We start from the raw sequence: 144179 nt of genomic DNA, 5'->3' as shown, positions 1-144179 counted from the left end.
GTTGAACTCTGCAGGACCTTTACCTCTCTGGCCAATTCTGTCCTTTGACCACTGTGATGTACCTATGAAGAGGTCAAAGGTTATATAAAGGTAAGACAACAATACATTTTGAAATAATTAGAATAGAGAAATAATGTCAAACATGGAATATCATGCATCACCATGGAAACTTAAATATATGTTGTTAGCTTTACATTTCCACAGTTTACCATCAAAATAACTTGTTACTATGGCAACCATTTAATATCATAATCCTGATATTGCTATCATAGCCTGTGTACATACCTCTATTCACTTTCTGGGATTAACTAAAAACATGATTTGATATTTTTATGACAATATTTAAATTACGTGGTATACACAATCATGAAATAGTTGCCATGGAAACATATTTGCCAAGAATGGTTCAGAAATTAGTTTTTCACTTTTGTGCATGGTAGATATTTGAAAAATAATTTTTTTTTTCAAAAATATTAAAATGAGTGAGTTGTTCACACTTTATGAAAGTTGGTGTAGAATTTTTACTGTATATTTACTGTTTCCATGGCAACATAAAATGTGTATTTTGTTTTTATTTATTAAAGCAAGAATTAACATAAGGTTAACACTTGGTTTATTATTATAAACATTTGTATTGTATTATTTCTGTGATTTGTGAGGAAGAAATGTGAATGTTAATTCCTGTGTTACCATAGCAACCATAAATGTTATTTTGGTTGCTATGAACAGAAAAACTATACCGAAAATTTCCAATCTTGTTTTTGAAGTAAGTTGCAATTAACATTATTTCATGTACCAGCACAAACTACAATATTTCATATGTATATAATTTGTAACCATGGTAATATATATATCAAGAATTGGTCAAAAATAATCTTTGATGGTGTCACATTCATAGGAAATATTTGGAGCTTACAATTTATACACAATTTCAAAAATGGAATTTCATCACCCTGGAAAGTTTTGTATAATAAGTCTATATGTATAAAATGTACATTCTTTGCGATCAAAAGTATCTGTTGCTATGGCAACTATTGAATGTCAAATCCCAGATAGTACTATTATGGTTTGTATTTATCCTATATTGTCCTTTCTGTGGTCATATTAATATGATTTGATATCTTTATGACCTTGGCTAATTATGAATTGTGTGTCATTGAAGGTCTAGGAATTGTTGCTATGGAAACACATTCTTTGGAAATGGTTCAGAAATAAGTTTTTCTGTGTTTTGTGTAACCAGTTTCTGTTATATCATTTATTTTCTCCCAAAACAACAAATGAATTCAAGTTTTTTGTCACACTCTATGAACATGAATTGTTTATGTAAATTTATGGTTTCCATGCCAACTTCAACATTTCTAATTCTGATATGCTCCTTCATTTTATCAAAACAAAGACAGTATGCAAAAATAACAATGGTCACGATAGTATATAGCAATGATCCAAGTTTCTCTTTCAAATTTTTAATAATCAGAAAACCATTTTGCAGTCAGATTTGTTACCAAGGCAACCAATTTTGTGAGCTAGTGATGGGTTTGAATTGTGTTTGGTGCAATATTTATAAAAACATTATAATCTGGAAGTGTTACCATAGCAACACATTTTGATTTACATTAGATGATTCAATATATTTTTGATGGTATTATCATATGTACCAGGGTTGTTTTGTTGTAATTTTCTCAGACATAATTAGTGATTATAATGAAAAGTAGATTTCCATGGCTACAGAAAAATAACAAATCATTTCTCTTTGAACAAATTTTGATCATATGAAATTTTCTATGATACTTCAATTTAATTTTTGCGTTATTTTGTTCCATTCATCCTTAGTTACCAACCAGCAACTATTGATTTAGTTGTCACTAGTCATTAAGTCTTCTTGTGAAATACTTCAGAATTCTAACATTAATTTGATTCTAGCATTGACTATAATTTCATTCATCCATGGTAACTGATCCATGGTTAGTAAGTCATCTTATAAAATTGTACAGTAACCTCAGAATTCTAGCTTTGATTCTAACATTGACTAATTTACTAAATTCTATTCATCCTTGGTAACTGACCAGCAACTACAGAAGTTAAGTTTTCACTGGTCAATAAAGTCCTCTTATAAAATTGTAACCACATAATACTAACTTTGATTCTAGCATTAACTAACTTACTAATTTACTAAATTCTATTCATCCTTGGTAACTGACCAGTAACTACAGACGTTATCACTGCTCAATACATCCTCTCATAAAATTGTAGGGTAACCTTAGAATACTAACTAGGACTTAAATAAAATGTTCAAATCATTAAATTAATTTTTTATAGCAATTTGTTTGGATGATGGTAACAATCAATGCCAACAAGTCCTCTTTGGACAAAATGTACCATTTCTTTGACATTACATGATGTAATTTTTGAAGGAAGGTGTAGATGGATCAAATCTGTCTAGGAATAGTTATAATGTTAGTTTGTACTTGAACTAAGAAGTCTGATGGGAATATACTATTTTTGTGCCACTTTTATTACCAAATATCAAGTAACATCTTCAATAATATTTTTATTTTTATATTTCAGGAACTGAGACAACTTGATGGACAATATTTCTCTCATTAATCTCACCAAAGCAAGGACTAATATGTCAGTGTGTACTTCACCAATATTACATTAAGAAATACCGGGATTGGAAATATTTACTAGAAACCTGTACATGATGTAAGGAATGTAGTGTTCTGTGTGTCCATACTTCGAGAATTACCAACCCAGAAAAGATGACATGATGTCAATATCCAATCTCAGCTTGTGTAATTACACAAGTCTGAACAGTGCCATAGGGTACACAAACCAAACGGCCCTTTTCAGGGCCACCACATCCTCCAAAAAGAGATACCGTAACCAGAATTTGATAATATTTCTTATAAATTTAGTATAACTATCCAATATAGACATTTAGTGATGATCACATGATCCTATTGTGTGGGGATTTTACCCTCACTTTTCCTCTACTACACCTTGCATTTTGCTGTTACATGTATAACAGTTATATATTCAAACCAGCAATTAGATTACAACATCCCACAGTGACACTGAATATATATTCACACTTACAATTAGATTACAATATCCCACAGTGACACTGAATATATATTCAAAACTACAATAAGATTACAATATCCCTCAGTGACACTAAATATATATTCACACCTATAATTAGATTACAATATCCCACAGTGACACTAAATATATATTCAAACCTACAATTAGATTACAATATCCCACAGTGACACTGAATATATTCACACCTACAATTAGATTACAATATCCCACAGTGACACTGAATATATATTCAAACCTACAATTAGATTACAATATCCCACAGTGACACTGAATATATATTCAAACCTACAATTAGATTACAATATCCCACAGTGACACTGAATATATATTCAAACCTACAATTAGATTACAATATCCCACAGTGACACTGAATATATATTCAAACCTACAATTAGATTACAATATCCCACAGTGACACTGAATATATATTCAAACCTACAATTAGATTACAATATCCCACAGTGACACTGAATATATATTCACACCTACAATTAGATTACAATATCCCACAGTGACACTGAATATATATTCAAACCTGCAATTAGATTACAATATCCCACAGTGACACTGAATATATGTTCAAACCTACAATTAGATTACAATATCCCACAGTGACACTGAATATATATTCAAACCTACAATTAGATTACAATATCCCACAGTGACACTGAATATATATTCACACCTACAATTAGATTACAATATCCCAGTGACACTGAATATATATTCAAACCTACAATTAGATTACAATATCCCACAGTGACACTGAATATATATTCAAACCTACAATTAGATTACAATATCCCACAGTGACACTGAATATATATTCACACCTACAATTAGATTACAATATCCCACAGTGACACTGAATATATATTCAAACCTACAATTAGATTACAATATCCCACAGTGACACTGAATATATATTCAAACTTACAATTAGATTAAAATATCCCACAGTGACACTGAATATATATTCAAACCTACAATTAGATTACAATATCCCACAGTGACACTGAATATATATCCAAACCTACAATTAGATTACAATATCCCACAGTGACACTGAATATATATTCAAACCTACAATTAGATTACAATATCCCACATTGACACTGACTATATATTCACACCTACAATTAGATTATAATATCCCACAGTGACACTGAATATAAATTCAAACCTACAATTAGATTACAATATCCCACATTGACACTGACTATATATTCACACCTACAATTAGATTATAATATCCCACAGTGACACTGAATATATATTCACACCTACAATTAGATTACAATATCCCACAGTGACACTGAATATATATTCACACCTACAATTAGATTACAATATCCCACAGTGACACTGAATATATATTCAAACTTACAATTAGATTAAAATATCCCACAGTGACACTGAATATATATTCAAACCTACAATTAGATTACAATATCCCACAGTGACACTGAATATATATCCAAACCTACAATTAGATTACAATATCCCACAGTGACACTGAATATATATTCAAACCTACAATTAGATTACAATATCCCACATTGACACTGACTATATATTCACACCTACAATTAGATTATAATATCCCACAGTGACACTGAATATAAATTCAAACCTACAATTAGATTACAATATCCCACAGTGACACTGAATATATATTCACACCGACAATTAGATTATAATATCCCACAGTGACACTGAATATATATTCAAACCTACAATTAGATTAAAATATCCCACAGTGACACTAAATATATATTCAAACCTACAATTAGATTACAATATCCCACAGTGACACTGAATATATATTCACACCTACAATTAGATTACAATATCCCACAGTGACACTGAATATATATTCACACCTACAATTAGATTACAATATCCCACAGTGACACTGAATATATATTCACACCTACAATTAGATTACAATATCCCACAGTGACACTGAATATATCTTCAAACCTACAATTAGATTACAATATCTCACAGTGACACTGAATATATATTCAAACCTACAATTAGATTACAATATCCCACAGTGACACTGAATATATCTTCAAACCTACAATTAGATTACAATATCTCACAGTGACACTGAATATATATTCAAACCTACAATTAGATTACAATATCCCACAGTGACACTGAATATATATTCAAACCTACAATTAGATTATAATATCCCACAGTGACACTGAATATATATTCACACCTACAATTAGATTACAATATCCCACAGTGACACTGAATATATATTCACACCTACAATTAGATTACAATATCCCACAGTGACAGTGAATATATCTTCAAACCTACAATTAGATTACAATATCTCACAGTGACACTGAATATATATTCACACCTACAATTAGATTACAATATCCCACAGTGACACTGAATATATATTCAAACCTACAATTAGATTATAATATCCCACAGTGACACTGAATATATATTCACACCTACAATTAGATTATAATATCCCAGAGTGACATTGAATATATATTCACACCTACAATTAGATTACAATATCCCACAGTGACACTGAATATATATTCAAACCTACAATTAGATTATAATATCCCACACTGACACTGAATATATATTCACACCTACAATTAGATTACAATATCCCACAGTGACACTGAATATATCTTCAAACCTACAATTAGATTACAATATCTCACAGTGACACTGAATATATATTCACACCTACAATTAGATTACAATATCCCACAGTGACACTGAATATATATTCAAACCTACAATTAGATTACAATATCCCACAGTGACACTGAATATATCTTCAAACCTACAATTAGATTACAATATCCCACAGTGAGACTGAATATATCTTCAAACCTACAATTAGATTACAATATCCCACAGTGACACTGAATATATATTCAAACCTACAATTAGATTACAATATCCTACAGTGACACTGAATATATATTCAAACCTACAATTAGATTACAATATCCCACAGTGACACTGAATATATATTCACACCTACAATTAGATTACAATATCCCACAGTGACACTGAATATATATTCAAACCTACAATTAGATTACAATATCCTACAGTGACACTGAATATATATTCAAACCTACAATTAGATTACAATATCCTACAGTGACACTGAATATATATTCAAACCTACAATTAGATTACAATATCCCACAGTGACAGTGAATATATATTCACACCTACAATTAGATTATAATATCCCACAGTGACACTGAATATATATTCACACCTACAATTAGATTATAATATCCCACAGTGACACTGAATATATATTCACACCTACAATTAGATTACAATATCCCACAGTGACACTGAATATATATTCACACCTACAATTAGATTACAATATCCCACTGTGACACTGAATATATATTCACACCTACAATTAGATTACAATATCCCACAGTGACACTGAATATATATTCACACCTACAATTAGATTATAATATCCCACAGTGACACTGAATATATATTCACACCTACAATTAGATTACAATATCCCACAGTGACACTGAATATATATTCACACCTACAATTAGATTATAATATCCCACAGTGACACTGAATATATATTCACACCTACAATTAGATTACAATATCCCACAGTGACACTGAATATATATTCACACCTACAATTAGATTACAATATCCCACTGTGACACTGAATATATATTCACACCTACAATTAGATTACAATATCCCACAGTGACACTGAATATATATTCACACCTACAATTAGATTATAATATCCCACAGTGACACTGAATATATATTCACACCTACAATTAGATTATAATATCCCACAGTGACACTGAATATATATTCACACCTACAATTAGATTATAATATCCCACAGTGACACTGAATAAATATTCACACCTACAATTAGATTACAATATCCCACAGTGACACTGAATATATATTCACACCTACAATTAGATTATAATATCCCACAGTGACACTGAATATATATTCACACCTACAATTAGATTACAATATCCCACAGTGACACTGAATATATATTCAAACCTACAATTAGATTACAATATCCTACAGTGACACTGAATATATATTCAAACCTACAATTAGATTACAATATCCCACAGTGACACTGAATATATATTCACACCTACAATTAGATTACAATATCCCACAGTGACACTGAATATATATTCAAACCTACAATTAGATTACAATATCCTACAGTGACACTGAATATATATTCAAACCTACAATTAGATTACAATATCCCACAGTGACACTGAATATATCTTCAAACCTACAATTAGATTACAATATCCCACAGTGACACTGAATATATATTCAAACCTACAATTAGATTACAATATCTCACAGTGACACTGAATATATATTCACACCTACAATTAGATTACAATATCCCACAGTGACACTGAATATATATTCAAACCTACAATTAGATTACAATATCCCACAGTGACACTGAATATATATTCAAACCTACAATTAGATTACAATATCCCACAGTGACATTGAATATATATTCAAACCTACAATTAGATTACAATATCCCACAGTGACACTGAATATATATTCACACCTACAATTAGATTACAATATCCCACAGTGACACTGAATATATATTGAAACCTACAATTAGATTACAATATCCCACAGTGACACTGAATATATCTTCAAACCTACAATTAGATTACAATATCCCACAGTGACACTGAATATATATTCACACCTACAATTAGATTATAATATCCCACAGTGACACTGAATATATCTTCAAACCTACAATTAGATTACAATATCTCACAGTGACACTGAATATATATTCACACCTACAATTAGGTAACAATATCCCACAGTGACACTGAATATCACACCTACAATTAGATTACAATATCCCAGTGACACTGAATATATATTCAAACCTACAATTAGATTACAATATCCCACAGTGACACTGAATATATATTCACACCAACAATTAGATTACAATATCCCACAGTGACACTGAATATATATTCAAACCTACAATTAGATTACAATATCCCACAGTGACATTGAATATATATTCAAACCAACAATTAAATTACAATATCCCACAGTGACACTGAATATATATTCAAACCTACAATTAGATTACAATATCCCACAGTGACACTGAATATATATTCACACCTACAATTAGATTATAATATCCCACAGTGACACTGAATATATATTCAAACCTACAATTAGATTACAATATCCCACAGTGACACTGAATATATATTCACACCTACAATTAGATTATAATATCCCACAGTGACACTGAATATATATTCAAACCTACAATTAGATTACAATATCCCACAGTGACACTGAATATATATTCAAACCTACAATTAGATTACAATATCCAACAGTGAAACTGAATATATATTCACACCTACAATTAGATTACAATATCCCACAGTGACACTGAATATATATTCAAACCTACAATTAGATTACAATATCCAACAGTGAAACTGAATATATATTCAAACCTACAATTACATTACAATATCCCACAGTAACACTGAATATATATTCATACCTACAATTAGATTACAATATCCCACAGTGACACTGAATATATATTCATACCTACAATTAGATTACAATATCCCACAGTGACACTGAATATATATTCATACCTACAATTAGATTACAATATCCCACAGTGACACTGAATATATATTCAAACCTACAATTAGATTACAATATCCCACAGTGACACTGAATATATATATATTCAAACCTACAATTAGATTACAATATCCCACAGTAATACTGAATATATATTCATACCTACAATTAGATTACAATATCCCACAGTGACACTGAATATATATTCAAACCTACAATTAGATTACAATATCCCACAGTGACACTGAATATATATATATTCAAACCTACAATTAGATTACAATATCCCACAGTGACACTGAATATATATATATATTCAAACCTACAATTAGATTACAATATCCCACAGTGATACTGAATATATATTCATACCTACAATTAGATTACAATATCCCACAGTGACATTGAATATGTATTCACACCTACAATTAGATTACAATATCCCACAGTGACACTGAATATATATTCATACCTACAATTAGATTACAATATCCCACAGTGACACTGAATATATATTCAAACCTACAATTAGATTACAATATCCCAAAGTGACACTGAATATATATTCAAACCTACAATTAGATTACAATATTCCACAGTGACACTGAATATATATTCATACCTACAATTAGATTACAATATCCCATAGTGACACTGAATATATATTCACACCTACAATTAGATTACAATATCCCACAGTAACACTGAATATATATTCACACCTACAATTAGATTACAATATCCCACAGTGACACTGAATATATATTCAAACCTACAATTAGATTACAATATTCCACAGTGACACTGAATATATATTTAAACCTACAATTAGATTACAATATCCCACAGTGACACTGAATATATATTCAAACCTACAATTATATTACAATATCCCACAGTGATACTGAATATATATTCAAACCTACAATTAGATTACAATATCCCATAGTGACACTGAATATATATTCAAACCTACAATTAGATTACAATATCCCACAGTGACACTGAATATATATTCAAACCTACAATTATATTACAATATCCCACAGTGATACTGAATATATATTCACACCTACAATATAATTAGATTACAATATCCCACAGTGACACTGAATATATATTCAAACCTACAATTAGATTACAATATCCCACAGTGACACTGAATATGTTAATCATGTTTACATTGTACAGCTCAACCTGCCGACTTGGTTCTAACTCACACCACCAAACAGGTCTGAGGTTCTAATCACATGGTTACTCTGTCAACATCATTTCACAGCGAGAAGAATAAAAAACTAATCAGGATTTGTGTCTATTTTCAGGCCATACTTTTATTAATACATTGTATAGGTCAATAGCAAATTGCCTGAGGTGTGGTAGTACTGCATGGGGAAAAGCAAGAGAAAAATCACCACATATAAATAACAGGATTTCAGGCTACAAACTAACTCTCTTCTAAAGTTCAATACTACCCAACAGCCAATAATTGTTTTGGATCAACTTAATCATACAATCACCATAGGCTTCACTATGGATTCTTCTATTATTATAGGTGTTGGGTTGACATGTTATGTAAGGTGCTAAAAGATACATATTTGTGACAGCTGGACTGCTTCAACCCAAATGCAATGGTTGTGCAATAATTTGGTTAGATGATCTATGACAGCATAGTTTTTCCAAAAGGGTTAGGTTTAGCTACCTATGTATTAAAAACACAACAAGCAAATTGAGTGGAACCATAGACAGTGGAGAAGGTGGTGTCTATGGTAGCACGCAGTGAGTGGTACTGTAGACAGTGGAGAAGGTGGTGTCTATGGTGGCAAGTAAAGTGAGTGGCACCATAGAGGGTGGTAAAGGTGGTGTCTATGGTGGTAAGCAGAGTCAGTGGCACATACCATAGGCAGTGGAGAAGGTGGTGTCATGGGGCCACTCACTTTGCATGCCAACATAGACACCACCTTCTCCACTGTCTTTGGTGACACTCACTTTGCTTGTCACCATAGACAACACCTTCTCCACTGTCTATGGTGTCACTCACTTTGCATGCCACCATAGACACCACCTTCTCCACTGTCTATTGTTATTGTACCACTCACTTTGCTTGCCACCATAGACACCACCTTCTCCACTGTCTATGGTGTCACTCACTTTGCGTGCCACCATAGACACCACCTTCTCCACTGTCTATGGTGTCACTCACTTTGCGTGCCACCATAGACACCACCTTCTCCACTGTCTATGGTGTCACTCACTTTGCGTGCCACCATAGACACCACCTTCTCCACTGTCTATTGTTATTGTACCACTCACTTTGCTTGCCACCATAGACACCACCTTCTCCACTGTCTATGGTGCCACTCACTTTGCTTGCCACCATAGACACCACCTTCTCCACTGTCTTTGGTGCTACTCACTTTGCTTGCCACCTTAGACACCACCTTCTCCACTGTCTACAGTGGCAAGCAAAGTTAGTAGCACCATAGACAGTGGAGAAGGTGGTGTCTATGGTAGCAAGCAAAGTGAGTAGCACATATAGACAGTGGAGAAGGTGGTATCTATGGTGGCAAGCAAAGTGAGTGGAACCATAGACAGTGGAGAAGGTGGTGTCTATGGTAGCACGCAGTGAGTGGTACTGTAGACAGTGGAGAAGGTGGTGTCTATGGTGGCAAGTAAAGTGAGTGGCACCATAGAGGGTGGTAAAGGTGGTGTCTATGGTGGTAAGCAGAGTCAGTGGCACATACCATAGGCAGTGGAGAAGGTGGTGTCATGGGGCCACTCACTTTGCATGCCAACATAGACACCACCTTCTCCACTGTCTTTGGTGACACTCACTTTGCTTGTCACCATAGACAACACCTTCTCCACTGTCTATGGTGTCACTCACTTTGCATGCCACCATAGACACCACCTTCTCCACTGTCTATTGTTATTGTACCACTCACTTTGCTTGCCACCATAGACACCACCTTCTCCACTGTCTATGGTGTCACTCACTTTGCGTGCCACCATAGACACCACCTTCTCCACTGTCTATGGTGTCACTCACTTTGCGTGCCACCATAGACACCACCTTCTCCACTGTCTATGGTGTCACTCACTTTGCGTGCCACCATAGACACCACCTTCTCCACTGTCTATTGTTATTGTACCACTCACTTTGCTTGCCACCATAGACACCACCTTCTCCACTGTCTATGGTGCCACTCACTTTGCTTGCCACCATAGACACCACCTTCTCCACTGTCTTTGGTGCTACTCACTTTGCTTGCCACCTTAGACACCACCTTCTCCACTGTCTACAGTGGCAAGCAAAGTTAGTAGCACCATAGACAGTGGAGAAGGTGGTGTCTATGGTAGCAAGCAAAGTGAGTAGCACATATAGACAGTGGAGAAGGTGGTATCTATGGTGGCAAGCAAAGTGAGTGGCACCATAGGCAGTGGAGAAGGTGGTGTCTATGGTGGCAAGCAAAGTGAGTGGCACCATAGACAGTGGAGAAGGTGGTGTCTATGGTGACAAGCAAAGTGAGTGGCACCATAGACAGTGGAGATCGAAGGTGGTGTCTATGGTGGCAAGCAAAGTGAGTGGCACCATAGGCAGTGGAGAAGGTGCCCATGGTGTCTATGGTGGCAAGCAAAGTGAGTGGCACCATGGACAGTGGGGAAAGTGGTGTCTATGGTGACAAGCAAAGTGAGTGGTACTATAGACAGTGGAGAAGGTGGTGTCTATGGTGGCAAGCAAAGTGAGTGGCACCATAGACAGTGGAGAAGGTGGTGTCTATGGTGACAAGCAAAGTGAGTGGCACCATAGACAGTGGAGATCGAAGGTGGTGTCTATGGTGGCAAGCAAAGTGAGTGGCACCATAGGCAGTGGAGAAGGTGCCCATGGTGTCTATGGTGGCAAGCAAAGTGAGTGGCACCATGGACAGTGGAGAAAGTGGTGTCTATGGTGACAAGCAAAGTGAGTGGCACCATAGGCAGTGGAGAAGGTGGTGTCTATGGTGGCAAGCAAAGTGAGTGGCACCATAGACAGTGGAGAAGGTGGTGTCTATGGTGGCAAGCAAAGTGAGTGGTACTATAGACAGTGGAGAAGGTGGTGTCTATGGTGGCAAACAAAGTGAATGGTACCATAGGCAGTGGAGAAGGTGGTGTCTATGGTGACAAGCAAAGTGAGTGGTACTATAGACAGTGGAGAAGGTGGTGTCTATGGTGGCAAGCAAAGTGAGTGGCACCATAGACAGTGGAGAAGGTGGTGTCTATGGTGACAAGCAAAGTGAGTGGCACCATAGACAGTGGAGATCGAAGGTGGTGTCTATGGTGGCAAGCAAAGTGAGTGGCACCATAGGCAGTGGAGAAGGTGCCCATGGTGTCTATGGTGGCAAGCAAAGTGAGTGGCACCATGGACAGTGGAGAAAGTGGTGTCTATGGTGACAAGCAAAGTGAGTGGCACCATAGGCAGTGGAGAAGGTGGTGTCTATGGTGGCAAGCAAAGTGAGTGGCACCATAGACAGTGGAGAAGGTGGTGTCTATGGTGGCAAGCAAAGTGAGTGGTACTATAGACAGTGGAGAAGGTGGTGTCTATGGTGGCAAACAAAGTGAATGGTACCATAGGCAGTGGAGAAGGTGGTGTCTATGGTGACACAAAATGAAACTTACTGTGACAGTTAGGGTTAGAGCTAGATATAAGTTAACATTAGAAATTGTGCCCATGTTTTTGGGCTAGATTAGTTTCATGATCTTGCCAGCATTAGCATTCCATTATACTGTTATCAATATTCAAAGCACAAGATACAATGGGTCAGCCCTACCCTAACAAAAATAGAAGAATCCTTGGAGTCCCTAATAAACCTACTGTACTGAGAAGTGAGATGGAAATATGGATAGAATGTATTTCAGTACAACCTCCTAGTTATGGCAAAGTGAGATTTAGAACCATAGCACTTAATAATGAAAACATTAACTTACGATCTTCATAAAAATGTGAAGGAACATCTTCATCAGAATCATCTGTTTCAGAAAACTCTTCATGCTCTGAATCTCCCATTTCTTCAGTTTCTAAACAAAGATTTAAACAAAAGAATAACTGCTCTGACCATCAAACATGGTAGAATAACCACCATAATGTGTACCATGTATAACAACTTATGTTCATGAAATTGGGATATCATACTTAAATATGGCAATGTTCCATCAATAATCTCCTGTCTTGATTACAATTCAATGTTTGGTTTTTAAACTTGAAATAAACACAAAAATGAATAGCTTCACTAGCTTGGAAAGTATACACAGATGATGGTAATGGGTACATGATAATGGGATTGCATTGTTTGCACATGCAGAGGTGACATTCTCTTTGATGTTTGCCGCATAGACTCATCCTTTCGTTTAGGGTATATGGTATAATCATAGACAGTGGAGAAGAAATACAAAGTAGATGAAACAATTTCATATATTCATTAAACTGAATGGTATAATAATGGTATAATAATATTAAAATGGTATTAGTCTTTAAATAAGGAGAATTGTCACTACCTACTCAAACTTATATTCATGAAAAATTGTAGAAAAGATAGACTTGTGATTTGAATTGTTTGGATTCATATTTTGAACACTGTACAACCAAAGATAGTATAAAAAGTATGTCAACTGAATTGATATGATGTTGGATAGGCAGAATATACCATATTTTTTGTTCATTTATGTTTAATAGTCAGTGAGTTGGCACACCTAGACCAAGGAGAACAGGTATGAAGGAGAGGTTCACCTTCATGCTCATTCTAAGACTTATTATCAAAATATGGCAATGTAGTGATGGATGGGGTACTCAAATTCACCCATGTATAATCTAAAATCAGACGAGGACATTCCTTTATTCTGATGCTGTGTAATTTAAGTATGAAGACTTTTCCAATATGTTATCACCCAATTATTAAGGATTTTTCAGATGGAATGTTTATTCGTGATTTTGTCATGAAAAAATGACCCATTTGGGTGTACATGACATACATGCATACCTTTCTATGGGAATACCCCCCCCCCCCCCCCCCCCCATGTATTCCACTTTTAAGAAACACTCTCAATGATGTAATGTAAGAACATGCATTAGCCAACTGTGACAGCGCCCTCACAAGACGCTAAGTCACAGTGACCATTTAGATTACATCTTAAAAGTGATTTACAGTGAGAGACACTTTCTGAATGCAAAGCTATACAGTTAACAGGTCCAAGGTCATGGAAAAGAACAATTCAGTGAAACATTCACCTTGTAATCCAAGTGACATCTGCATTGCATAATTTAACTGTTCTTCCTCACTTAATGTAGAGATATCTGGAACCACTGGTCTTCTCCTTCTCCTTAGTGTAGATGAATGCTCCAAAGGTGTGGGTAGACGATAGCTAGCAGAAGGCTCCGTAGATGGAAGCTCTATCTCAGATGCTAGTAGTTTTAACATTGCCATGGCATTATCACTAGCTAGTATTGATAGGAATAAAGTAAAGGTTAAATTACAACATGTATAAGACCTGTGTGAGGTGATCAAGGTGTACAATACCCTTATGAAAATTGTCAACCTTTCTACCAAGCTGTGCTGCAAAAAAGATGAAAGCTATATCTGTGATGCTAGTTGTTTTAGTATTGCCATGCAATTGATAAGGAGAAAGTAATGTATAAATTGGGAAACCTGTGAGGTGATTTAGCTGTAAATATGCATATTTCATATCAAATTGTTAGTAGCTAGACATAGTTTTGCATGGTTACTAGAGCATGAAAACCATAGAATACACAACTAGAAATCTATTGGTAGATAACAACTTGAACTTATTGGTTGGCAGCCTGCTGTGCAGATTCTGTAATAATGTATGTGAAACAATTAAATGGTAAATGCCACTCCAGGAAATAGAGACATTTTCATAAAATATGGGTTCTGGAGAGACATCTCATGACTTTACATCACCTTTAAGTACTTGTGATTTCAGAGAAACATCAAGTTGATCTTGTGCATTTATAGGGTATCTTTGCATGGCTATTACATCATGGGAGTTGGCATACATTATGTATTCAACGGTTGATCACTGAATATTCATGAGTACAAAACTGCTATACACTTCAATGCAAAACAGCTCAGTGTTCAACCACTGAATACAATATTTCTGCTGACTCCCATGATGCAATGTCATTACCAAACCTACTTTATAAAGGCACATGCTTAATGTTTCTCTGAAATCACACGTAATTGTAGGTGATGTAAAAACATGCAATGACTCTTCATAACCCATAGTTTATGAAAATGTCTATATTTCCTGGAGTTGTGTAACCCGCTCTGTTACAGGCTCTATAAATTTGATAAGATTTGAGAGGTTTATTCAAAGACAAGTCAGTGGTCATATTTCAGTGGAATATTGGATGCTAGAGGTTGTCATATTTCAGTGGAATATTGGATGCTAGAGGTGGTCATATTTCAGTGGAATATTGGATGCTAGAGGTGGTCATATTTCAGTGGAATATTGGGTGCTAGAGGTGGTCATATTTCAGTGGAATATTGGATGTTAGAGGTGGTCATACTCAAGTAGAATACTGGGTGCTAAAGGTGGTCATATTTCAGTGGAATATTGGGTGCTAGAGGTGGTCATATTTCAGTGGAATATTGGATGCTAGAGGTGGTCATATTTCAGTGGAATATTGGATGTTAGAGGTGGTCATACTCAAGTGGAATACTGGGTGCTAAAGGTGGTCATATTTCAGTGGAATATTGGGTGCTAGAGGTGGTCATATTTCAGTGGAATATTGGGTGCTAGAGGTTGTCATACTCTAGTGGAATATTGGGTGCTAGAGGTGGTCATATTTCAGTGGAATATTGGATACTAGAGGTTGTCATACTCTAGTGAAATATTGGGTGCTAGAGGTGGTCATATTTCAGTGGAATATTGGGTGCTAGAGGTTGTCATACTCTAGTGGAATATTGGGTGCTAGAGGTGGTCATATTTCAGTGGAATATTGGATACTAGAGGTTGTCATACTCTAGTGAAATATTGGATACTAGAGGTGGTCATATTTCAGTGGAATATTGGGTGCTAGAGGTTGTCATACTCTAGTGGAATATTGGGTGCTAGAGGTGGTCATATTCCAGTGGAATATTGGATACTAGAGGTGGTCACACTTCAGTGGAATACTGGATACTAGAGGTTGTCATATTTCAGTGGAATACTGGATACTAGAGGTTGTCATATTTCAGTGGAATATTGGATACTAGAGGTGGTCATACTTCAGTGGAATATTGGGTGCTAGAGGTGATCATACTTCAGTGGAATACTGGATACTAGAGGTTGTCATATTTCAGTGGAATATTGGATACTAGAGGTTGTCATATTTCAGTGGAATATTGGATACTAGAGGTTGTCATACTCAAGTGGAATATTGGGTGCTAGAGGTGGTCATACTTCAGTGGAATATTGGATACTAGAGGTTGTCATACTTCAGTGGAATATTGGGTGCTAGAGGTTGTCATACTCAAGTGGAATATTGGATACTAGAGGTTGTCATACTCAAGTGGAATATTGGGTGCTAGAGGTGGTCATACTTCAGTGGAATATTGGATACTAGAGGTTGTCATACTCAAGTGAAATATTGGGTGCTAGAGGTGGTCATATTTCAGTGGAATATTGGGTGCTAGAGGTTGTCATACTCTAGTGGAATATTGGGTGCTAGAGGTGGTCATATTTCAGTGGAATATTGGATACTAGAGGTTGTCATACTCTAGTGAAATATTGGGTGCTAGAGGTGGTCATATTTCAGTGGAATATTGGATACTAGAGGTTGTCATACTCTAGTGAAATATTGGATACTAGAGGTGGTCATATTTCAGTGGAATATTGGGTGCTAGAGGTTGTCATACTCTAGTGGAATATTGGGTGCTAGAGGTGGTCATATTTCAGTGGAATATTGGATACTAGAGGTTGTCATACTCTAGTGAAATATTGGATACTAGAGGTGGTCATATTTCAGTGGAATATTGGGTGCTAGAGGTTGTCATACTCTAGTGGAATATTGGGTGCTAGAGGTGGTCATATTCCAGTGGAATATTGGATACTAGAGGTGGTCACACTTCAGTGGAATACTGGATACTAGAGGTTGTCATATTTCAGTGGAATACTGGATACTAGAGGTTGTCATATTTCAGTGGAATATTGGATACTAGAGGTGGTCATACTTCAGTGGAATATTGGGTGCTAGAGGTGATCATACTTCAGTGGAATACTGGATACTAGAGGTTGTCATATTTCAGTGGAATATTGGATACTAGAGGTTGTCATATTTCAGTGGAATATTGGATACTAGAGGTTGTCATACTCAAGTGGAATATTGGGTGCTAGAGGTGGTCATACTTCAGTGGAATATTGGATACTAGAGGTTGTCATACTTCAGTGGAATATTGGGTGCTAGAGGTTGTCATACTCAAGTGGAATATTGGATACTAGAGGTTGTCATACTCAAGTGGAATATTGGGTGCTAGAGGTGGTCATACTTCAGTGGAATATTGGATACTAGAGGTTGTCATACTCAAGTGGAATATTGGGTGCTAGAGGTGGTCATACTTCAGTGGAATATTGGATGCTAAAGGTGGTCATACTTCAGTGGAATATTGGGTGCTAGAGGTGGTCATACTCAAGTGGAATATTGGATGTTAGAGGTGGTCATACTCAAGTGGAATATTGGATGTTAGAGGTGGTCATACTCAAGTGGAATATTGGATGCTAGAGGTGGTCATACTTCAGTGGAATATTGGATGCTAGAGGTGGTCATATTTCAGTGGAATATTGGATGCTAGAGGTGGTCATATTTCAGTGGAATATTGGGTGCTAAAGGTGGTCATACTTCAGTGGAATATTGGGTGCTAGAGGTTGTCATATTTCAGTGGAATATTGGGTGCTAGAGGTGGTCATACTCCAGTGGAATATTGGATGCTAGAGGTGGTCATATTTCAGTGGAATATTGGATGCTAAAGGTGGTCATACTTCAGTGGAATATTGGATGCTAGAGGTGGTCATATTTCAGTGGAATATTGGGTGCTAGAGGTGGTCATACTCCAGTGGAATATTGGATGCTAGAGGTGGTCATACTTCAGTGGAATATTGGATGCTAGAGGTGGTCATATTTCAGTGGAATATTGGATACTAGAGGTGGTCATACTCCAGTGGAATATTGGATGCTAGAGGTGGTCATATTTCAGTGGAATATTGGATGCTAGAGGTGGTCATATTTCAGTGGAATATTGGGTGCTAGAGGTGGTCATATTTCAGTGGAATATTGGGTGCTAGAGGTGGTCATACTCCATGGAATATTGGGTGCTAGAGGTGGTCATACTCCAGTGGAATATTGGGTGCTAGAGGTGGTCATACTCCATGGAATATTGGGTGCTAGAGGTGGTCATACTCCATGGAATATTGGGTGCTAGAGGTGGTCATACTCCATGGAATATTGGGTGCTAGAGGTGGTCATACTCCAGTGGAATATTGGATACTAGAGGTGGTCATACTTCAGTGGAATATTGGGTGCTAGAGGTTGTCATACTCTAGTGAAATATTGGGTGCTAGAGGTGGTCATATGTTAGTGAAAATTGGGTGCTAGAGGTGGTCATATTTCAGTGGAATACTGGCTGCTATGTGTACATGCATGGTCATACATAACATGGTTCTGATCATTAAACTAACGTTTGAAGTAACTTTCACCATGATTATATTGTACATAATTTTTTACATACCTGCCGCTTCATCTGATCCTGTAGTACTTATTTCATCAATTCCTTTTTGTTCCTCGCTTGGTTCCTCTGTTTGTTTGTTGTCCTTATCTTCAGATTCACCTAAATATGTAACATATGGACAAAAAAAGGAGTTTTTAAGATTTACAAATTGGGACAATAAAGTTACAATTTGTCTTCTTTGCCCATGTGCATTAAATCTGATATAGACACCCATGATAAAACAAAAATTGTCTTAGTGCTTTTCATTCATGGTGAAAATTGTCTTGCAGCATCTTGACAGTTTTTGAGAATAGAAGGCAGCAATTAGATTTAGACATCACAGTTACTTTTTCATATTTGTATAAATCAGAGAAATATATCTAATCTTCAAACCTGTCTGTTTGTCTGATTCCATCATACTTGGACCTTCAGTGATATCTTCTTTTTCCTCCATAACTTCATCTGTTGGTTTGCTGTCCTTCACTCTAATATCTTTACAATAAACAGAAAAACTTACAATGAATAAAAGAATATATAAATATATCAAGTTACATCGAGTGTGGTTTGCTAGAAGATAAAATTGATATAAAATTCCACCATAGCAGGTTCCCCCAGAATATAACCAATCTGTTGATTACAAGACACTTTCCAGTTCAAATAATAAACAAAATAAAAGTAGTCTTCAAACCTGTCTGTTTGTCTGATTCTGATGTACTGGGTTCTTCAGTTGGCCCTCTTACTGTTCTTTCCTCTCCAGATTCATCTGTTTGTTTGTTGTCATTACCTCCAGTATCCCCAAATTCTCCTGATGTGATAAAGACCAGTGTGAGTTCACATATTACATATTAGAATGATTTTGATATGTTTTATCAAGCTGTTCAATCTTGCAATGCCATTGAAATACTATGACAGAATCCCATTCTGTGCGAGTTCCAGTGTGACATACTAGGGGTACTTGCAGTGTTCTCTGTGGCCATACTTTAATGACTGTAGCGGTGAAAGTCCAGCAGAAACCACTGCAAGCACATTTTTAGTGCAAATACCCCAGAGTACCCACACTGGAATGCACAATGAATGGGGTTATGTTATTATTACATAATATGTTTTTCCGAAACAGCAAATTTCTGTAACAATTTTACTTCGTGATCGCACACTTTCCTGTACAACCAACGATCATGTCCTTATTTGCCTATCGTTTGCATGCAGGTATGTAATAATGTTTTTGGTATTGTACTGCAGTGACAATTACCACTACTACACTAGTATGCACGCACAACAGTGCAAATAATCACTGGTACATGTATTTTCTTCAGTTTGCTGAAATTGAGAAATAAAAGTGATCTACTGACCTGTCTGTTTGTCCAATTCTGAGGTCGTTCGTCCTTCAGAAATGTCAGCATCTTTGTCATCCTTGATAGTTTCCATGGTTTCCTCGCTGTCATCAACTCCAGTATCTTCATGTTGTCCTGGCAACACAAAGAAAAGATACTAAAATCCTTCTAATACATTGAATGTATAGGTTATGAGTGGTCATTGTAAAAATAGTTATGCTATATATTTCAATATATGATATTTTAAGAACAGAATATAATAAATGTAATCATAGATCACATTTGTAATTTAATGACATCCCTCAATCTTTGCTCAAATTGAGAACTTGTACTACTTTACTGACCTGTCGGTTTCTCGGAATCTGAGGTGTTTGGTTCTGTAGAAATGTCATCCTTGATAGATTCCTCAGTGTCTTTGCCGTCCCTAACTACACTATCTTCACGTTGTCCTAGCAACACAGGTAAACATACAATTATAATAAGACTGTCTAATATATACTAGTATAGACTAAATCCAAAGAATAAGGATGTTATAACTTATAAGTCGTTACTCAAGAGTTTCACGCTTCCTCAGCGTTTATCAGTCACCTGATGATCACGGAGGAATTAGTGAGAAACTCTGAGTAACAACTTATTACATCTTTATTCTTTGGATTTAAGTCTATAATGCTCTGCTAATAACATTGCATCGAGCACTGTTTTCTCCAGTGAGACACTTATATGAATATATACTAGTATATGTATACATTAGAGTGACTATAGAGTGATACACTATACATACAGTTTGAACGATTTAGTTGATATACGTTGTGATGTATGACTGAAAGGACTAAGTAGTGTGTAGATTTGTAATAATCATAAATGTAATCATCGGTTATACAGTTTTAATTGTTAGTACTTTGTTTTAGAGGGGAGGGTTACAACACTTCCTGGTTAAAAATAGAATTTGAAATAAAACTTATCTACTAACCACTTTGTTTCTCTGATTCTGTGGTACTCGGTTCTTCTGGGATATCTTCTTTGTCATCCTTCAGAGATTCTTCAGTTTCTGTACTGTCCTTTACTTCAGTATCACCATATTCTCCTGGTAAAAAAATAAATATAGGGTACATACAGAATTATATGAGTCTTTCTAATATAGATATATCAACTAAATGCAAAGAATAAGGATGATATGTCTCATTACTCAGAGTTTCATGCTTGTTAGTGATCATCAGGCGACTGATAAAATTGATATTAAAGTCTATATATAGACATATATATAGACATGTATAGACATATATATAGACATGTATATATATATATATATATATATATATATATATATATATATATATATATATATATATATATATATATATATATATATATATATATATATATATAGTTTTGGTAGTACTGGAACTCTTTCTTGGGTGTAACTCGGAGTTTCACGCATATTGCGATCATCAGACACTCCTTTTTTACCCATGGTTTCGTTTTAGCAAATAATCGCAATATGCGTGAAACTCCGAGTTACACCCAAGAAAGAGTTCCAGTACTACCAAAACTATTACGCTCTGCCACTGCGGTATAGAGCACTGTCTTATAGCAGATTGATACTCACCGAGTTATATATATATATATATATATATATATATATATATATATATATATATATATATATATATATATATATATATATATATATATATATATATATATATATATATATATATATATATATATATATATATATCAGATGATATGCCGGAAATTCTACGGCCGATGGCTGACGATATATTCTTGGTGATGCTGGGTGGCTGCTTGTGTATGTACATGGGGTTGTCGTTGGGTTTTCTGTATGGGTAATATTTACCGTTGTTGAGGTTGAGCGTTATGTCTAGAAAGTTGACGGTTTTCAGATTGGTGAGTATGGTTATTTTTAACCCCATGTCTTTTATGATACTTTCTGATTTACTTCCGGTGATGTTCTTGAAGGCGGCAAGTCCGTCGTCCCTATAAAGGCCTATGTTTTCTTTACCATATTTTTTGGCTAATTTGTGTAGCATGAAGATTCCGACCAGTTCGCATATTTCGGCCCGTCGTTGCTTCCCATTGTGACGTCAAATGACCCATTCCCATTCTTTTTTACCCATGGTTTCGTTTTAGCAAAGAAGAGAGATTTCCGCGCGTGCATGATAATTTGTTTGTCTTCATCTGACATGGTGGTGTATTGGCCGGCAAATTTGAGGGATTCTAATAACAAGTTTTCGCATATGTCGAAGCAGGCGAAAGTGTGTTTGTTTTTTTCCTCTAAGTTCTTGAACCATTCGATGACTGACATAGAATTTTTCCATTGGTTGACGGCGACTATTGGTCTTATGTTTTGGAGGATGGTGTCAAGTGAGAATTATATGATATAATAAGTACTTAAATAAGATTGTGACAAAGATATAAAACCGATCTACTAACCAGTTTGTTGCTGTGATTCTGTGGTACTTGGTTCTTCAGCAATATTATCTTCTTTGTCATCCTCCCCAGATTCCTCTGCTTCTTTGCTGTCCTTGACTTCAGTATCATCACATTCTCCTGGCAACAGAAGGAAAGGGTATAATAAGAATGAGTCTTTCTAAGGGATATATCAATTTTGAGTGAGTGAGTGAGTGAGTGAGTGAGTGAGTGAGTGAGTGAGTGGGCAATTGAGTGGGTGAGTGAATGAATAAATGAGTGCGTGAGTGAGTGAGTGAGTGAAGTGAGTGAGCAATTGAGTGAGTGAGTGAGTGAGTGAGTGAGTGAGTGAGTGAGCTGGTGAGTTAGTGGGTAGGTGGGCGAGGGAGTGAGTAAGTGATAAGTGAGTGAATGAGTGGGGGCGAGGGCATAAGTAACTGAGTGAGAATATGAGGATGAAATAGATTTTAGATTGTCATTCTCAAATTGATCATAGGTCCTCTGCAACAAGCTGATAAGTACATCTACTACACAAACCTGTTTGTTCATCAGACTCTGTTGTACTTTGTTTTTCAACTGTGTCTACTTTTACATCCTCATCAGCTTTGTCACTCTTTGTGTTCTCCTTATCATCAATATCTTCAGATTTCTCTTGTACTGCAAGAAATAGATGAAAGTTATGTACATGTAATTATTTGCCATAGTTTTGAATTATGATAATGATTGCTATTCTAACCAACTGATATTGTAAGGCCAGGCTCATATTTTTATATTGGGTTTGTTACTCGAATGAAATATAATACATGTCATAAATTTTGGTATTTACCTCTATCAGCTTCTTTAACCTCCTCAATATCCTCTTCTGTTTGTTCAATTTTCTTGTCTCCAGTGTCAGCAAATGCACCTGATTATAATACATTTAAATTATAAATATATATATATATATATGATAAAATCTCTCCAATATGTAAAGTTTTGTTCTGAATCATTGTTAATTAAATTAAAAAGTAGGGAAAACAAATGTCTAGAGTTTCTGTCATTACTTTTATGCATTATAAAATATAATGAACATGAACTTTGAACTTTAAAGTTGCATTTATTTGTTTTCTATTTCTCCTGTGGTATAGTTATCATCAGTGGTACAGTGAAGTTATTAATTCTAGTTTTCCTTGTTAGAAACTGATGGCAATTCACGTTTTCATTTTCAAATTTCATTAGAACCAAGTTAAACAGTAACATCGTGACCATTATCAACTATATTTTCATGACATGAATATAGGGTAGGTGATATATATATGGCCTAATTGAACTCACCTTCAGTTTTTTCTGTTTCCATGGCAGTATCCTCAATATGTTTGTGTGATAATCTTTCCTCCAGTTCCGTAACTTCTTCTTCAGATAAACCCTTACTATGCTCAGTAAAGATGAACTGTTCAACTACTGATAGTTTGGCCTGAAGGTCAGTAACTAACTGTTGTTTTTCTTTAAGTTGACTTTCTAATTCCTCTAACTTTGCTGTGGTGTTACTCTTTACTTTATCTTTCAAGGTATGAATCTCTACAAGCTGACTGACTACACGTTTTTCTGCGATATCTTTTCGTTTGATTAGCTCCCATCTCTGTTGTTTTAACTCAGTGTTTTCCTGTCTAGCTTCACCGAGTTGATTCTGTAGTATTTTGTGTTTCATAGAATCGCTGGACCCACTACTACGGGCTGGAGACTGACCAAGACTTCCCTGTAGCTCAGTGTACTTCTGGTAAACTGCATTCATTTCTTTTTCTGCTCTACTTAGTTGGTTTAGAAGCTCTCTCTTCTCTGCTTGTAAAGCCTGCATTCTATTCTGAGCCAAGTCAAGAAAAAACCTAGTGTGAACCTGTATACCAAGGGAGCCCTCTTGTGTGAGGCACTGAGATAGATAACTAAGGGTTCTATATGTCCTTGTAATAGGTAAAACATTGTTGGCTTGTTCATTGAGAAGCTCCTCTAAGTCTGAAAAAAAAGATAAATAGTAAGTTACATACTCAGCTCTTGCAATACCAGATACTGCAATCATATGATTAGTTGAGGAAATGAGTGACACACATACAAATGTGTATATTGATGTGTTAAGTCAATGCTTATCATTTATTTGTATCACTCAGTCATATGAATACAAATTTGAGGGGGCGACTGCCTGGAATAATGACTTGAACAATCAAGATAATCAGGGAGTCCTAAGTATTTTGTAATTGGCTCTTGGGGAGGGCCATAATTTAGAAAATAGGATTTGGGGAGGGTAACATTTTGCTTTGACTTATCATCCCATTGCTACCATTCGGATTAGGGTTAGGATTACTGTTAGGGTTAGGGTTCGATACCCATGATGTCAGCCTATATCAATGAAATGGGATTAAACCCTTACCAATCATTCTGAGACTCATGTCCTTTTACATTTCTGACAGCATTTAACCCACATATAAAACTATTTTAACAGGGGTAGGGTCAGGTTTTAGAGAATGAATGTTGAAGGGGGAGAGTCACTTTTTAGCACAACGGAACTGGAGTAGGGTCACATCTTTGGCAACAGCCAGAGCCTGATTTACCCCCTCCCCCACCCTCCATTGTAATTACTGATGACCCCTTACTCACACAGAGCCCATAGGTTACATGTCTGTTGGGCCAGAGTTGCCCTGGGATAGCATGTGGAATGACTGGGCAAGCTGTGACCTGGTCCACAGGGATTTGGTATGTATAGAGTGTAATATATAAGTCTTATAACCCTGTCATGTAGTCCGAAAACGTGAATGGAGTTCTGTAGTAATGTTATTTTGTTTATGTGTGTATATGTCTGCATAACAAGAAAATAGCTAGGGCGATTCAAAGAAAAGAAATTCGGAAAAGGCCATTTTTATCATCTACCTGTGACTGCCAAGATAAGAAGGATGTATTAATTATGTACCTATGAGTCAAGTCCATATATTTATTATAAACTTGTTACAGTCAAGTCAATATATTTGTTATCTAGCAGTGATAGTAAAGCCAATATTTCTGTTATCTAGCTATTACCATGATTACAGTCAAATTCATATAGCTATCATGTACTCGGGAATATCAAGTCATTATATCTATTATCATATACCTCAGCCCAGTCCAATCATTCTCGATGACGTTTACACAAAATATCACTTCTGATATTGTGTGTTAATGTCATGATATTCACGTTAAACGTCATCAGAAAACGGCTTTCTGATTGGACATCATTCCAAACATAAACAAATGTAGACAAAAAGAAATGGCGCCAAATCTCCTATGTTGATGTTGGGGAGCCTTCAGTAATTACGGGGGGGGGGAGGGTAAATCAGGCCCAGGCCATTACATAAAATGTTACCCTCGACCAATCCCGTCATGATAAAAAGTGGCCCTCTTTCAATTTCCTTTCTCTATTAATAATATTTCTGTTAAAATATTTCAAAAACACGATTTAAATGCTGTCGGACATGGAAAAGGACACTCGTCCCAGAATAAGTAATTTAAGGGAATTAATCCCACATATGCCACCATGTTGAAAGTGTTAAAAGGCATTGATTAGTTACTACCCAACCACTATGACCACCACAGTATATTTACATGAAGATACTGTTCACTATATGCCACATGGTTGTCAGGAGTGATTTAATGATATAGTCTGATTTTATGATACCTAATCCTAGCCATAAGCCATAATTCCATAATTTAAGGCAACATTGGGCTGTTCATTACCATGGTTACAAGGATGCTATAGAAAAGGTGAAACATGTTTTGAGAACTTCAAATACATAGCTAATAGAAATGCAAAGTGCAGTGTCAACATTCGAAATGATATTGATTATGGAGGAGTTACTAAGTGTTCACTTACCGGCTATATTGCATGGGGTTTTCATACAATTATGCAGAGATGCCAAAATCACAAAATAATACTAAGTTAGACAATATAGTCATATTAAAATGTTATCCTCCCCTAAGGCTGTTTTCTAAAATATGCTCTCCCCCACCCTTGTAATTAATGTAAGACTCCCTTATCACGTATGGCCATAAAGCAGACACAAACCCAAATGATAATATCAATGATCATAAATTAAATTAAATGAAAAATTCATAACAACACTGTACAGGCAATTGAGTGCATTTCAAAACAATACCGCAAGATTTTCTTAAACTTTTAGAGAACCGAGACAATAATTATGAAAGGTTACACCGAAATATGATGAAAATTGGTGACCATATAAATGTTTCATTGATCTACCTGTGACAGTCAAGGCCATCTTTTTACTATCAACTTGTGATAATAAATTCAATAAATTATATTATCTACCTGTGATAGTAAAGGCACTATTCGTTTTATTTACCTGTGACAGTCAAATCCTTTGTTGTCATCTCAGTCACCAGATATTTCTTAATTCCAAGTAATGCCAGCATTTCTTGTCTGGTGTCAAGGATATGTTGAATTCTCGCTGTCATCTGTACATCTACTTGTAAGATATTATAATGTTTTCCTTTCAGTTTTCTAAACTTCTTAGTTTTCAGTATCTGACACAAGTACTTCTTAGCAAAGTGGTGGCATTCCGATTTCTTATCCAACTTGAATGAAAGTACCTTCAATCTTGCTTGTGCTACAAACAAAATGATTTTGATTACCAAACTTTAACGTGGAGTTTTGTTGATTATGATATAGATTTTAGCTTCACTACTTAGCTACTGAATCGTATCAGTTGAGTTGTGCTAATAAAAAGGGCTAACGTCACATGGCAGGGCATAAAACGGTCAACAAAATATGGCTATTAATTGAAGTCTAATACATGATCACAAACAAAGTTAGCAGAGTTTGTTGACATGAAAAATCTTCAAACGGTCGTCATGAAACAATTGTAAATAATATCTCAAAGAAGGCATGGTAGTCAACTGATAGCTCTCACTTTAGGTCCAAAAGATGCTTACGATCAGCGCTCCTAGAGGTCAGACAATACCATCTCATGTAATGTTTGTGTGATAACTAAGATTGGTGTGTTGAGTTTTAGGGAAAGATTTATCGTTACAGTTTTATACAGCCTTCCCATTGAACAGGGTAGAATACATTAATCATAGAGCAACTATTGATCCACCAAGAAACATTTACAACTATATCCATACCTGATCTTCCTTTAAGTGGTGTTCCTTGAAGTACAAAAACAAAGATTGTAGCAACCAAGATGACACCCACTGCGTATATTTGCTCCATTTTCTTCGAACCGTCCTGTTCATCCATGTAATAACCTAATTGATAAACAGAATTATCATTTTGTTTACATACTGGAAATTGGATGTTTCTGGTGAAAATGACATACGCCAACCCATCGACCAAACTGAGTGACACAGATGTCATGGCAAGTGTTCACAGCTGTTTATTTGATATTTCTATTTAGAATGGGAAGTTGAAATTATTTCCATATCAATTATTGCCATTTTGTTTTAATTAAATTTCATACATTCAAGAAATCTTTTGAAAATTTGGCAGATGTTTTCACCAAATATTAGGCCCAATCCATTGCTTTTGTGCCAAATTATGTGACATAATGTTTATCACAAATGGTTACTATTGTTTAGAGGTGAATTCATTGCAATTAATTCTATTAAAGAGCCATTGCATGTGCATCTGCCATGTTGGCACAACAGTTGCAGTGTCTCAATTACAGGGTAACTGAATACCATTTAGAAAATATTTATCGACTTACCAAACCAATCCTACTGATATCTATATTATATACACAACCATTTGGCTGTTTCTGTGGGGCGTGGCCCTGTTGCTAGACAAATGTGACATAATGTTTATAAGTACCCCATGTCATATCCCCAAATGTTTCAAATACCCCCCCCCCTAAAATCGTCCACCAACTAACAAGATTTTTTTGTGTGTGAAAGTAGCCTTTGTAAAAGAGAACACGCAAATCATGATTCATCCAAACTATGATACAATGTGCATATCGAAGACTTTGATTCCGTTAACAAATAAATTGAATATTAATAACAGACAAATTAAAGTATACCAACACTTATATAAGGACATTTACGTACCATTCAGTTGTATTTCTTCCTGAATTACATCTTCGTCGTCAAAATTTTCATCCTCCTCATATGAGATCTCTAAGACTTCCCTGCTTCCACCATCTCCTGTAAAATAATTTATACATTATGTAGCGAAAAAATGCAGAATGTGTTTTATTGTTCATATGTATTGAATAAAGGTATCAATGATATGGATCATGGTAGTGTTACCATTGACATCGAACAAGCCCAGCAATAGGGTTACCTTTTAGAATTGTGCCTAATAAGTTATTGTTTAAAGACTACAGCATAATCCATGTTTTAACGGTCTGTGCATAACAAATTACAATATTTAAAAATATGATTCAGAGAAAAACATAAAAGTTCTAGGTATGTGTACGTTTGATTAAAACATGAACAATCATAAGCATAAGCCCTATTTGTGAGTAACTTTATGGTATATAATGTAACTTACATTAACCAGAATTAGATCCTTTTTAGCTTCGTTTTAGACCTTACATGTTTTTATATTAGTTTCCAAACTTGCTGCAAGTTATGAATTTACTTTCAAAAATGGCCACACACCAGTTTTCTCTTGAAATCGGAAATGGTCATGACTGACTGTCTAGTGAGCAAATAACGTTGAATGGCGGCCATGTTTATTTTAATGTTCTACAATTCTGGAAGTATAAGACATAGAAAGTACTCCATGCAAATGTCTGCACCTCTATAACATAAAAGGTGAGTTTTCTGTTGATATATGTACCTTTGACCTTGAACCTTATCTTTAGGGTCACGTGGTCCATACATACACTTCAGAGAACTCTATGAGTCCAATAAAAAAGGTTGAAAGTGCAAATTCTAAGCCATATATAAACACTTACTTTGTATAAAGTACTTCTCCATTTCTTCATAATCTTTCTGATCATAGAATGCTATCAATTGAACTGGTATATCCATCTTTGCAGCATGTTTTCTTATTTCACTGTTTATCAATATCTGTTCCAAAGCTGCAGCAAACATACCGGACAATAACTGCTGTCTGAATTTGTATAGGTTTAATAAACACGAAAATTGTAATCGCAACTGGATAGACCCGATTTGAAAATCTTTAACTGTCGTGAAATATTTTTGTATCACTTTAATCAATTGTTCATGCATGTGTTCACTATCCATAACAGACTGTACTATAGTTTCAAACATATTGTTACATTCAGTCCACGTCTTTTCAATCTGTGTAAGGTTATGGGATATTTTATCAAGTTGTTCATCAAGATGCTGTCGTCTTTCTTCGGATATTTCTCTTTCATATTCATCTCTCAGTATTTTTTCAACGAGGTGAGAGTCAGTCAAGCGTGCTAAATACTTAGTTTCATTCAATCCGACGATAACAATTAGATCTAAAAACAAAGACAGAAAGTCCAAGTTTTAATGTACGGCATTATTAGGCCCATCCTCCTATGGGAGTTGTCCCCTGAAGACGTTGTACATAATCATGGACATAGGTTTGTTAGTATGACAAGCAAACCTGACAGAAGATTACACACCTAGACGACTCTATGATACATATGCACGCCATGTGTTTTATGAGATTATCAAATCTGACCGATTGGTGACCACATTTGTAGTAGCTCATCGTTATTGGTTGCATTACTCAACAATTATAATACATATAGACTGCATTTAGGTGTCTCACCCAATGCTACAATGTTTTTACTAATTTTTAGCCCGACTTACATACCGACAAATCATATCTAGAATTTAATACTCATGTTTTTGTTGAAAGAATGATGACTAAACATGATGCCTAGATAAAGTGATATCATGATAAGTTTAATCCTGTACCACAAGAAACCATATATGGGTACCACGAAGAGTGTTTAGCAGTCAACAAAATGCCACATAATTACCACATACTTTGGGTATGGGTGTGGCGTCTTTATACGATTATAGTTTTGCATGAACTCTAGTAAGGTTGACATAAAACAAGCCATACTTGTTTATGGGTGGTAGCAAATAGCATCAACCTTAAATGAAATCCCCAAAATGGCTGACGGCGAGTGGAGATTCAAAGTTGAAAAAATTACTAAGGTGGTATTTTATCACCCAAAGTTACATTTAATTTATAAGCGGTAAATAAATACATGTGTATAAGGCAAAATGAATTATGACTGGATTTTCTATTTTATTTATGATAGCAAGGTTTTACATTAGTGAAAGTTTGTTTGGGCTATCACGGACAAGGAAATTACCATATACATACCATTGCAAGATATATTATCTTTGTCTTCATCGAAATCTCTTTCTGGTGAAAGAATAGCAGCAAAGACACTGTGAGAGTATGAAATATTCTCATTTTTCCAAAGTTCACTCTTTACGTCCTTTGCCTCATCGAAAGCTACATTATCTTCACGGAGAACCCTAGTGATAACTGTAGCCCAGTCGTCTCTTGCTATAAGGTTAAACGAATGTTTACCGAAATATTGGTGAATCAGTTCCGCTATATGTGATTCTTCTTCTGCAAGAAAAGGTAATCCTATCGCCATTGCTTCAAGTCCATCAAAGCTGTACTCCTTGAAACAAGTAGTAACCACACACAGATGAGACTGGAGAAGGTGTCTCCTCCGATCAGTGGATGGGTTGGTAGTATTAAATATTTTAAAATCCGGAGGACGAATTCTGACCTCACGCCAGTTTTTGATTATTTTCTCAGCAGCGTTTGAAAGTGGTTCAACATCCTCTACGATGGTGCGATCTCCTTCATTATTTATTTTACCGAATGATATTACTACATTTTTCAAGTTACTTTTTGATAGAGTGGCATTCCTTTCAAAAAAGTACCGTCCAGGTCGAGGTAAGTAAAGTATGTGTGGTTTGTGTTCCATCTCTGCTCGGTATTCATTTGCAAAGTGATCGAACATCAAGGGTCCAAGTGAAAATATGACATCTGCGTCCATGGCACGAGCGAACATTCTTTTGGACAGTTTAGCTTCATCATCAAATGACAAGAAACAGCCACTTTCTGGTACTATATGGTTTATGAGAATTAAATCTGCTGATGGAAAGAAATCTTCACGAATATCTCCAGCAGCTTCACCAGTTTTTGGGATATATCCAACCACACGTTTTATGTTCTTGAGATTTGACAAGTGTCTGAAGTATGTGAAATGATGATTCAACCACCTTTCATTGGGTGTATCATCAATATCCTCGTCAAGTCGGGATTTTCTTGTAGGTGAAATCAATGTCAGGCCATTTGTTTCTGCATTTTCTTTCTCATAATGATCACTTTGAATTGTGGTACAATATATATTTAACATACCTTTCCTTCTCCGTGCAATGTCCGAAACTAGATTTTGATGAAATCCAGCCAAGCCACCCTGTTTCATGTCCCAGGAATCAAACACAAATAATACGCCCGGTACATCATCTTTATCAGCGGAACTGATGAACAAAAGATTGAATGCAGTTGCAAGAATAACAAGTAAAGCCAACCGGATGTTCATTTTGTTCCAATAGTGTATACGTCCCAATGTGTACAGTGTTACCTTTAAAGCAAAGGGAAATGCAAGAGAACATTACAGTAATACGACTAATAGATTCATCCATTTGTCATGAATTTGTAATTACCGTGTTTTGGTTCTGACATAACGCTCTTTATATTATACATGTCGCCAAACACCAAGTTGGAGAGAATTGTATGAATAACTTGTTATTGCAATGGCTCACATGGGTGTCAAGACAGTAGGTACACTAATAACGTACATTACTGCCTAAAAGCACATTAGTGCCTAAAAGATTACAGAATACTCGTATAGTTAATACAAATCAACACGAAATATTTCATCACCAGATTTCATCATTATACTTCTCTGCAACAGTTCAGCTGATGAGCACATGAATTTTAACAAATTCTATCAATTCATATGCCTTTATTAAAGTAAATGGCGACAGCAGTATAGGGTTTGGGGTTTTGAGAACTTTTTTTGTATATAAACTTCTGTAGCCCCCCCCCCCTTCTACTTCTGAAGGAATCTTTCTAACATGTCTATAGAACCACTGTAAAACCGGTGGTGCCCTTATTCAGTACATGGCTACGCGTTGTTAGGATGTATTTTTTCAACATTTATTTCAGGTTTCCTTTAATATGAAGTTTGTTGTGTGGTTACGATGAGTATTACCGTTACTTTGCATTTTCGTAATTACTATTTTTTTAATACCGATGTTTCATCATTGTCATACTTTTGTAGTTCTGATGATTTATCAAACACACATCTGTGATAACAGCTGGCAAAAACTCGAGAAACTTTTAACATTGTTACGTCTAAAGTCTATTTTCTATGCTGAACTAATAATTAATCTCTTCTTCTTTTCGTTCAGGTTTATCTTTTCATTTACAACTGTTATCTTTATCTTTATCTTTAACCAGGCAGCCCCACTATACCAAAATGCACTAAAAACCAGCGGCTACAAAGAGAACATCACGTACACCAGCACCCCACCACAGAAAAACAAGAAAAACAGAAATAGAAACACCATCTGGTTTAACCCACCATACAGCAAAAACGTAGCCACCAATGTAGGCAAACGATTAGTCAACCTAATCGCAAAACATTTCCCAGTAGACTCTAAGTTACACAAAATATTCAACAGAAACAATGTCAAAGTCAGTTATAGCTGCATGCCAAACATGGCTACCATAATAAAAGTGCACAATGCCACCATCTCCAACAGCGAAACTAAACCCACTCGAAAACCATGTAATTGCAGACAGAAAGACACCTGCCCTTTGAACGGCGAATGCCAAACGGAAAACATCGTATACCAAGCCACCGTCCACGGAAAAAACAACAACAAATGTATGTATTGGTCTAACAGAGAACAACTTCAAATAGAGATACGCCAACCACAAATACTCATTCAAACATGAAAAATACGAAAACAGCACAGACCTATCAAAACACATTTGGAGACTGAAAAGAAACAACGAGCCTTTTTCTGTATCCTGGTCTATCAGCAAGACAGCCCAAGCATACACCAATAAAACAAAACGATGCAACCTGTGTTTAACCGAAAAACTAACCATTATTAAAGCAGACAAAAACTCCACACTAAACAAAAGAACTGAGTTGATATCCAAATGCCGACACGAGAATAAGTTTTATTTGTCCAACTTCAATAGAGCATCTATCACCTAAACTAAACCCGTTAACGAACGGAACATCAAAGGCCAACATGTAACAACCCGCCAACACCTACTTGTCCGCACCCAATAACTCACACAATAACAACCAACACCTCCACTCACACAACACCAACCCACCTACACAGACAATAGTGATGATATTTCTATTGTCTGCACTCTATATAAACAGCACACCCAGAGAGTAGAAAACAGTTGTCTGATGATCGCACAATGCGTGAAACTCCGAGTTACAACCGAGAAAGAGTTCCAGTACTACCAAAACTATTGCGCTCTGCCACTGCGGTATAGAGCACTGTCTTAGTAGATTGATACTCACCGAGTTATATATATATATATATATATATATATATATATATATATATATATATATATATATATATATATATATATATATATATATATATATATATATATATATATATATATATATATCCCAAATTATTATTACATATGTAAAGGTTTATAAATTATTTTGTAATAAATGTAATATTTTGTAATAGGGGTTGGTAAGGTTTATGAATTAATTTGTAATGAATATAATATTTTGTAATAGGGGCTTGGCACTGTTTATGCTGTCATGAGTATAATATTTTAAAATAGAGGTTGTCAGTGACCAAGTGTTTTAACCACTACTGGTTTTTTTTTATTACGTTTATGATTGGGGTTATGCTATGGTATGGTATGGTACGGCCCCATGATTTGTTTTATTTTCTTTTTGCACGGAGTAGGAACAGTTTGCTTAGAAACGTTGTGCTTTCAGTGATTACAAATGTGGCCCTCCCCTGATTCTGTTATGCTGAAAAGTGACCCCCTCAATTTTTCTTGTTCTAAAATATGACCCTCCCTCTGTCAAAATATTTCAAAAACATGGTTTAAATGTTGTCAGACATGGACAAGGACACTAGTCCTAGAATCAATGGTTTAAAGGAATTAAACTCGCCGCTGCCACCATGTTGAAAGTGTTAAAGGCATTGATTATTTCCCCAAATACTACCACCACAGTATATTTATGTGACACTGTTCACTATATGCCACATGGTTGTCAGCACCGATTTGATGATATAGTCTGATATTATGATACGTACCTAAACCTAACCCTAACCCATTTACGGCAACATTAGGCTTTTCATTACAATGGTTACAAGGATGATGTAGCAAAAGTGAATCATGTTTTGAGCACCACCACATATCCATAGCTACTAATAATGCAAATACAGTGTCAACAATCAAAATCATATTAATTTTTGAGGGGTCACTAAGTGTGTACGTATCGGCTATATTGCATGGAGTTTGAATACAACTATGCATAGATGCCAAAATTACAAAATAATGCTAAGTTAGACAATACAGTTGGTCGAAGTACACCTCTCCTAATCCCATTTTTAGAATAATGCCATTTCCCGAGAACCAATTCGTAAAGTGTGACCCCCCCCCATTCCCCTGGCCCTCCTTTCTTGTCATTACTAAGGGTCCCTGATGTTAGACTAAGTCTAAATATACATACATGCCATAGTGTTAGGTGGATAATTCAGTTGTTCAGTTCGGCTGTTGTCTATTTCTTTATCATGCTTCGAAATTATCACGCGACAACTAAACGAGATAAGCTGAAATTACTTGGGCACCGTACTTTGTATTTTAAACGGTTAACGGCCAAAACTTCAACATCCAGTGTCAATATAGTCCGTACCAGGCGTCTGCTGAGTTGCCCACAACTCTAGTTATTATTATGTAGTTTTATAAGTTAACGACAATGTGTACGTGAGGGAATGGCAGTTATCTCTACTAGTGGTTTTCAATTTTGTATCCAGTCACTGTTATATTTTAGTTTTCAAGATGATATTTTGACTAGGCCAAACAAGATGTTTCGGATAGTCAGCCGACCCTAAACCTCTTTTGAACATTAACAAAGATGAGAATTTTTTGTTTTCCTGACCTTCATACGTCTTGCTTTTTTCCCTCCAGTGATGTCTATACATGGTTTATAAAACTATTACAAAAAGGATAACCTGACAATAGGGACTCGGGCTTATTTAGTTATGTTTAAGAAAACAAACAAACAACCAAACAAAACAAACAAACAGACAGACAGACAGACAGACAGACAGACAGACAGACAGACAAAAAATAACCAAACGAACAAACAACAAACAAGAATTAACAACAACATATAAATATTGACAAATAACAACATGGTAATTACAAATCAATATCAATAATGTTTCTATGCGACAAGAATTACAATATGTTTTCCTATATAAGAAATGGTCACAATTGTCATAACCCTAAAAGGAGGATTAGTTAGTTATGTTAATGGAAACAAACCAACCAACCAGCTAACAAACAAACAAACAAACAAACAAACAAACAAACAAACAAACAAACAAACAAACAAATCATTGGATCGAAAAAAAATATCTTTCAAAACAAAAACAATTCAAAATTATAATCATATCAAATCAAATCAGATCCCAACCTAATTTTAGAGAACATGTTATCGGAAACACCTAATTATTTCATGACTACCCTATTGATGTTTATATCATTCATATATTAACGAGTTCTACACTTGCTTATAACATTCATATCAAGTGTAAAAGTATACTCTTTCAATTGGTTTATTTACAAGCCTACCATATGGCCTTTCTAATGTGCTCAATTAGCAACGGAAACAGTTACTTTTACACTTGACATAGATGCAATAAATGGTTACATACAGAAAATGTTTTACTTTAGTGCTATGGGTTATACAAAATAATAAATTGAAAGTACAAACTATACTGAACATGGATCACTACTTGCACATTACATCACAGTTACTGTTACTGTCTATACCTTTACCTGTGCAGTTATTTATTATATTTTATATCCTTACTTTGCACACAATGTGATTTTACAGCTAAAATGACGTTTGTTTGGCGTTTGTGATACAAATAAAGTGATAGTTCAACTTTAGAATAACAATAACAAATACACAACACAAGACTGCAGGATGCTTTGACCGGCCAATCACGGAAACAAACAAACCATCCAACCAACAAACAATCAAACCAACAAACAAGCAAACAAACAAACAAACATTAAAAAAATCTGTGGATAGAAAAATTATTTTTCAAAACAAAAACAATTCAATATTAAAATCATATCAAATCAAATCAAATCAGATCTCAACCTATTTTCAGACGGTATGTTATCGGAAACACCTAATTATTTTATCACTTAGCTTACCCTATTAATTATAGCATTCATATAACAACGAGTGCTACACTTGTTTATAGCATTCATATCAAGTGTACAGGGCCGTAGCCTGACCAAATTGTCGGGGGGGGGGGGGGGGGGCAGAACGTTGTCTTGGTGTAATCATGCATTCAAAATTTAGAAAATTGGCCAATTTACATAAATTTGCATACAATTTATATAACACATATTTTAGCATACGCAATTAAATATCATATGTAAGGCCAGAATTCGAAAAAGTAAAAAAGCTGGTCAACGAGCAACCTAACCAATCACATTGGGTAGGTAGGTAGATTTCATTTTTTTTTAAATGCTTGACAAGAATAAAACAAACCATATGTACTGATACCAAAATATTTCAGGTCGAGTTTAGATAGAACTTATTCAGTCATCATGATACTATCTCTTGCAATTTGTCTGCATAGCTACAGTTAGGAGATGTACACAATTGACAGTTAAACAAATGCTGTAGCTCCTCTCACCCTCTCTTCTCAAAAAATGATAAGCCCCGTCAAATGAAACTCAAGCATTATTTTAGCCACCCCTTCTGTCACCTACACTACAGTAGATATATACAATTATATGGTACAATGATGCATTGCAGTGATAGCCAACTACAATAATACTCCGAACGAGATTACTTTCGACAGGATGTGGATTTCACATGCATAAGGAGATGTCTCTAATTAGCTCTAACCTATACATGGGGGGTACTTAGCCAGACACCATCTATCTTGTTTTGGGAGAAAGACAATTGTCACCTTGATTGCTACTGATTGGAAGAAGACAACTCCAAATGTGAAAAAAATGAAAATAAGACAGTATAGGAGGCCATTTAGAGACATAAAATATCAAACCATAGACATAATTTAAAGTCTTACAATGCTTGAATATGGTAATAAAATTCTACGTATTACATATTATCTGGAAGTGTAATTTGTTGTTGCAAAGCTGAAAGATATTTTGCGGATGTGCACTTGGTAAATGACTTCTCCTGAAGTTTCATGTGGTTCCAAACAAATCCCGAATAAAGAGAAAAACATTTCAAGACTTTCAGACTTTTGACAGTTCAGCCCACTCCCATGGTCGGAAACTTTTGCTCAATTCTTTGTAATGCACATTGGATATGCAACAGCTTAATTTAATGCCTGTATACATCATCAGAGCCATATAAACCCACTGCATAAGATATTATATAATTTGGAATAGACTCAGATGTATACTGTTACATGTACTATTCAGAAAATAAATATCCTTAATTTTGAAACATATGCGAAGCCCACGTGAGGATATATTGTTCATCACCAAAACAAATATATGGGTAGGTTGAACAGCTTGTAAAAAAAAATGTTTGAATAAAAAAATGGATGGTGCTTTCTCAAATAAGTATAGTAACACAACAAAATATTAATCATTTTCTTTACCCAACTCCCAACACTTTTATGACCCTCCTTTATGTCGGAACCTAAGGTGAACTCAGTGAATTCTCCTTGTCATTATCATTAAATGGTAATAATTGAAGTTTGGAATTTGATGTCGAATGTACAGCTCTGTTTACAATTTCAATGCCATTCTTTCCATAGCAAATTGTCACTTCAAAATGAATTGATAGTGTCAGTGCAATGAGATAATTATATCAAACAACATTTTAACCAAAGACAACGTCAAACACAATTATTGAAAGTGGATCTTCAAAGAGTGGATCTTAAACTGCGTACCTAGTCTAATAGTTTTTCATGGCCACAAAATATTCCAAAAAGAGATCTGCCGTTTTATCAGTTAGTGTTTTAATATAAGGAACAAGGTGTTAATGAGGTCGGTGCATCTTTGGAGTCACTGCATGCAGCAGGCGACCTCATTGGCTTATTGGCTTTTATGTATCATAGCTATACTGTGTACTAGTGTTGCAAATACAATTTGAAAAGGACAAACAGACATACCTCGATGTTTTCCGACTGTACGAGTGCTTGAGGACCTCCCTTTATCACCAGAGCCAGGTACAAATTGTGATACAGGTTGGGTTAAAATTGTAACACGCTGCTAATGGTGTTCAGCGCCTATTATCAAAGGGATGATGATAATTAATGTGGTGATAAGTTTAGACAGTTTTAGTATTGCCAGGTCAATTTGGTGTACTTATTGCCAAACAGGTCGAACAATTTATTAGATGTGATGACATTTGAATAATGTGAGGTCATATCAGGTCAACTTTATGATAGTGAAGGCTTAACAACAAGGTAAATATTAACCGCATAGCCGATCTGCTAAGTTTAGACAGTATTGGTCGGTGCATCGAAATTCAGATGTATATATTGTGAATCATGTCATCGAATGTACGATGAACCAAACACAGGCAAGTAATGAAACTTATTATGTTTGTTTTCTTCCCAAGTCATATCATCTATTAAATTTGAATATTAAGTTTGTAAAGCTTGTTATCTAATATCTTTTCAAAGTTCAAATTCAAATGTAAGCCTGGCGATAAAATTTTCCATTGGTGATGTTTTGATTGCATCGTTATATATTGCTCTAGATGTCAAAATGCTGTCAATAATTACAGGATCTTGACTGCATTAATATACAGACGATTTAGATTAACTTTAATGTTCTGTCAGTTTTCACTACTGGTCGTTCTTTGAAACCATAGAAACAACTGCTATGTGTTAGAAAAACATTGGTAGCTGAGTGTCTGCCCGTCGTGGCAGTATGTTTAAATGGTTACATCATTTATACAAAATGTTGCAAGAAATCACTTGCTAACTTAGAGAGTAGAATGTAGAATTTCTCATTGGTTCCTGATTGGTTGGATTAAACAGAGAGGTGAATAGTAACCTGTAACTCGTTGTACTAAACAGTGTCAAACGATACAGTAACCTGTAACTCGTTGTACTAAACAGTGTCAAACGATACAGTAACCTGTAACTCGTTGTACTAAACAGTGTCAAACAATACAGTTACCTGTAACTCGTTGTACTAAACAGTGTCAAACGATACAGTAACCTGTAACTCGTTGTACTAAACAGTGTCAAATGATACAGTAACCTGTAACTCACTGTACTAAACAGTGTCAAACGATACAGTAACCTGTAACTCACTGGACTAAACAGTGTCAAACGATACAGTAACCTGTAACTCACTGGACTAAACAGTGTCAAACGATACAGTAACCTGTAACTCACTGTACTAAACAGTGTCAAACGATACAGTAACCTGTAACTCACTGGACTAAACAGTGTCAAACGATACAGTAACCTGTAACTCACTGGACTAAACAGTGTGAAACGATACAGTAACCTGTAACTCACTGGACTAAACAGTGTCAAACGATACAGTAACCTGTAACTCACTGGACTAAACAGTGTCAAACGATACAGTAACCTGTAACTCACTGGACTAAACAGTGTCAAACGATACAGTAACCTGTAACTCACTGGACTAAACAGTGTCAAACGATACAGTAACCTGTAACTCACTGGACTAAACAGTGTCAAACGATACAGTAACCTGTAACTCACTGGACTAAACAGTGTCAAACGATACAGTAACCTGCAACTCACTGGACTAAACAGTGTCAAACGATACAGTAACCTGCAACTCACTGGACTAAACAGTGTCAAACGATACAGTAACCTGCAACTCACTGGACTAAACAGTGTCAAACGATACAGTAACCTGTAACTCACTGGACTAAACAGTGTCAAACGATACAGTAACCTGTAACTCACTGGACTAAACAGTGTCAAACGATACAGTAACCTGCAACTCACTGGACTAAACAGTGTCAAACGATACAGTAACCTGCAACTCACTGGACTAAACAGTGTCAAACGATACAGTAACCTGCAACTCACTGGACTAAACAGTGTCAAACGATACAGTAACCTGTAACTCACTGGACTAAACAGTGTCAAACGATACAGTAACCTGTAACTCACTGTACTAAACAGTGTCAAACGATACAGTAACCTGTAACTCGCTGTACTAAACAGTGTCAAACGATACAGTAACCTGTAACTCGCTGTACTAAACAGTGTCAAACGATACAGTAACCTGTAACTCGCTGTACTAAACAGTGTCAAACGATACAGTAACCTGTAACTCACTGGACTAAACAGTGTCAAACGATACAGTAACCTGTAACTCACTGGACTAAACAGTGTCAAACGATACAGTAACCTGTAACTCACTGGACTAAACAGTGTCAAACGATACAGTAACCTGTAACTCACTGGACTAAACAGTGTGAAACGATACAGTAACCTGTAACTCACTGTACTAAACAGTGTCAAACGATACAGTAACCTGTAACTCGCTGTACTAAACAGTGTCAAACGATACAGTAACCTGTAACTCGCTGTACTAAACAGTGTCAAACGATACAGTAACCTGTAACTCGCTGTACTAAACAGTGTCAAACGATACAGTAACCTGTAACTCACTGTACTAAACAGTGTCAAACGATACAGTAACCTGTAACTCGCTGTACTAAACAGTGTCAAACGATACAGTAACCTGTAACTCGCTGGACTAAACAGTGTCAAACGATACAGTAACCTGTAACTCACTGTACTAAACAGTGTCAAACGATACAGTAACCTGTAACTCACTGTACTAAACAGTGTCAAACGATAAAATTACATTCAGCTAGTATTATTCTGTACTGTCCTCTGAAATTTAATTCTTATCAGGTTCATTTACATTTTCATAGTCTTTAAGATTATAATGGTACATTGTGTGTATATAATATGTGTTAATCATATAAGGAGTTTCATGTAACTTACCTGCAGATAAGACGGGCTTCTTCTTTGTCAATCTCAGACGAATTTTTCAGATCCATGGGCGACGACTCCTCGCACTCTGGTACTGCACCTAGATGGTACGAGATATTTAATATAAGGTAGTATGGATTGGTTTGGCAGCGGTGTTATCAGGTCACACCAGGACAACTGGAGTCATGTGATTAAATATTAGTCTGTACACAGGTAATACCCCATTGTCGGAAATGTACTAGATACAATACTATACAATTGATGCAACCATTGATCTATCGTTATCTACATAGGAATCTGTGATGTGTCAGTATCGCACGTAAGAGTGTGTAAAGTCTGACTGGAGAGGCATTTGGTCAGTTGCCAAAAGAACCTATATACCGACCCCATTGTTCTATCTCAGGCTAGTGATAAACCTGCTTTATCAAATGACGAGCTCATCTGTGAATTCTTTTCTTGTTTTTTCGTCGCCTCATTTTGATATCGTTCCAAAGATGCACCTTTTTACAGACTGTATTTTCATGTAAGCTTCATGTAATGACAGCAATCAATGAGTTTCCATCAGATCACAAGACCAGGACGTAGTCTCACAGCTGTATCTCCTTAAAAACGAGTGAAATCTTGTTTACCTATCTTTTGTTCGTTTATTTCGTTTGTTTTCGATTTCGTTGTTCCGCCTTCTTTCCAGACTCACTGCAACTTTAGCTGACAAGCATCGATTAGGGTATCGATACCCCGAAACGTATACACACAGAGCTAACGGTAAACGCTGTCATTGGCTACAACAGTAACAAGATCGACATTCAAAAAAGTCATACGACATGATATACTGATATATATATATATATATATATATATATATATATATATATATATATATATATATATATATATATATATATATATATATATATATATATATAAATATATATATATATATATATATATATATATATATATATATATATATATATATATATATATATATATATATATATATATATATATCGCACGAAGTGTTGTTGTATGGAATGTTTTGAAATTACTCTGTGGCATGCTGTAATTTCACTATATGAAGTCAAATCAAATATGTTCTGCCAATAATAAGTGGTAGTTCACGAGTACAACATGTTTAGCTATGGCAAGGTTATTAAGTACACAGTGTGTAGATTTATTGCCGCAAATTTAGGTGGCCTGCTACTACACGAGAAAATTTAACTCACGAGATTGGTCACTAGCAGTGCTGTCAGCTTGTCCGTCTTTCCCAAACTTGGTTGCACCAGTCCTACATTTCAAATGAAATGGTGATATTTTCAGTGGCAACATTCGACTCAATGCTAGTACGGAGATCTGTGTTACGGCACGCTCAGACCACTATGAGATTTACGTCTATTTACTTTTCCATGTCATTTATTTTCTATATTTTTGTTCCAGAAGTGAGCGCCTTCTTCCTACATATACAATCTGAGTAAAATCTGATATAATACGATGCCATTCCTTTTTTCTTTCTTTTTTTACCACTAATCTATTTCCTTTGTACGCTGTCACTTATTTTAGGTTGTTTTCCAAGAGCGAGTGCCTTTTTCCGATGAAGAACTTGGATTTGGACTCGTGGCAGGGGGGGGGGGGGTGACAAGTGGTGATGAGAATATTATTGATGATACCGTCGCTTTCAGCTCAAACCGGCTCATATCACAATCACTTGGACAGGCAATAAATCGTGATATTACCCTTGCTATCATCAATAATATCGTAGGCAAATGGTCAAAGCTACAGTTATTTTCAAGTAATATCTCTGTGTGTGAGTTTATATCTATGTGTTTGTATGCATATATCTAGATTGTGAGTGGATCTTCAAATCTTGTGAGGACACCAATCACTAAGTTGAAACAAGAAAATACATTATACAATTATTTATTTGATATTTCATGGACTGTATCAGTGGAACCTAACCCTAATTTTTATTCTGATTATGTACAATAAAATTCATACTTAATTCTTACATAACATTAAATATTGTGGGAAAATATCACAGATACAGAAATTATTACTAAGTTATTCTTCAAAATTGGATTTGAGTTGGGACTGTGCTTAAAAGTACTAGTGTCAAATCATTTGTCTGTTGGTATTATTCACATGGTGACCTACGTATAGGAAAAGTCATGGCCAGATTAACTAAAAGATAATATTCTTTTAAAAAAATACTAGTATAGCGTGATTTATTGCAAGATCAAGTTACTTTTGAAGTATGACATGTACTGAATACCACCAGGCTCCAGCACGAGACTTAATTATTATATTTTCATTGTTCATATTGGTCTTCGTCGTGAGGGATACATACGTGGAAATAGACCGGTATACCGCCCTCTATAATTTTATGTTGATCATTGTACATTTTGCGATGGAATTACTCTTATTCACTATATGTTGGAATAATTTTACAGCTTCGTCGGTGATGGCGCTATTTTATGGTGACATCATTACGGAAATATGTTCGTTTGATGTCGTATTGGCAACCAGTCGTGAGGAAGACGTACGGCATTCTCAAACAATAACCTCGAGGAAAGTGAACTGTCCTAAGACAGGTAGGGTGCTGACATGCTCTAACATATATATACATAGCCTTATATTTGTTAATCATAGACATTTCCGTCAGATATCATTATACCTTATGTCCACGTATATACAGTGAGGGGTTGACCGATACACAATGTGAATTATTAACAACAGAGGCCTACTAGACAATAACTATACTCAGTGTGGTATGTATTATTCAACCGACCTCTGTCCCTCTATGAATACATGTACACATCAAGAGGGCATCAAAACGTCATGGTGCGAGCTAAAAGGTGAACGACTTTAACGGTCGTAAAATCCCGAGTAATTTGTCGAATCCTCCTGACATATTGGTTGGTACCCGTATAAACTGCTTAAAGTGCGTAGGCCTCAATGGAAACAAATGTCTGGGCTGGTGAAAAGAATTCGGAGGTATTACGTGTTCCCCTTACAAATCAGTGCTATTCTAATATAAAGGGTTTCTCATAATTCAAGACACACGTACATGTGTTACAAGAGGTCAACAAACTATTCTAATAGTATTCTAAACTGGTCACTATAGCAGACAAACAAGTTTCATTTTAGCCTCGATTTCGTTGACAGTGGTAATATATATCGTACATCATAGGCAGAACACACTAAAGGTTGAAACCTTGCCCGCAATAAAGGTCACGCTATGGGTTAGGCACGTGTCTGGGCAGTCTGAGAAGTGTTTAAAACGTGTTCCCAACCATCAACCCCCTCACCTGGCAGGAGGCAACTCCCCTACATGAATTTACGTATATGTGCAGCCCTTTGAGGTACTTTTTCTAGCCCCTTGGGTATAAAATGGCGGGTTTTTTCGAGCTGAAGAATTTCGTTTGCTTGATCCGTCATGAAATTCAATCATGTGAAATTACTATGTTGGGTTCAGACATGATTCTTGTCGTGCTTTCATTTCTTATATTATATACGATTGGTCTAAAATGTTGCCCATTGTGACAGTCCTTTACCAAATCATAACTGTGCCTTTAATTGTCCCCAAAATGTTGCCCCCCCCCCCCCCTCCTGAGGAAAAAAACCCCTTAGTATAGCATGAATATTATAATTTGCGATGTACCATTTCCTCTATAAGTAACTAATACAAATGTATTTTGGTCTAAGATTTGTAATGGTCTAAAACAAGGTATTGGTTTTCGTGTCGAAATGGGTCGAAGTCTAAAATGAGGTCTTGTTTGAGTTTGCAGTATTTGCCGCACACCCCTACTAGAGTTGTCCATTCGTACCGCCACGCCGGTGGCTTGCAATACAAGACATCCTAGGCTATGCACATCAGTTTGTGAAGTAACGGTGAAAACCTTGCCCTCAGTACAAGAGAGTGTCTGATACCATTTAAGTAGGTATTGTTGTGTTCTGCATGGATATGTGTTACATACAATCTAATAAACAGTTTCTGAAAATACTAGTATTATAAGTAATTAGGAACTTTCAACACCAATGGCATCGCATTAATATACTGCAGCAAGTGCATCAATGGTTTATTCAAATTAACTATCCAGATTGACGTTTGTATTTTTTCAGGTACAACATTGGCGTATATCTAATAGTGGTCCACAAATGGCTTCTGCAAATATTGGCAAAGAAATTGATGACCAGTTTCTACAATGTCCTATATGTATTGACCGCTTCTATCATCCTAAGACGCTCCCAAAGTGCGGACACACAGTCTGTGAAACATGTCTGGAAGGAATAGTTTCAAGAAATTATGGTAGACTGAAATGTCCGATCTGTAGAGTTGATAATTCGTCGTCCATTCGTGGAAACAGTGTAGCTACACTGCCTGATAGTTTTCTTCTCAACTCCCTAATCGAATATGTTGATCACAAAACAAAACAGGAAAATGAAGCCTACGGAGGTGACCCGTGTGGTATTTGTAGCAGATCGGCCACAGTTTACTGCACAATATGTGACCAACTCCAGTGTGATGACTGCAGAGAGAGGCACTTGAAGATTACGGTTACGAAGGACCATACTATCGTGTCTATTGAAGAGTATAATTCAACACCAGTGAAACTTCTGCGGCCAGCCAATTGCACAACGCACAATGGAAACCAAGTCCAGATGTTCTGTGAAACGTGTTCTGTTCCTGTATGCATCGAATGTATTATTACCAGTCATCAAGGTGACCATCACAAGCACATCACGCTGAAGACTGCAGCTGAAAAGAAGCGAGCCAAACTAGTTGCCCTAACTGAAAAAGTCAACGGAAAAATACCAGCGTTCAAAACAGCAAGGGACAAGTTGAGAAAAACTCTCGAAGAAAGAACAGCTGAAAGGACCAAACTCTACAAACAAGTAACAGCAAAAACATCATCTGTTATACAGGAAATGAGAAAAATCGAGCAGGCAAGGCTTCAACAAATCCAAGGTCACTATGCCCTTGAACTAGAGACCTTAGAAAGAAGTATCGACCACTTTGATGAACTAAGCGACAAGGCCGAGAAAATCACAAGGATGAGCAATGAAATGTTGTGGAGTAACATAGACGCCCTCGTCTTCTTTATGGAGAAGCAACATCTTTCCCAGCTTCAAGATATTTCATCTCAGACTACACATATTCCAATACAAAGTAGATCTAAATTAGAATTTCACGAAGGAAGTTTTAGCCTTAAGCCGTCAGATGTAATTGGAGAGCTGAGTATCGATGTTAAACAAGAAACTCCCATTTCTTCATCCTCCTTGTCAAATATTCAAATTAGCGAGACGCCAAGCCGATTTATTAGCGTTAACGTCATTAAAAAGTATGGTCGATTTCATGACAGCAAGCTGTTGAAAGAGCCAAGAGGTTTGTGTCTGCTCGATGACGAACAACACTTCTTGGTATCTGCCATGGGGAATAATGCTGTACTGAAATACTCAGTACGTGGACGATACAAATCTCTCGTTCATTTTGAGAAACCATTTGATGTAGCTGCCTTCAGGACACATTCATCAATTGAGGGTAACCTTCTCATCAGCAATGGCCAATTTCTTACAAGATGCAATGAAAATGGAGACACATACTTCTGTGAGGACCTTGAAGACACATCTCATCCTCTCGGCATAACTACAAGTGCAGATCAAACTAAAGTGTATTGCGTGGTTGCCAAATCATCTAACGAAGTGTCAGAAGATTCACCTCTACCACACGTGCAGGTGCCTTCCACAAGTTCTCCGGGAACCACACATCAGACATCAATAATGTTCTGGGATGTTAGCGCCATCAAGGAAAGGCAGCACCTTACTTTTGGGGGAGATTGCAGATTCGTTGCTGTTAATAGTCGAAATCAAATCATCACTACGGATAGCAGGAGTGGAACTGTAAAAGTGATCAGTAGCGAAACAAAACAGTGTCTCTTTTCATTTGGATCACAATGCAAAAATAGTGAGGGTAACCTTGTCTCTCCTCTTGGTGTGGCCACAGATCCCGGAGACAACATCTATGTATGTAGCAAAGGCAGAGTACTGATGTATTCTTCTAGAGGTAGTTTTCTCTGTCGCGTTGACAAAGACACTGATAAGCTTTATCATCCGTTTGCTATCTGTATTACCAAGAGACGACCTTGCACAATGATCGTTACCTCAGAAGATGAGGATGGAAACGGAAGAATTGTCATTTACAAAGAAATTTAATTTCAGTTGGTTGAGATGTTTGGATAATGACTGAAAATTTGAGGCGGGGTTAACAAGATAAAGACATACATTTAAATTCCAGTAATTCCTCAAATCTATATTAATTTGTAAACACGATTTGTAATATTATAAGATAATCATCATAACCTTTTCTCCTGTGAGCTCAAGGCGCTCACAATAGGGATCTTGCAAAACCTCCATGTTGAATGTTGCATCATGGAAAATGTCATAATAAATACTACTCAAATAGTATTGTGAACAATAATGTTACATTGTTTTTAACCTTAACTAATCAATTCATAGTCACCCTGACCATTATGGGGGTTTATTTTATTGGTAGCTCCAGATTAGATATTGCGATAACCACAGGTAAGCCCATAGTCCTTTGCGTCTGAGCATGCTCAGTCTGGATTGCAAGTTCCCTATTTGTACTTTAATATACAGTGAAACCAAATATATCTCTACTGTATGTATGAACCTAATATTATGCATTATTGTCAAGCACCGAGGACCTACTTCAGAAATAGGTCAACAACTGTACTTGTACCATAAAATAATCTTAACCAGTGATTGACAGGAGCTTAACTTTATCAGTAGCCAATAAGGAACTGGCCATATCTTTCGCCAACGAAGGATATGCCATTGAAGTTTGAGCAGGCCGTAACCTTTATTTACACCATTAGTATGTTATTCAACTTTGACCACAATTTACTGTAACAGTATGCAGTTCAGTGTATCAAGATATGTAAGATGGGAGTAGAATCTGGCCAGTTTTATATGATTGTAGATCGTCAACATGAACTGAACTTGTTGTTTTCACATGTGAAATATTCAATGATAGTTGCATAACATGAAAAATAAAACCCGTTGATGATATTATACAGGAACCCATTTGCGTATATGTTAGTTCATTGAACTTGACAATGTGTTGATTCGAACGAATTTGATAGCTTGTGATGTGCATCATGTGCTAACTAAGCGAAAACCATTGCTTTATTTCGTCTTCACGCGCGCGGGTGGAATTTCCCCGACATGAAACCATAATCTTTCTCATACTTGAACAGTACAAAACGTCATCGCTCTATTGCGAACTATCTTCACTGTATTGTCGAAAATGAAAATGAAAATACATAGACAACGACTACTTCTTGATACTTCTTCCTAACTTAATGTAATCTATATACTGTAAATACACTCAGTTCACAGTGGCGTATTTCAAATTGCAGAATATTGTATTTCTGATTGATCATACTGTTGTATTTTTACACTTTATTTCGGTAACCATGGAAATATTAATTAATGGTTGCTATGACATTTTACGTGGGTTCAAAATTAATGACGTATTTTTTATTGAAGTAATACTACTATAGTGTCTAAGATGTGACGTAATAATGTCAAAGACTAATGATTTGATGTAAAAGAGAGTAGTAAGATTTTACGATTTTTCAAAAGTGTGTCAACTTTACGGATAATAATAGAGAGTTTCGGCTACACGTTCAACGTGTACGCGCACGTGTGACGTAGGAAATTTTGTGCTACGCCGCAATTTTGACCTACTTCTCTGCGTACTGACAAGTTTCGCGGGCGTTTCGAACGTGGCGACAGCTGTTTACACGCAAGTAAACAACGTGAAATTTCTTTTAATTTTTTTTGTAAAATCATCACTAATATGATAAAAAAATTTGATGCTTTTAGTAAGGTTGACCCTTCACGACATAATACACCTCAGTAATTTTGTTTTCCTTGATAAAATATTTAAAATGCAGCCTTGAATCTGTGGCTGCCTTCACGTAACTGATTTTGCACAGAAATCATGATGTATGATGATTATGACTGTCGCTGCAATCGTCAAGATACTACAGGGTGATTTTATTGTGAACATACGAGATTATTCAAGTAAATATATCTGCTTAATTATTTATCTTGTCATAATGTCAAGCCATACGGTTATTGTCATTGCGCTATTTATGCCATATAACCAAAACATTAATGTACAACAGCGCATCCACGTAAACGGCTAACCGAAGTAAAGGTCACAGCTAGCTGGTACGCGAACGTGAACGTGAGTTCGCTTACACATTGAACGTGTAGCCGAAACTCTCTAAGATATGGTGAAATTGCGAACGATGTAGGTAAATGACCTTGCCCAATTTTGAGTAAAAAATACTCTCATTTCATCAACATTATGTTATAATTATAGGATGAAGCTGTAAAATATCGCGCGAATGTTCCGTCTTGTCAGTGATTTTCCCATAATACACACAGGAATATCGCACAGGAGAGAACAAGTAGCGATGCATGTGGTAGGTAACAGAAGCTGTAAATGCATGGCTGTCACTAACATGTTAACTTCTGAGTATTATTTATTTATTGCGAATTACTGCAACCGCATTTTCGCAAACCAGAGCTGTTATTTCTTCTGTGACACTGGGCGGTGCCGTAAAAGAGGGCGTGGTTCACGACGATGCTGCAGCCGTTGTGTGAAATCAGTATATATATGATATTGCTGACACGTGGTCTTCGAACAACCCATGGTTAGAAGTGAAAGTAGAATGTGTCTAATAATTGACGTGTATAACATTAGATTATACAGGCATTGTGACTACAATAATAACTTCATGACAAAGCTACAGTTTATTTAAATAACATTAATATTATGCAAATTTTCAGTCAATGTGTTTTCCGAGATTACCATATTTAATTTCGTGTTATAATGATGTCAGTACTCAACTGATAAACCAAGTCCGGGAATCACCTAGAAATTACGTTTATAGAAGTACGTCAACATACCCAGAAAAAACGCGTCATATTTATCTATAAATTCTGCTGTAGAGATGAGTCATTGCTAGATTTAAAGACACATAAGCTGTAACTGGATTATTCTATTTAAGATTCAGCAACCGACAATATATTCACTTAAAATTGTTTAAATATCAATAATTAGATAATTGTACATGCTAATTAGAGTTCAATTGTATCCATGAATTGTACATTAAGAGGTTGACATTGTAATCACACTGAGTTGCTGATTTTTGGGTGCGGACCCAACAATCTATCTCATTGGATTTATTTTACCATATTATGTGTACAGCTATATATATTTACGAATAGGTGAATTAAATTCAGTTCAGGGTGTACAGTATTATGAGTAAGTCTATCCAACAATAGAGTTTCAAAAATCGTTTCAGTTGCAGCAAGTGAAGCGTTAATGTGTGTGGTGTTTTGATAGCTTTAATGTGTGTGGTGTTTTAATGGCGAAACAGGATCATAATAAACTGAAACAACTAAAGTGGAGTGATAGGTCAGCTGGTATGACTACACACGGGGGTTCATTGCCTTGGCCTTACAAATTGGCATAGTTATCAACACTTCTGTAACAACGCGCTAGATGGTTTGAACTTTGGCATTACACGCAGTCATCGTGTTCTCTGTGGAATCTTGACTGCCTTTATAGTAGCAAGTTATGATAAATTACCAGTGCCATTTACGACTAACCCTGTGTGTGGACTACTAGATATGCATTTCCGCTTCATTACAATGTATTTCAATAAATTGAAAACAATGGCTTTTATTATCAACTGTGAACGGAGAATTTGCTATTGTTTTAATAGCACTGCAAGTTAACAAGGTTGAAAGTAAAAGCCATTGTAAACGGAAGTGCTATTGTTTTGTTAGGTTTAACACTGCAAAGCAACAAGACGAAGAAACAGTGGGTCTATTTTTAGAAAAATGTCAGTATGCAGATTGAGGTCACAGTGGTCTGAGATGCCATGCCAGGCATTACTGTGGTATAACATAACGATAACAACACAGAACAGCGCATGTGCAGTGAGATACGTGTGGAAACTGGGGTCGCAAACGTCATACATACACACTCCTGCGTTCGTTACACCAACATTCATGTTAAAACCCGGCGTATTTTTTACGTCCACAATAACAAATAACACAAATTAAGAATCGTCAATATTGCCAAGATTCGCTAAAATAACAAAGGGTGTCTGTAATTAAGAAATCTAAACGTAACAAGTTGAACCAATACATGAATCCAGAAAACAAGACAAGGTCCCTGTGAACTATTGCCTGTATGTTGGGTGACCGTAAGAGCTGGTATCGTGTGTCGTTATCCGTACAGTAGCTGTGCCTTGGAACAGTGCCAACGTCATCAGGTAGGTTTTATTTTTTTGTTTACATTTTCTTTTCTATCATTCCGAATCTTTCATAGGAGAATATTGAGCTATAGTGAAAGCATTGTATTTAGTTAGACTTCGCCAGGGTCCATACTCTGGAGCAATCGTTTTGTTGTTCTCTTTTGTATACTGGAGTAAAAAAACAAACAAACAAACAAACCGACCGACAAAGTGTAAGGAGTAAAGTACAAAAAGAATATGTCACTTTTTACGTTGAAATACTGTAAAATCTTGAAGGCGAACACTTATGACATGTTTGATTGCTAAGAGGCATTGAACGTTTATTTACTTTCATTTCATTTCATTCTGAAAACAGTGAAAATTCTTAGAATAGTTGCTTACCTTGCATCGTTTTCGTTTTTACTTTATGACTATACGAGAACGATTCTACGCACTGGCTTTATATGTTACGATTCTTTATATGATACGTGATATTAATATAAGAAATAATAATTAATTTCATTTGAAGGCCTTTATGAAATAAATTGCATTGCTATATTTCTAATTCTCCATTATCCAGATATATTATATAAGCGGAAATAATACCCGAGTTTTTAAATACAGACGAGACAAAGAGGGAACAGATTCAAGTCACATCACACCGTTAAAATTAACATGTATAATTGCCGCCAAAGTTTTCATTTTCTATTTGTGTGTCTTCACTCATTTCCGTTTTGGTGAGTTATTATCCTTTGTTATAACTAATTAAATATGCAAAAAATTGATTAGGTATCATATTATCTAGATTATTTATTTATGTATTTTTTTATTTTAGATCTTTTTAAAAACCAAATATGCAAACCAGTTTAGTCCAAGTACCATGAACGACTTTGAAGAACTCCATCCATTCGAAGATTTCAAATGTTCCATTTGTCTGGACGAGCTTCGACAACCGAAGACCTTACCGAAGTGCTTACACGAGTTCTGCAGAGAATGTTTGTCACAAGTCATCTTGTCTAATCGAGGTCAGTTAAAATGTCCACTGTGCAGAACGGACAACACGTCGTGTATCGGCGACCGAGGCATTGATGGACTACCCAATCGCAGTAGCTGGTCAAGTGATCCTACATGTTTAGACAATCTTCCAGGCTCTAGCGACATTGACTATTCTCGACAAACCAATTCACATGATGTGTTACCTTACCAAACCTTCATGGATGACTATGAACGTCAGGAGACAGCTCAAGATACAGATACAGATTCCAACAATCTGACTCAAGAGGGCGCAATCACATTGGCACATGATGTGAACGACAACGTAATTTACACATCGACATCACGAAGACAAAATCGTGGCCACGTTGGCTCTACAGAAATGGAATACACGTGCCCAAAATGTGAGCGTGCATTTAACGACGTTTCCAGACTTAATGAGCACGTTTTGTCATGTCGGGACTCGGTCGCAAACTTTTGTGCGGACGATATGCTGAAAGTAATATAGACAAGCCATGTATTGATTTGTTGATTAATTGACGATCCGTCCATGAATTAATATGCATATCTGTCAATTATGCAAATATATTATTGATCTTGCCAAAGACTTTTATATGTCATACCTGTTACTTTTAGTAAGGTACATATATTTTGAAATTTTTCATTTATTTATTTATTTATTTACTACGAAAATCATAAAGCCTGAAACAAAACGTCGCCTGGCTCGACAAAAATCTCACTAACATCCCTACAGTTTCTTGTCTGGCTAGGCAAATATGTCTTTGATGTAAATCTTCTCGTCTGACTTGACAAAAAGCTAATTAATATTTCCACATGTTATCGTCTGACACGACAAGAACTGAATTACAATTGTTACATTTTAGTCAATTGACTGTTTCAAACATATCAAGGAACAAGCCAACCTTAGGTTTACCACAGGTGTTTACATTTGGCGATGATCTCTTGAGATAATGGTAAAGAAAGTGTAACAATATTGGTAAAGATGTTTGTTAGGCCAGACGATTGACGAACCTCTGTTGGTAATTGTTTTGTCTAGCCAGACGATAAAATGTAGCAATGTTAGTGAGGTTTTTGTCAAGCCAGGCGGCGGTTTGTTTCAGGGTTTCTGATTTTCGTTGTATCATACCCAACCCGTATTTTTTGTGAAATTCGCTACTGTTGGTGGATCGTTTATGTTGTGGTAGTAGTGGTGGTAGTAGTAGTAATAGTAGTAGTAGTAGTAGTAGTAATAGTAGTAGTAAAAGTAGTAGTAGTTGTTGTTGTTGTTGTATTTTATTTATTAACGTGTCCTATGTGGACTTAAAGTATACATTTGTTTATATGATCTGATACAATTGTTATTAAAACTTGCCACATCCAGCCCCTTGGGCTTATAAGACACAAATCCAATTTGTTGCAAAATAAATGATGTAGTAGTAGTAGTAGTAGTAGTAGTAGTAGTAGTAGTAGTAGTAGTAGTAGTAGTAGTAGTAGTGGTGGTGGTGGTGGTAGTAGTAGTAGTAGTAGTTTATTTATTTATTTATTATTGTGGATTGCAACTCAAGGAGCTACCCAGCCCAATGAACTTATAAGTCACCAACAAATACACATTATAGTTACAGTAGGTTGAGAGCACAAAAAAATAAAAAACTACAGATATAAACTGGCAAAACAATCAATTTAAACATACAATAGCTCTTTTCGTTTACACAATGCCTTTCCTATGAATTTTGCGAGTGGTGTTACTGGTCCTGAGAAAAAGTAATTTAGTTTTTCTTCCTGTGTCATGGCCTACATATTATTAAGAATTGAGATGAGATATTAATATTGTTGTCAAGTATGGTATTGAACACGTACATTCAAGAAAAATGTAAAGTGGAAGTGATTGTCGCCTAGTAGCGACGTTAGGGGAAACGCCTTACGTTTCTCCATTTTTTGAATAAATTATATGTGCGAATAATGAATATCAAAATGAGCTTATGTAATCTATACATTGCATTTGGTAGTCAATATTGTCTGCATAGCAATGACTTGAGTAGATGTTGAATCACCAATACTACATACCAATACATGTAGCAACTCGAAAAATTCCTACACTTAGCTTTTATCAAAATCTCTTTAGTATGACTAGCTAGTCAACACTTTTGGCATGCCGATGTTTTATGTATATTGTGAATATTATTTAATGTACAGAGACGGCTTAGTTTGAAGTGATATGTGTATATAAGGTTGCAGCTAATTGTAACCTACGGAATGTTGAAATAAAACTTATTATTGAATGTCATTATTATTGTCTTATGTACGGTATATGTATGTATGTATGTATGTATGTATGTATGTATGTATGTATGTATGTATGTATGTATGTATGTATGTAAAAAATATATAATGCTGCTAGGACTGTAGTACAAAGAAATGCATAAGGAACTAATAAACCAGTCCGTATATATAGCTGTTAAATCCGACGTTTCGAATAAATATTCTTTTCCAAAGGACAAATTGGCGAGACACAGAAATGCAAGGTCAAAACCCGAACATTTCTAAATAACAAATTTTCTTATGTATGTATGTATGTATGTATGTATGTATGTATGTATGTATGTATGTATGTATGTATGTATGTGTGTATGTGTGTGTGTGTGTGCGCGCGTGCGTATGTATGTATGTATGTATATATGTGTGTGTGCATGTATGTATGTATGTATGTATGTATGTATGTGTGTGTGTGTGTGTGTATGTATGTATGTATGTATGTATGTATGTATGTATGTATGTATGTGGGTAGGTAGGTATGTATGTAGCTAAGTAAGTATGTATACAGGTAGGTATGTGAGCGCAAACTTTATATCAGCTCACAGCTACTCGATTAGAGCCGCTTTTATTCGCCATAATTCACTATCGACGAATCAAAACATTTGCATATCGATAAGTTTCAACAGTTGGTGTAAAGTCCGGATTCCAGTACGTGGTTTATGCTTAGCACAGGCCATCAGCATTTGGCGTCCGTAACAACCGTGTTTTATTTGTTGGTGTCGACGTTAACTTTACCTGTTAACTTCCTTATTTGGGCAAATTGTCATCAAATAACAGTTTCAGCATGGATAGACTTTCTGATTTTAATTCTGATCTCGGTGAAGAGGAGGGGAGTATCAACAACTTAGGGGTGAGTTGTTTTCAGAATGTCTAATCAGTCGCTCTATTTGTCAAAATCTCATCAATTCTATATTGTCTCCACTCATCCCACAGCATCATTTCGATATAAAGTTTGCTCTTCCACATTATTTGAGTCACAATCTTACATGCCTGTATATGTTACCAGTTTAGAACAATTTCATGTTTTGTACTTGTTGGCATTACACAAAGAATCAGCGTGTTGTATGTCGTTCGTTGCCATCGGTGTTACCTGGTGACCCAAACATTTGTAAACAAATGCAGTTCATTAAGTTTATATACCTGTGTGTAACGTAGGAATCTATAGTCAGTACATATATATGAACAAAGAGATTAGAAACACCATTTTCAACAACCAATTACACTAACATATCAGTAGTTGTATTTTCACTAACATCTTTTTGATTTTTTTTATCCAAATTATTATAGTTTATTCGATATTATTCAGAGGTGACAGCTATGTGCAGTTAGATTAACTTGTCAGAACAGGTTTCTACACAGGGTTGTTTTTGCGACAAGTGAACATTTAGCCCAGTCTGCAAAATCACATCGACTTGATAAGAAATGTAATATCGTTAAAATCACTTCATTGTGACATTACAAGACGGCAGGATCGTTATTACTAATCATTAACCAATGACACAATGGCGTGAATGGGTTCATAATTGCAATGTAACACCTCCCTGTTTGTGTTGTGTGCCAGGTAGTACATTTTACTGTGATGAACGACTTTGGTGACAGGCTAAACAGACTCCAGTCAAGTACCTTGACCCGCCTCCACTGATACCGAATGTACCACACTAGAAGAGAAGTTTTGAATGTGTGAAATATTGCCCAATGAACGCCCTAATGAGTCTTATTATAACTCGATATATTTTAATGACTTGATTATGATGTGAATCAATTTAGAAGCCCGAGAAAGACTTTTTTTTACGAATGACAATGCGTGGCGAAGGGAATAGACCTTTAGATAACTGCAGGAGGATGTGATACAAAATCGACTTGTGATAAAATGTGATAATGATATTCATTTTTCATCTGATGACGTCACAACATCACTTTTACTGAAGGCGCCATTTCGTTGTCTATGGCATTCACGTGACGAAGTAGATAACAAACTACGACCATAGCGGTCCCATACAACGCAAACATGCTAGGCACGGTCAAGTACAATTTCGCATTGTAAATCTGGGTTAAGAACCTCTTAGGGTGACAAATTAAAAACTTGTTGACTTTTTATCTAACCCAGAATTATGACATAGCTATGGCTATCAAATAACCTTGGCTATGAACACACAATATGGCAATGTTTGTACAATAACATGCTCGTCACTATGGTAACTATATATTGATTGCCTGCATACGCCTTTGTTTCTGGCAAAATAATAACTATTATGTACTGCTACCGTTGAGATCAAAACAATACAATTAATATTCTATATACTAAGATAGATAAAGCAATTAAACTTTGGACGAAATGTATTAATAACACAATTTTTATAACAACTGACAGTCTATAAATCAAACAAAGTGACATCAACAAATAAAACCTGCAAACAGAAAATGGAAAAATTAAAGTATTAATTTGTCCAATTCTTTATTTTTATTAAATCAAATCAAATTACATATTTATATGATTATATGACAATGTAAAAAAATAAACCTTTGGAACGTATGAGCAATAGGTTGGTCTGGCAAAGCATGTCTATCAATGTTTATGGTTGTCCTTGACACCGTGAAGTAGATTAACTCAAAAAGGATTATTTTCAATGGGTTACAGAAAAACTAAAGAGGCAAATCGTCTTATCGCTGTAGGCAGGCCAGAGCTTGGTGATATTATGTTTGTCAACGACTTTCAAACATGACAAGATATGTATTGCTGTAATATCATGTATGCAATTTCCTGTTTAGCATTCCCTTCACAATCGCTATCAAACTAAATCTTAAATGTAGTTGTTGTTGTGTTGTTGTTGTTTTTTTGGGGTTTTTTTTTTGTGTGTGTGTGTGTGTGTATGTATGTATGTATGTATGTATGTAACATGTATGTATGTATGTATGTATGTATGTATTATGTATGTGTGTGTTTGTTTGTTTGTTAGTTTGTTTGTGTGTGTGTTTTTCAGTCTATTTGTTTGTTTATTTGTTTGTCTCGACTCAGGTTTTCTAGACTATTTTCTAGCTTCTCTCACCTACTATTTCTTTGTGAAATGTACTTGTCCAGAGTAAATTGGACATGTGATTTACTGTTGTTATTTGTATGTAAAAATAAAGATTCATTCATCTTCCTTGTAACCCATAATATTTATATTTGTAATACAAATCGCAGGAATATGAAGGAGACAGGAATTCAAAAGAGGAACGGCATGGGAAAGGTAGAGCCACGTTTATGAACGGAGATTTGTATGAAGGTTTTTATGAACATGGAAAAAGACACGGAAAAGTAAGTACACGAAATATGTCTTAACCATTGACTTAGTACTCACATACAACATGGACGGTATCTGAGACTGTTTAATCCCTCTTACCTACGGAAATTCCTCCGTCGACTATACTAATGAATCATGTTTCACATTCGTCTTAAAATGAACATACGCCAAAGTAAGGCATTAAAGCACACAGAGATGACATATATATAAGCATGCCTGCGACAGACAGGCGGGCATACATGGACTGACGGGCAGACAGACAGACAGACAGACAGACAGACAGACAGACAGACAGACAGAACATGAAGCGAGGAAGCGTACAAATAAGGGATTTGGGGTTTAAAAACTGCATAAAGATCTCGAGATAGATGTAGAAGTGTACAAGGTCAAGGAGGAAGACAGGAGACACTTTTCTCATATTGAGATTGTTTTGTATTTTTGCAAAGGGTATGTATAGATTTCGAAATGCTGCCAGGTACGAAGGTGAATATAAAAACGGCAAGAAAGACGGACACGGGAAATTTATTTATCCGGATGGATCTGTGTATGAAGGTAAGACGTGGCAATTTGATACATCGATATTTAGAATCAACTAGTCGACTAGCATACTCCATAACAATGGGCAACCTTTCCATGATTCTTAGGGGAACAACATGTACATATTTACGGTGTTGCAGTTTGAAATCAAAGGAGTCACACCATATTCGACCCACCTCCTCATTTCGTTCAACCACGAAAATTAATTTTCATCATTCTCCATTTTCCTTCATAGCATTCAATAGTGTAACAATCACACAATCTACGACGACCTCCCATGTACTGATCGCCAGCCACAATTTACATTAGAGTTCGGAATACGCCAATGACGGAAACTTAAAAGACCTGCATTCGTTTATGCTCCTACTAGTACCTATATATTGTGCATTTGATGGAATTTGGTAAGAAATAACAAGTATATGTTATATTATATTTCCTCTGTATAATCAGGTAGCTGGGTAGAAAACCTACGGCATGGTTATGGTGTATATACATATATTAATGGAGACACATACGAGGGAGAATGGTTAGACCATAAAAAACACGGACAGGGCGTCTACACTTACAAACTAACTGGTACAAAATATGTCGGCACATATACCAACGATAAAAGAGAAGGTGCTGGAGATATAATTCATCTTAACCATAAATACCATGGCAATTTCAGAGCAGATAATGTAAGTGTTTTAATCTTGTTTTATTCAATCAACTTAATTTGTTGTGTACTAACAAATGACCTCAAGAGATAAGTGGGATTAATATCTAACTATGGTTAAAGTTTATCACTGCAATTTCTAAACAGATAATGTAAGTATTTGAACTTTTATCTATGTTATAAAACCAGCATAAATGTTGTCAGAATTGCAATAATTGTCTGCCATATGTAAAAACTGAGGTAATTGAATCTTTTGATGGTCTTTTGTGGTAATATTTCGAGATGAGGGGAAGATCATACTTTGTATATGTGCCATCGTGTATAATTATAATTACCTCGTGTATATATATTGTTTTTAGCCGGAGGGTCATGGGAAGTATATGTTTGAAGTTGGTTGTCAACAGCACGGGAAATACAATCTCGTTGAAAAGGTAAATATTGTCTTGTACAAGTCCTGTACAAAGTACTCCACTCCATATAGTCGATTACTATAATTACATCCATACGTCTTTGACTCTATACACTCATATATCAATCCTGCAGCGTACGTAACTTCTCATGCTGTGGAGTTACAACTATTACAGATTTGACAAGGAACTGATACTATGACTGAACAAGACAGTGTAGCGTACTCGGGTAACGAGTGATTGTGGCATTCTCTACGACAGTACCAGTATTTTCACAGCGCGCGTGCAGTGATTGAAAGTGTTGCAGAAAACACAGCAAGTATGGATGCAAATATCTCCAAGTACACACACTAGCAACCACGCAGCTGTGGGTTCTGTTATCACAACAAATGTTCATCTAAAACAGCAATTCCGTCAAAATCATACTGCGCAATCACGCCATGTCATGTACAGGGAATGGACACGCGCTCATTTGCATATTATTTACATAGATGTTCAATATGCAATACACAAGTAATGTAATAATACATGTATGTGTTCACTTCATCCAGAAACACCAAGTTGATAAACTACGACCATAATTGACTTGAAATAGGGGATTATAATTCAGAGATTACTTGACCCCTCTACTAATCCATAGGTGGATGAAAACGCCTTCATTATTTTCTGGAGACCAAATTGACTCAAACAAACTATATACTTTGTATTAAACAAAAAAATAAAAAAAAATATATGGTTCATTCAAATACAACCTGTAAAGGAAGTAAATATCAATTCGAAATGCAGATATGTAATATTTATCTATTATAATGCATACCACGTTATTGATCATACATATTGTGTTTCTATAGCAACAAGGTGGGGAAACTGAAGAAGAAGAGCCTGTGACAATAACGGTTCCAGTTTGGTCAACATCCAATAAACCAACAGAAGTAACAACTGAAAATTTCATCCATGAGGACGAAGACTTACAGGAAGAGGAAGGTAAAGATGAAGATGAGGCGAACTCGAAAATAGGTCAGTATGATGAACTTTCTATAGAAGTAGACAAAAAGTTTAATCAATTGATTGATTGATTGATTGATTGATTGATTGATTGATTGATTGATTGATTGATTGATTGATTGATTGATTGATTGATTGATTGATTGATTGATTGATTGATTGATTGATTAATTAAAATTTTAATTAAAAAATATTAATTCATTTATTTATCAATCAATCAATCTATTAATTTATTTATTAATTATTATATTAATTAATTAATCAATAAAGTAAATAATTAATTAATTATTTATTTATTTATTTATTTATTTATTTATTTATTCATTTATTTATTTATCAATCGATTAAATAATTAATTTATTAATTATAATATATAATTTATTTATTTATTTATCAATTAATTAAGGAGAGGTGTATTTGAGAACCATAGAATCAATGGAAATTACAAGATGGTATATTTTACTTAATTTCTTTATAAATTAAATCTGTGCCAAATATTTTCACATGATGATTCCACTTTGTTGATGATATTTGTGTAAAGCAACAATTTGTTCAACACGCGATAAGTTTTTAACTGAAAATGACCACCAATAAAAAGTCATTCTATAGGAGTTTACATTAAAGAATATTAGACGTCTTTTCTTGATTGTTTTTTGTAATTTTGAACAGAAGTTTTTATCCTAGTAAATATAAACTATATTCAATTTTCAACATTAAATTTGACATGTTACTACCAAGTTGTATTCAGTCAGATGTGACTACGACGACACCACCAATTTTTCTTTCAGACGGTGGACAACAGACGGAACCAGATCAAGATAATGTTGATGAAGACAGCAGTCCTGTAACCACGGTAATCGAAGAGAAAGAACCAGAGGTGAAAGAAGAAGAGGATCAACCATCAGAACAGAACAATGGTGGTACAATATTGACGATAGGAAATGAACATGTTGCGTACGATGAAGTCGATGGTGAAGGTGAAGGTGGGGGTGAGGGTGAAGGTGAAGTCGAAGGCGAGGCTGGGAATGCCGAAGAGGAACAAGATTGAAAAGTCGGTGATATCTAGAAGTTGTGAACGAGACTGTAAGGACCAGATTGCGATATGTGTTTAGTTTGATCCATCTAGATTGGGAAACATTGACACGGTTATATGCTGCATTCTTATTTGGCCCGAGTTCTTATAGTGTGAAATAAATTTGAATAAAAACCCAATCGACAGTTTGTAGTTGTTTTTATACATTAATTGCCATCGGATCACAAATTGCAGTCCTTGTTGATCTTTTAGAACTTGGAGAATTGTAATTTCTTTCCACTTTCAGAATGATGACGTGTGTCTGGTGTCTATTAACTTACCATTGCATCGCCACTTTACCTACACGCAACATGATGTGTGAAATTCTAAACGAATTCCTCTGAGAAATTTATAGAAGATACGAGAAATTGAGGTTGTACATCATTAACTTGGTTCGGCAATAGGGAAATACAAATTGATCAAATCAATCAATCAATCAATCAATCAATTAATCAATCAAGCAATCCAACAAGCAAGCAAGCAAGCAAGCAATCAATCATTAAAATGGATAAAAGATGAATAAATAAATAAAGCCAAATTTTAAATACCAAGTATATATACATTATATAACAGATAACAATATATATACGGTTTAAGTGAAAATAGAAACAACATCCAATAAATACATGGAATTCGTGTATTTACAGGCAATATTGTGATTACCAATCGGTTTGAAGGTAAACACTGTACAATTAGTGTATTTCTATCAAGAATAACCATAGGTGTACGTGTGAGAGTGTATATTATGTATTTGCCATGTTGTACATTTGATTATAACTTTATACATTTTTCAAACGGAAATAAATAATGTATTGTTACTACTTCATTACTTGTTTTAATACATTGGTATGTATTTAATGTGGCAATCCGGTTAGCCCCAAATCACGGGTGAGAATTGAGAGGTTTAATCATAGTAAGACAAACTATTGTGTACTCTATAAGAATTCTCTGCCATCTCATATCATGTCCCTTATGAAAGAGATAAATTTCGTTTTAGTGCATTTACAAAAACACAACCAGAGAAGCGAATAAAAAGACTACCATGAATCACACGGCCCAAACTGGAAACCCTCTTGAGTTAAAAGAATCGTTGCTTTTGTGTTTAATTTTTTAAGCTGACCATGGTTAACTCAATTTGGAGTTTAATAGCCTGCAGTGTTCATTGAAATCGTTAAAAGATTATCGTCAGTCTGTGATGAGTGATGTTTCAAATGATCAATGAAATATACGCCTTAATCTGAGGTCACAGTACTTGGTGGGAAATGTTGTCAGGAACTGAATGTACATCAGTAAAAGTGCTAACTGACCTTAGTGTGGAGTCCTGTAACTCATCCTCGTAACTTGGATTGTATTCATATTGGCATTTAATACACCCTGTGTTACTTTACAACCATCAACTTATGGGAGTATCTTTTTCAGCGGCATTTAATTGTAATAAGTAGATTGTCGATATAAGATGAACGCATGTTATCTCACCAGCCACTCTGAATCAAACGTTATCGTGTACAGAGAAGTAAGAAAGACTAAATGTAATTTAGTGTCATATAAAATCTTATTTTAACAAATGTTCAAGTACAGTTGTACATCTGCATTAATTCCTTTTTGAAAATTAAAATAACTCTTTCACTGTTTACAATATGGAAATCTTGCACAAAATATGATCTTTCCCTGATTCTAGTTTATAAGAAAAGTGACCCTCCGTCAATTGCCTTTCAAATAAAGTCAAAGTAAAATGCTACCCATCCCCATTTACTATTTTAAATATGGCCATCACCCGAGAACTTATTTGAAAAAATGTGACACCCCATTACCCTGTCCCTGCGGTTGTGTATTTATTGAAGACACCCTAAGCTTTAACCCAGCATCACTGCCCTGTGTATATTTATGCAAATATAGTTTACATTAGATTATAGAAACGTACAAGGAAAGCATCCGCTAAACTTGACGTCATCATTTTTTTTTGTTGCTGACTGTGATCTAACTGATGTCTCGACGTCAGAAACAGTTTCCACCTCTATCTCAACGTCTTCCATTCCCGGGGCGCAATCCACTGACCCGGATGGAGGAACAGTTTCATTTTCAATGCAACTTGCCATATGCGTTTGCAAGCTGTTTATGTCATCATAAATGCTCTCACAATTTGGACACAGGAAACAGTCTCCAGGTTGTTCACTTGTCGTGACGTGATCAACAGCGTTTACCACGTCACCCCCTGGTGTAATCGGCGTGTCAGGCGTACATATGTCCATATGAGAGAGCAGAGATTCTGCACTCTGGAAGTTAAACTCACATTTTGGACATGTATGTTGTTCAGGAGTTGAATGGACAGTGTTTTCTATTGTATTCACCATACTTTGCTGATTTGTAGTAGCACACCGATCAGATGATATTGATATAGGTACTGGTTCATTTGGAGTGTTAGCGAACTTCCTATTCTGAACTTCATTATTGTTCTCGGGGATTTGCTGTTGTAAATATGGAAGGCGGTCCTCTCCCCTTTCTGGATTATTATAGCGCCCTCTACTTTGAAAAGTCACACCGTCATATTTCCCTTGCCGACAAACTACCATATGTGCATGCAATAAGTCTTCACCAGGGAATTCTTCTTGGCATACTGGGCACTTGAAGTGATCAAGATGGCCAGAATGAACAAGATCAAGCGACGGAATTCCAGTCTCATAAGTCTGGGTTTGTCTTGGATTGTTCACCAATTCTTCATTCCTTGAAGCGTCTGCAATCTTAATGGATAACTTCATTTGGCGGCTGCCTTGACGACCGTCTAGATCACCCCTGGAGAGGCACTCTGTATTATCCGTTCTACAGACCGGACAATTCAACCTACCCCTTCCAGCAGCTATGATTCCAACAAAACATGGCTTGCACAATATATGACCACATTTTGGCAGCAATTTAGGTTCTGTAAATCGTCCCATACAAACAGAACAGTTCAAAAGTTCATCGTCCAATTGTTCGATGACAGCTGCCGCCATTTCATTTCTCAAACTGAAAATGTATTGTTTTTGTATGAACGTTTCCAAATCAGCATACAACACTGCAACAAACCAATGACAAATGTTTGTAACCCAATAATAATATATTGAATATTTATGCATTACTCATACGTTCCAAAACAGGTGTTTGTTTTCTTTGATGTTGAAACTCCTAACCCTACTCCATACACACCACAACAACACTACAATACATTATGCCACTGACATGAAGATTTCCCTTTGAATTTAAAAGAAGTAATGTCGAATAACACATAGGCGAATGACTCTGCCACTTCATGTACAATTTTAAAATATCTAGCAACTGAAATATGGAGCATTTAGAGAATATATAAACATCGTATCTTTTGTCTATGGGACAGAGTCCATACACATTCCGCTTTGTATCATTCATAGCTGTACGTACCTATCAGACGTCATGATATATGGCAAATAACAATGTTAGTTAACAATTTTCTCAAGTTTTCATGTATTCTAAAAGTATAATTTTCAATTATTGTAATCTCTCATATCAATAAAACTGATTTTAAGGGTGATTGTGAAAGAAAATGAAAACATAAATATACATATGGTGACACTGTGTATTGTATTTCGGACCCACTTCACTTAATATACACGTACACATTAAGTCCCAGACATAACGTGTATACTAATTACTATTCTACTCACACGACGTCGACGTTATTGTATATTGAAGAAAAAATCCTAACAACTGCAACTCGCAACTAATTACCAGACTCACCTACAAAATTTGACTTGGTTACAACTGCAGAATGAACAACAGTGCAAGATATGTATATGTATGTTATGGCACCGTCCGAAGTACATAGTTTACCGTGGAGTGTGTACGCCCCATTTATAAATAAGAATGCCTTTAAGTACTCGACTTCATACAGGTGACCTACAGACTTACAATAGAAAATACTCTGGGCAAAAACACTTCAAAATCTACGTCACAAATTGCTAGCTACTGGAATTGTTGTAATAAAACTCCGTAAAATACTTGCTATCCAGTTACTGTAACGGGAGACTGGTCAGTTTTGAGTTATAGATTCGTAACCTTGACATTTCGAAGATTTGGATACGCATTCTAATTTTGAATAGAAATATAAGCTTAAACCTAAACAAAGCGTATTTCGCCTTCAGAAGTTAGATTATTGTAAAGCCAGTGTCCTATCGCACCCCTTTCATCATAAAGGGACTGAGATTCAATATTGTTTTCACAGTTATGAGTACACTGTTATATAAGAACACAGTAGAATATGATCTTAGACATATAAGTTGAGGTTGAGCAACACAGGGTAAAGCTCTGGATGGCCAGATTTATGAAGTAACTATGAATTGGTGCCTATGTCTCTATAATGGGAGGATTCCGTTAGTATATACAACTTACATCTCTAACAAATTCATTACCTGTGATCTGAGAACTGAGAAAGCCAATTGTCACAGCTGACATCGGAATATTCAACAGCATTTACCAACCTTCTGCTGTGACCCTTACAATACATAATAGTGACAGCTATCTACAAATACGTTGATAGATTAAATATACTGGATTCAAAATGTCAAGAAGATAAGGCAAGAGATTAAGAAGATAAGATGAGAAACCTAGAACAGGAAATGTTACCTGGTTGTGAAAGCTTCAGATTAAAACTTGTGCAAAACACCCCCCCCCCCCCAAAAAAAAAAAGAAAAAAGAAAAAAAAAGAAAAAAACACAAACAAACAAACAAACAAACAAACAAACAAACAAACAAACAAAACTATGTATTTTGAATATATGGCGCTGCCATTATCTGCATTATTTGAATATTCTAATTCCTCACCATATCATGTTGTAATACGTTTACTTTCAGAACAGAACTTATTGTCAATTTTCCCCCATCAGAAGATAAATAAGTGGACAGCGTGAACCGATTTACTGATATTTATATTATAATCACATGACATGGAAGTATACATGTAGTGTATTTAGATACGGGGCTCTAATCAGACATCGCTATATCTTAATTTGAAAATAACCGAATTCTTATATTTCACATCTAATTGACGGTATCACTTCTCTTTTGTAATCAAAACAATGACGCACTTCATAATTTTGATAGCGCTGAAACTCGTCCAAGTTCTTTGTGAATTCTAATCTAACGGTCAAGGTTATAATTCAACAATCACACTTCTCAAAACGGACTACAGTCTTCCGAAACAGTAACTTTGCATGTGTATGTAAGGTAGTTGTATTACAGCACTCTATATAGTTAACCAAATGTGACGTAGTTTTATTACAGCACTCTATATAGTTAGCCAAATGTGACGTAGTTTTATTACAGCACTCTATATATAGTTAGCCAAATGTGACGTAGTTTTATTACAGCACTCTATATAGTTAGCCAAATGTGACGTAGTTTTATTACAGCACTCTATATAGTTAGCCAAATGTGACGTAGTTTATTACAGCACTCTATATAGTTAGCCAAATGGGACGTAGTTTATTACAGCACTCTATATAGTTAGCCAAATGTGACGTAGTTTTATTACAGTGCTCTATACAGTTAGCCAAATGTGACGTAGTTTATTATAGCACTCTATATAGTTAGCCAAATGTGACGTAGTTTTATTACAGTACTCTATATAGTTAGCCAAATGTGACGTAGTTTTATTACAGCACTCTATATATAGTTAGCCAAATGTGACGTAGTTTATTACAGCACTCTATATATATTTAGCCAAATGTGACGTAGTTTATTACAGCACTCTATATATAGTTAGCCAAATGTGACGTAGTTTTATTACAGTGCTCTATATAGTTAGCCAAATGTGACGTAGTTTTATTACAGCACTCTATAGTTAGCCAAATGTGACGTAGTTTTATTACAGCACTCTATATATAGTTAGCCAAATGTGACGTAGTTTATTACAGCACTCTATATATATTTAGCCAAATGTGACGTAGTTTATTACAGCACTCTATATATAGTTAGCCAAATGTGACGTAGTTTATTATAGCACTCTATATAGTTAGCCAAATGTGACGTAGTTTTATTACAGCACTCTATATATATTTAGCCAAATGTGACGTAGTTTATTACAGCACTCTATATATAGTTAGCCAAATGTGACGTAGTTTATTACAGCACTCTATATATAGTTAGCCAAATGTGACGTAGTTTTATTACAGTGCTCTATATAGTTAGCCAAATGTGACGTAGTTTTATTACAGCACTCTATATAGTTAGCCAAATGTGACGTAGTTTATTACAGCACTCTATATATAGTTAGCCAAATGTGACGTAGTTTTATTACAGTGCTCTATATAGTTAGCCAAATGTGACGTAGTTTTATTACAGTGCTCTATATAGTAAGACAAATGTGGCGTAGTTTTATTACAGCACTCTATAGTTAGTCAAATGTGACGTAGTTTATTACAGCACTCTATATAGTTAGCCAAATGTGACGTAGTTTATTACAGCACTCTATACAGTTAGCCATGTGACGTAGTTGTATTACAGTACTCTATATAGTAAGACAAATGTGGCGTAGTTTTATTACAGCACTCTATAGTTAGTCAAATGTGACGTAGTTGTATTACAGTACTCTATATAGTTAGCCAAATGTGGCGTAGTTTTATTACAGCACTCTATAGTTAGTCAAATGTGACGTAGTTTATTACAGCACTCTATATAGTTAGCCAAATGTGACGTAGTTTATTACAGTACTCTATATAGTTAGCCATGTGACGTAGTTGTATTACAGTACTCTATATAGTAAGACAAATGTGGCGTAGTTTTATTACAGCACTCTATATATAGTTAGCCAAATGTGACGTAGTTTTATTACAGCACTCTCTATATAGTTAGCCAAATGTGACGTAGTTTTATTACAGCACTCTATAGTTAGTCAAATGTGACGTAGTTGTATTACAGTACTCTATATAGTTAGCCAAATGTGGCGTAGTTTTATTACAGCACTCTATATAGTTAGCCAAATGTGACGTAGTTTTATTACAGTGCTCTATATAGTTAGCCAAATGTGGCGTAGTTTTATTACAGCACTCTATAGTTAGTCAAATGTGACGTAGTTGTATTACAGTACTCTATATAGTTAGCCAAATGTGGCGTAGTTTATTACAGCACTCTATATAGTTAGCCAAATGTGACGTAGTTTTATTACAGCACTCTATATAGTTAGCCAAATGGGACGTAGTTTATTACAGCACTCTATATAGTTAGCCAAATGTGACGTAGTTTTATTACAGCACTCTATATAGTTAGCCAAATGTGACGTAGTTTATTACAGCACTCTATATAGTTAGCCAAATGGGACGTAGTTTATTACAGCACTCTATATAGTTAGCCAAATGTGACGTAGTTTTATTACAGTGCTCTATATAGTAAGACAAATGTGGCGTAGTTTTATTACAGCACTCTATAGTTAGTCAAATGTGACGTAGTTTATTACAGCACTCTATATAGTTAGCCAAATGTGACGTAGTTTATTACAGCACTCTATACAGTTAACCAAATGTGACGTAGTTTTATTACAGCACTCTATACAGTTAACCAAATGTGACGTAGTTTTATTTCAGCACTCTATATAGTTAGCCAAATGTGACGTAGTTTATTACAGCACTCTATATAGTTAGCTACATGTGACGTAGTTTATTACAGCACTCCCTATAAAGTTAGCCAAATGAGATTTAGTTTTATTACAGCACTCTATATACAGTTAGCCAAGCGCACACACACACATACACACACACATGGCAACATAAAATGTTAAAGAAACTTTCCCTTCATAAAACTTTCCCTGGTTAAGTGTAGAGCGCTTGTAAAAAAATACTTTTTTTATTTACTAGTTTTCATTGATATCCTTGTACATTTACCATACTTTAATCACCATCCTTTCTGATTTTACTTTCATTAAATGTCGTAAATCATAATATATAATTATATCTTTGAAAGCAGCAATAAAGAAATTCTAGTTTCGGCCATGGAAATAGTTCCATAGTCACTAGTCAAAGCCCATGGACCAGTCAAGCTCTTAATACAAATGACAAGCCATATTTTTAATCGTCAGGCAAATACTGTGCCAAGTCTTGCGTTGTGTAAATAACCCTTGTAATATTTTATTGTACACAAACAAGAATGTCATGTAATAAATATAATTGATAAACATACTTCCGTGTCTGCAGTCTTTTAAGTCTGAGGCATATTATCTATCTCAATAAGAACTTGACAAGTAGGCCGACTTTGAACTTCTTGCACCAGCCGAGTTGAAGGTAAGTAGCTTTTTATACTTTTTCAAAGTTATAAAAGGCAACATTTCACATGAAATATGTTTGTTTTGTGTTTATGACTTTACTGCTAGGTGTGTCAGGGTCTTGATTTCCATGACTGTGTAAACTCCCTCGCCTGACGGTTGCTGAGAATATTCTGTGTAAGCAAATTAAACATGTTTTGTGTACCATTAGGATAATACCATACCGGGAAACTCATCGGGTGTCTGTTGCCAGTCTGGCGTTGTCCTATAGTACATCAGATGGACAAATTATCTATGTATAACTGACGGCTATGAACCGCACACCATTTCCCAGTACTTTGTACTTGATTGACAGACACTCTAAGGAACGTCACTTTGTTTTCATATCACGTTATTCGAAGTTATGTCAAATAAGTGTAGAACTATATCAGAAACATGTATGTGGAAGAAGAAAAAAATCATGGTGAGCGACAAGGTGACTAACTAGAACAGACTAGGGAATATCCTATCAAATCCAGGATATATCCTACCAAATTTAGTGAGTTCTCTCCTTCCACTTTTGATTGAGAAACAGACATGTTTCGAATAAATCACTTATCCTTCTGCGGTATCTAACAGGATCTGAATGATCCAAATTTGCTGGAGGTGTTGAGTAACCAGAGGAGTGAAAAGGTTATCCTCAATATATGCAAATTCAATTTTTTAAAGTTTCCTTCTGACCTTGTCATTTTTTAAAAGTAGCATTACAAAATGAGAGTATTACCAATATGTACACATACTTACTTTTTTCAAAACGTTTTTTAAAAATGCCACAACTGATCATTTTAAGGTGTTACAATGAGAAATATAGAATTAATAGCAATCTTAGGTTCTTGACGGGTAGATATGTAACATTATGGATCGAAAGCTTACGTAGGTAGGTGTAAATTTACTTCACTTTTTACATTTCGTAAATCAAGCACTACTTTGGATCTATTTCAGGGCCTACGTATACATCATGGGTATTCGTGTGTCAAGATCGCGATTGATTGCAGCCACGTGTGAAAGACTGGATAAAGAAGTACTAAAATGTCCAGTCTGTGCTAAACGTTTTACAGAGCCAACGATCTTACCTAAATGTGGTCACACAGCTTGCGCACGTTGTCTTGAGAAATGCGTTTCTAAAAGTAAAGCATTGAAATTGCACCCATGGGAACTGTTGTGTCCTGAATGCAATGAAGACAATTCATCTTGTCTTCCAAAAAGTGGGAATGTTGATGCGTTGCCTGAAAACAAAGTTGCTGTGTCACTGATATCATTTGTCAAACGTAGACGAGCAAAATATGGATGGAATGTTGGTGCGTTGCCTGACAACAGAGTTGCCGAGTCACTGACACCATTTGTCAAACGTATACAAGCAAAACATGGAGGCGAGGCTCAACCAGAACAACCACAAGCGGCTGCTGCAGCTCCGACTGTCCTTAGAGCAGGCAAGCAAGGAAATGACGCTCCCAGACGTGGATACCTGGACCGTCTAGATCTCGATACATTCTCTCCTCCAACGCGAGCCATAATAGAAAGGCGAAGGAAAGAGAAACTCGAGAAATCCCAAAATGGAAAGTAATGAAAGCCTGGGCGATAGACCTGTTATGTACACACGTTGATATCAATATTAATATGTAATTTGTGGTATCATGTGAAAAGGTTAACATAATTAAAAATAATAATAATCTTTTATTTACACTGGATAGTTCTTCCAGCATATAAGGTTGTCTTCCAGGAAGTCCAGTGAGGGCCGTCCCTTATGAGATCAGTCTTAGGGGAGTAGGAAACCGCAGTGTTTAGGGGAGTAGGAAACCGTAGTGTTTAGGGAATACTTGCATTAGTTGATAGTGCCAAACGAGACCACGCTCTTCTTACTTACAGCGTGGTGGAAAATTTAAGCAAACATAGACAAGAGCTTGAACGCCGACAGCAGTTGTATTAACCACTCTCTGACAAGAATACACGTTGTCGTCGTATAGTTTCTTTCGTAGTTTGTGTGTGAGGATAATTTTTGGAATAATTGTGACTTTGAGAAAATGCTTTGAGCAAGGACGATATGTGATATTAAAAGGGGTGAGAATTTGTTAGAAAATGATTTCATTTTTACAGAATATATTTATTATGTTCCTCGAACAATATTGGGTCGTGTGACAAATGTTGAAAATAGGACATGCACCCCTGTAATTTGTCAATTAACGTGAAGAATTATGAAAATAGGACACACACCCCTGTAATTTGTTAATAACGTGAAGAATTATAAGCATAATTTCTTTTTTTTCTTTAACAAATGAACTTTAATGTACATTTTGCTATATCTGTAGCTTAAAGCTTGTGCCTAACCCAATATGCGGTGAGGGCGCCCCGTCACGGCATACCTGATGGACTATCAATATACCTGCTATATAGATTATTTCAACATAATACTATATTGATAAGATTTCCTTGATGTTCGCCATACCGATTGTAGCAAGAGAAAAAAGTGTTACAGTTCTATTGAAATATTTCTCGCCTCATAATGTTACTTTTTATTAAATGTGATATGACATTAAAATTTTTGGTTGCCAGGTTTGTTTCTTACTGAAAAATGAATTGTATGTCAAACCTTTCATCACCGTGACATCCCTCTTTTCTTTTCTATCCAAATCCTGTCGGTTGGGGGCGCACTACTATTTAAAGATAACCTTAGTACAAATAGAGTCTATGCGTCAACAACGTAAACACTGGCCGCTGGTGTCGCCAAAGACAAAAAAACGGACATTGCGCTGGCGCCAGAACTAGGGTCTCTAGAAAGAACACTAGTTACATTCTGACGTCAACAACAACAACAACAACAACAACAACAACAACAACAACACGCGAATGTCAGCAATACCCATACTGAAGATATTCAACGTTACAGGTAAAGTATACTACGACTTGAACATTCTTAAAAGGTCAACTTCCTAATCACTGTTTTTTAGTTAGTGTATATATATGATGAACAGCCGAAGGTATGTGAGAAGGCAAATGTCGAAAACAGATTCCTAAAATTATGGGATATATTATAAATGAGTCAATCATGTTGATTAACGTTAGATCCCCATTGACACGTCAGCTGGTTGAGCCACTCTCCATGATCCAGCGCAACGTCCATTTTTGTGAACTGTTAAAATTGAGGTCACGAACTCTAAAACTCTTGACATGCGCACCTACACCCAGTATTGTGTTCTTATGAATAAAGTCATTGTTGAAGGACAATAACGTCATGGTTATTTAAGAGATATACAATAGAAAGTCTAAAAATATCTGGGTTTTTCCAAACAACTAGCATGATACTGACAAGTTGAGCCGTTCACTTTTACAGGTTTCGTGTACTTATTATATCTAGCATTTCGCTGTCAGCGGTGTGACCCGAGGAGACAGTAGGTTGGTGAGTTATTATATCTTGGCTTGCCTTTCGTTTAACACTAGTATACTTCGGTTTCACGTACTTAAACGTTATGACTAGCTAATAACGTCAACGAATATATTCTACTTTCACATTTTGACGAATCCCTCTGCCGGTGCCCCTGTTCTGTTTCCCCAATAGAAAAGCGCACCCACTAACTGTAGTATTTGACCGTTTCTACGATAACAACAGGCAATTGGTCACTTATTAAGGTCACAAGTTATTCGGGTCGTCCAGCATGTGTCAACAAACTGTTCACTTTCTCTATAATAGCACTTAACACACAGACGATTAGGTGAATCGATTAACACAACCTGACAGAATGTTCTTATATAATTGCTTATTACAGTACATATAGTGTATGTATACTTTCACTTGGGAAACAATAGGTGTTCACTGGGTAGGAGGGTGTATATACCGATACTAGTATGACTACTGTCAAAAATCATAGACCTATATATGTGGTTGTGTGTGTGTGTGTGGATGGATGGATGGATGGATGGATGGATGGATGGATGGATGTATGTATGCATGCATGTATGTATGTATGTATGTATGTGTGTGTGTGTGTGTGTGCGCGCGCGCGTGCGTGCGTGCGTGCGTGCGTGCATGCATGCATGTATGCATGTATGTATGTATGTATGTATGTATGTATGTATGTATGTATGTATGTATGTATGTATGTCTGTCTGTCTGTCTGTCTGTCAATATATATTTTAGTTATTGTCGGCAGTCTGCCCATTCGATATATAGAATATCCAATGTTTTGTTTCTTTGTATTTTTCCAGATATTTAACGATGGGTCTGTATGAATCAAAGTCATTCATCATTGCAACTACTTGCCATGAACTTGACAAGGAAGTCCTAAAATGTGCGATCTGTAAGGACAGTTTTGTGGATCCTAAGATTTTACCAAAGTGTGGTCACACTGCCTGTGTCAGATGCTTGGCACGTAGTTTGTCTGACAATTCTAAACTTGAATGTCCGGAGTGTAGTACTGATAACACATCGTGTCTTCCAAAACGAGGAAATGTTTACTCTCTTCCGGACAGCATGGTTGCTGTATCGGTAATGAAATTTATCAAAAATAAACGTATTGATCATGGCTGTATTGAAGAAGATGACGCAGGTCAAACTGCTACCAACGAAAGTAATAACGTGACGAAATCTGATGCGTCCATTCAAACATCCAGTCGTCGAGGTGCACGGTCTAGCAAATATGCTACATACAGAGAAAACATTGACAAGAAGGTCTTATCTCCAACTGTACGAGAACGAATTGCCGAGAGAAACAAGCGAGAAAATTACTCTGAATAAGGGTATTGATAAAGAAACGTTAAGTTAAGGCCAATAAATGAAGTATTTCTGAAGGCATTCCATAAATTGGAATTACATAACAATGCCATACTAGGATAATTATATAAATAAAGTAAACGAAACATGGTGTTGAGTCAATACAGTTTGTAGATGTAATATAAAAATTACTTTTAACATATACCAGTATCGCTTACAATTTGAAACAATGCAATGAAGAGCGCGCGCATCGAACTTGTGCAATAATTTTCCCTCTCACGCCCATCACACATTGGCCACGGGCGTTGGTGAAGACATGCGTGAAACAGGAAAATTCAAGGCAAAAAAAATTAAATTAATAAAAATCGATGGAAAATAACAGAGGATACAGTAGTTTACCTTGGAGGGAGCAGATACAATGTACCTCCATACAATAGGGGTCTATTCAAATTGCATGGTTCGTAACCACAAGAACGTTTCAATCGTTATATAGGAATTTAATGTATTTTTGAAATGTCAATTATGTCAACTTTAATGTATGTATATTGTTGTACTATGTCTGTGTGTTTTTGTATATTGGAGTGTATCTGTAATAAAGTCTTACTAATAAAAGGGACTGTCTTGTCGATGTATACGTCACAATATTAATAGCCAATCATTATGAACTACGAAATAAGCCCCTCCCACGCTCTTTATCAACTCTGTAGAGTCTTTCTACTATTTAGAGTCGTGTAGAGAGTGGGTGGGCTTATTTATATGTATGGGATTTCCAGAGGAATATCTTCCGGTAGTCACATTTTTTCTGATGCTGTGACGATTTTTCTAAAGCACGAGATTGTTGCCTAAGTTACAGACACATGATTTGTGAATTTTCAGATGAAGAGTTAACCCATAGCGGGAGATTTTCGTGAAAAAGTGACCCATTTGGGTGGCATGTATTGTATACATTTACATGAGTACCCCCACCCCACCCCCAGGTACGGGCAGCGATAGTGATGTGTTCCTAGAGGGACAATGTCAGAATCGAGTTCCGATTTACTCCGTCTGCTAGCTGGATTAGTAACTTTACTGCTGTAATCAATTGCATGTAAATACATGTAGTATGTCTGTCCACCGTTGATTGCCACGCAATACAATGTGTGAGACTCACTTTAAATACGGAGTAAATATAGAGCATAGGACTTATTTCATACAATTAATTAATTAATTACGAGTAACCATGGTAACACTGACGTAAAGCAATTTCTCTATGTGCTACACTCATTTATAACATTCACATTAGTAACACTTATATAAAAGTAAAGCACTTTCTCTATATATGTGCTACACTCGTTTAGAGCATGTCCATTAGTAACACTTAAGTAAAGCACTTTCTCTATGTGCTACATTCGTTTATAGCATTCATATCAAATGTAAAAGTATACTGGTTCAATTGTTTTACTTACAAGCCTAGCATGTGGCCTTTGTAATGTGGTGGTCAATTAGCAAATGAGCAGATACTTTTACACTTGTATGGATGCTATTAACGATTGTGGTACACACAGAAAACGCTTTACTTTGGTGTTATGGGTTGTAATCATACCACAGACGTTGGAGAGAGCCAACGTCTATGATCGTAATAAATGCAGACATTGTTGACATACAGGATCAACATATGGGACACTGTCGTCAAATCCGGATAGTGTTAATAACATATTTTAACCATCAGCGCGAGCAGATTATCCCTTTATTTGTAGAGTGATCACGGAACTATGACAGGCACGTGCCTGCTGTTCCCCACAATGTACTAATTGATGGTTCTCAATTCTACTTAAACGAGGGTATCAAAAAGGCTTGTTCAGTAATTGAGAAGAGGTATTACCGACACACGATAGCTACGTGCTAAAGTGAAAAGTCGCATATATATATATGCCATAGGGAGTGCAACTACTTGTATGTACTATGATGGTGGATAAAGCCAAATACAAAAATAGTGTGTTTCCGATAACGTTACCAGACCGACCCTAGTTTGAACTGCCGACCTTTAATATTTATTATATGCTAAACGGTAAAATTAGAACAATTTACTTCCATTTCAAGTCACTGTACATTTTCTTGCCAAAGTCTCTTTGGTTAATTTTCAAAAATCACATTACAGAGAGAAACGATATTTTTGCAGCCTATAACAGCACAGGCTGCATAAATTATTATTGTGTTTTTCTACTTCTGAATCACATATAATTGTCTTTTCTTTTTTTGTACTGTTTCAACTGTTACGAATAAAATAAAATAGAATAAAACCCGACCTACCTACTCTATTTTCTGAACTCATGTTATCGCAAACAAACCTGATTTTTATTGCTACTTTACACTGTTATGAGTAAGTGGAGGAGGGGGGGGGGGGTCTATAATGCTACCAGTGAACGCATCTCAGTTGGCAACACCGACATGTAAAATATTTATACCTTTAAAACTACAAATAGTTATAGACACTGACAGTCAAATGGTTTGAATTCCTCCTATCTCCAGATTTCTACCCGAACTGTCCCTGTCTTGCTTGGACAGTGTTCTGGTTGTTACATCGTCTCTGTTTGTTGGAATACCAATGTGTGTGTGTGTGTGTGTGTGTGTGTGTGTGTGTGTGTGTGTGTGTGTGTGTGTGTGTGTGTGAAGAGTTATAGTATATTATTCTCCAATATTTTCTTCGTTCCACCAAGGAAAATATGAGTGACCTAAGGGACCTTCACAGTACGAGGCACTTGAGAAGTATTGAAAAAAAAACTTAGGTTAGGAATATTTTTCACCTAAATGAAGAATAGTGTTTGGAAATAATACAAATATGCCGTCTGAAACTAATTTATGAAACATTGGCTGATGGTGATGGCGGATGCCAAAACCAAAACATAATTTAAAGGGGATAACAAAATGATAAATTGTTAAGTGTCACCACCCCTTTCATTTTAATTTGATTGATGATACATGTTATCATTCATTTTAATGAAACAACATGTCATCTGCTATTACGTGACAAGACATATTACGTAGTGAATTCAGGAGGACATTTATTTAGGAACACATTCAAATGACACCCACTGTACGTACCCCATCCTGACATTTACCAGGCTGTGGAGTTTGCAGCAATACGTCCACAATGATCGCCAACAGACATTCACAAATTTCTGTCGTGATTCTGTTAGTAGTTCTATTGGTATTTACTTTGTATATCTATCAGGATGCACTACGACACGATCACACTCTTGTAGAATCAAAACCAAAGAGGTATGTGTATTTATGTACTTTTAAAGAAATATCAAAGATAAAACAAATTATTTTATTGTTATTTTCTTTTTTCAAAATATCAAAAAGATGTCACGTGTTGGTTATTACTAATGACATATTTTAGAAACTTTAAATGAAGAAACTTAGTTCAAGATACATTCACAAATCATATAAGATGTGTTACCTATCATATGATTTGTTTAAAGCGGAGACGAATTCAGAATATATCTTCATAGATTAATAGAATGCTGTTAATATTTGCCAATGAAAATGGATCGTAATACTAAAACTCCCAATAATTCATTTTAAAGATATTGAAGACTTAAACGTATAAGGCTTTTAATGATTATAACTTACCTTAATGAGCAATATACGTTCAAGCTATGTATTATACACAGTTCAGAAGATCCCAAACTGCAATTTCATATTTTGATTACCGAAAAGTTCCAGTACATGACGTGTACTTTTAATCAATCAACTAACCATGGTGTACTTTTAAAGTAATCAAACTGTTGTTTAACGGAGCACAAGCAGAGCTTATGTGTCTTTAAGCATATGTTTTACAGCATTTAAAAAAAAAACTCGCATTATTGTACCTACGTACTGAAGCACATTTAACCATCACTTGTAAATGACTGAACTCAAACTTGGTATTAAGATATAACCCGGTGACGTAATTTGGACAGAATTACTGACGTCGAATACGTATAAAAATGTCAACGAAATATCTCTACATGCACTTCGTGCATCGACAGCCACATTAAACTGGAATGTGGTTTTATGTATTCACCTGAGTAGAAAGCTTATAAACTCAGTTTGTGCCATTACGACAATGCATTGTAAATTTGCTTTTTATATCCGAGACATATGTTTGCATGCGTTATTGACACTATTGCACGCAACAAATGTTGTCGTGATCTTGTCATACTACGATCAGTCACAAATTAACCATACATACCTTACCCTCTCTAGGTCAAGACTTCCGAAATCTTTACCCGAATAATATCGCTGTAATGATTGGGTAGCACAACTACAAAAAATCTTAGATTGAACACTGACCTTTTAAAACATAGTTTTTCAAGCAGTATTTTGCATTTGAAAAAACTGTTTTAATTATAATTATAACCAATGTATTTTTAAACATAAATGTTATCATTTACTTCAAAATTTGTGTTTATAAATATGTTTTTGCTATCTATTAATTTTGTATGTACATTGTATGTTTATTATTATTAATATAGAATGACGTAAAACTATTTTAAACGCACTTTAAGTTATCCGAAATTTGATATTTTCCTTTAGTCTTAAAGAGAGAGTCTGTTGTACAAATATTTATAAGATTAATAACGTGTACAACTATTCATAAGATACCTACATGTATTTGTGTCCCTTTGCCTGTTTTTGGTATGTTCGTATTTGACAATATATAGGAAGATGAAAGGTCAAGGTTTATGACACTGTAACTGTCAGCTTCTAAAAAACCCAGAAATTCCTTATTGCTTTCACACCCTTCATCTTAGTCATGTTCTATCTGTTATTTTATTGTTGTTCAGTTCGAAAGGGGACACTGACAAACTCATAAGGAATTTCGACTATCAATGGATGATCAAGGAAAATACTCTCCCTAATTTCTTTACAAGATCGTATGATATAACTGGAATCACAAAACAACCACCAGATGATGTATATGCTGATGGTACCATTGTTTTTGTGCACAATCAAAAGTCTGGTGGAGCTACAACCAAAAACTGTCTTCGTACGATTATGAACATTACTTATAATCGAAATCCAGTGTCTATAGCTAATGCAAATGCAGGGAAAGTATATTCTAAGATGATTGATGGTGGCATTGGTCAGGATCTCACAGGAATTTACTATGGAGATTCTACTTTTGGTGTTTGTGAATTTAGCAGAAACCCGTGTTCGTATTTCACTGTTTTGAGGGATCCATACGAACGAGCCATTTCGTCACATAACATGTGTAAAAATTCGCGTCCAGGCAAAGGGCCTATGCAATGCCGTGTTAGACATGCAGGAAGCCTTTCCGTAAGGGAGTGGGCTGTACACCAAGGCAGTTTTTTCTTCAGACAATTACTTGCTAATCCAGAGTTTTTTACTCCCAAATACCGGGAAAAGGTGGACATTCTAAGGGATCCTGGCGATCCCCCTACTGATGACATACCATCGTGGTGGAGGAATGAATTAATCCTACGTCACACATTGTCTGAGGAGCAAAATGAAATTATTTTAGACTTTGTTCTGGATCATTTGGAGTCGTGGTTTGCTGTTATAGGCTTAACCAGTGAATATGAAACTAACTTTAGATTGCTTCAGCATGTTTATAAACTACCCTTCTATGATGTCTGTGTAGGACTTGTTGCAAATCAGCATAGCTATAATGCGGAACCGGAAGTTACAAACATCACACGAGAAGATATCATAAAGAGTTTACGTGAAGAGTTGGTATTTGATCCTGATGTGAATAAAGCCTTGTATTATGATCTCGAGATTTTCAAAAAAGCACAGGAGATATTTAGACGTCAGGTATTGGTTTATGAAAATGAAAGCAAATAAGAGAGATATAGATATATAGTCTGGGGCAAATCATACACTGTGTTGAGGAGAAAGTAATAAGTTAAGATGGCAGAACACAAATTATAATGTCATAGAAGGCATGTGCCTACATTATAACAGTAGAATAGTTTAATCAAAGGTTTGAGTAAAAAGCTTATAAACTCAGCTTGTGCCACTTTAAACGAATGTGAAATACACTTGCCGAGATTGAGCTGAATAAACAAATTTGGAATATTAAAGTACTAAAAGGGTGATTGAAAAGGAGAATTTGAAAGGTACACGAATGTGTTTGTAAGTAAATAGAATGTTAAAAAATACAGCAGGGAAATGTGCGATTACGTAGACGAACATGGAATACATTGGGTGAATGTAGAATACTACAAGCGAATGTGTGAGATTGTATGTGTGAAATGTGTAAGTGTGGATAACAGAATATGGAATACAAAGGGTGAATGTCAAATCGTGTAAGCAGATTTGTAAGTGAATAGAGTTTTTGACACGTTTTCTGATTTGAATATTGAGGAAAGATTTCACTTCCTAACGTACGATGCTCACGTCGTATAGCTATATATGTGTATAATGCTTTTGAGAGAAGGAAAAAAATGTTTCGATAAATATCGCCATAGATATGGTCTCTTCTATGTGTACATAATTATTGTTTGTAAGTTTATAGATGTTATGTTTATTTATGAATTTGTTTTGGAAAAAGGTGACTTATACATCCGAAGGGGCTGGGCAGTATATTTCTTGTAATTTATTTTAAAATCTGCATGCCACTATAAAAAAGCTACAGTACTATGCTATGTAAGTGAATAGAATAAAATGACATGTTGAATTTTGACATTGATTGCTCGCCATACCTCATAGGGGGGGGGGGGGGGGGGGGTCTGTAATATTATACTGTTATCGATGACAGAATACAAATGTCTAATATTCGCAAAATGATGTCACGCGAAATTACAACGATCTCTCAGCTGTCGTGAATTAATACTTAGAACAAATGTTTGCATGTTGGCGAATAGTATTTTTCTGAGATGACAACATGAAGTTATTAAAAGATCACCGATGTCAAAAAATGATTAATTGCAGGAAGCTGGAAGAGTAATGGCGCCTTCACATTTTCTGGTTATTTTTCATAGTTGTCAGTATCATTTGTATTAAATTAAGGCAACAACAACACTTCGGTTTATTCATATATGGTGCTGATTCTGTTATCATCCAATCATTTGAGTATTGTATAATATATGTTTATAAGAATTTAATGTTGGAATAAAGTATGGATTCATTTTAGAAGGGGGCGAGCTGAAGGCAACAGCTTGGCCTAGTCTAGGAGCTTCGATCTGCTCCGTGGCTACTTCTAAAATTATCCACGTTAACCATGAATATTGTATGTAGTCTGAGTTAATTCCCTAATGTCCAAGTGATTCCGGTACACAAGTTGCGATGTGAGAGTGATTCGAGAGTAGTTACATGATCTGTCAGCTATATGCGAAGATCAAAAATTATCAATACCACATCGATATTTACATTGGGATAAGTAGTAGATATTCGAACCACGTTTGAAATATCAAGAGGAAGATTAATGGTAATAGAGGGAAACATATTAGTACAACCTTACATGTAAGCCTTCCGTCCGCCTTTCTACATGAAAATAGTGTTCGCTGACGTTTGATATCTTTGATCCTCCATTCACCAAACACATATGTGTACGTTAAGAGTAAATCAATGAAAATCATAAGACTCCTTGACACGAGGTTAAACACTAATATTCGCAATGTGAGTGGGATACACGTTAGATTAGTACAGTAAACACTTAGATTAGTACAGTAAACACGGCTTCTCATTCATGCAAGGATAGAGGCCGAGAGCACATTTCTGTCCATACCTAGGTAGCAGACGGTTTCATTAAACAAAACATCACGTCACCAGCTGTTGCAAAAACGCAAAGTAGGTACACTAAAATCACGAGAATATGTGCTCATGAACACACCACACTGACTTCCACTGCACTATACGTGCATAAAGACCTCACTTTTACCAAGCTCTGGAGTTCTGACAATACGCGTACATCCATAATGATCGCCAACAGACAATCCACAATGTATCTAGTGATTCTGTCACTAATTCTATTGACGTTTACTGTATATATCTATCAAGATGGACGACCAAACGACCACAGTCAAAAGAGGTATGTGTATTTAAACGTTTTTAGATGAAATATCATCAAAGCAAAAAGCAGATATTTTATACATGGAAAGTCGCATGCATGTCGACAATTACATCTTGTGTGTGAGACACTGCGTGGTTGCTAACAACGTGCTTTGTGTTACAGATATTTGATTAGTTCAAGACACATTCGTCGACCATATAAGTGTTTGTATATACGTAGTTTTCATTCGGAATACCGGAGATTATATATAATTAACACATAAACACATGAAGATATTCATTTATGTGACGTCAAACTTTTTTCTCTCTCAACTGTTTGAGAGTTACTGCCAATAAGAGCCATGTACGATTAAGTTATCATAATAACTATTTACTTTCAACGTAAATGCACACATTAAGTTACATATATACATGGGTGGCACGAATCTGACACATAGACGTACTTGATAAATGTTATTCAATCAATGTTATTCAATCTACAAATCATGTAGATTATGGATGTAGCAGCTGGCAAGCTTACTTCCAATTGAATTTTCCGTCGAGCTCAGAGCTCCGAACTTATACATCCCCAGACTGTAGAAAAGCCGCATTCAGACGAATTTTACCTAGGTTTTGAATTAAATTTGATATTACATGTACATCGCAAGGTTATAACAGATAATTTTGGTTGAGAAACCACAGCACTTACCGTGCAGGTAAGCTTGACCTCACAACAGGTCACGCGAACGCCATTTTTGATACGCAAGGAAGATGTATCCTCAGTAATACCAATACTAGATTAGTTCCATGTACAAGAACTTGCTGTATAACCTATATCATCTAAACGTAAAACTTCTTCAAATCTTAATTTCTTAAAAGTACACCATTCTCTGAAATACCATGTAACTCTGACGTCATCTCAGCATCTTAAATGAGTTCTAACAATACTTCCCTTTGTTTCTTCTTTTGTTCAGTTCGACAAGGAAAACAGAAAAGCTCATCAAGAATTTCGATTTTCAATGGATGATTAAGGAAAATACTCTCCCTAATTTCTTTACAAGATCTTACGATAACACTGGAATCACCAAACAACCTCCAGATGATGTATATGCTGATGGCACTATTGTTTTTGTGCACAATCAAAAATCTGGAGGAGGTACAACTAAAAATTGTCTTCGTACGATGATGAATATGACTTTTAATCCAAAGCCAGTGTCTATAGCTAATGCAAATGCAGAGAAAGTATATTCTAGGATGCTTGAGGGCGGAACTACTCAGAATCTCGCTGGGATTTACTTTGGCGATTCGACTTTTGGTGTTTGCGAATTTAGCAGAAACCCGTGTTCGTATTTCACTGTTTTGAGGGATCCATACGAACGAGCCATTTCGTCATATAACATGTGTAAAGTGCATCCCATAGGTGAAGGACCATTGCAATGCCGTGTGAGATATGCAGCAGGCCTTTCCATGGGGGAGTGGGCTGTCCACCAAGGCAGTTTTTTCTTTAAACAATTACTTGCTAATCCAGAGTTCTTTACTCCCAAATATCGGGAAAAGGTGGAGCTTTTCAGGGATCCTGAAGATCCACCCACGGATGACATACCATCATGGTGGAGGAATGAATTAATCCTACGTCACACATTGACTGAGGAACAAAATGAGATTGTTTTAAACTTTGTTGTGGATCATTTGGAGTCGTGGTTTGCTGTTATAGGCTTAACCAATGAATATGAAACTAACTTTAGATTGCTTCAGCATGTTTATAAACTACCCTTCTATGATGTCTGTGTAGGACTTGTTTCTCATCAGCGTGACTACAATGCGGAACCGGAAGTTACAAACATCACACGGGAAGATATCATCAATGGTTTACGTGAAGAGTTGGCCTCTGATCCCGACGTCAATAAAGCCTTGTATTACGATCTCGAGATTTTCAAAAAAGCACAGGAGATCTTTAGACGTCAAGTATTGGTTTATGAAAATGAAAGCAAATAAGGTATAATAAAAAAATCGTGTGGTTCCGATTACACTCAATTTTAGAATAGGTGGGGTAGGTAGATTTTTCATTTTATTTTATTTTATTTTATTAAATTTCTATTTCTGTGTGAGTGTTTAGTTCAGGTTTCCATTGTTTTCCTAATGTCTTTGTGTTGTTTATTTCTTCTTAGCTGATGTACATCCATTACAGATTGGAAGAACAGTTTCATTTTATATTTGTAAGGTGATATCAGTTTCCCCCCCCCCCCCATTTCTCGTGAGACTTCACAATTTTAGCGATTTCATTATTTCTTTCTCGAATATATAACAATAAAAGTTTAGGATCGGCAGTGAAAAATTAGGTGGGGTCGGGAAACTGGAACCGAACAATTATTTTTTGTAGTCCTAAGAGAGCTATAGAAATATAGTCTGAGACAAATCATACACTGTGTGTGTTGAGAAGAAAGTAAGAAATTAAGATAGGATTAGAGTATTGGAGCGTGTGTAGAGGAGAAAATGGGATCGAAGGATTGCAAAAAAATTAAGCGTTTATCACAAGTCACACACACACACACACACACACACTAATGCATCATTATTATGTTATCGCAGTTAATACTATGATAATGTGTAATAATAAAAAATAGTATTCGTTATTTATATAGAAGGTAAGGGTTTCCATTGTTGTGTATTGTCGTTGTCTTTTACGAGCAGTTTTGTCTTAATTTATGATTACTTGCAGGAACACAACGCTATGATGAGGTATCTCAAAAATGATATTGTCTGTACCCAACGTCTGCTTTTTGACTGACGTCGAAGTCTACATATTCAAATTGCAATACACACAGAGAGTTACATCTAGACAAATACAGTTTAGTCCAGAGGTTTAGTTGAACTAATTGTTTATGCCCAAAATGGCTGGGAAACAGATACTTTATTGTCTTTCGGCTGTATTATTACCCAAACGTTATGCAGAAATGTGGGTTTTATTGTCTGGTGGGAGGTGTATATAGACTTCTCTAAAGTGTTCTAGTAATTGGAATAAATAATATGAACTTGTTTGAATACCACTTCTCCATACTTTGCTCACAGCACTATATACATATTATTCCTAACACGGATCTATACATTGCACCATGATATATAAAGGCACGCTATACTCTCTCTGTTCCCTGGGAAGTATAAACACCATTTTCCGTGTGCGCGAGTGATAAGATCCTTCACATAATAATCCCTATCCTACTAAGTTAACATTGATACATTCTCAAGCTATGTATATACCTATTTATTGCTGATATTACTATTTTGCACTTGTCAACGATCTTTTTTTTGTTCAAATAACTCTATATCACTCGATGACACTCTTCTAATGTTTTCTATACTAAAAACATTAACAGTAAACAAAGAATCATGAACACAATGCCACATTCAATTTGTACGAGAGACACTTTAATATCTGCTAAATTTGACGTGTGGCGACATCGCAGTTTGATGTGCGCCACCTATTGTCTTTGTTGTTGAATAGTTCTATCATATTGCTAGATGGCGCCCTCAATGTGTCAATCGCCTGTGGCCTTGATGTTGGACAGAAACGATCATTATAAAAAGTGAAGCTCTTCCGCCTCCTCAAGTGAAAATTGAAGTAACAGTAAACTTGACCAATTTCTGAGTTCATAGTGCGATTTGGTTAAAACCCTGGAGAACAGTCCAAGTAAATCAATCAATCAATCAATCAAACAAACGCAAATGTAATGGTTGTGTGTAAAACGATAGATGTTCAGTTAGACTCTACCAAATAATGTAGGCTTCCCTCCAAGGTACTCACATTCCCTCTGCTTTAACATTACCATAAAACTTGAGAACAGTGAACATTTGGTGACCAGATCTCACTCTCCAAGTTTGAATAAATTATCAAGTCAATATAAATACATGGAAACACACTCTCACACAAACACAAAGATCTAAGACTGCTTCACAAAGCCTACATCATCTGAGTCCAATTATGCTAGAAATGAAAGGTGTGTTTATTAGGAACGCCTAATCGAAGCATGAAATACGTCGGTAAAATTATATCATTCCACTTATCGATGAGGGGAGGGGAAGGTGGTACATCAGCAATAGCTGCAGTCAAGGCATTTGCTATAGCACAAACACAAACACAAAGACAAAGACAAAGCATAGAGGAGTATCTTTTGTTTGTACCAGCTTTATTGAAAGAAAGCTACATAGAACTAAGTCTTTATTGCATACATAGCAACACAGAACTGTGTCTCTTTATTGCATACAAAGCAATACAGAACTGTCTCTTTATTGCATACATAGCAATACAGAACTGTCTCTTTATTGCATACATAGCAATAAAGAACTGTCACTTTATTGCATACAAAGCAATACAGAACTGTCTCTTTATTGCATACAAAGCAATACAGAACTGTGTCACTTTATTGCATACATAGCAATAAAGAACTGTCTCTTTATTGCATACATAGCAATACAGAACTCTCTTTATTGCATACATAGCAATACAGAACTCTCTTTATTACATACATAGCAATACAGAACTGTCTCTTTATTGCATACATAGCAATACAGAACTGTCTCTTTATTGCATACATAGCAATACAGAACTGTCTCTTTATTGTATACATAGCAATACAGAACTGTCTCTTTATTGCATACATAGCAATACAGAACTGTCTCTTTATTGCATACATAGCAATACAGAACTGTCTCTTTATTGCATACATAGCAATAAAGAACTGTCTCTTTATTGTATACATAGCAACACAGAACTGTCTCTTTATTGCATACATAGCAATACAGAACTGTCTCTTTATTGCATACATAGCAATAAAGAACGGTCTCTTTATTGTATACATAGCAATACAGAACTGTCTCTTTATTGTGCACAGTTATACAAAACAATGCCTGTTGTTTGAACCATCATTAAACAAAAGACGTATATTAGTAATCTAAGTTCCTTGTTGCCAGCCACTAATTGCTACTTACATAATATTCCTTCCTTAATATGCACATAACACATCCATTGCTTTTCAGTTTTGTATCTTATAAGAATAATTACTGAAAGAAAGACATGAAGAGAGCAAACTTATAGTCTATTGACTCTGTAAGCTCAGAGTAGAAATTGCTGCTTTAACAGTAATTTTCACCTTGAAGTGGGCATATGGATGAGGATTGGGTATTTATTGTGGATTTCTAATTTATAAAAGAATTTTATCATGGCTTCGTACTTGAAAAAATAAGTATGAAACAACCTTGACTAAGTCTGTTGTTGTAACTCCACACATTGTAAAAAGCTACAAAATGTGTAAAACGTTTGTTATTGTACGCACATCAAACTTTCTACACATTCTTGTTTAAACTTTTTGCAATTTATTGAGTTACAAACAAGAACTTGGCATACCCCGGTATGTTGTTTCACATTAATTTTTTCAAGTAGGAGCCATGATAAAATTGTTTTATAAATTAAAAATCCCAAATAAATACCCAATCCTCATCCATACGACCATTTAAAGAGAAGAGTATTATTTCTCAATGTATCGCTGTATGATAACCCTTTTTGGGGGATTTAGCATCATTTCCAGCAGGATAAGAGATAACGCATTTTTATATTTACTGAACTAATAATAGGTCACTGGACAGCTACAAAGACCAATGTAGCTAAGCATGTAGTAGTAATCTCTGAATGACAAACATTTTCTTCAAACCCCCCCGAGATTCTATGGCTTTCAGAGGGCCAAAAAAAAAAAAAACTGGCCAAGAATGTCACATGACTGTCTTAAAACTATGTCTTCTGGTCTTGCCATACTGTGATTGGTTTATTTCCATGTCATGTGATACCCTTGCCATACTGTGATTGGCTAATATCAGATGGTCTCCATTCCATACTGTGATCAGCTTACTCTCATGCCATGTGATACCCTCTCCATACTATGATTGGTTTATTTCCATGTCATGTGATACCCTTGCCATACTGTGATTGGCTAATATCAGATGGTCTCCATTCCATACTGTGATCAGCTTACTCTCATGCCATGTGATACCCTCTCCATACTATGATTGGCTAAAGTCATGTGGTCTCTACTTCATACTGTGATTGGTTTATACATATTTCATGTGATCTCCTCTCCATAATTTGATTCGCTTATCACTATCATGTGATGTGTTTTTCTGGTGCTTGTTGGTGAGCTAAATACAAAAATCCAATACTAGACAAAGCACTGACAAGAAAGATGACATCAAACCATCTATGGTAGAAATTAAACTGAAGATCACCAAGGACTTCAGTGATAATACTCCGATACTCTGGTGGCATATTCATTCTGATTAGAAGAACGGAGGATACGAAGTACATACCCTGCAATCATAAATTATAAAACTTTAGGTACATGTCATACATATGTATGTATCTATAAGGATTGAGGTGGCTATGTGGATGCGAATAGGGAACTTGCAAACCTGCCATGTTGAATGTTGCATCATGGGAAATGGGATAATAAATACTAATCAATTAGTATTGTAAAAAATGTTGATACATTGTTTGTAACCACAAATAATCAATTCATAGTTACCCTGACCATTGTGGGGGGTTTATTTTATCCGTAGCTCCAGATTATGTATTATGATAACCACAGATAATCCCATAGTCCTTTGGGTCTGAGCATGCTCAGTCTGGATTGCAAGTTCCCTATTGGGTATTTATTTTTGATTTTTCATTTACAAAACAACTTTACTATGTTTTTCTGATTGAAAAATCAATGTGAAATAACATATATGAAGTCCTTTTTTGTAACTCAATAAATTGCAAAGCATTAAAAAAAATGTATCAATTGTATGTACAATAACAAACTTTTTACACTTCTTGCATCTTATTGAGTTACAAACAGTGATAGGGGTATACTTCAGACAAAGTGAAATTATCAGAGAATACAATGATAATATATTATTAAAAGACAATATCATTTAGAGGTGGATGGAACATCGGTAAGACATGACATCGATTTTTATAATTTGATTTCAATACAGCTGACTGGACCCTAGCCCAACCAAGGGCTCTTACATGGTTGACTACGGTACTAACTATTATGTATCAACTTACCATAATTTGTGCCAAAGCCAAGACTATAACACTGGAAGACTTGCTACTTGATATAGCATAGAAGAACTGCAGAAACACAAAAAAAACCATCATTTTATCAATGGCTTAGTAGTTGCATGTGACGTCTCATATTTTTATTTCAATGCTAAGTAAGTGTACATGTCAATAACACATGGAGAGGGAATGACTTAAAATCCATATTGCCAAGTGTGGTCATTATATGAAATGAAATATGACCAATTTAAAAGGGTATTTTTCAACTTTCAACTTATTGCTTGCTAATCTTTGGCAATGGTAGAACTGTAAAATAAATGATTGTAGAACAGTAATTTGATGTCCCTCATACTTCATTATGATCACTTTAAATGCTTATTACTTTCAACTTATTGCTTGCAAATTTTTGTTGACTGTAGAACTGTACAATAGTGATTGTAGAACAGTAATTCGATGTCACTATGTTCAACTTCTTTTCTAGATACTATGGGAAAAAAGTTCAATTTTCTATGAGTGTGTAAAATGTGTATGACCATGTGACTTTATCAAACCTGCTGTGGTATAATAATGCATATGACTATTACATTTCATAAGACATAGCAATTAGTCTTTATATCATAAATTTAACCTTTTAAAGCCAAATGTAAGAGGATTATTCCTTACGCAACTCATAATTTATTCTTACTTTTCTTAGAAAACTTGTACTACAAAACCTCTTGTCCACCCTTGTAAAAAGTCTGTAGAATACAAAGTCTGAACTAACTTGGTCAATGAGTGATAAGCAAATTAATGTGTTTGACTTTGTTCTTACCTTGGTTAAATTGATAAGTAATCCACGGATTGATGTGACAATGATGATCCCAATCAGAATAAATGAGATTTGTTGTGACCAAAACTTAACCTATTGTAAGTAGAAAAGAAGACACAGTATTGCAAGGCTTGCAGTAAATGATATGTAATTATTGTGGATACATTTAAGTTTTTCATCTGTGTGTGTAACTTTACATCCCTTTCAGGCAGACACATTTTATAATTCTTGTATACCATTAAAGGACCAGTTTTTATTAGGATTAAAATATAGGTGACTGTGTATAAACAGACTGACAGATATATAGAAAAAAGTTGGCCCTAGATATGGCCAAAAAAATAGAATTGTTTCTTGTCAGGACAGTTTGTCTAAAATGGAGTGACGACACAATTTCTTTTTTAATTCTCAACAAACCTGTCACTCTGTCTACTATTTATGGTAGTTACTGTTCTTTTTATTTAGTAGTTTAGAGCAAGTGTACATGCGGGGGCAGATGCCATTTGCTTGTTCATGATTAGCTCTGCAGTTGGCTTCAATGGAGTAGGGAGGGTGTTTTTGTGTTTCCCCATGGATCCTCAGACTGCATGGGCTGGACAAACACATACAAAAAAAGACCGACGCAGAGGTATTTAAGTGATGCGCGCGCTGACCAAACACAATTCTTTCTTTCGTTTTGTTCTAAAGGGAATGCTGTAATCATTCTTGCACCACTGTCAACATAACACTAATGGAAGAATCTCGGGTTGGAACCCCAACCTTTATGAAATAGAGTTTACAATCAAAATGTTTTGAAATGCAGTCTTTCGACCCACAAGAAAGACAGGTATATCATACCTTTACAGCTATTGACAGCTATTTCTATAGATTGTACTTACATCAAACTGTATCCCAAAGTAGTTGACAGCTATTTCGACTCCCTTGGTGACAGGATCCGTTTTACCGACACGATCAAATACAATGTTTATTGTTGATATAATAATCTTCCACATACAATACATAGAGAATATATATCCCATAAAATTAAAATATTTGCCCTGCAATGTCCGTGAATATAATATTCTTTCCTGAAACAGAAATAAGAAAATAAACGTGTCCAGTTATGTTCTCTTTTTAAAGAGCTGAGTTTGTCAGCATTTCATTGTAATACTCTATGAATTTTTATTTGTTGATATTCTGGGGAATTCATAAAAATGATAAATTTAAACATAAGCTTATACATATTTTTTTTTTTTTTTTTTTTTTTTTAAATTAATTAATTAATTAATTTTTTTTTTTTTTGGGGGGGTGTTAATTTGTTATATGTATTTCAAGTTACTTATAGTTTCTATTTACAGAAGCATACTTATCACTGACTATCATTGATTGATTGTTTCAGCTTTGTCAATTGCAATCAATGGTAAGTATGCTTCTGTAAACATAATACTGTTGACAATCAATTATAAGTTTGCTTCTGAAAATAGAATAGTTTCAATATAATATATAAATGACTAACCTTTGTATTATGTAGATCCACAACTTCCAGGAAGAGTTGTCTACTAAGTTCTTCATACGCATTCACTTCTTGTTGTAATTGACTTATATCTAAGTTAACAAGTTAAGGTAAAATAAAGTGCTAGTTGTATAGTGGGATACAGTGGTCATGATGGGTGAATGGTTAGAGTGGCTGGCTAGGAATTTGCAGGTTGTAGAGTCATGGTGGGTGAATGGTTAAAGTGGCTGGCTAGGAATCTGCAGGTTGTAGGTTGTGGAGTCATGGTGGGTGAAAGGTTAGAGTGGCTGGCTAGGAATCTGCAGGTTGCAGGTTGTGGAGTCATGATGGGTGAATGGTTAAAGTGGCTGGCTAGGAATCTGCAGGTTGTAGGTTGTGGAGTCATGGTGGGTGAATGGTTAGAGTGGCTGGCTAGGAATCTGCAGGTTGCAGGTTGAGGATTCATGATGGGTGAATGGTTAGAGTGGCTGGCTTGTAATCTGCAAGTTGCAGGTTCAAGCCCTATTGCTGCCATTTGTTTCTGAATGGCTAAAATCCTTGGACAAGATTTGAACCTTGACTGTGCCTCAGTCAACTAAGCTGGTAGGATAGAGGTTGCAATGTGAAGGCTTTAATCCTATGCACTTATAAAGGCTGCAATGGATTGTATGCTCCCAGGGAGCTGAGGAAGAAAATAGATCTATATATCCAAGCCAGGAGTAATAATTGTAAAGTGCTTTGAGCACAAACTGGGAAGGTGCTGTATGAAAAAACCCCAACATTATTATATTATTATGTTATTACAGGAACATTAAGATAATAATTAACTACTCTCTTTGCCTAGAATTTACCAAAGTTTATACAAAGAACAAAATACTGGTATAGTTGTTTTGCAATCTGACTTTACAAGTCTTAGTGATCTGACAGATTTTTTTTTGGCACATACAGTATTCATGTTTCACTGTCAATTCACTGTAATGTGATTAAAATGAAGTTTCCAAGCTTTTAAGCTACATTGGGTATCTGATAAAATCTCAGAAAAGGTTTATGGTCAGGACAGGGGTTTGTGTATGTTGGTAGTACTTAATACAGACCCTCCTAAAATCAGACCCTTCTGCCCAATCTGATGTGGTGAAAGCAGCTAGATGTCTTTAGTTACCTCTATTTCCATCATTTTGTCTCATTTTGTTTTGTTCAAGGTAATCGCCACCTTCTCACATCTGACCCTGTGTAATTGAAATTCTTGTGTATTTGGTTGAAGAAACCTTTCAAGATCCTTGAGATTCAAACAAGATTTTTTATTACACAAGGTCAGATGTGGGAAGGTGGCAAACACCCGAAAGAAAACAAATGTCACAAAATGATGGAAATAGAGGTAAATAACGATATCTAGCCACTTTCACAACATCAGATTTTAATGTGATTGCCTTTTGCCATACAATTTTGGTCCTCAAAACCTAGATAAAGATTAATACTTCTGTAAGGATACTTTCTTTACCACTTGATCCAGTTACATTTTTCAACATTCCCCATATCCCACTGTGTTTTGGAGTCCCACTAGCAGCTCTCTGTAGACTTTCTCTCTCTGCAATGGCAATCCTGATTAAGACAAGACATCATGGGTAAATTATTGTAAGTACATGTTTTTAAAAGTCAATTTATTAATATAAATATAAAATGAAAAATTGACTTAAAATCATTTTATTTTGTAATTTGGACTAACTTTACTTGATAACACTTTTCTTTTCTTCTTGCTTAAAAAACTAGATTCCAATACGAAGGTAGCTTTACTATTACTACTACTACTACTACTACTACTACAACTAAATAAAATACTATACAGTATTCACCTCCTGTAACTACAACTACTATTACTACCACCCTCACCACCACCACCACCACCACCACCACTACTACTACTACTAAAATGGAGTCAAGTATCAATTTCTATTCTATTCTATTCTATTCTATTCTATTCTATTCTATTCTATTCTACTATACCTTTTCTTCTTAGTTATTATCATATCCATAATTTGCATAAACTTCCTTTCATGGGCTTGGATATCACCATCAGATACATGTCTGTATAAAGAGTATAAGGAAACATACATAGAACATAAGGGAAAATATCATATTACCACTGAAAATGGAAGGAGACAGCTGTGAGGCTGATTTCACTCTCAGTGACTCATGAAAAGTTACTTTCAGCACATTTCCTTATCACATGACTTCTTATGGAATGTTTGAGTACTCATTTGCATACATGTAGCAGTATTGGTTTTATTATATGCAATGTAATGCAAATACCACAAATATGTACACACAACGATACAAGTAATCTCTGGGGTATATGTACTGCACTGTACTGCAATGAAAATGCCACCAGCATACACCACTAGTGTAAACATCTATGGATCCGACTAATGGACTTCCATTAATCGGATAAGTAGATATTTTCACTCATGCAATGTGTTAATTAGGCAAATATGCCATGAGTTTGTTCTAGGATTAGCAATCTGCTAATTAATGCAAAGTTGGTAATCTCTGATAAAACAATAATGGGAGGAAATACAAAAATCAGTCAGAGGAAACAATAGATATGATGGTAATATTCAAAAGTTTATTTGAAATATACAGAAAATAAGAAAATAATGTTAGAAATCTGGAAACTTGCAAGCACAAAATGAATTATTCATCCTTTTCCTGTGGTTATACACTTCCCAAATGCAAGTAATGACAGATACATAATGTATTGAAACTTACCTCATGAAATAAGACATATAGGTGTAGGGACAGTTGACTGCACCAAAACCAGATAAAAGTGCCATCAATGTGACACCAATTACTCCCACACGGCTTATACCTTGCTCTATAGAAAATATACCTTGGAGAGGAAAAACACATAAAAATATCAATGATTGATTTACGAGTGAAATCAATGCAAGGGTCTGCCTGATTCACCCGAGACTGGTTTGTCCATAGACCCTGGTGGAGGGTCTATGGTTTGTCATAGATGTAGGAAAGTCGGGAAAGTCTAAGACTCATATCATAACAAGGCACAGGTGAGTTTTCAAACATATTTGTCTGTTGTAGTCATATGTCCAAGTGAATAGATCCCAAGGAGGTATATCATAGGGACCTGAACTGGTTGAACAAGGGACAACTTAAATCCTCTAAGTCTCACTGGCTGCAGAGACGGTATGCTCCCCAAGAGGTGGGTATGTTTTTGCTATTATTACAGTTCTTTGCAAGAGGTGATAGTAAGTATATAATTGTACCTAGAGTTCTACAATGTAGAGAGGACAGATGTGGTATGAATCTTCTTCATTATCAGGGGTGAACAAATCCACTGGTCCTGGGTCCAGGGCAAGCGATTTTTTTGGGCGGACCACACAAATTTTACCTTGTCTGGTCCATCAGACCAGTACCTTACTGTTAATAGCTATGTTAAAAAGTCGTCTGAATATACAGATTCATAGCTAAGATTTAATGTTTCACATTAGCGGGACCTTGGACCACTAATTCTTTCAGCAGGACCACTGGATTTTTTAAGGCAATGGTCCGGGGACCACCAGTTCACAAAATGATTTGTTCATCCCTGATCATCATCATCATCATCATCATCATCATCATCATCATCATCATCATCATCTCGTGAGGTACATGTTGCACTATTATCGTTAAACGATACATTATATCACTCTTGAATTAGCAAGACATTATTTCCTATCATAGTTTAATCAAGTGTTGTTTCAGAAGATGATAAAAAGTTAAATCAAATAGTTCTCACCATGTTTAGGACTCAATATGGGGAATGGATCACCAAGTTTCCAAAAGAAATACATAAATATCAGCCAGGCAGCCATCGTTAGTATAATTATCATACGATTCTTTTGGACTGTGAGAATTTAGAAAAAACAAAGCACAGTAAATTATCAAACATTATAAAATTTTAATTAACTGCAGAAATTGAACTTTTGTGGTATCTGGAAGATTTTAGACGAGTTTCAGCTACAAGTCATTTGAGAATTACTGAAATTATATATGTGTGTTCATAACAAGACAGACGGTAATTTAAAACATTGGTTGACGTACTTAGCTGGATTTGACTCTCAGTTGTATCAAACATGCCTATACATGGCTAAGAAAATACAACTACAAGGTACAGTGTAGTGTGGTCCATGTTGCCATGGAAACTTCTAAGTCTAATGTTACTCAAGGTGAAATAGGCAATGTAAAATGGTAAGACAAATATGACTGTTACCATGGTAAAGACATATATGACCATTACCATGGTAACATGTTGCCATGGATACTTACCAAATCTAATGTTACTCAAGGTGAAATATGCCTTGTAAAATGGTAAGATTAATATGACTGTTACCATGGTAACACGTTGCCATGGATACTTACCAAATCTGATGTTACTCAAGGTGAAATAAGCCATGTAAAATGGTAAGACAAATATGACTGTAAATAGAATAGCAAATAGATCCAACTTCCAATGAAAATACCTGGAACTGAAGATGAAAAGAAAACATTAACAGTGCATGAATAATTAATCCTGTTTTCCCAATTTGTAATTTTTTTGTGTGCTACAAACAAATATCCCCTGGTAAAGAGAGGATTAACACCTTGATATTTCCTCCCTTAGATCTTTGGGAAGAAAACATTAACAATGCACGAATAACTAATTCTACTGATATTTCTTCCCTTAGATCTTTGGGAAGAAAACATTAACAATGCATGAATAACTAATTCTACTGGTATTTTCTCTCATAGATTGATGGGAAGAAAACATTAACAATGCATGAATAACTAATTCTACTGGTATTTTCTCTCATAAATTGATGGGAGGAAAACATTAATGCATGAATAACTAATTCTACTGGTATTTTCTCTCATAAATTGATGGGAGGAAAAGATTAATCACTTATAAATGAGTAAATAATACTACTGGTAGTTTCTACCTTGGATCTTTGGGAGGAAAATGTCAATAGTAATATACGAATTAGTACATTATACCATTTTTAATATTTTATCACTTAGATATTTGGGAAGAAAACATTAACAATGTATGAATAATTAACACTTGATATATTCTCCCTTAGATCTTTGGGAACAAAACATTAATAATGTGCAAGTAATTGATACCATTGATATATTCTCACTTAGATCTACATGTCAATTAGTACTGTAACATTTACATAAATTTGAATAACGACATACATTCATGACTGTATACATGGTTTTATTCAAATATATGTAAATACTAGTGTTACATTTACATAAATTTGAAATAAGCCATACATTCATGACTGTATCCATGGTTTTATTCAAATATATGTAAATACTAGTGTTACATTTACATAAATTTGAAATAAGCCATACATTCATGACTGTATCCATGGTTTTATTCAAATATATGTAAATACTAGTGTTACATTTAAATAAATTTGAATAACACCATACATTCATGACTGTATACATGGTTTTATTCAAATTTATGTAAATACTAGTGTGACATTTACATAAATTTGAAATACATGTAATCCATACATTCATGATTGTATCCAAATTTATGTAAATACTAGAGTTACATTTACATAAATTAGAATGACACCATACATTCATAACCGTATCCATGGTTTTATTCAAATCTCTAGTGTCACATTTACGTGGATTTGAATAACCCATGACATATGAATAGCCATCAAGCTGCTCGCTCCACATACTTCTCCAGAAACAGATTACACGATAATCAAAAATATTCTAACAATATCAGTAACTACCCAGCTGTCACTATAAAATTATTGTACTGTGGCACTGTCACTTCAGGCTGAATAAGGATAAATCACATGACTAGATGATGACCTCAGATGACCTGTAATCTCTGAATAATACAACTAAGAGTTATGGAGCCATATTTTTTGTAACAGGTGGTACTATAGTAATGGACCATACAACTAGTATGGCAATAGCTAGTGAAGTTTGTATTTAATAGTTAGTTTTTTATGCCAATTTTATAATTTTGACATATTTCTTGTGATCTATATCATACAACTTGTATGGCAATAGCCAATGCAATTCATATTAATTATGATATATTTTAAATTGTTGTCTTTTTTGTGGTGATCTCTATCAATTTGTAAACAGTGTTTTTGCTAAGGTTTGGGAACCCCGGTAACAGAAAGGGGGAAAGAGGTAACACTGGTAGTGCTTCGCATGCAATGTATCATAGTTTAGGTGGGGAACCCTGGTAAAATGATGTGGGAACCCCGGTAGATTTTACCTACTTACCGCCCTTAAATAAAACACTGGTAAATATGAGAGTAGTCTAATACTGTGGATAGGTTTAAGCTTTAAAATCAATTAAGAACGTTCCTCTTTACTATTTCCTTCATATACTCCTTGTTGTCTAAAAGATTCAGTTGTTGGTTTGCTTATGCAATCACTCACTACACACTACCCCAGAGAGCATCAGTGTGTCCTCTAAGCCAATTTGATGCACCACTGATACACACAATTTCTAGTGACACACCTAAATTTGGTCTTCACCTATCTCTTACTATGTGGTGACTCAAAAGAAAGTCTTTATCATACTGACCCACAACAACAAAATTTGGCTATCATGAGAGGACACACTGGAGAGCTCATTATATAAGCAGAAGGAATGCCTGGATCTTTTAGGCTAATATTCCTTGTTGCATTGAAATAAAACTTCTGAACAGAAAACATCAATTTGAATTCAAACTCATAATCTATAGGTGTGAATAATACTGACAGATTTGTCTATATAACCACTTATTATGATTGATTTAGGTCCTAAATGTTCACTTTTCTGAATCTAAACTGAAAACAATCATTGATTTAGGTCCTAAATGTTCACTTTTCTAACATCTTTATTTTAATCCTTTATACAAATTTTGACTAGGCTGTATCTTCAGTACTCACTGACAACCTGGAAGTTACATTTAAGTTAGGTTTTACCGATCCTTTCTTTTCCTTTACTTACTTTGAATTCAGAATGCCCAGGATTTCAAAAATGATGAGTTCAAACATGGTACAGGACAAAGCAAATGTGAGTGAGAAGATCAACTGGACTATTGTATGGTGCACCTGAAAAGAAAACAAAATGAATAATTGGACCTTTTTAGACTAGCAAGATATTGTATACATACATATATACATACATACATACATACATATATACATACATATATACATACATACATACATACATACATATATACATACATACATACATATATACATACATACATACATACATACATACATATATACATACATACATACATACATACATACATACATACATACATACATACATACAGACAGACATACATACATACATACATACATACATACACACATACATACATGCATGCATACATACATACATACATACACACATGCATACATGCATGCATGCATGCATGCATACATACATATATACACATACATACATGCATGCATGCATGTATGCATACATCCATATAGCCATGCATGAATGCACGCACACACGCACACATACATACACACACACACATATGCATACATGCATGCATGCATACATCGATATATCCATGCATGCATGCATGCACGCACGCATGCACACACACACACACACACATGCATACGTACATACATACATACCTACAACACAGACAATCAATTACAAATATAGTATAAATCAAAATAAGATTCGGAGGAACATCTACAAATTCTTGTGCAAGGATCAAAATGAATAAATTAATACAAACCTCATAGTCTTTGTACAACTTCCTAATAAAGAACACCCAGCCACCAAGGAAAAATAAAATCTGTAAAATACAACCAATTATAAAATAAATAAACCAAACAGTTGTATTGCCATACAGGACTATTGCTCATTTCTTGAAGTATAAATGACCAGAACTGAATTTGATTGCAACAACAACAACAACAACAACAACAACAACAACAACAACAACAACAACAACAACAACAACTGTACCCTACCATACCTTTTTACTATCGAGACCTGTTTAATTATGTCTGTGGGTTTTTTCATTTTTTATATTAATACATAACTTTTTAAAAACTAAACTGTGTTCTTGTAAGTAAAACGATAACCAGAAGTGATTGCAAAACTATCGAGTGAAGAAGTTCCCTCATATCCAACTGATGCCAATATGCATCAAATTGTATCAGAAGTCTATCTTCCATCCAAATTATGTGTACATATGTGTGTAGTTAAATATGTATGACAGACTTTTTTTCTGTTTGGTTTACATTCCTGTGAGCCAATATGATTTTTTCTTCTTCTTAATGTCATCGTATAAACTCATTAAAATTCCTCTGTCACTTTTAAACAGAGCTACCTAATTTACTGTGGCATGGCTAAATATATGTAAATCAAACTGTGTGACATTCAATATTACATTTTGGTTTTTAGCATTATATGTGGATTGAAATCAGAGGTAACAGGACAAAACACCCCCCGGACAGACGCCCCCGGACAAATGCCCCCGTAGGACAAATGCCTACGGTAGGACTATGGTTCACGACTCAACCAAGATTTTGGTTTTTATCACTTCTATTGTTTTATGAATGAAAAGACCAAGATGGGTGTGATTTCGAGTGGTGTACTTAAAGTATGGTTTTATTTATGGTTTTGTTTGTATTTTCTTTACTGTCATCACAATTTCAGTCTAACGCCCGAAATAAAATGTGTATGTGTATATAACAATGATTGTGTTTGAGTTTAGTCATTTTGAATATCAGTACATCACCGCCCGAAATCACACATTTCTTTGTTGAATTAAACATCTTCCCAGACAGCTTCAATCCATTCATCAATAATACAATTTACAAGTGATAAAGAGCGTATTTTAAGTAAGCCGCCCCAAATGCGCCTTTCTCAGCCCCATTAGCGGCTTTATTAGCACGCCTTATAAGCTTTATAAGCACGCTTTTGGTAAAAATACAATAAAGGTGATAAACCCATATTTTAAGTGTACTTCCCAAAATCTAGATATTTTTGATCTCTATTCGTAGGCAACAACAGTCCTATCGGGGCATTTGTCTGGGGGGCATTTGTCCGAACTCAGATTGTGATTAAATCCTTTCTAGATTTTGCCAATTGGACAGGCAATACTTTTCAGCCCTCAAATTCAAGGGCTGCCTAAGAAAAGGAAATATATCTAGATATAAGTATATACATCCACTGCATGAAAGGGTGGCATGTCTGGTTCTGTTTACATGCTGGTCACACATAACGAAATTGCCGAAAATCTGGAAATGCCGCATTTCCGCGTTTTTTCCATCATGTATACGAAACTGGAAACGATAATTTTCATGCTCTCTTCGTCCACTTTTGATGGGAAAGTGATAGGTTTTGAACATATCAGTTACTTCAGAATCTGGTTCTGACAGAAATTCATCAACTGCCCACCTCCCCTGATAATGACATTATTTGAGAAGGTGGACAGTTAGATGTACATGACTGGCAAGTACTTTCACACCTAATTTACATATTGAAGCTAACCTTTCATACCTCCAGCAAATTTGGATCATTCTCATGATTCTGTCTGACCTAGTTTAGACTGGTGAAGGTGAAAGGGATTTGTTCTGAACATGTCTTTTCCTCATCAAAAGTGGAAGGCGCGAAATTGTGTATGAAACATAGTAAACACATTGTGTTATATGTATATATATATATATATATATATATATATATATATATATATATATATATATATATATATACATATTATTTGACTCATTACTATTGTCATTATGTATTAAAATCAAATTCACCAAATTATTTAAGTCATGATAATATAATCACAGTCACCAAGGCAAATTACAAACAAATTATAACAGGTAAAAAATGTCAAGCCATATTCACAAAAATATCCACATGTATGCTACTCTACACTTTCGTATTTGACAGTGGTCTGACACGTCGCATTCCAGTGACCGGTGGATTTCATCACAGCGAAAGTATCGTCATATCCGTTCGGCAAGTTTCGGATGACAGAAAACACCCACCTGTGATGTAAACATAACAACGGAGTCCAAAAAGAACGACATGCCTGTAACCAAATTATGTACTACGTCCTTCGACTTATAAAATTATGGCTGAAACTCAGCCGAGTCACCAAATTTACACATAAACTCTGACTGGGTTGCCACACGGACATTAACAGGGCGCCGCCATCTTGAAAGGAAGCCTGTCATAAAAATGTCTTTGTTACACCTTTTTCGATTGGATAAGGCTGCAAAGCCAACTTGAAGAGAAATATTGAACGATACAGAAAGTCTATGAACAGTACAGATTAACTAACTTTCTAGTTCCTAAAATTCACGTTATTGACTTTAAATGACTTATGTTAGTAAAATTTGCGACAGTTATGAAAGACAATAGGGATATCTCGGAAATGCCCAGTCATCTCTATGGACCAATCCGAGCTCGGCTTTCATTTCACGTTTACAGGAATCCCCGCTGTTCCAAGTGTTGGTTTCACTCACAAGAATGTTCGGGAATTCCCGACTGTGGTGTCCTTGTCGCTTCGTCAAAATTATTCAGCTCTTGTGAAATGCAAGTTTTATAATATAAGGATTCGTCTGATCTACGTTTGTTGTTGATTTTAACATTTTACGACGGCTTAATTCGAAAAAATATTTTTATCAGGGCGTGTTTTTATGTTGGAATAGCAGAACCTTTCAAATGTCGGCCATGACTGTGGAGCAGAGCATACTACAACAACATACGTTGCAGGTGAGAAAATATTCAAAAATGTACTATTTTGTTATTTTTATGGAAATTTGGAGTTTCAAAATGTTAGTGCCAAAGATGAAATGGTCCAATAGCTGTTTACTGGTTTGAAATTTAGTCAAATCCATTACTGAGATTGCGGCGTCGACTCGTGCAGCCATGTTTTTTAGCATTCCAAACATGTGGACGTACCGGAAGGCGTTTGATTTCAGCTAAGCGACCGATGCTTCTTCAGTTATAATGATCCCACATAGGGAAGTCAAGCTGTATAATATAGAGCGATATATATCTGTAAATGTATGTGCATTGGATAATTTTATGTTGATGTTTATGCCATGCATTGTCGCCTTGTTTCAAACTTGACAGAGCGCTGACTGACTCGGTGACTAGTCGATTGGATGGCACGTGTGTGTATATTGTTACGTCCTTGTACGTACATTCTGAGTGGTCGAATTATCATATGCGATACATGCCATTTATAGTTCGCTGTAAGTTTATGGGGAATTTTAGGAATGTTTCTTTTAAAATATCAGTACTTAGTCGTAGCATAGGGCTTTCAAATGCCACGGAAGGTCATTGTCGTTGAACTATTACTATCAGCGCCCCTATGCATGGGTTTCGTCTGCATTAATTAATATGATATGTACCACACATTGTTTCTTCAATCACAGAAGCATCTCCCATTTTACCTCCATGCTTCAATCATCAATTTGCAGTACACATTTTAGATGTGTAATTTTGCCGTTGAAAAAGATTCATCAATTATTTCCAAATGCGATGATTTATCCCAAGTTGAAAATTAATAGTCACCGTCACGTATTTATTCAGATCTAGGGTATGAGTCAGTTGTGTTGCAGCGTGAACTGTGTGGTTGTTATTTTTAGACGAGTGTGAAGCTACCATCATATTCATATTCATCTTCACTTTCAAAAGTTGACCTCTAGCTCAATGTGAATATGATGATAGCTTCACACGTTCATCATCAGATTCGAAGTCTTCCGAATGGGTACGAACACGCATTCGGTAAATCACATATCCTTCATTGGCAGGTTGAAATCATGTGATTGTAATTACTTTTCACTTGATTTGCGTGGATTTGCATGCTTTGATTGCATTGACCCTCCCCGATCAAGGGAACTACATACATTGTGATAATTGTGGTCTTGACAACACTATTTTGTGTAAATTTCACCAGTGTAAGTGTTAAGTAGGGTTTCAAAGATAGCGACACTGCGGGAAATCAAAACACACCCAGCCAAGCCGTATTTTATTACAATATTACATTACTCATACAGGTTTTTTGTACACCCAAATATTGATATTTCATTTTCAAAGATATGGGAAAGGCATACTAAACATCCAAATTAGTTTTTTATATGACAACAATAATTCATGGTGCAAATTGGATACTCTGGCAAATCCACGTAAATCAAGTGAAAAGTAACTACAATCACATGATTTCAACCTGCCAATGAAGGATTTGTGTGATTTGCCGCGGCCCGAACGCTTGTTCGTACCCATTCGGAAGACTTCGAATCTGATGATGAACGTGTGAAGCTATCATCATATTCACATTGAGCTAGAGGTCAACTTTTGAAAGTGAATATGAATATGAATATGATGGTAGCTTCACACTCGTTATTTTTAGAGTACTAAGTAGACAAACTTACAGTGAGTTAGGGAGTTAATGGTAGGTTGGTGGTTCTTTATAGGGTTAGACCCATAGACTTTAAAACAAACTTTGCAATGTACCCCTTGCTTTTTAAAATTTTGAAGTCCTTGAAAGCCCTGTTTTCAAAGCACAGAAATCCTGACTTGAAATGTACTAACTTGCATGTATGATAACCCATGGACTTGCTTATCTGACTAGACTGTAGACATACTGGCCTGGGACAGACAGACTTCTGGTGACAGTGTTTTCAAGCCAGATAGCTATTGCTAAGTCTTTGGAGATACATCTAGGGTCACTAACACAGTACTGTAGTAATTGTAGTGGTTATTTCATCTAGTTTTGATGTTACTTTATAACCTGGTCAAAAACAATGTGTACATTTATGTTCCGGTCTGACTGGCAGTGTAGATCTGCTTCACACACTTTATCCATATATTTGATGATGATTGGCTCCTTCCCTCGAATAAAACAAACCAAGAGACCCCTTTCTATCTCAATTAGTTTATGTATTATCACCAAACCAAGTGTATCATGAATTTCAAAATGACAGTTCCATGGCCAAGACTACAGTTTCTTTGATTTGCATATCAATGGCAGCCATATTTGTTTTGAATGATATTTGTTAGTATGTTACATGATCAAACTATGTGAGCACAATTTATAGGTCTGTCCCATGAAAGGAATTGCATTTTAAGACTTATGAGGATATAGATATAAATCAAGTATTGCATTCATTAAAGGGGCACAGGCTGACTTTAGGCGGTTTTTGGACGCAATATTTGTTGCCTACGAAGTGTATCATACATGTACCTACTGAAGCACCCTCATTCGTTACTTGATACTAGTATTACTCAATCCTGGTATTTAGATATAATATATGAAAGATTTGGTGACATAATTGTTGGTATGTATCAACAAATCTGAGGAAATCCCTGTCATTACATGAACAACGCATGAGTTGGATGGTTGGTAAAAAGTGCCACATCATGGCTACATGAATCTGTTGTAAATACTATACCTGATTAGTTTAGCCATGGTTTTATGTAAAGTATTTTGTATTACTCACCAAAGTAAAAACCGTCTAAATTCAGCCTGTGCCCCGTTAAGTATGTGTAAATTGACAACTGTCTGATTCAAAAAATAGGCATTGGAATTTTTGAAGTTGTTTGGTTGTATTACAAAATGTATATAAAATAGATTGTAGAACTACTACATGTACAACAGGGGTTGAATTTAACTTCTACACTTGGTAACCAGATTTAGCCAAGTGAACTGTTACTACAATTTTCTATTGATTGCCATTGGTCTAATAGACTAAATATACCGTGTAAATTAGTATTCTACATTTGTAGGTATACTGTTTTAGTAGTCTCTGTGCACTGGAGTACTACAAATCATCTTAAGCCGTGTACAGTTATAAAGTAATACATGTAGATGAGCAAATTTTGGTATTTTGAAATGGGCATGCATTATGCATACCTTGCTGAGAAATAAACTAGTGTGTTGCTATCCTAATCGTGTGTGTGTGTGTGTGTGTGTGCGCGTTTGCGTGTGTGTGTGTGTGTGTGTGTGTGTGTGTGTGTTGCTATCCTAAATGTGTGTTGCTGTCCTAAACTGGTGTGTGTGTGTGTTGCTATCCTAAACGTGTGTGTGGGTTTGTGCCTGTCTCTGTCTGTGTCTCTAGAAGTGTGTCTGTTTTATAATTCTGTCTGCCTGCCTGTCTGTCTGTCTGTCTGTGTCTGTCTGTCTGTCTGTCTGTCTGTCTGTGTCTCTGTGTTTGTGTCTGTCTCTGTTTGTGTGTCTCTGTCTCTGTGTGTCTGTCTGTCTGTGTCTCTGTGTCTGTCTGTGTCTCTGTGTTTGTGTGTCTCTGTGTCTCTGTTTGTGTCTGTCTGTCTGTCTGTGTCTCTGTGTTTGTTTGTGTGTCTCTGTGTCTCTGTGTTTGTACTAAATATGTACAGGTTAAAACATTCAATTTGTATTTTTTTAAATTAGGTCACCATAACTAGAGTGTAAATAAAGCTTGCTTTCAGTGCAGAGGTTAAATGATTGTAAATACTCCTAGGTCTGCGTGACTCAGACAATACATAAAAAACATGAACATCGGGTACCACTGAATTTGAAATGATAAAATGAGAGTTTGTTACTTCTCCTTAACTGATACCACACCTTGAATGTAGAACAGTGATTAGGAAGTTAAAGAGGAAGAGAAAAGAGAGAAGTGGTGCAAGATTTTCAATAGCTACTTGAGATCAGTTATATTCACTACACAAAAATTTAGCCTCCTTTATCCTACCTGTGACCAACCTAACCTGGTTACCACCATCTCTGTCCAGGGGTAGTACGAGGTTTAATTATTTTTCTACCAGGTTGGTTGGGAATGGAGGGGGAAGGAGGAGGTATTTGTTTGTAGATTGTACACTAAAAACTACAATTTTTGAAAAACAGGCTTAACTCCACCTAGCTACATCATACATGTATTATTGCCATCTCACTGTATTCTCATCCCAAGCTATATTCTGTCTGATTCTCTTTTTTTGATTCTCTTGAGATCAGATATAATAACTAAGGTTAGTTATATATTGTATATATTGTGAAGTATTAAGTCCACCTAGTCCCATTACTATCCTACAAGTAGCTGAAGCTACTCATCAAGCGACTCATCATGACAAGGTCATTTGTATTTTTCCTTGGCTTGACGGAGAAATAAATCAGGGAAATAATGTCTAAATGTACAATGAATTTGCATGTTGTGTGTACAGAAATATGTTTAGTTATTTATATAATATATACAAACTTTAGAGTGCCTCTGTTGACTATATTTGTGCTGGTGGTGGCTCACTAATAATATTCAAAGTCAGAATGGATGTACAAAAATGTAACAGATTCATAGTTATAGAAGGTCTCCAGGTTACTTATTATAAAAAAAAATTTGAATGCAGTGACTTCTGTACATACTACATCATACATGTCAGAAACCATGTACTTCTTAAATACATGTAGCAAAATGTAGATTCTCAGTCTTGCTATCTTTGCTAATTTGTCTGTCACTTTGCATTTGCCAAGTCCAGTCTCCATGTGTGGTGTGCCCTCATCAGTTAGAGACTAACCACTCAATTTGAAACTGGCTGGACTGGTTTGGCATTGAATATATTTTCACACTGCGTGGTTTGTCAGAATTATAAGTGAGGGCATGACAGTATGCAGGAGGCTAGAATTGAGTACAAAATGTATATAGCAAACTGTCAAAGTGATATGAACAGACAAGTTAGCGAAGCTAGTGAGAGTATGCAGGGGTGAACAAATCATTTTGTGAACTGGTGGTCCCCGGACCAGTGCCTTCAAGAATCCTGTGGTCCTGCTGAAAGAATTAGTGGTCCCAGGACCCGCTAATGTGAAACATTAAATCTTGCCTATGTATCTGTACATTCAGACAACTTTTTTACATAGTTATTGACAGTAAGGTACTGGTCCGACAGACCAGATAAGGTAAAATTTGTGTGGTCCGCCCCAAAAAAATCATGAGTCCCGGACCCAGGACCAGTGGATTTGTTCACCCCTGGTATGTCAGCAGAGTCTCATCAAATACTGTTATACCACAGACTGTTAGTTTGTCTTCTACTGTAGGATGATGATAAGGATGTTGTTTACCCTCTCCAGAATCAAGAACAGATTATCAACCAGTTGAAAGAAATCACAGGAATCAATGATGTGCAGGCATTACAAAATGCCGTGACTGCTAGTCAGGGTGATGTCGGTGAAGCAGTCACTCTCCTTACCAGCACTCTAGATGCTGCTGCCACTGAGGGCACTACACAGGTTGTACCATCAGGACAACCTCCTACAACCACCACAACTACTGCTGCCGTAGCAACGGCCAGTGTCAGTGAACCGTATGGACCTAAAACTAAAAGCCAAGGTAATATATTGACAGTAATCGCACTGTTTAATTTTTTGTTAATTACCTAAAAAAAAATTCTAAGGTCATAATTTTTAATATGATTCACAAATTTATATACTGATAATAACATTTAGTAATAAACTGTATGAACTATTGATAGCCAGCGATAAATGATATGTATTACAGTAATGTTTATGAGGAATTAATTCTCTGGAAAAATTAGGTCACAGTTCATAAGCCAGCAAAGACATCCACATATCAAAGCTGACACAAAAAATATATGTACAATGTACATTGTTTGAGAAATGACTATATAGTATACATTTGTATGTCAGAGAAATTTTGGGATAACTCATTGTATACACAAGATCAGTTCAGTATTAACACTTGGCTGACACTAATACCATGTGTTAGCAACTGGGTGGGTCCCATCTTAGATAATCAAGGCATTGTGGAGATGTTGTCTATCTCTCCATCTCATCTGATGGAGGGATACAATGTAGATATTGTTGTCATAATGCATCGATTATTCAAGATGGATGGGTCCATGCCTATACCAACAAATTGGACAGCAATTTGGGAATGGATTCTTGAACTATACTCTATGTGTACTTTGTCACTTAATACACATCAAAAATTGTCATAATCAATGCCAAACTTGGTCTGCTTTTAGCTAATCTTGAATCATTATATATTTTATATATTGTGTTTGCTTTTATAGATACATAGTAACTTAATGTAATAATTTTTTCAACTGTGTATATGTATAGCCCAAGGGGTGATAGATCTAGCCAATGAAGGGGTGTTTGTCTTTACATTTTGTATTTATATGTAGCTAAACTTTAATTATTTGACATTTCTGACAGCGCACGGAGTGATAGATCTGACCTGGGGGGGGGGGGGGTATTTATATGTAGCTAAGCTTTGTGTAATTATTTGACATTCTGACAGCGCACGGAGTGATAGATCTGACCTGGGGGGGGGGGGGGTGTTGTTTTTATTTACAAAAATGTATATGTAGTAAAACTTTGCGAAATTATTTGACTTTTCTGACAGCCCAAGGAGTGATAGATCTGACCAATGAAGGAGAAGACAAATCTGACTTACAGAGAGCAATAGCGCTAAGCTTACAAGATAATAATCCATCCAATCATATCGGAGTATCAGCAGAAGAACAAGATATTAGCAGGTATGAACAATTGTAGAAGTTGTTATTTGATATACATACCTATTAAATATGTGGTTATTTTTGAAAGATTTGTCAGGTATAAATGCCACAGATCATCAACAGTTAGAGCCATTTTATTGTGGGAAACTCACAGGCTACTCCCCAAGCAGTAAAACAAACTTAGCAGATTTTTAAAAGACTGGTACATGTACATTTCATTTTCATTGCTGCCATCAACAACTCATTCAGCATACAACTTCCAGAGTATGGTTGTTGACCTTGATTTACCTGCTCTATTTCAGGTCACTAACTTGATCTTACAGTCCAATTCAGACTCAATATACATGTAGACTCATAAACCACTCAAAAACCATTTCAAAAGCAGTGCATACATGTATATTGTTACTACACGGAAAGTCCAATTTACCCACCTTTACCCTACCTGTGACCCACCTAACCACCATCTCTGTCCAGGGGTAGTACAAGACGTAGTACCACTTTTGACTGTCTATAACCACCTGGGAAGAGATCATGGGGGGGGGGGGGGGTGGTTAAATTAAGTTAAAAGGTGGAACTTTGTCTCATACTCACCACATTTACACATCCTCTGCTCTGATTTTTACCCCATCGAAAATAGCCAGATATGGTCAAATATGACTTCTTATAGTGTACGTAAGTGCCTGGTATCTCTTACAATTGTTGTGTTATTAAATTACAGGGCTTTAGAAGAGAGTCTGCTTGAAACAAAACATGGTGCCAAAAGGAAACGTGGAGAGGGTTGGTTTACAGATCCTCTCAATCCCTACGAGAGGAAAAGAAACAATGGCTGGCCTGTAGGTTTGAAGAACGTTGGTAATACATGCTGGTTTAGTGCAGTTATACAGGTAAGTTGTAACCTTTGTCAAGTTGCATAGAGCGAAAAAAAAAAAAAAAAAGTTGCATAGAGCTTGCAATTGGTCTTTTGATTTCAAATAATTAAAGTTCCTAAAGTTGAACAACAAAGTGAGTCAACTTATAAACCACACAATCCCCAAAGAATATATACCAAAAGATTATTTATAACCAATGTGACCAGATTTTTTATGACAGATGTGTATTAACGGAATGATACTACAAATCCCACCATTCACCATTTAATGCATCGAGGATACCACAAATCCCACAATTCACCATTTAATGCATTGAGGATACCACAAATCCCACAATTCACCATTCAATTCAGGGTAGACTGCTAGTTCCCTATTTAACTTTGTTTTTCATTCTGTTCCAGTCTTTATTTCACCTACCAGTGTTTCGTCATTTGGTGTTACAATTCACAGCACCACAGCCTGATGTCAAGAATGCTGCTAATGTTGTGGTTAGTATCTACATGTATTGTCCTGTACTGTGCTTTGTTAGCTTCAATGGATGAAGTCTGTGAAGGGCTGTTGGAATGGGTTGTGTGTGTGTGTGTGTGTCTGTGTGTGTGTGTGTGTGTGTGTGTGTGTGTGTGTGTCTGTGTGTGTGTCTGTGTCTGTCTGTGTGTATGTGCGTGTGTGTGTGTGTGTGTGTGTGTGTGTGTGTGTGTGTGTGTGTGCATGCACTTGCTCTCATCTCTTTCACATTCACCAACTGTTTTTCAACCAAACCTGTCACACAGGTAACATATACATGTATGTGACATTTGCATATCTTACTTTGTAACCAAATCAAAGATGGCCAAATAGCATCCATATTTACAATTGCAACATTTCACAATTTGTATCCTAACTTTGGTGTTGTAATACATAGAGACTCCATTCATAAGCCTTCTATGAAATATAAATAAATGATATAGACTACACCCCTTTAAACTCACAGCATGGCATTCATTATACCGTAAACATTTACATAACATCATGTTTATGATGACATCTGAAATGTAGTAAAGGTCAAAGGAGTTACTCTGACCTTAGATGACATCTGTGTATATGAGGTCACTTATAAATGTCTATGAATCAGCCTAGTTTAATTGGAATCATACAAAGTGCACTGTATTGTTATATACAAATGTATACTAGTATATCGTATCACATGGATGGCCTGTTTACACTGAGAACTTTGACAGACTGACATGTTGCCATAATGACATACATGTAGGCTAACATGTTGGAACTTATTACATGAGAGAAATCTTATGTGAGTGTGCAACTTATAGCATTCTGTACCTGTTGGTTCAAACTATGGTATCAACAAAATATATCCCATGTAGTCCTTAGAAAATAATGGATCAATATCTGCAAAAATGTGCTTGTAAATGTAAGTTGTTGTTTGCAAATTACTCTGAAGAAATTACTAGGTGTAACCAACTAGTCTATTGATAGCCTGACTGAAAACAATGTATTAGGAGTGAATTCTGAGAAGAAAAATCAAGAATTCACAAATAACTCTATAAAAATTAAAATGATGTTCACAGCTTAGCTAGGAACTACAATCTTGTGAGCGCATATCATAGTTCTGTAATAGATATCCTCCTGAAATAGTAAGACCTACGTACATGTACAGCAATGTGATGTTACTCTGACGTCTGTGGTGTGTATTTTAGTGTCCATATACAAGCGTTATTGCTGCAGTACAGCCCATTGCTGGTTACTGCTCACTGACTATGATGCAGTGACCAATAAGAAATTCTACACATAAATGCACTACACTTTAAAATAGGAAGATTGCAATTTTGTGCTATATTTAATTATGAATATTGTTGTTAAACTTTATTTTGGGAAAGAAAAGAATACAGAAAATGCACAAAACAAGTGTAACATGTGCTTCTGGTTTCTGCATGAAATGTATCATAGAGAACCATTGAAAAGTAACTTGCAGTACATGATTTTTTAATCTCAATAACCTTCCAGCTGAAAGAAATAGTTCTACATAACCTTCCAGCTGAAAGAAATACCGTGTTCTACATAACCTTCCAGCTGAAAGAAATAGTTCTCCATAACCTTCCAGCGTAAAGAAATAGTTTTGTGATAAGTCAGACCCAATAACAGAAAAATCCCTTGACGACTATCAGTTTTCAAGTGATTATTATATATTCATATTAAAACATCTTAAAGTCACGCAGTGTTTATGTTAAAATGGTACATGAACTGAGAATTCTTGTATCATCCCTTGACAGCTATCAAGTTTGAAGTGATTATATATTCATATTTCAAGATCTTGAAGTCATGCTGTCTTGAGTAGAAACCCAACGTAGCCTTTGAATTCTTGTGTATTAATAATGAGAAGTGTATAAGTGTTAGTATAGTGCTATCCTTCATTGACTCTAAAAGATCTCTCTTTACGAGGTTGGAGATGATTGGATACCACACTGACATCCTGACTAATGCAGTATACATGTAGACATGAAGTGTGCAGTGTAGATGTATATGTGTGATCATTTTCAAGGTCGTAACCTTTGATATTGTATATGTACCATTGACATACATCACCCAACACTCCTACATTCTCAGAATTCTTTGATAATTATTAGCATAGTTCTATCTGTCGTCATCATTCTAGAGTTTCAAGTTGTTCAAAGCCTAGCGTAAGGCGTTTGATGATTGTCAGCATGATTTATGTACTGTTAGATTTATAGGTTACTTGACAGACTGGAGGTTAAAGATAGACATCCAATATTATTTACCCAGTACATCACTACATGTATCCCGTATTCAGTGACCCTGCTTTGTAATGAAAGACATATTTTATTATGTGAAATGATAAAATCTAGGTTTCCTGTATGAAACTTAAAGTGGCTATATGGATGAGAATTTGGTATTTATTTTGGATTTTTATTTGATAAAACAGCTTGACTATGTTTTTCTACTTGAAAAAATAATGTGAAATAACATATACCAAGTCTATGTTTTCAACTCAATAAACTGCAAAAGATTAAACAATGTGTAAAATGTTTGTTATTGTACATACAATAACAAACTTTTTGCATCTTTTTGCAATGTATTGAGTTATGAACACGGACTTGGTATATGTTATTTCACTTTATTTTTTCAAGTAGAAAAACATAGTGAAGCTGTTTTATCAAATAAAAATCCAAAATAAATACCAAATTCTCATCCATATGGCCACTTTAAGTCACCATACACACAGAGATAGGGGAACACAAAATTTTGATGGGTCATAAATAATTGCTGTATGTCAGTGGTGTGTCATATTGGCTTAAACATATATAGGGGCACACTTATCACCATGTAGTAATGGATTGGGGAAGACCAAATTTTAATGAATCACAAGAAATTGCAGTGCATCAGTGAGTCAAATTGGCACACTGCTTCTATCCAGAAAACTGTGGAACACTTCTTACTATTTCTGTTGTACAGTAGCCTACCTGTAGACTTGAAGGACTAACGCTAGTACATTATCTCTGCTATCCTAACTGACATTTTGATTTTTTGAATTTTCACTATGTTCATCTCGTCTATTGATAGTTTTTACAACCACCAGTATTTCTTTCAGAGAATCTGATTGGTTGAATGCACAATTAGACATATTTAAATTGCAATCAGGTCACATGATGAATCTATAATAAAAATGTGAATGAAATAGAAAATATCATTATTTCACATAAAAGAACACACTTGTGTTGAAAAAGAAACATTTTATTCAAACAGCAAATGAACCTTGAGACTTCAGCAAGTCTAACATGATATGTAATAATAAACTGTAAGGTCTTGTTCTAAATCATGTTATATATCCATCATTTGAAACTCTTAGAATATCTGCGGTATCTCCTTCCTTCGTCATACTTAAGTAATTTCTTAACATTCATTCTCTACACAGGAATCTCGTAATCTGATCTTTATGAATGAGTTGAGGGCGCTGTTTGCCTTGATGGTTGGTACGAAGAGGAAATACGTTGACCCAATAAGATCAGTGGAAATCCTGAAAGCAGCATTCAGTTCTAATTCAAGTGAACAACAGGTTAGTTTGGGAGTAAATGTTCATAGACTCTGGGTTCATACTTAGTAATGAAAATTTCTACTCACAGAGTCAAACAATCTCTTGGACGCAAATCCCAAATTTTCGCTGACATTTCATCAGGGGTGATGAAAGCCCATTGTAGTGTACCCCTGACAATGCTGACAAGACTTCAGTGAAAATTTGGGACTCGCTTCCAAGAAACGTTTTGACTCTATCAGTAGAAATTTTCATTACTAAACAGGTAAAATAGTAGATATGACTTTACCACATTCTTTTACTACATTCTTTTTTCTCCTCACACTTTACTCAACATTTGAGAAATTATCTACAATATTACAATAAACTCGCAAGCATTACATTTCCGAGCATTGTTTTATTTACAGGATGTTAGTGAATTTACTCACAAGTTACTTGAGTGGTTAGAAGATGCCTTCAAATTAGATGTTTCAAGGCATAGAAAGAATAGTGGGTAAGTTAAAAACTGGATTTCTGATTTTGTATATTTGTACTGTTTATGTACATTTGTATACAGATGATGTTTTCTGTGTTCAGGTTTGCAATGATGTTTTCTGTACTTTCAAGAATTGCTAATATCAAATTTGAATCATTGATGCTTCCCTACATCTAATATTTTGTGTATTGGTACACAATTCATTACTTCAGTGCAATAAGGTCATAAGTAACATATATATTATGTGACATGACGAATTGTTGTGAGAGCATGTACAACTCACATGGTGTAAGTGTGCCCTCAAAGCCAATTTGATGCACTACCGGCAAACACAATTTCTAGTGACACCAATGTTTGTACCAGTACACAAAATTTGAGATGTAGGGAAGCATCAATGATTCAAATTTGATATTAGCAATGCAGGAAGGTACAGAAAACATTCATTACATCAGTGCAATAAGGTCATAAGTGACATACACATTATGTGACATGACGAATTGTTGTGAGAGCATGTACAACTCACATGGTGTAAGTGTGCCCTCAAAGCCAATTTGACGCACCACTGGCAAACACAATTTCTAGTGACACACCAAAATTTGTTGTTCCCCTATCTCTTACTATGTGGTTCCATGTCTTTTTACCTGAGTTCCCAAACAAAATTACCATAGACAGACTCTATGGGGAAACACTGCCAATTTTACCAGTTTCCCCCATTCTGTTACTGGAGTTCACCAACCTTTGCAAAAACACTTAAATTATTGAATGCAAAAAGTACCAACTAGTTTTGTTTTATTGACAGTGGTGAAAAAGAAGACGAGACTGAGAAAGATTCAAGGAATCCAATGCTTCGTTTGTTTTATGGTCAATTTAGAGCTGAAGGTATCAATGAAGGTAAGTTTATGCTACTATTTCACTCAGATAATGCAAAGTGCTTCATAAGGTTCATTCTGATTGGTTAGAAAATAAAGGAAACAAACACATCTGTTGACTGTATTGTTAATGAGTGATAAAGTATATGTATGTTATCCAATCAGAGGCAGCCTTGTAATAGCTTCACATCACACCACATGATTTACTGACCTGATAAATACAGTCTTGTACATACATGTACTACTGTTGCTCTGTGAATCTGTTCCAATATATATCTAGCCAATGGAAAATGTGCCCAATAATTTGAATTTGAACACCTGTACTTTACATGATTGGTCAATGTTATAATTAATTACTCCTGCATGCAAATATTCACAATAGTTTGAACACCTGTATTCACCTGATTGGTCACTGTTATAATTAATTACTCCTGCATGCAAATATTCACAATAGTTTGAACACCTGTATTCACCTGATTGGTCAATGTTATAATTAATTACTCCTGCATGCAAATATTCACAATAGTTTGAACACCTGTATTCACCTGATTGGTCAATGTTATAATTTATTAATCCCTGTAGGTAAAGTGTTCTCTAACCAAGAGACATTTGGTCAGTATCCACTGCAGGTGAATGGTTTTAATGATTTACATGAAAGTTTAGAGGCTGCTACTGCTAAAGTTGAAATAGAATCCATCAACTCGGATGCGGCCAGCCCATCAGGACAAGAGGTGAGTTGAAATCAACCAATCACATACATCCTAATATCTGGTGTTGGGTTGTGATCAACCAATTACATGCATCTTAACATCTAGTGTTTGGTTGGAATCAGCCAGTCACCTACATCCTAATATCTGGTGTTGGGTTGTGATCAGCCAATCACATGCATCTTAACATCTGGTGTTTGGTTGGACTCAACCAATCACATACATCCTAATATCTGATGTTGGGTTGTTGGGTTGGAATCAGCCAATCACCTACATCTTAATACCTGTTAGTTCAAATTACCAAATCATATATGTCCTAGCTGCTTGTGAGAAGTGAATCAACCAATCACTTACATTCTAAGGTCTGTTGCTGGGTTTGAATCAACCAATCATATATATCCTAAGGTCTGTCATGTTGCTGATGAGAAGTGAGTCAAACAATCACATACATCCTAGGGCTGTTGGTGGGTTTGAATCAACCAATTATATAAATCCTTAAGGTACGAGTACTTTGCTTGTGAGAGTTTAATCAACCAATCACACACATCCTAAGTTTGTTTCTGGTTAGTTTGAATCAACCAATCAGATACATCCTTTAGGTCTGTTGCTTGTTGAGGTGAACATACCCATATTTCTTTTCTCAGCATTGGTTTACCTGTCTACCTTCAGTATTGACCTTTGAACTTAGTTTACCTGTTTATCTCAGTAATGACCTTTGTGCTATGTTTCTCTTCTCAGCATTGGTTTACCTGTCTACCTTCAGTATTGACCTTTGAACTTAGTTTACCTGTTTATCTCAGTAATGACCTTTGTGCTATGTTTCTATCCTCAGCATTGGTTTACCTGTCTACCTCCAGTATTGACGTTTGAACTCTCGAGGTTTCAATTTAATCAACAATATGGAAGACCAGAAAAAATTCACAATAAATTAACATTTCCCCAAATAATCTATATGGATAGGTAAGTAGAAGGTAATGTGTCTTGAAGATATGTATGTTTGTTAACGTACAGAAACAGTGGGAGTAAGGGAAGGAGACTGAATGAGAGAGACATACAAAGAGAATGACACAGGCAGAGAGAGAGAGAGAGAGAGAGAGAGAGAGAGAGAGAGAGAGAGAGAGAGAGAGAGAGAGAGAGAGAGAGAGAGAGAGAGAGAGAGAGAGAGAGAGAGAGAGAGAGAGAGAGAGAGAGAGAGAGAGAGAGAGAGAGAGAGAGAGACAGACAGACAGACAGACAGACAGACAGACAGACAGACAGACAGACAGACAGACAGACAGACAGACAGACAGACAGACAGACAGACAGACAGACAGACAGACAGACAGACAGACAGACAGACAGACAGACAGACAGACAGACAGACAGAGACAGAGACAGACAGACAGACAGACAGAGATAGAGACAGCATGATAAACACAGAAAGATAGAGTGAGAGACAATCTAATAGAAACAGAGATACAGAAAAAGTGTGGTAGACAGAGTGAGACATTTTAGTAGAGACAGATAATCAGAGAGAGACATAGACAGACAGACACGAAGTTAAGATACAGCCATACAGTAATTGAATTTAGATTGTAACACAGAAACATGTAGTTAAACGTTCTATACTCAGTTAGTTGTAATACATGTAAATGCAATGTAATATCATATCATATCATAGGTGTATGGAGTGCAATAGAAATATTACAAAATTCTCTTTTTATGCAATGTGTATATCATATCATACCATAGGTATATGGAGTGCAATAGAAATATTATAAAGTTCTCTTTTTATGCAATGTGTATATCATATCATATCATAGGTATATGGAGTGCAATAGAAATATTACAAAATTCTCTTTTTATACAATGTGTATATCATATCATACCATAGGTATATGGAGTGCAATAGAAATATTACAAGAATAAGAAGAGAACAAATTAAAAAGTTGAGAGAACAGTTACAAGAATTGCAAGGAAAATTAGAAAGGTAAGTACAAACATATAGGCCTGTTGTGGCATTGTAGGTGTGTACCAGTCTGAGTTAGTAAGTAAGTAAGTAAGTAAGGTAAGTAAGTAAGTAAGTAAGTAAGTAAGTACAAACATATAGGGCTGTGGTGCCATTATAGGTATGTACCAGTCTGTGAGTGAGTGAGTGAGTAAAGTAAGTAAGTAAGTACAAACATATGGCTGTTGTGGCGTTATAGGTATGTACCAGTCTGTCTGTAAGTAAGTAAGTAAGTAAGTAAGTAAGTACAAACATAGGGCTGTGGTGCCATTATAGGTATGTACCAGTCTGAGTGAGTGAGTGAGTAAAGTAAGTAAGTAAGTAAGTAAGTACATGTAAGTAAGTAAGTAAGTAAGTAAGTAAGTACAAAAATAGGGCTGTGGTGCCATTATAGGTATGTACCAGTCTGTGAGTGAGTGAGTAAAGTAAGTAAGTAAGTAAGTAAGTAAGTAAGTAAGTAAGTAAGTACAAACATAGGGCTGTTGTGCCATTATAGGTATGTTCCAGTCTATCATTAAATCCTTGGTTCTTGTATCAGTGCTATCTTATCAGTTGAAATAAATATAAGGATTATATGGGATTATTCTAAACCTGAATTTTAATCCTAATCCAAACTGAGCCATTAGTTACTAATTTTCAGTCCCTGATCAGTGGCTTGACACTTCCCAACATGTATCAAGACTACATTTTTTATGAATACAGTCTTCAAAACACATTCAAGAATACAGTGACAGATTTCTTTCCTGTATATTCATAATACTGTAGTCCAACATTAGGAGATAAACAATATGTAATACTCTCTAAAACGGCAGATTACTTGCCTCTTACCACTGCAGTCGGGGTTCGAACCCCATTCAGGGTTCGATTAAATTTACCACGCTGTAAGTAAGAAGAGTGTCGTTCAGTTTGACTCTACTGAATAATGCAGGTTTTCCCCAGGTACTCCGGTATTAACACTGAACATGGAGGAGGGTCGCTTTCTATAGGTGTTAGTCACCTGTGTGACTCATCCTGACTTTACGTCAAAGCTGAATAAATAAATAAATAGACTCTATGAGCTCTGTGAGCGTGTTAAAAAGTCAAAGTCACCTAGCATAATGAGTGTCATCTTAGTCCAACCCTTTTGTGATTTGGGAGTGATTGTTTCCATTTATAACAAAGTCATGAAAACTTACACTCTACCATGGTGTGTTACAGCCCTCAGTATATTTCATATATCATTTCTGATTCATGTTTTTCTATCAAATTATCATCTCATATCATATCGTAGTGCCAAACTCAGAATGTAAATAATTTACTGAGTAGATATTGGTAGAATCACTTGGAAACTTGGAGCTGCAGTCATATGATAAATCTACATCATTGAATAGTATACAGTAAAAGCTGAAGAAGGTTAAGTGATTTAGCCAAATTATAGTAGTTAAATTTTTTATAGTCTGAGTTCGGAACAAATATAAAATCTTGATTCCAGAGCAAGAAAACATCAATTTTAATTGTGATCTCTACAGGTTTCTAAATTATGGAACTGGTGCTAAACGATTCCCATTGATGGATGTACTACAGTATGCCCTGGAGTTTGCCAGTAGTCGTCAACCACTGTTGGACTGTGATAGTTTTTGTAATAGTGAACCGTCAACTCCAGGTAAACAAAACCAAGGTACTACAGAGGATGTGGAAATGAGTACGCCACCTAGGACGTCGTTGGATGTTTCTATGACAAGGTATGTTTGTTTCTATGACAAGGTATGTTTGTTTCTATGACAACGTATGTTTGTTTCTGTGACAAGGTATGTTGAGTATAACAGATTATGGAACTGAAGATAAAAATAACTAGGAAAGAGGGTACTTAAGTGATGGGTGCTGACCAGAAACAATTTTTTTTTGGCCTTTAAATCTCTTTCTACGATGAGTGCTATGCTACAACGTTCTATAAAGCTCCACGTTACATGTTGTGGTTGGCCAGGAGATCACTAACCGCAATGGGCAAATAGCAATCAATGAGAAAAAATAATTTATTACATATGTTCTGTTGTATTCCAACAATAAATTGTCTATAGGAACAACAATCTCAAAACTTTGTCCTTACGGAAGCCATTCTGTTTAAATCTGGTTTATTTATATGAAGAACTGTATAGTATTACCCAGGTAGTTGAGCCCTCGGTTTTCTTAGATAGACACAAACTAAAACTATTGTCGCAACATGTTGATACAACAGTGATAAGCTATTGAATGGACGCTGGTTTAATTATAGTCTCAGTTGGGAGGTGTCTCTGAAAACTAGTTTATTTAGAGTTCCATGTACTTGCAGTGCTGTTTTGGGACTTCCAATGTTTACACTATCTTGATCACAGGGTGATTAGAAAAGCACAACAGAGGAACCCAACATCACCCACTTGTGTAATCTACCACATTGAAGAACAGTAGATTTAGTTTGTAGTCTATCTTAGTAAACCGAAGGCTGGATTACCAGTGCTGTATGTTGTTCTACTTACTGTTACATATTTAGTCATTTCTACTAACAATGGTGATCTGAAACAATACCACAAGGCAAACTAAGTTTATGACATGACATACACTGTTTTGGTGTTTACTGTTCAATGATTGTACATCAAGTAATAAAAAGACAAATCTATTGTAATATATTTTCTCTGTATTTCTTTCTTAGTGCTTCACCTAGTCCATCATCTGTCAAGTCAACACTTCCAGATGTTGCTATGGCAACTACACCCAAATCCCCTCACGGAAGTGAAGATAAGGTAGGTGAGGGCGCACCGTCACCTAGACACATCACAGACGGAGAACTTAAAGTATTACAGAATTGCCTTAGACGATGGAGGACAGAAGTAGCTGGTGACGTCAAAGGTAAGGATACTGGTAATAGACTAACTACGTACATGTGCAGTACATGTAAATACTCATGATCAGTGTGCCCTCTAATGATAGCCAAATCTTGTTGTTGTGAGTCAAAATGATAAAAACTGGCATTTCTTATGAGTCACCACATAGTAAGAGATGGATAGCAACAAATGCTGGTGTGTCACTAGAAATTGTGTGCGTCAGTGGCGCTTCAAATTGGCGTAGAGAGTGCTCTGCACATGATGTAATTTATATATAATGTAGTGAAGATAATTTGAATGGTTAGAGTGGCTAGCTTGGAATCTACAAGTTGCTGGTTGTGTAGTCATGAGAGATGTTTTACACTGAATTATAGGCACTTAGGAGTCATGAATATTCATTGTTCAACCATGAATAATAATTTCTGCTGCAATGACACAGCAAAGATACTGTATGAAGGCATAAGGTTAAGGTCAAGGTGACATTTCTCTGAAATCACAAGTAATTGTAGATAATGTAAAATCATGAAATAACTCTCTAGAACCCTTTCTTTCTTGGAGTGAATTTCACCTTTCATCCAAAGTACTTAATTAGGATGCAATGGATTGTATTCTCCCTGGGGACCTGGTAGGATAGAGGTTGCAATATGATTGCTGTAATCTTATGTACATCAGATACTGCAATGAATTGTATGTTCCTATGGAGTTGTAGTATAAAGGGTTGTGCTTATATAGGTCTGTGCCAGGGGTGATGATTGTAAAGTTCTTAGAATACCATGTGGTAAAGCCCAATAGGAAGACCAACAAATTATTTATAGCCAAATCATTATTTCATTGCATGCAAATTATTTTTCCAGATTTACAAGAAAATATTCATGGCCTGACAGAAAATATAAATGGTATGTATGAAGAGGAAGAACTGAAGAAGGTGAGTTGATTTTATAATGTACAATGGCAATCCAACACTATTAAACTTGTTAGTCCAGATTCTTCTTGGGAATGGAGGAAGTGACAGCGCCCCCAGTGGCAGAGTCTGCATAATCATGTCTAGGTGTATACCGTACATAGTAATGTATACCGCTGACTTCAAATGTTGGTTTAATATTGTTACTTTTATCAATGACAAAATCCTGCAAAACTTCTCAAGTGCTAATTTGTGTTTATGGTTCAGACCTATGTTCATAATATGATGTCTATTACCCACTTAACTTGGCTTCTTCTATTTATTACAGTTTCCATATGCACTGCATGCCGTCCTTGTGCATGAAGGGCAGGCGTCAGCAGGTCACTACTGGGCCTATGTACGAGATCATACTCATAATAAGTGGCTGAAATTCAATGATATTGCTGTCGTTGAAGTCAGTTGGGAGGAATTACAGCGAGAATCAGTTGGTGGTTCCGGTAATGCTAGTGCATACTGTCTTATGTATGTTGATGCCAATAAACGAGATCTTTTTACAGGTAAGATGGAGTTTCCTTGTTCTTAATCTTTTCCCTGTACAACATTTTAACGATAAGTTTGTTTTTCCCCAAAATAATATTCATCTTTCGTTCATTGTCCTAGTGTGATGACAAACCAATTAACAAAGATTTTACACATTTATTAATCTTTTATACATTGTATTGATAGAAGCGGCAGACAGTGAAACAGGACAGTTAACACTGAGTTTGGACTCCCTGGCAGAGGATCTACAAAGTCTTGTCTTAGCAGATAATTGTAGGTTTGAGAAAGAGATGGCTGATTGGGATTCAGAACAAGTGAGGAAATCGTCAAGTGTTGCCAGCTATGAAGAAGTTACTCAAGTCAGTGAACAGAAAGCAGCTACAACATCAAGTAAGAATTAGTTGTAAATATTTCAAGTTGCTTTCAAGTCAGTGAACGCAGAGTAGATACAACATCAAGTAAGAATTAGTTGTAAATATTTCAAGTCTCTCTCAAGTCAGTGAACAGAAAGCAGCTACAACATCAAGTAAGAATTAGTTGTAAATATTTCAAGTTGCTCTCAAGTCAGTGAACAGAAAGCAGCTACAACATCAAGTAAGAATTAGTTGTAAATATTTCAAGTTGCTCTCAAGTCAGTGAACAGAAAGCAGCTACAACATCAAGTAAGAATTAGTTGTAAATATTTCAAGTTGCTCTCAAGTCAGTGAACGTAGAGTAGCTACAACATCAAGTAAGAATTAGTTGTAAATATTTCAAGTTGCTCTCAAGTCAGTGAACGTAGAACAGCTACATGTACAACATCAAGTAAGGATGATTGATTTGAATTACTGTTATTAGCGTTTTAAATGAAGTCTGCTTAGTAAAATGAAAATCCTACTCTAAAACCCCATAGTTTTATCTCAGTTAAGAGGTTCATAAGGTTGGAACTTCAAATAATTAGAAAAATATTTTTTGATATGCAACCAAGTTTATGTCTATGATTCATCAATGTGACTTGCCTTCCTCAGTAAAATCTCATGATGTGTAATGTCAAAACCAATGAGCCCTCAAAGCCAATTTGACACACCACTGACATGTACACAATTTCTTGTGACGCACCAAAATTTGGTGTTCCCCTGTCTCGTACTATGTGGTGACTCACAAGAAATCACAATTTTATATCATTTTGACTGACAACAACAAAATTTGACTATCATTAGAGGGCACACTGATCACCAGTGGTAAACACTTTGGGATGAGACGAGGTCCAATAATGTATAACTTGCCAGATTCCAGAACTAAAGTGTAGTTCATAATAGTCAATCCACACAAAATGCTTTTTTTTTTAAAAAACACACAAAAAAAACATGTGTCTTAAGTTTATTGTTGAAAGTGTTCAGATCTAATGATTACTGTATGTCCAATTATAAAGAATTCTATTCTAGGCATTCAGTTTGAAAATGTGAGGCTACTGTATATAAGTTACATAATATATTAAAGTTACATGTGTTTGTGCTCTGAGTTTGAAACTACTACAAGAGATGATTGCAGAGCAATGGAACCTCATTTTTAGCTGTACATGTATACATGTTACATTTACCTTTGATAGTCTTGAAACAACCAAGACAGAGTCTGCGTAGAGAGAGAGAATTGGATGAAAGAGAACAACAAACTGAGTATGTACCTATCAGGAGAGAAAGGGAACATGTAATTGATGTACCTATCAGGAGAGAAAGGGAACATGTAATTGATAGACACGATAGGGAGAGAGAAAGTGTACCAGATAGACTGTCTGTAAGAGTCCGATCAAGACAGGGAGACACTGGGACTGTACACTACCCAGCAAACTACAAAGGTATTGGTGATCTAGAACTGTTGACACTAACAGGCATGAAAGCATGGTGTTCAGTTGATTACTTAGAATAAATAGTTTTCAGAGTTGAATTAGTAACTTAATCTAGTTAGTTAGTATGTATACAGCTTTAGTATAAAAACTAACAATGTCAATTTAATGCTTTGATGTGATCTGTTTTCAATCTTGTTATCTCAATGATCATTCTGAACTGAATGTTATCAAAGTTTGTCATTATTTCACTGGTAATTCTGAACTGAATGTGGTCAGATTTTGTCATTTACACTGGTAATTCTGAACTGAATGTGATCAAAGTTTGTCATTATTTCACTGGTAATTTTGAACTGAATGTGGTCAGAGTTTGTCATTTAATTGACCGTTCTGAACTGAATGTGGTCAGAGTTTGTCATTTCATGTATCCCACTGATAATTCTGAACTGGTCAATCTTTGTCGGTATTACGCTGATATTTCTTAACTGCAAGGGGTCAAAGTTCGTCACTTCATTGACCACTCAGAACTGAAAGTGTTCAAAGTTTGTCACTATTTCACTGATAAAACTGAACTAAATGTGGTCATAGTTTGTCATTCCATTGACCATTCTTAATTGAAAGTAGTCAAAGTTTATGCATAAAACGATACTCTATGAAAATTAAATACACTTATTTTTGAATAAACAATGAATTGATATAACCATTGTGAAATTGAAACTCATATAATAAATTGCCATATTGGGTGGTAGGTGGTTCAGTTATTTTCTGATAGCTGGTAAGTATGTAAAATCTACCCAAATTAATTGTGTTGTACTAGGTTCCTTACCAAAATGATGGCCATCTTGATGCAAAAAACTCCATTTGAATATGACAAGTACTTCTGGATGCATTTCATTTGTAAATCTCTTATCCACCAGTTGTCAATAGCAACAGCATGCAATTTGTGTTTTAGTTGGATGACCCAAGGTTACGATGGTTTCCAAATGAAACGTATTAAAGACCCAAAAACTGCTCTTACTATTAATGTTAAATTAACAAAGTGTTAGAGGCATGTGTACTTACCACTGACATTAATATTTTGAAATTATTTAGAATAAGATTCCTTTGAAAGGGAAGCCAAATGATTGCCCGTTTCTTTTTTATTTCTAGACAATTGAGTTTGATTCCACGTTATATGATAGATATTATGTATATGGAGAGAACTACAATCCCATTCAGTTCCTCTTGCATATTATGATAGTTTGAATTAAGATGCTGGTGACATTCTCTTGTTTTTTGACATAGATAGCAGTTACTGCATATGATATGTACCACAGAATCTGGTGATCACATCTCATATATAGAATAACCAGCAACTCGTAATAGCGCCCCCTGTGGCAGAGATTGCATATATGACACTTTTGTTTTCATGTAATTTGCATACAGCTCAGACTGGTACAGCCGTAGGTCAGTCACAGACAGCGCCGCCATCACCAGCATCACATCTTAGCATATCAGATGCACCGCCACCCAGTCCACCAGCATCAACGGTTGGCCTGGAAACTGAACACAACCAAATTACATATGAAAGAAGTACATTGGCAATAGAGAGAGTTCGGAACATCTACTTGAAGGCAGGGGCAGAAGAAGCACTTGCACAGGTGAGAAATCACTAAATAGATTTACTGTAAGTTGGAGGCTTTACACAGGCACACTGTGAAACTGATATTGTAAATAAAGAGAACAAAAAAATGGTTTGGTTCCGGTTACCCGACCCCCACCAAGTTTTTTCACTGCTGACCCTTAACTTTTTTTTTTACATATTTGAAAAAATAATAATAAAATAGTAAAAATTGTGAAGGCTGCAAGAAATAGTGGACTCAGAAACTAACATCAACCTGAAAAGACAATATAAATCTGTTATAGCTGTACATCTGATGAGAAGAAACCAATAACACAGAGACCATTTGGAAACACCGAATAACTACCTGAAATAGACACACATGAAAAAAAAAAAAAAAAAAATCTACCTATCCTACCTATTCTGAAATTGAGCGTAATCGAAACCACACACTTTCTGTTAGGCCTAATCTAGTCATTATGATGTATATTCTGTCTCCTCACTTGCAGGCCTATGAAGATGAGTATCAACGACTTCATGACCTGGCTGACAAATTGGACCAAGTGTATCCAAAACAAGATTACCGTCTTAAAAGTGGTGTTATATACTTTATTAAGGATAACGCACCTATGTATGTTATTGAGAGGACAATATTTGAACAGTTTGCTTTCAAAGGATTAACTTTTGATAACAGGTAATGTTGATAACTTACATATTTAATATATTTACTAATCTATTAATTCATACAGCTAATTCCATCAGAACGAATATAAACCTTTGACAGACTTCTAGTAAACTGTACACCACATCTGAACTTTGTTGTCATACCTATATACTTACAACTTGTCAATTTATTGAATGAGTGAGTGAGCGAGCAAGCGAGTGAATGAGTGATTGACAGACTTACTGAGTGACTGAATGAATGAATGAATGAATAATTGATTATCTGACTGACTGAATGGATTGATTGATTGATTGAGTGACTTAATAAATGGCATTAATTGCATTAAAGTACAACATGCATGTTTTTATATGTGATGTCATCATTATCACTATGACGATTGCATTCCTTTTATAGTTGCAAATCTATTAAGAAGGCTGCCCTAAAGAGAATGGACTCTATGACATTAACTAATGATGAGATGGAGAGATATAAGAGATGGCATGAAGACTATTTATCATTTAGAAGAACAGTTTCATTACTTGTCTTAGGTTTAGAATCATTTCATAATAAAGAAAAGTAAGTCATATTATTACATATATACCAGAGATTACTTGCACTATTGGTGCATATACAGGTGGTATTATTATATATATATATACCAGAGATTACTTGCACTAGTAGTGGGTGCACATACTAGTGGTATTATTACATATATATACCAGAGATTACTTGCACTAGTAGTGGGTGCACATACTAGTGGTATTATTACATATATATACCAGAGATTACTTGCACTAGTGGGTGCACATACTAGTGGTATTATTACATATATATACCAGAGATTACTTGCACTAGTGGGTGCACATACTAGTGGTATTATTACATATATATACCAGAGATTACTTGCACTAGTGGGTGCACATACTAGTGGTATTATTACATATATATACCAGAGATTACTTGCACTAGTGGGTGCACATACTAGTGGTATTATTACATATATATACCAGAGATTACTTGCACTAGTGGGTGCACATACTAGTGGTATTATTACATATATATACCAGAGATTACTTGCACTAGTGGGTGTGCATACTAGTGGTATTATTACATATATATACCAGAGATTACTTGCACTAGTGGGTGTGCATACTGGTGGGTGCGCATACTAATGGTATTTTCACTGCAGTGTAATACCGAAAACATTATTGCATACCTGCATGCAAATGATATACAAATGAGGACACAGTTGTTCACTGCACATGAAATCACAAGCTCCCACTGTATGAATTTTATTGAAATTTGCTGTTTTAGATACACATGTTATATAATAACAGAACCCCATACATGCCACAAGAGTTCCAGTCTGGGTACTCAAGGGTATATGCACTCATGCTTGCAGTATTTTCAGCCACACTTACAGGTGCAGAGAACACTACAAGCAGAGTAAAACTAATTTGAATTTGTTATAAATGAGGAAAGAAAATTGACACGTGGAGAAATTAACCCACGTCCCCTAAACACTAGTCAGAGTGCTCTAACCAGCTGAGCCAACTGGTAGATAACATGAATTTATCGTGATGTGTACTTTCTTTCCTTGAGGCGGAGTACTTAACAGAGTACTTAAACATTGTTGCTCACTTTGTGTGCACTGACAGATATACCAAGTGTAAAACAAAATACTCCTTTCCAAAACTGATTTTGTTGGTAGACTGATGCATCCTCTCTCGTCATTTTGAAGAACTGCCAGGGTTACATCTTTCTCAAAAGCATATTTTGAAGAACTGCCAGGGCTATATCTTTCTCTAGAAACCAATGTTGATGTTACAAATTATATTTCTCTGTTTTAGTTACGTGGAAGCACTGCCGTATTTTGTATATGCTTACAAGTTTAATGCAACTCTTAAGCGAGAAAATAAGTATTACTCAGTAGATGACAGACTTATAGCGGTATACAGGAGAGAGTGTTTGTTGGTGAGTACAACTTCTGTTAGGATTTTTCCTAGCATCTAACTTGATAAATAAACTCTTGGCTATTACTTTGTTTAAGAAAACTACAGGGCCGGTCGGGAAAGTGTACGAATCGCCTTTGTTAACTAGTTCAACTAAATTGATTGTACAGATAGATTTCACTCATAAAACTCGACAGGGTGTTTTGCAAACAGCAGGACACCACTTCCCATTATAAAGGCCATTCCAAAGATCACCAAAAATGGTCATCAGCTTAGTAGATCAAATGATTTACAAAGGTTAGATAACACACTAGCAGTTCAATGGTTTTCTTAGCATTGAGCTTTCGATCTGTCTTGGTCGACAATCCTCATCAGAATGATGAATTCCAAAGTCCATACGTGGTGGTATGATCAGCTGATTTTCATCTTCTTTCTTTCAGCAAGTGCAGGCTTAACAACATTTGCAATCTACCCTCATTAACATGCAGGGTTAACAACATTTGAGTTACTCTCATTAACATGCAGGGTTAACAACATCTGTTATCTACCTGATTTTCATCATCTTTCTTTCAGCAAGTGAATGATCAGTGTGCACAGGCCTTTGAATCTGATGAAGCAAACGAAGCTGACGACGCATTGAGGATTATAGAAGAATATGTAGTGCCATGTTTAGGAGTCTTATCAACGTCCATATATGCTGAAGATAATGTTGCAGCAGAGGACATAAGAGATAGATGGTATAGTTTCCTAGGACAGGAAATTAATGGTAAGTTGTAGCTTTATTACATTCTGAGTAATGGATTCAGGTGCTACATAAATTGTTTGATTGATTGATTGATTGATTGATTGATTGATTGATTGATACACTGATGGCGGATGCTAAACACTTTCTGAATAACCATGGTATAAATGAAAAACATTCTCCAAACCACTTCATTTTCTGTAAAGATGGTTTTGTCTTTGAATCTAAGAACATCAGAAGGAGCCTTCTGAAATTATTCTAAGTAGAACATTACTAATGTGTACACTGTAATACTTTCGTGTAATGTCATGTAAGGCCAAAAAAAAAAAAAAAAATCTTCTGGTCAGGACATTCTGCCTAAAGTGTTGCGACAATGCAATTTTTTTTTTTTTTTTTTTTTTTTGGGGGGGGGGGGGGATTCTCAAGAAACCTGTCACTCAATCTACTATTTATGGCAATTACTGTTCTTTTTATTTAGTACTTTAGAGCAAGTGGGTATGTGGGGGCAGATGTCATTTGCTTGCTCATGATTGGCTCTGCAGTTGTCTTCCTTGAAATAGGGTGGGTTATTTTTGTGTTTCCCCCAGATCTGCAGACTGCATGGGCTGGACAAACACACACAAAAAAGACAGTCACAAGGGTATTTAAGTGATGTGCACACTAACCAGAAAAATTTTTTTTTTGCCTTAGTACTTGACCTGCATACACATAGGCATTATACCTTGGCTGCTCATAGTTCCTACCTTACGAAGTCTGTAAGCACTGGAGAATCTTGCACATCCATGACATCATGGTGACATATATATTGTCATGTTTTATTAATGGGACAAGGAAATAAAACTAGTAAATAAAGATGAAAGGGTGGACTATGGTAGTGTTAGTTTGTGTGTCTGTATGTCTGTGTATATGTCATATTTTTTCCTAACCAATTTTTATTTACCTATACTGTTTCAGCGTCCCTCCAGGAGAAGTTCCAGGACTTTCTCCCCAAACTTATAGATGTCTCAGTCGATGCCTGTAACCTTAAGACGCCTACAATGACAAGAATGAGGAAGTCACATGACCTTGGTGAAAGATACTCTGAAATCATGACGACCGTCATGCAGAGTGAAGTGTACAACTTTAATAACAAGACAGCGACATCATAGCAGTAGATGTAAACACACTTTTAGCACAGTGATATGATTTTGTTAGATGGGAGGGGAGAAGCATTGCACAGATGGGGTTGGGAATAAACATAAGTTATGTAAAACTACTTCTTGTGAAATGTCAACACTAGATGGCGCTGTTATATATTGCTATTACACTTACAGTGCTCTTGTTCTTCTTGTATGGATGCTGCTTATCGTCCCAAGAAGTCAATGAATGTACATTAACACCTAAAGCTCCTCTGAAGGACTTTACTGCAAACACTAAACAGCCAAAGTGAAACTCAAAACTTCTGGAAATTTGAATGACTTTATTCATATGGATCCTACAAATACACCGACTACTACAAGTGATGATAGTGACTGCTGCAGTAATTCACAATACTACTAGTAGTACACAGTCAATAGAAGAGGGATATTCCTCTCACTAACATCTGTGATCTACCCTCATAAACATGTACAGTTAGCGTCTTGTGAGTTGCCTTCATTAACATGCAGGGTTAACAACATTTGAGTTGCCCTCATAAACATGCAGGGTTAACAACATCTGTTATCTACCCTCATTAACATGCAGGGTTAACAACATCTGAGTTACCCACATAAACATGCGGGGTCAACAACATATGTTATCTACCCTCATAAACATGCATGGTCAATAACATCTGTTATCTACCCTCATTAACATGCATGGTCAATAACATTTGTGATGTACCCTCATTAACATGCGGGGTCAACAACATCTGTTATCTACCCTCATTAACATGCATGGTCAATAACATTTGTGATGTACCCTCATTAACATGTAGGGTCAACAGCATCTGTTATCTACCCTCATAAACATGCAGGGTTAACAACATTTGTGACCTACTTATGTCAAATGAATGTGAATAAAAAGTTGCACTACAAAGTATAAAGCTTGTTTTGTGGGCAAGATGATGCAATTAAAGTGAGTGTGAGCTTGATGATAGATGACATGTAAGGGCATTTACTTTTTTTTAATTGGTACTTTTATATATATATCACTTTCTTGTATATTTTAATTGTCTTTTTGTACCATTTTTGCGACTGCCAATAGATGCAATCAGTTGTAGTAATAGTAAGCTATCACCCCATGTCCGGACGTCCTACCAAACATACCACAGTTATAACAGGGTCTTGCCAGGTTAATGGTGATCATGTCTGTATGTCTTTTAACCTGTACAAGATATCCACACACATGATGAATATACACCATAAGGTGAAATACTTCTGAGTGCATCTGTTGACATTTTCTTCTCCACTGTGAACTCTGGGTAAGATGAGATAGATCATTGTGACTCTCCCAGCCTAAGACCACAGTTAACGGATGTGCTATACTGATTTATCTATGGTTTCATAACTTCTGTGTCCTGGCAAATGTAAATACAACTCGCTTATGCCTGTTCATTGTGTCCACTAGAACATCTGAAACTCCAGTTAAACAGCCGTGTTCAATTAGTTAAGTCAAATTATTGTTCAGATAGCTGTGTTGGATGTCTATCAAAACATGAAAAATGTATAGTATGTCAGAAAAGCTCACAGATTTATTTTAATCTCTATATGTAAAAAGGGATGTATTTAACTGGATTTCATCATTGAACTCTCATACATGATGAAAACTAGATGAGCTCAATCAAACTCTGCTTAATATGTTTTTATATATTCCTTTTACTTGTCCAGAGATTACAGAGTATCACCAGGTCAATAATATACACTTATTGCCTTGCTATGAGGGTATGAGTACCGTAGATGTCGATTACCTCAAGGGCTGTTATGTACCAACTAATTCCAAGATTGAAAACCGACGGAAAAAGTTGCTACATAACTGCACAAGGATTAATATGGTGTGTATACTAGTGCCCCAGTATGACCAGGCAATGTGTTTTGTAACACATCACATTCTTATTTTCTTGCAGCAGTCAATGCAAACCACCAATAAGACTTACGTGGTACATGAATATTGCCCTAGGGAAAATTAAATGTGACTAGTGCCCAAATATGCAAATTGAGGTCACTATGGGTCAATAGTCCATACCACCTGACATAATCTAAGCGAATCACTGATGGGTATATCAAAACAGTTTTATAAAAGACATTATTTTCATATACTCTCTTCTATAAGGAACTTGTGTGGTTAAGAGGAGGACATTTTCCGGTAGATGTTTAGTTGTGTACAATGCATAAATTGTCAACACATGTTCTCAACTAAAGCTATTATTCATGTTTAATGTTACTTTTGAATTTCATAACTTATTCAAAGTGTATTATACTTTGCAATTTGTTTTCAGCTATAGCCACGCACAATTCTTTTATTTAGCATTTTAGATATCAAGTTTAAAAATTTGAACTGTTTATAAGTTGTAGACAGGTGTTTTCATTCACCTGTGAATTAAATAACCTATGACATTTAGGATATCTATTAATTTATTGGTTGGTCAATAGGCAGATGATGTTAACAATATGTCAATGAAGCAACCAATTACATTTAGGATATCTTTGTTTTGATTGGTCAATAGGCAGACGTTGTTAACCACATGTCAACTAAGCAATCAATTACATTTAGGATATGTACTGATTGATTGGTCAATAGGTAGATGTCAGTCACATGTGAATGAAGCAACCAATCACATTCCAGGATATCTTTGTTTTGATTGGTCAATAGGCAGATGATGTTAACCACATGCCAATGAAGCAATCAATTACATTTAGGATATGTACTGATTGATTGGTCAATAGGTAGATGAAGTCAGTCACATGTGAATGAAGCAACCAATCACATTTCATGATATGTTTTGATTGATTGGTCAATAGGCAGATGTAGTCAGTCACATGTGAATGAAGCAACCAATCACATTTTAGGATATGTTTTGATTGATTGGTCAATAGGCAGATGTTGTCAGTCACATGTGAATGAAGCAACCAATCACATTTCAGGATATGTTTTGATTGATTGGTCAATAAGCAGATGTTGTCAGTCACATGTAAGTAGCAGCCAATCACAGTGTAGGAATATATCACTGACATGATTACCATGGTAGTTTACCTTTCAAATGTCAAGATACATATTTCCATGAAAGCAATTTTGTTGTCAATGAAAAGACAGTTTTCCACCACACTACATCTAATAATAAGATTGACATTGGAAAGTACTGTGTTGTAAACACGACACTAGTTATTTTGTCATTCATAGAAAATGGATTGGGTCTCACTTTGCATAAAATGTCCACAAAAATTACACTTGTAACAAAAATGACTTTTTATATAGAAATGAAAAATCATTGCACACAGAAAACTTGCCATTCATTCAGTCAACGTTAGTTTTATGTAAATTATAGTCTTTTCATTGCTTCCACCATTTTGTGTTTTTTTGCCTGTATATCAAAAATTATGTAAATAGCCAAAACATGTTAACTCTTTACTGTATAAGTGCATTACACAATTGAGGAGCACAGTATCGTGTAGTTTTTTTTGTTTGTTTTTTTGGGTGTACAATCATGCAAATGTTAAGAAGACTGAAATAAAAAACATTTGGCTTTGTAAATAAAACAAGTGTGTTTGTGTGGATATGTGTTAAAGCTACACTATAGCTGTAACTTAATATTTGTTTTTTGAAAATATTTTGTTAGATACAGTAACTCACACATACTAGCATACATCCTGAACAGTATTGAATCACCTGTGGGTGAACATGTAATAGTATACAGACAGATCAGAGGGAGTTGTGGGTAAAGTAATGTTGTATAGTGTGATCATTTGATATTGCAACATAATTTAGCATGTGTAAATATCGTATCCTGACCTGTACATGTACTAAGGTGAACGTGTGTGTGTGTGTGTGTGTGTGCAGACATGTATGTATGTATATAAGTATGTATGTATGTATGTATGTATGTATTTGTGTATATATGTATGTATGTGTGTGTGTGTGTGTGCATGTGTGTGTATGTATATATATATATGTATGTGTGTATAAATGTATGTGTGTGTATGTATGTATGTATGTATGTATGTACATGTGAATACGTAATGAATTGGTAATAAGTAACAATAGATAAGAATAAACAAAACAGAAAGAAGGGAACGGTAACACACCGTTTTACTACATGCCCCATAAGTATACCAAACAGAAAGTAAAGGTACGAAACATTATGGTAACAAGTTCAGTTCCTATCAATCACTTGACGCCTAAGTCCACATTGCACGCACCATGTCACAAAGGTTATCTGAACAATCAACACGTTGGTTTGTTCGTCTGGACCTGGACAAATATAAGGAGAACCAAGCCTCAGAGGTACAATGACGGTATTTTTAATAAGAAAGTCTACGGTTTTCAATATGAGTGGATTCCATTGAAGCAAAGCTTGGTTGTCATGGCGACTTATAACAACAAATAACAAATCATAGAGTACTCAAAGACTCACTGTTGTGTAATATGAACAAGGGAGATTCACAATGGCCAGTATGTGTCAACACAACAGTGCAGTGTATAGACACGGTAAATAAAAAAATACTGTACACAGTTGTCTCGTGGCAAGATTGAGGTTTGGAACAGCATACAATTTCTGCTCGTGACCAAGACTTCGTGTCTTAAAAAATATGGCATCTTCAGAAGCTGCCATGTATAAACAAGGAGAGAAAGTTGGAGAGGATTTTCTGTCTTGCAGTGTTTGTCATAATCGGTTCACAGAGCCAAAGATACTGCCATGCCTCCACACGTTTTGTCAGGGCTGTTTGATTCCACTAGCAGAGAATGGAAGTTTACAATGTCCACTGTGTCATGAAGACTGTCAGTTATCTGGCGAAGGTATTTCGCAACTGAAGACAAATGTATACCTGAAATCACTCGCTCAAGTCGTCGTTGAAAAGCCAAAGACTACACCAGACATTAAAGAGATGGAAGGCAAGTGTACACTATGTCAAACAGAAATGGCAGACTCTATATGTATTGATTGTGAACAGGAATGTTGCGGTTTTTGTGCTGAAGTACACAAAAATGCCAAGGTTAGTCAAGAACATCAGATAAGTACAATCAAAGAATATAAGGCTGCAAAATCTGCTTATCCATGCTCCAATAAACGAGTAGGTTATTGTAAAATTCACCAAACCAACAGAATAACACTATTCTGTGTAAACCTTCAAAAAGCCATTTGCTCAGAGTGTGTCCACACTGAACGCTGTGGTCCAGAACATTCCCACAATGATATACAAGAAATGCTAACCCAGGAATCAAAAAAGCTCTTGCATCTTGTCTGGTCACTAAGAGAGAAGGCAAAAGAAGTCGACAGGATCAAGGTGTCTACACAAGATGACAGTGTTAATATGGCAGAGCAGTGTCAAAGGGAAACCAGGAAAGTGAAAGAGACCGTAGAAATAAGAATGGAATTTTTGAAGGCTGAAGGGCAACGATTATCAAAACAACTGCGAAGCGAGTGCGCTGCAAGAGAAAGAATATTGGAAACTGAATTAGACGAATTGGAGATCAGATATGGGCAGATAGTCAGCATGTGTTCTTATTTGGAGTCAGTGATGTACTACGGAGATATGTACCAACTCTTGGCATTGCACCAAACAACAGCTGCCAAAGTGGAAGCCCTGGTTGCTGGTGACATTGGAAATACAACTGTCCGTTCTCCCCTCACTTTTAGTCCGTCAGAAGATCAGGGTATGATCGGAAAACTCGAAACTGTCACAAACACAGAGAAACGTTTGAAAGCATCTGGGAAACATATCGCAGTTGAATTTTTTGAAACGAATATCACTAAAAATGTCATGTTCCGTCTTTGTATAGTGATTTTCTTCTGTTGCTTTCTTTGTCTGCTAACGTCGTATGACACAAATGTTCAGGTTGATAATGTGATAATGGGGAACTTTCCAAGCGTCCTTTCTCAAGGACAAACTGCACATTTGCTCATCAGAGATGGAGGTGGACATCCGTTGAGTTGTCAAGAAATCACAGGTACAATACGACAGCCGGATTTAGTTACAGGGAAGGGTATGATTATAGACAATCTAGATGGTACCTGTAATATAACTATCCATGGACAGATGAAAGGCGAGTATCAATTACATGTTAACCTAAGAAACCAAGCACTTCCTGGATCACCTTTCCAAATTCATGTCGAAAGTGAAATTTCTATGAAAAGAGATACATATGACATCAAGGTAGAAAGAGTCCCACAGTATGTACGTTTGGGTGATTTTGTGCCGCTGTTGCTAAGCAACATCGATGGAGTTATCAGACATCCCTGTCCATGTGATGATGTGAAAGTTACAGTAAAACAACCCAACCACGTTATTGGCACCCTCAAAGCGATCGGCAACCGAGACGGGACATGTAATGTGACAATACATGGGCAGATGACCGGGAAATACATGATCAATATCCAAATATTTGGCTTTACAATACCTGGATCCCCCTTCAATGTTTGGGTTGTCGAGCAACTCGAGAGTGAATGTTCAGTGTATGAAAATGCAAGCCTACGCATTGCAAATATCCCCAATACACTCTTCAGGGGTTATATGGTTGACCTTAATATAACTTCTTATAACCACAATGACAATACTACTAGTATTCCGTGCAGTGTACTTAACACATTTATCAGGCAACCAGACTTAATAATAGGCCACGCAAAGGTTACAGACAACAAAGATGGTTCATGTAACTTAACACTACATGGACAGATTCTAGGGAAATACCAGATTACCATAGCGGATGAACAGGGTCGGATTCTTGAGTCAAACTTCGAGGTTGAAGTTGTGGATGACTCGGACGGAGAGGGTGTCTGGTTAGATAGCATATCGAATCTGCAGATTACTTCAATTCCGAAATTTATTAACAGAGGTGATGCAATTGACATACTAATAAGTAACGTAGCTCAAAGACCAATTTTATGTGATAACGTTGAAGCATTACTCCAACAACCTGATAAAATACTTGGGTCTGCAAAGGTATCTGACAATAGAAATGGTACTTGTAATATCACTGTACACGGTCAGATTGTTGGGCTGTATCATTTAACAGTGGTCTTTAAGAATCAATTATTTTCAGAGACTCCTATTGAAATTCAAGTTTTGCAGGAAACACAAATAATGAATGAAACTGAAATATCACAGGTTAGAATCGTCAATGTCCCTGGAGAACTAATGGTTGGGGAATCTGCTGAAGTTACTTTAGTCACAAGTATCTCAAATATTAAACCAATACAGTGTAATATAGTTCGTACTCAAATCAGACAACCCGATAAAATTCCCAGTAACATCAAAGCTCTTGACAACAGGGATGGGACTTGCAATGTGACAATCTGTGGACAAATTGTGGGAATCTATGACGTTACCATAACAATTGGGGACCAAGTGATACTCGGGTCACCATTTCAAATTCAAGTTGTAAATTTAGCGGACACCAGCTGGGAGAGTGATAACTTGCATGCTAGTGTATCAACATTAAGAATTCTTAAGAACCTTACAAACGTCATACATGGTGAAAGTATTGAGTTTCAAGTTGTTTCTATACATGTAGATCGACAAACTGTTCCATGCAATAGAGTCAAAGCAAGGGTCAGTCAACCAGACGGAGTGTTAGGATGCATAAAGGCAACATATAACAAAGATGGGACATGTAATCTCTCTCTACATGGACAAATAGTCGGAACGTACCAACTTACTGTCCAGCTGGAAGATGAGATAATACAAGGATCACCATTTTCTATCAAAGTTGTCACAGAAACCAGAATGACTTTATCATCTTCTTTCGAAGTTGCTGAAGTAGGAGTTTACGGCACAAGCACATTAATGTATTGGATAAGTAATATTGTCTTTTGGATAAGAAATATGTTATTTGCTGTGTTTATACTGTTCTTCGTTATAGAAACTGACTACAAAGATTTGTCATACGGTATTCCTTTAATTTATGCACTGGTGTCGAGCATCGAACCTGTGACTTTCATTTTGTATTCTATGGATTACATTTTTGCTATTAAGATGCTGTTATTTGGCTTAATGTTTTCATTTGACTCGGCTCTGCTTCTCATGGTGATTTGGAATGAACGGGCAGGAATTCACCGTATTATCATTTCCCATATACCATTAGCATTGGTCTGTATCTTTCAAAATATTTATCAACTGATATTTTATTTCAACACAGTCTCATACGTACGAATAACATCATTTTTGCTATGCCTTCCGTGTAATCTTGGGATGATTGTTTTGGTGTTAGAAAATCGAAGCAATACCATATTATTTCCACTCATGTTGTTCCTTACGAAAGTGTACGTATTCATTTATTTTGTTGAAGACTTTTTGGTTACCCCGTGGTCTCAACGTTTATTTTTCATAAAGCTGTTACCTATTCTTGTTAGTGGTGCCTGTGTTTTTATTACTATAAGCGATAATCAACCAGGTTATAACAACATAGCACGTTTTAAGAATATAATAATTGTTTGTTGCGTTATTCATTTCGGGATGGTGTCGTCCACCTTTTAGACTATGGTTTCTAGTAATTCACCTGTCATTTGATTTACTGTTTATGATCAGTTTACAGACTAGAACTTGTTATAGTCAAAGTTTGAATAGATGGAGATGCACCCATTCTTTTCAGAGATAGAAGTTTGGAGACACACTCCATGTACTTTGTTGAATCATATCATACATTGATATATGGTAACCAGGAAGTTGCATAGAATATATTTCTAACATATGTTGACATGATAATCTTTGTTTGTCTGTCAGTTTGTAAGTTTTTTATTCATTCATTCATTCATTCATTCATTCATTCATTCATTCATTCATTCATTCATTCATTCATTCATTTGTTTGTTTGTATGTTTTATAGAGATATACGGGGCATCATGTATATCGCAACTGAACGCTACACATATCCTGTGCAACATTAAATTCATTAAATCGGATACCATGGTGTAGGATTTCATCATTTTTTTCAATGCATTTCTTCATTAATTAAGTGTTCGAAAACATTGACTATATAGAATCTGGACTGCTTATGGAATGTCATCATATAGCGGCCTATAACTACAATTACAATTACTCAACTGTTTATTCCAAATGTAAACATAGCATGTGTACATTTATAATTTACAGTTAAAGGCAATTAAACATCAACTCCATGGGGCCCTGAATCAAGTGATTCCAAAGTTTTTCAGGCTAGATATAACTTTGTACAGAACATCAGGAGTGCATGAAAAATATACTATATACTAGATATACCCCCTCCCCCAGCCTCTTTAATTATATTTGGCATACATTTCAAACTAAACGCTCTCATTTCAAATTTTAGTCACAGACACACACACACACACACTTGTTAATGTTATTCAACACAGTGAACATGAACATGAGATTAACTTTTTGATTGATTGATTTTATTGAACAACAGAATCATTTAATTACATATTTGACTTATTAATTTCAACTTTTAGTTTCATATTAAAGTTATGACAACTGTGTAGGTTTATCATGCAGTGGATGATGCATCACGAATTTCTTAAAGTTTATCAATATTATTGAATGCTAGCTAGAAATGGAAAGGAAAACAAAACTCGACTATCAACTTCTTTAAACTATACTCCAAGGATTTCATCAAAATACCAACCTGTGTATTATTAAAGATGATTGTCACATAGTTATTACAAGCTGAATAAATCAATAATTGATTCTATTAGTAGAGTTGTCACTATGTGATAGACTCGCTCACTGCCAACACTTGTTTGCCTATTTTTACATTTACTATGACCAAGCAGCCAGACCAATCTCCTTGTATGGTGCGCCCTCATTAGAAATGGCATGGCATCCTGAGTTCGAACATTTGTGCAGGCCTTATTAACCGATGAGGGCGCGTGCTGTTGGGTCAAAGTAAATGTAAAAACATAAAATGTATCGTAGCCATCGTTTGTTGTACTGTGAGATAGTCTAATCATGTGGATGCTTAAATTCAGTGGTGGTACAAGTTTGCATCTACTAATGAAATGTATATTTTTTTGTAAAATGCAAAAATTCGAAAAATTATACCAAACGTAATGAAAGTCAAATTTAAACCCCAGAATAAAAGCTTAATCCCTTTTCACCATAGTAACCATAGTAACTTAAGCTTGTAATTAACAACTTAATTAAATACATGCTGCTTGCAATTGATGACAAGGTTAGTTGTAAACTATCAAAGATTAGAGGTCAACTGAATTTAATTTCTAAAAAGAGAATTATTACTAAACTACACGGTAACTTTCCAATAAAAAGTTACATAAGATTAAAAGTAATCTATAGATGACTGCCGAATACAAGATCAGAAGTATACAAACAATATTGAAATCATTGTCAGAATGTATTTAAAATTTGAAGTAACTTAAGAAAATTTTTAAAAAAAATACAATTAATAACAAATTTAATGTAATTTTGAAAATATTGAATATATTGTATGCTAAACCAAAACTATAATACTACCAAACCAGAGTGACTATAGAGTTTCAATTATGCAGTACGATGTTACTACCAAACCAGAGTATAGAGTTTCAATTATGCGGTACGATATTTCTACATCTCGAACATCACATAAAACAAAATACAGAGACTGTTTATATAGCGCATAAGCATATAAAATGATACATTGTGTCTCACTACGAACACAAATCAACGTCACTGTCTGTTGGATGAAACAAGGAAGATTCGAACATGTTTATTTTGGGTTTACAGGTGAGATAAAATGTAACATTTCATGTGCTCTCACGCTATCAGTGTCTGTATTTTGTTTGTACACGTTGTATGAGAATTATACTTAAAAAATCGAAACTCTATTGTCTTTCTGGTTTTGTAGTAAACTCATCTGAAGATGATTATCAATGGTTTGATTAAGAGAAATAAAGTGACAATATTCTTAATCAAACTCTTTAAATACACTTAAATGTGTAAAATAAAGAAAGGTATTCATATACAAACCATTGTGTTTAAAATGGTCTCTTTAAAATACACACTTACTAAATTGTAATTCTAGGAATACTTCGTACAATAAAAATTCACCTTTATAGAAAATATACAGTGAATACACACAAGTCTCGCATAGATAATCTGTGGCTATTCGCGGCCAAGCTAAATGTACCCTATGGTATTGTATTTTCAAAGTGTACATGAAACCTGTATATCACACGAAAATTGTCAAACAAATGAAACTGACTATATGAAATCGACTATATTAAATGTGAATGTGATTGTGTCAAATAATGAATTTATTACAAATGTATAAGGTAATTACATTTTTGAATGATATATTAAGAAAAGGTAAAATCGAGACTTTTCAAGTGGCAAACGTTCACATTTTTAATTTTGTAATTAACTTTGTTAGAAGATTATATTTTAATGAAAAGAATGAAAATATCCTGGTAAGATCTTTTCACACATCATCTTACATATTTCTTTTTCACTTGTCTAAAAGAAGTTTTGAGCATTACCGCTAATAGCTACAGATTACAGTAAATCTAATATGATTGAAATTGCCCAACTAAAGTACACAAATTAAATATAACTGATTATCAAAATGACATTTTCTTATAAAACTGATTCTGTGTTGAGATAAATCATTTGAGCACAATAAAAAAAAGACATGGTTCTGTTCTATTCTGGTTCTGTTCTATTACATTAAGGTATTTCTGTATCTCGCCAATATTTCCTTTGAAAAAGAATATCTATTCGAAATGTCGGATTTTACATCTATTTATACGGACTGATTATAGTTCCATATGCATTTCTTTGTACTACACTCCTAGCAGCATTATATATATATATCTATATATATATATATATATATATATATATATATATATATATATATATATATATATATATATATATATATATATATATAATATATCTTCATTTAATCTGAGGAAATCCCTGTCATTACAATGCATGAGTTGGATGGTTGGTAAAAAGTGACACATCATGGCTACATGAATCGTTGTAAAT

The 144179-nt window shown here is 35.6% G+C and overlaps 6 protein-coding genes across 10 annotated transcripts; 5 read left to right on the top strand and 1 right to left on the bottom strand.

Annotated features, from left to right (window-relative positions):
• The first annotated feature begins 45053 nt into the window (after positions 1-45053).
• Positions 45054-48769, top strand: LOC144439953 (uncharacterized). Its single transcript, XM_078129185.1, has 2 exons — positions 45054-45147; positions 46679-48769. The coding sequence occupies exon 2, from the start codon at positions 46715-46717 to the stop codon at positions 48767-48769; it is 2055 nt and encodes a 684-aa protein (XP_077985311.1). The 5' UTR covers positions 45054-45147; positions 46679-46714.
• Positions 48770-52684: 3915 nt separating this feature from the next.
• LOC144439952 (uncharacterized) lies at positions 52685-54397 on the top strand. Its single transcript, XM_078129184.1, has 2 exons — positions 52685-52935; positions 53732-54397. The coding sequence occupies exon 2, from the start codon at positions 53777-53779 to the stop codon at positions 54395-54397; it is 621 nt and encodes a 206-aa protein (XP_077985310.1). The 5' UTR covers positions 52685-52935; positions 53732-53776.
• Positions 54398-56986: 2589 nt separating this feature from the next.
• On the top strand, positions 56987-63138 carry LOC144439951 (radial spoke head 1 homolog). Its single transcript, XM_078129183.1, has 7 exons — positions 56987-57052; positions 59387-59500; positions 59933-60038; positions 60474-60700; positions 61038-61109; positions 61937-62102; positions 62879-63138. The coding sequence occupies exons 1-7, from the start codon at positions 56987-56989 to the stop codon at positions 63136-63138; spliced, it is 1011 nt and encodes a 336-aa protein (XP_077985309.1).
• An 11159-nt stretch (positions 63139-74297) lies between these two features.
• Positions 74298-76745, top strand: LOC144440339 (tripartite motif-containing protein 2-like). Of its 3 annotated transcripts, none has more exons than XM_078129700.1 (3): positions 74298-74348; positions 74793-74858; positions 75665-76745. In XM_078129700.1, the coding sequence occupies exon 3, from the start codon at positions 75675-75677 to the stop codon at positions 76191-76193; it is 519 nt and encodes a 172-aa protein (XP_077985826.1). In that variant the 5' UTR covers positions 74298-74348; positions 74793-74858; positions 75665-75674; the 3' UTR covers positions 76194-76745. The 3 variants fall into 3 exon arrangements, with proteins under 3 accessions (XP_077985826.1, XP_077985828.1, XP_077985827.1); XM_078129702.1 differs by having other exon boundaries at positions 74328-74348; positions 74793-74854; XM_078129701.1 differs by lacking the exon at positions 74298-74348 and having other exon boundaries at positions 74779-74858.
• A 10884-nt stretch (positions 76746-87629) lies between these two features.
• LOC144439639 (Golgi pH regulator-like) lies at positions 87630-103876 on the bottom strand. Its single transcript, XM_078128871.1, has 13 exons — positions 103572-103876; positions 101300-101359; positions 100531-100634; positions 97929-98035; positions 97306-97413; positions 96279-96399; positions 95517-95597; positions 95005-95114; positions 93540-93628; positions 92923-93111; positions 92051-92140; positions 91246-91311; positions 87630-90504 (listed from the first exon to the last, which is right to left on the bottom strand). Exons 1-13 carry the CDS (start codon positions 103611-103613, stop codon positions 90301-90303), a joined length of 1371 nt encoding a protein of 456 aa, XP_077984997.1. The 5' UTR covers positions 103614-103876; the 3' UTR covers positions 87630-90300.
• Positions 103877-104065: 189 nt separating this feature from the next.
• Positions 104066-135722, top strand: LOC144440243 (ubiquitin carboxyl-terminal hydrolase 25-like). 3 transcript variants are annotated; one of them, XM_078129568.1, is made up of 23 exons: positions 104066-104301; positions 109628-109886; positions 110925-111057; positions 111755-111920; positions 112307-112393; positions 115834-115974; positions 116358-116443; positions 117225-117316; positions 117877-118025; positions 118834-118961; positions 119875-119970; positions 121497-121709; positions 122654-122850; positions 123680-123750; positions 124055-124283; positions 124453-124656; positions 125855-126100; positions 127514-127728; positions 128198-128382; positions 128767-128928; positions 130203-130326; positions 130878-131070; positions 132001-135722. In XM_078129568.1, the coding sequence occupies exons 1-23, from the start codon at positions 104251-104253 to the stop codon at positions 132192-132194; spliced, it is 3621 nt and encodes a 1206-aa protein (XP_077985694.1). In that variant the 5' UTR covers positions 104066-104250; the 3' UTR covers positions 132195-135722. The 3 variants fall into 3 exon arrangements, with proteins under 3 accessions (XP_077985694.1, XP_077985693.1, XP_077985695.1); XM_078129567.1 differs by having other exon boundaries at positions 109595-109886; XM_078129569.1 differs by lacking the exon at positions 125855-126100 and having other exon boundaries at positions 109595-109886.
• The last annotated feature ends 8457 nt before the right edge of the window (positions 135723-144179 follow it).

The sequence above is a fragment of the Glandiceps talaboti genome, chromosome 9, assembly GCF_964340395.1.
Source record: "Glandiceps talaboti chromosome 9, keGlaTala1.1, whole genome shotgun sequence".
NCBI classification, from domain to species: Eukaryota; Metazoa; Hemichordata; class Enteropneusta; family Spengelidae; genus Glandiceps; species Glandiceps talaboti.
The sequence above is the reverse complement of the archived record's forward strand: the minus strand, read 5'-3'. Positions and strand labels throughout refer to the sequence as shown.

Coding starts and splice junctions, on each gene's coding strand:
- LOC144439953 (XM_078129185.1), top strand. CDS start 46,715: ATGGCTTCTGCAAATATTGGCAAAGAAATTGATGACCAGTTTCTACAA.
- LOC144439952 (XM_078129184.1), top strand. CDS start 53,777: ATGAACGACTTTGAAGAACTCCATCCATTCGAAGATTTCAAATGTTCC.
- LOC144439951 (XM_078129183.1), top strand. CDS start 56,987: ATGGATAGACTTTCTGATTTTAATTCTGATCTCGGTGAAGAGGAGGGG. Junction 57,053..59,386: donor GGAGTATCAACAACTTAGGG/GTGAGTTGTTTT, acceptor TACAAATCGCAG/GAATATGAAGGAGACAGGAA. Junction 61,110..61,936: donor AATACAATCTCGTTGAAAAG/GTAAATATTGTC, acceptor GTGTTTCTATAG/CAACAAGGTGGGGAAACTGA.
- LOC144440339 (XM_078129700.1), top strand. CDS start 75,675: ATGGGTCTGTATGAATCAAAGTCATTCATCATTGCAACTACTTGCCAT.
- LOC144439639 (XM_078128871.1), bottom strand. CDS start 103,613: ATGTCGTTCTTTTTGGACTCCGTTGTTATGTTTACATCACAG. Junction 97,414..97,928: donor CTTGAGTAACATCAGATTTG/GTAAGTATCCAT, acceptor AAATTCTCACAG/TCCAAAAGAATCGTATGATA. Junction 96,400..97,305: donor CATATTGAGTCCTAAACATG/GTGAGAACTATT, acceptor TTCCTCTCCAAG/GTATATTTTCTATAGAGCAA.
- LOC144440243 (XM_078129567.1), top strand. CDS start 104,251: ATGTCGGCCATGACTGTGGAGCAGAGCATACTACAACAACATACGTTG. Junction 118,962..119,874: donor CAAATAATCTATATGGATAG/GTAAGTAGAAGG, acceptor ATCATACCATAG/GTATATGGAGTGCAATAGAA. Junction 127,729..128,197: donor CAGAAGAAGCACTTGCACAG/GTGAGAAATCAC, acceptor CCTCACTTGCAG/GCCTATGAAGATGAGTATCA.